The sequence below is a fragment of the Pleuronectes platessa genome, chromosome 4 (genome assembly GCF_947347685.1).
Source record: "Pleuronectes platessa chromosome 4, fPlePla1.1, whole genome shotgun sequence".
In the NCBI taxonomy this organism is placed as follows: Eukaryota; Metazoa; Chordata; class Actinopteri; order Pleuronectiformes; family Pleuronectidae; genus Pleuronectes; species Pleuronectes platessa.
In genome coordinates, this window is record NC_070629.1 from 1,660,279 (window position 1) to 1,804,457 (window position 144,179).

Consider the following 144,179-nt stretch of genomic DNA (forward strand, 5'->3'; position numbering starts at 1 on the left):
ACCCTCAGCAAGAGTAAGGAAAAACTACTAAAAACCCTTTTAACAGGGTAAAAATACGTAGAAACCTCAGAGAGACCCACATGTGAGGGATCCCTCTCCCAGGACAGACAGATGTGCAATAGATGCCACGTGTAGGAAAACATCATCAAGAGTAAAGTTTTTAGCAGCTGTTGTGCAATAGTAGGAGTAGAATTGACGTTGGCTAATTATTAATAATCATGAAATATGATTATTAAAATAACAATTATTTCTTAAAAATAATCAAAAATGATAAAGCTATTAATTAAGAAATGTAACACATTCAATTAGAAATGATACGGTTATCCATTAATAATAGTTAAAATAATTAATGAAAACAATAAAATTATCAATTAAGAATAATACAAATCTGTAATCATTGCTTATTGTCGCGGGGCACCACCCTGGTTACAGGGACCAACGAGTCAATCTATAAATATCAGTCTCATAATGATAAATGTCAAATCAATAATCTCAATATTTAATATTAATAATTATTTAATTAACAGTGAAGGCTTCTAAGTTCGAGCACAGGCAATCATAATCCAGCTGCAATCACATACATATGCACAAATAATCACAGACTACAGATACTTTAATTACAAAAGCATTTATTAAAAAGGGGAAATAAAGTTATAATGTTATTCAATGATTCATCATTTTAACAAGCTCCGATATTTCAAAGATAAACACAGCAGCAGCACTTATCACAATTCAGAAAATACATGTAAAACCGGCGGTCTACCTATGTATGTCTGTCTCGGTGTGTGTGTGTGTGTCTGTGTCAAAGTGTCTCTCTGTGTGTGTGTCTATGTGTATGCATGTGAAATAAAGTTAGTGTTATTTAATGATTCATCATTTTAACAAACTCCCATATTTCAAAGATAACAACAGCAGCCGCTTATCACAACTTAGAAAAACACATGTATTCATCTATGTGTATCTGTGTGTGTGTATCTGTCTGTGTCTATCAATGTGTCTCTGTGTCTGTGTGGGTGTGTCTGTGTGTGGGTGTGTGAGAGAGCGAGAGAGAGAGAGAAAAAGAAGGGGGCGTGGCGATGATGCAGTCACGTGGTGACGTCACATCTAAGATGGCGGCCGATCATGATTCGTGGAATCAAGGCCTAAAAACTCTCAAAATGGCGGATTGACTACAAAACAAGATGGCGGAGCCGTTATGAATTTAGAGCCAGAATGGGAGGAGAGGGAGAGAGGAGGCGTGGCAATAATAGATTCAAAATGGTGGGTTTAACTTGCGTTATTCAAAATGGAGTCTATGTTAATGACACCATGTGGCCGGAGCTCACACTGGTGATCGTCACATGAATTACACCAAGGGATTTTCAGACAAAGAGAATTCTTTGTCTCTGCTTTGGCGTTGGGCCGCATTGCTTCCAGATGTGTCCAGCCTCTCTGAATATAGATTTAACTATGTTACATGAACTGTATTCTAAATACAGATCGGATGTGTGTATAGGTCGGTTTAGAAGGAGAGAGAGAGAGAGAGAGAGCATACAAGGAGAGAGCAAAGCTCTTAAAAGCACCGTCAGAGACAAGTTACATTTACTTTACCACTCAGCACCCAAGTGGCATTGTGTGCTGAGGTTTGAACGGTAAAGTCTCTTTAAAGTTGTTCAAACGGTCACAATGAGCTGGAGACGCTGCTCACGGCGCTTAAAAACTGTGGCACAAGGCCGTAACCGGAAACCGGAAGTGGCGAATCGCCGCTAACACTAGAGACTCGGCGGTCTCATACAAAACAAATACATTCAAGTATTAAAACAATACGCTACGTATTAGATTAACATCTGCCCAGACAATAAAGCCTCTTACTGTACCACCCTCGCGGTGTGCGTGCGCGTCGGGCCAGTGAATCACGTGGTCTCTCAAGCGGTCTTCGGCCGCTGGACCGGACAAGCAGCGGATTTTCTCGTGCTGCCTCGACGGGATGAACGTCGTCCTTCTTCAGGGATGTGGAGCTCGTGCTCCTCAGCGGAATGAATCTCGCGCTTCTGCAGGGGACGGCTGCGGAAGCCGTTTGTAGATCGTTGGGAAAAGAAAAATAAAGTCCGTGGGGAAAGTTAAACAGTCTGAGATTGTTCCGCGTGCAATTTCCTGTTTGGTCTTTTCAAGTTAAAAGAGCAAAAGTCCTTTTGAAAATAAAAAACGTCGACTGAATAAAGAAATAAAAGAAATGAAATAAAACAAACGTCTGTAATTATTGCCTCCTTTAGCAACTAAAATCATCTAGCTAGACCGGGAACGGTCTATTGACGTCTTCAGAGAGCAGGAAACGGCTGATAAACTAAAAGTTAAAGTTGCCCCCTTTAGCAACTAAATCAGCTGGGAGGCCCCGAAGGGGGCCTGGTGTTGTCTTCAGAGCAGGGTAAAAATGGCTGCGATTATTGATGTCTCAGTGGTTTTGTTCTACCTGAGAGGTCCTCCTCCTTGAGGAGTTGGTCATAGGAGGATGCTGGCTTTAAGCCAATTGAGTGTCAGAAATGGATCTGAGTGGGCGGGGCTTGGAACTGAGCAGGGGTTTCTGGGAAAACCCCAGGACATTTTTCCACCACCAGGGGGAGATTCTTGAGCCTGCAGGAGGATGTTTCCCGCCCAAAGTTTAACAACCCTTTGTTCCTCTCGGCTCCAGTGTCTGGGGGCCCCCCGCTGGGCTCTGGCCCAACACAGCATTGATGAGGGTAAACATCTCGAAGGATAACCCCAACATGACATGCCAAGCAGTCCCGCTGCAATCACAGTCCATGGTCAGCCACCAGCAGGACAACGATCCACCATCCAGACCAGACGCCACTCGAGTCCTCAGTCACCGTCCGTCGCCGGCCACCAGGACCCACCACGAGCCGCAATCAGGAGTGTTGAACTCATTCCTGATGTAGAATTTGTCAAGGTTAAACATACACCGCAAGAAGGAAAACCTCTTGATATGAGTGATGAAGGATTCAGTTTTGTGTTAAACATAAATGAAACAGGTTCCGTCATGTGTGTGGCCTGAGCACAAATATGATGTGGGTCTAATCAAAGGAGCAGACCCAGTAGTAATAATCCCAAAATCATCATATAAACCATGTAAAAATCAATACCCATTGAAAAAGGAAGCAGTGGAAGGTATTAAACCAGTCTTTTAATATCTTTTAAGGGCTGGTGTGATAGTTCCATGTGAAAAATCTCCTGTTCAAACATACATTTTTCCTGTTAGGGAAATGAAGGAAGCTGGACAACCACAAACATGGAGATTTGTGCAGGACTTGCAAGCAGTGAATGCTGCAGTCCAGGCTCGTGCACCAAATGTTCCAAATCCTCATACTATTCTTTCACAGGGTTCCATCTGAGAGTAAATGGTTTTCTGAGGTTGATTTGTCAAATGCATTTTTCAATATTCCCATTCACCCCGACAGTCAGTTCTGGTTTGCATTTTCTTTTGAGGGAAAAATGTACACATTTACACACCTTTGCCAGGGGTTTTGTGAGTCACCCACAATTTTTAATGCAGCAATAAGGGACAATCTGGAATCACTGGAAATACCAGGAGGAAGTGCCCTTTTGCAGTATGTGGATGATTTAATGATCTGTTCCCCCAAAAAGGAGACATGGGTACAGGACACAGTGGCTTTACTCAAACATTTAGCAGCAAATGGTCATAAAGTTAGTTTATCTAAAATGCAGTTTGTTACCTTTCTGGGTCATATAATCACTTCAGAGGGTAAAACCCTCTCATCCAAACGATTGAAGCTGTTCAAACTATCCCAAAGCCGGAAGCCAAGAAACAAGTCATGAGTTTTTTAGGGATGACTTTTTATTGTCGGCAGTGGATTCCACATTATGCGGAAATAGAGGCACCATTAGCAGCAATTGTGTATGGAAAAGGCCTCACTGCAAATAACAGAGTCACTTGGACAACTGAAGCTGAGAAAGCGTTTGTTGATTTGAAGTTAGCTATGCATCTCCTCCGACATTAGGCCTACCAGACTGTACCAGGCATTTTACACAGACTGTGGATGAAAGAGGCGGGTATATGACATGTTTAAGACTAAACTTAACTCGTGCTCCACAGCATTTGTCCCACTTTACCCCACAGCCGCCGTTTTAGAAAAAAACATCTCTTAGCAATTCAGGCTAATCTTCAGCTAGCATCAATCACATGGTTTTATATGTTGGAAGTTCACCAACATGTATGATATAAGTTTTTCTACCTGATTCTTTTTGTTTTGACACAACAGTTGATTAAGTTCAAGGAAGAAAATTTACTTTTACATCCAAAAAACTAATTTTTGTGAAAAAACATACTTTCCACAGCCCCAGCACCGACTTCTCCTTCATGGCAAGGGGGGAATGGGAGGGGCTTGAAAACATAGTGGTCAAATGACCACAAATGTGTTCCGTTGCCTAGATACAGGGGGTATCTCACATTATCCGATGTCCCACATTAACCCGCTCACCCCTACAGAGGTTTAGCTTCTCTCACCTCCTTGCTAACCCTGTATTTCGACTCTATGAACCTGACTCTGACTCCACTCCTTAACGCCTCTTCCTTCTCCAACCTTAACTTTTTGAGTTTGGCTGTTAACCAGGGTTTGTCATTATTGTAAATCACCCTGGTACATGATGGAACACAGCTGTCCTCACAGAAGCTGATATAAGAAGTCACAGCCTCTGTGTACTCATTCAGACTATCAGTAGCAGTCCTGAATACATCCCAATCTGTACAGCCAAAGCACGCCTGAAGATCCTCCACAGCTTCACTGGTCCACTGCTTTGAAGTCCTCACAACAGTTTTGCAGAGTTTTAATTTCTGCCTGTATGCAGGAATCAAATGGACCATGACATGGTCCGAGAGTCCCAGTGCAGGGATTGGGGGGTTCACGGGTGAGATTTCCTTTGTTAAAGTCGCCGATGACAATCACTAAGGAGTCCGGGTTAGTGCGCTCCACACACAGTATCTGATCGGCGAACATACGCTGAGCCTGTTGCACGTTAGCCTGAGGTGGTATGTACACACCGACCAGAATGAAGCGAACTCACGGGGGGAGTAGAAGGGTTTGCTGTTCATGAAAACATATTCCAGATCAGGAGAACAGTGTTGTTTAATCACTGTCACATCGTTGCACCAGCCAGAGTTAGTGTAAAAGCAGATACCTCCACCTTTCGTCTTGCCGGAGAGCTCCGTGTTGCGGTCCGCTCGAAAAAAATGGAAGCCAACCAGCTGCAGCGCAGAGTCCGGTAGAGATCCACACAGCCACGTGTCCGTGAAGCACAGAACGGAAGGTGAGGAGAAGTCTCTGTTTTCACTAACTAGTAGCTGGAGTTCGTCCAGTTTGTTGCACAGTGAGCGCACGTTGGAGAGGAATATTCCTGGAAGTGCCCGCCGGCGGAGATGCAAAAGAGCGCCGGACCGATTACCTCTCCTCCGCCGCTTCAGCGTGTGAATAAAGTTGAGCGCACCTTTGACCAGAATGTCCAAAATTTCGATAGATGAGGCAATGAAAGTCGGAAATAAATTATCCTGAGTTATGTCCCTGATGTTCATGAGCATCTTTCTGGTGAAAGAGCACTCGGTTTTTAAGCAAAAAACTGAATTAACTAACAGAACAAGACAATCAGATCAGGGATTTGGGTCCGTCCTAGTTCTGTTAGATCTTAGTGCAGCGTTCATCACAATTCACCATCACATTTTATTACAGAGACTAGAACAATTAATTTGTATTAACCGTCCTAAAAAGGTTTAATAAAATGTTTGTGATCGCTTCCAATTCGTTCAAATTAATGATGAGTCATCTGTGCGCACCAAAGTTAACCATTGTGTTCCACAGGGCTCTGCGCTCGGCCCAATTTCATTCTCATTATATATGCTTCCATTTGGAAACATTATCAGGAATTTCCAGTGCTATGCGGATAACAAAGTTATCAATTAACTCAAATTCACGCATGTCTCAAGGACATAAAAACCTGGATGACCCGAAATTTTGTCTCATTAAACTCAGATAAAGCAGTGGTTATAATACTTGGCAATAAACACCTTAGAGATACATTATCTAATGATATAGCTGCGCTAGACGACATTGCCCTTGCTTCCAATGAAACAGTCAGGAACTTGGGAGATTTGTCCTTTAATTCACACTTAAACCAATTTTCTAGGACCTCCGTTTTCCACTTGCGTAATATCTAAAAAATCTGACATGTCCTTTCGCAAAAAGATGCAGAAAAACTAGTCCACGCCTTCGTTACAGCCACATTATGCGGAAATAGAGGCACCATTAGCAGCAATTGTGTATGGAAAAGGCCTCACTGCAAATAACAGAGTCACTTGGACAACTGAAGCTGAGAAAGCGTTTGTTGATTTGAAGTTAGCTATGCATCTCCTCCGACATTAGGCCTACCAGACTGTACCAGGCATTTTACACAGACTGTGGATGAAAGAGGCGGGTATATGACATGTTTAAGACTAAACTTAACTCGTGCTCCACAGCATTTGTCCCACTTTACCCCACAGCCGCCGTTTTAGAAAAAAACATCTCTTAGCAATTCAGGCTAATCTTCAGCTAGCATCAATCACATGGTTTTATATGTTGGAAGTTCACCAACATGTATGATATAAGTTTTTCTACCTGATTCTTTTTGTTTTGACACAACAGTTGATTAAGTTCAAGGAAGAAAATTTACTTTTACATCCAAAAAACTAATTTTTGTGAAAAAACATACTTTCCACAGCACCAGCACCGACTTCTCCTTCATGGCAAGGGGGGAATGGGAGGGGCTTGAAAACATAGTGGTCAAATGACCACAAATGTCTTCCGTTGCCTAGATACAGGGGGTATCTCACATTACCCGATGTCCCACATTAACCCGCTCACCCCTACAGAGGTTTAGCTTCTCTCACCTCCTTGCTAACAATCAAGCCCCTCTCCTGAGGAATAATCTCTCATTTTCAGTTCGGTAAGCAGACACCATCTGTACGTTTAACGGTAGGCTTAAAACTTTCCTTTTTGATAAAGCTTATAGTTAGAGCTGGTCCCGGATGATCTTAGACCTGCTCACAGGTATGCTGCTATAGGTCTAGAAGGTTGGGGGACACATGACACACAGAGCTTCTCTTTCCAGCTTCTCCTTCCTCTTCTCAAATCATTATCACATCAAAGTAATTTATATCTCATCAATACATGTTACTGACTCGACCCCTTCCCCGGAGTCCCTTTGCCTTATCGTCCGCAGATCCAGGGCCGCAGCTTTGGCCACATCATGGATTACGATCTGTGGATCGCGTATCAGAGATCGTAATGGTGGATCCAGTTTGGCTTATTCTGTATCGTGCTGGCTGATCGTAATAATAATGGCAGATCCTTTATCGTGTTAGCATCTGATAATGGTGGTGGACCACGACCGAGGTGGCAGCTGAAGATGGATCCTAATTGGCGGCTTTGGACAATGACTGTGAACTATAGTGCCATCCGATTTTGATGGTGGATCATGAGACTATGATTGCAGCAGGACTGCTTGATATATAGTACACTTGACATCTGTTGCACTTCTGTCCGTCCTCGGAGAGGGATCCCTCACATGTGGCTCTCTCTGAGGTTTATACATTCTTTCTACCCTGTTGAACAGGGTTTTTAGTAGTTTTTCCTTACTCTTGTTCAGGGTTAAGGACAGAGAATGTCACTCTATGTTAAAGCCTTATGTGACAAATTGTGATTTGTGAATATGGGCTATACAAATAAAATTTGACTCGTGATTTATTGATATTAACTTTTCACCCAGCGTACTTTGGGGATTTAATACAAATGTATATTTAGTATATTGTACAAAATGGTGTTTGTGGTATGTCACTTAAAAGTACCTCTTTAATGGTAGGAGAATTTCTCTCCCTCATCTTCCTAGATGTATGTGGATGGTAGTAGTGGCCTAAACTTGGCTTATGTTTCTCTCCAGTTCTCCTTCTTTTTGGGAGAGGCTGCCCTTCCTGTTCCTCATCAGGCCAATCAAACTGTTCGGTCCCAGTTTTTGACGTTGCTGAAACTCCTGTAACTTCACTTGGATCCTTCCTTCTTGAACAGAACATACCAATTTGTACTTAAAATGTATCGCAATCCTCTAACTTCTTGTTTTGTAAACATTATTGTTATATTGCATGCTTCAAATGAAACCAAATTGATCTAATATTGTGGAGTAATGGTAGACAACTACATCCCTGCTAATTTAAAGCATTCATAAATCAAAGTTCAATCATAAACCATCCTTAATTTGAGAAAACAAATCAAACTATCACACTCCAAAAATAGGGAAGCTCTCAAAACTTAGACGTAATGTATAGTGAAGGCCCTACATAGGGCCTTTCACCCTGCAGGCCCTACATTGTATCGATTATAACTATTTTATGGGCTGATTCAAGGTTTCTTTTAGTTTCTTTACACCATTACATTATCTGTTTATGTTCATATTTATATTGTACTGTCCCTCAATGATGAGCAAACGTCTTGAACTGGTCTTACCAACCGTACCGGGGCCCCTCAGGGATGCATACTCAGTCCCCTCCTGTACTCCCTGTACACGCAGGACTGTGTGGCAAGACACAGTTCTAACATCATCCTGAAATTTGCAGGCGATACTACCATCCTGGGTCTCATCTCTAACAACGATGCCTATAGAGATGAGGTTAGAGGCTTGGAGACATGGTGCCAAGAGAACAACCTGTCTCTCAACGTCTGCAAGACCAAGGAGATGATCGTGGACTTCAGGAAGCTGCAGAGGGGGGGTCACGGTCTGATACACATCGATGGAGCTGTAGTGGAGAGAGTCTCAGAGTTCAAGTTCCTCGGTGTGTTCATCACAGATGACCTGACCTGGTCCAAACAAGCAGACTCTTTGGTAAAAACTGCACAAAAACGCCTATACTTCCTGAGGAGACTCAAGAAGTTTGGCATGGCTGCAAAAACCTTAACAAACTTTTACAGGTGCACCATCGAGAGCATCCTCTCAGGCTGTACTACTGCCTGGTATGGTAGCTGCTCCGCTGCTGATCGCAAGGCCCTGCAGAGGGTGGTGAAGACAGCGGAGTGCATCATCGGCTGCCATCTCCCTTCCGTGCAAGGCATCTACAACACAAGATGCCTGAGAAAAGCACGGAAGATCATCAAGGACCACAGCCACCCAGGCTGTGGACTTCTCACACTGCTGCCGTCTGGCAGATGTTTCCGGAGCATCCGAGCACGGACTACCAGACTCAAAAACAGCTTCTTCCCCCAGGCCGTAAGGCTTCTGAACAATCAACACCGACCCTCTGAACAGTCACCATGTACAGTGCCTTGCATAAGTATTCACCCCCCTTGGACTTTTTCCCATTATGTACTGTTACTAACTGGAATTCAAATAGACTTAAATAAACTTTTTCCCGTTTGATCAACAAAACATGCATAGTACTTTGGAGGTGCAAAATAAATTTTATTGTGACACAAACAATAATGAGAACAAAAAAGTTGACATCTGTTGGCTGCATAAGTATTCACCCCCCTGTGTCAATACTTGGTAGAACCCCCTTTCACTGCAATTACAGCTGCAAGTCTTTTGGGGTATGTCTCTACCAGCTTTGCACATCTAGAGATGGAAAGGTTTGTCCATTCTTCTTGGCAAAAAAGATGAAGCTCAGTCAGATTGGATGGAGACCGTCTGTGAACCGCAATCTTCAAGTCTTGCCATAGATTCTGTATTGGATTGAGGTCTGGGCTTTGACTGGGCCATTTTAAGACATTAACATTCTTTAATCCAAACCATTCCTTTGTAGCTTTGGCTGTATGTTTAGGGTCATTGTCCTGCTGGAAGATGAACCTCCGCCCCAGTCTCAAGTCTTTTGCAGACTGCATCAGATTTTCTTCAAGGATTTCCCTGTATTTGGCTCCATCCATCTTTCCCTCTATTCTGACCAGTTTCCCTGTACCTGCTGAAGAGAAGCATCGCCACAGCATGATGCTACCACCACCATGTTTCACTGTTGGGATGGTGTGCTCAGGGTGATGGGCAGTGTTGGGTTTTCGCCACACATAGCGTTTTGCATTGAGGCCAAAAAGTTCAATTTTGGTCTCATCTGACCAGAGCACCTTCTTCCACATGTTTGCTGTGTCTCCCACATGGCTTCTGGCAAACTCCAAACGGGATTTTTTATGGATCCCTTTCAACAATGGCTTTCTTCTTGCCACTCTTCCATAAAGGCCAGATTTGTGGAGTAGACGACTAATAGTTGTCCTGTGGACAGATTCTCCCACCTCAGCTGTGGATCTCTGCAACTCCTCCAGAGTAACCATGGGCCTCCTGGTTGCTTCTCTGATTAATTTTCTCCTTGTCCGACTCTTCAGTTTGGGTGGACGGCCTCCTCTTGGTAGGTTTGCGGTTGTGCCATATTCTTTCCATTTTCTTATGATGGATTTTATGGTGCTCAGAGAGATGTTCAAAGCTCTGGATATTTTTTTATAACCTAACCCTGCTTCATATTTCTCCACAACTTTATCCCTGACCTGTTTGGTGAGCTCCTTGGTCTTCATGATGCTGTTTGTTCAGTAATGATCTCCAACAAACTCTGAGTCCGTCACAGAACAGGTGTATTTATACTGAGATTAAATTGCAGACAGGTGGACCCTATTTACTAATTATGTGACTTGCAAATGTGACTTGTGAATGCAATTGGTCGCACCAGATCTTTGTTAGGGGTTTCACAGTAAAGGGGGTGAATACATATGCACACAACACTTTTCAGATTTTTATTTGTAAATAATTGTGAAATCCATGTAATATTTCCCCCCACTTCCAAATGATGCACTATTTTGTGTTGGTCCATTACATAAACTCACGTTGAAATAAATTTTAATCTGTGGTTATACCATGACAAAATGTAGAAAAGTCCAAAGGGGGTGAATACTTATGCAAGGCACTGTACATTCTGCTCCACCACCCATACAAATACACTTACTACACATATATTCATATTATTTAATTTAATATTCCCCACTCCTTCACCCGGTAAACTGCTGCTTCATTTGATTTGACTACGTTATATGTTATACATATATTCATATTATTTAATTTAATATTCCTCACTCCTTCACCCTGTACACTGCTGCTTCATTTGACTGTTATATGTTACGATGTTATATGTTATATGTTGTATGTTATATAGTTTGTTATTTTTCTATTGTGTAAAGTTGTATACTGCGTAGAATGTTGCCTGCCATGTCACAAGAATTTCACAGCTCCGATGATGCTGTCATTGGTGCATGTGACAATAAACTTTGATTTGATTTGATTTGATCTTTATTCACAACCCAGGTAACAAACAGTACCGTGGGCCGTAGCCTGCGTAAAAACAATAAAATATTAGCAAATGAATAACACTCCATTGTCTGTATCGACAGACTCCACATTCACTGTCTCAGCACTCGGACTGTAATCCCAGATCATTACAATATTTAAAAACAAATCAAAATAAATGACTTACCTGACAGAAGTATCATTATTAAAATAACTCTATTTACGACAGTCAAACAACCGATCCGCTCACTCATGCGCAATCGGGCCCACCTTGGTATGAATGTAGTTGCGGGGACTTCTTAGATCAGTGGAATTAGAGGTGTAATCTTATCTATCATCATATATTAGTATACACTACGCATGGACGATGATTAAAAAAGCACGCTGCTACGTTTTTCCAAGTGGACCAAAGTAGCTATTACAATTTTTCTGATGAGACTGGGTTGTGGAGGACATGGCGCCAGCATCACTGATGAAACACTTAGTGTCTGATTAAAATAGCGAGATGTACAGTTTGACAGAGAATAAATTACTCCAGTGAGTGGCATTAGAAACGTCAGTTGTGAGAAGTTGTCAAAGACACTGAATTCACTCAGATGAGATTCTACATGTTTCATAGAGAACATGATTCAAATATATGTATCATCTTTTCCGGATCCAACCTCTCAAAATCCTTGCTCTAACGCCAATCGGCTCTTCCACATGTGCAAAAAATTTTGACTGGATAGTGTGCAATAGGGGCAGAGTTTACAAAACAGATATCAGCTCCTCTGTGTCTGTTGTTACTGAAAAAGAAGCCTTAAACTCACTTAAACTAATAAAAACAAACTAACTGTAAAGGTGTAAAAACCTTCTTCAGTGATTTATGACAGCAGGATAAGAGTCAATGTCAGACAACTGAGTGAAAACGATGTAGATAAAGCTCAGTTTTCTCTCTCTCTAATCTCAAATGTCTGCCAGTCAGTCAGTCTGTGTGTCAATCAAACAGACACGTCCCCAAAACCTACAGCTTTCAGATTGACTGCACTATCAGTGGACAAATAAAAAGAAGATTAAATATAAAAATGTAACTTCTGCAGCTGGATAAGCATTGTTTATTATTTTAAACTGTGCTTCTTTCATTTTGGGTGGAATAGGCAATTTAATATAATTAAAGGTATTCCATCCGTTGTTCCATTGTCGCATATTATTTTGAATACTGTATTAAAATAAAAAAAATAGCCTACTGTTCAAGCCTATAACTTTGTTGTTACATTTTCCTTCTTTCACCAATCTTTAATTCAGGGTTTAATTCAGTTTAATTCAGAGTTTAGTTGATGCATTTGCATAAATGATGGTATTTTGTATCATGTGTGCTCGAGAAAATGGAATGGCTTACCAAATGTGGTTGACTTCTCTGAGCGCATTCATTGTCATACTTTTAAATTAATTAATTGAACTGCATAAGTTTTTTTCAAACCACTCATGTAATAGTTGTAATGTTCCACACGGTGGCGTCATGCGCCAACGTGAGATTATGGGTAAATGTAATTTACCAGTGGTACAACAGCTGCCTATGAAAACAGACAGTTTAATAGGCAGCTTAGAGATCTCAAAGTCACCTAATGAAGTCGGACAAAAACTCCAACTGTAGGATATAGTGCCGCGCACTAATACTGTTTGGGTTTACAACAGTTGCGGAGGGTTACACTAGGTGTTCAGTGTGATACGTCGGGGAACGCACGTTAGGCTGCTTTAACTTGAGCTCGAGCATGCAATAAATATTGACTAATACCAGCCATCTCATTATCATCATACCGGTTTCCAGTGGTCATAACAAATCATTACACCAACCAGCATGCATTTAGTAAAATCAGCGCTGCACAGGGTCCCATTAAGTCGAATGCACTGTTTGCCATTTTGGCCTTGTGGGGCTTCCGTACTATGTTTTGTTTTACCCGGAAAAAAAACTTGGTCAGTTTGACGTCACAGAAAAATGGCGGAGTCGGAGGAGGAGGTGCACGTCTTGGTGCAGAGAGTTGTCAAAGACATCACCAATGCCTTCAAGAGAAATCCCAACATGTAAGTATAGTTGACTGTGAAGGAAGCAGACAAACTGGCTGTCACTACCTGTGGACCTTAAGGCAAACAACAGCGCGATCCAGCTATTCAACTGTGGGCTTGGACTATTACCTGGAATCAGAGCGGTCAAGAGAAAGTTCACAGTTTATTCAGCTATTTGAGCTGTTCGTTTATTATAATAGATGTCTAGAAGAGTTACGTAGAAAAACCCTATATTAAACTGTTTGATATGTAACAGCATTCATTTTGTAGTGAGCTTTGTAATCTCTTTACGTGATATGGTGGCTGTCAAAAACTGTGTCGCTTCCCACAAGGGTCTATCACTGCCATTAACTGTAAGATTCAGTAATTAAGTAATTATTTAACTTTTCATGTTTTTATTTGAAAACTTAGTATCTTCTATTGTAAGGCTTCTCTTTCTTACAAGTACATCGACGTCAGGATTAGCAAAAGACTTATCAGCGTTTCGTCTGATTAAATGCAAACATCAGATGAAGCTCAAATATAACTTGTGAGGCTACTGAGCTCATGGCTAGAAACATTCTAACAAGAGATGAAATGCCTTGAAAAGCAACTAATGACCTCCAACCAACCAATTGAGCATACAACGGCAGTTTGACAAATAATACATCTGAAGAAACCAGAGTAACCAGTTTGTAAAGAGGTGTACGTCTATGACAAGCACCTTGTTATTCTGTAGAGTAAGAAAGATCTCAGCGCTATGATCGAAGCTATTAATGCTCCACCTTTGCTGCAGACATAGGAAGAAAGGAACGAAGGATACATTATCCCATAGGGGCAATTTGTTTTTAATTGCATGTTTCAGCTTGCTTGTTTATTTTTGTATTCTTTTTTTGCTGAACATACATTTCATGATTAAGTCAAGTAAAGGAGCCATGAGCTTGTTTATTTTTAATATAATATGTTAACATTCACCATACATTCATCACAACTTCTTGATATGCCTTAAAAATGAATATCATTCGGTCCAACACAGATTACATTTTTGACCAAGAATTTATTAGACCCACCTTTCACAATATGACATCATGACATTAATCTTTTAATTGCACATTGTGAAAGGACCTTCAGAAAAATATGTCATAGTCTATAACAAAACAATTGAACAACGAAAAGCATTAAAAATGACCAACCTAGACTGACTGGTTGTGCCTCAGCTTCTGATCAAATGGCAAAAACTGTTTCCAGCCCTTTGTCTCTGTTCCTCTCCCTCAGTGATGAGATTGGTGTGATCCCATGTCCAGAGGCCCGCTACAACCGCAGTCCCATTGTGTTGGTGGAGAACAAGCTGGGTGTTGAGAGCTGGTGTATTAAGTTTTTGCTGCCCTATGTCCACAACAAGCTGCTGCTCTACCGCCAGCGCAAACACTGGCTGGACAGGGGAGGTAACTGAAGTCAATCTAAATCTTCCTCAGCAAATTTGATTAGTGTTTTTTCATTTAGAGATGGTGTATTTGTAATGCAATGTATGTCTTTGTCAAATACTGTACAAATTGTACTGAGACTGGTTTTATTTTCTACTTTAAGGTAGGTTACAGGGCTCCAGACTAACTTTTTTACATTGGTTGCACTGTCAAATTTTTTCACTTAGGTGCCCTAGCACATGATTTAGGTTCGCCCCAAAAATGTCATTGTGCCTTTTGGCACTGCAGTAATACCCCTATTATACGATTTCACCCTTTCAAATAGCAATTAATTAATTCAAAAGAGTATTCAGTCTGACATTTGAATAAGAATTGATCAAATGCATGCGTGCGTGCTAGCTCGTCACATTTTGTATCTGTAAAAAACGGTATCATAAACTCTGGAGCGAATTAAACATACAAAGTAAACGTTAGTACACTTCAGATCCAAATTACTTTCGATAAGTTTGGGTGTTTTTTGTTATTGTGTAAAGTGAGCGCAGGTCAGCAGGAGTGTGGAATGGGGACACCCAGACAGGAGACTCTGACACAGTACAAACCAATCATTGCTTCTGCTATGATCCTCAAGCAGTGGCGCTAATAGTTTAGCGGTCCGTCACAGAAACCCCACTATTTGACATTAACCGCCTCTTTCACAGCCTCTTCTCTCACATCTTTGCTTCACTGTCTGCGTGTGCGGGGCCTGTGTGTGTGAGTGTAAACTCTGCAGAGGGGAATGGATGAGGAAGCGTCACGACTCGCTAAAGTACAGAGACAGACCAGCTGAATGTTAGCGCAACAATTTCTTGTCGCACTTCTTTTTTGGTATAAAATGGTCACACTGGAGCCCTGGACTACATTTAGGCAGGGATAGGACATGGCAGCTACATACCTGCTTGCAAGTTCTAACCCTAACCCTTTTTTGTGGAAAGTTGTTCTTGTGTTTTATAAGTCAAATAGCTTTTACAATGACATTTATTTTAAGTCTTTTATCACAGTTCCCAGCTGTATAAGGTTTCTTTAAATCTTAATTTGTATTTTATTTACAGGCTCACACTCTCAGGAAGTCTTTCACCTGCCTAGATAAAACCCAGTTTTTTTTTTTATTCATTTAGTTTATTAAATAAAATGTATAATTAGTTTTTTGTTGAGAGATCCCAAGCCTAAATGTTGAAGATGAGAGAATCTAACTCTTCATGTTTGTGTGCCCCTTAGCTTTAGTGGATATCACCTGCACATTGTTGCTGCTTAACCCGGATTTCACCACTGCATGGAATGTCAGGTACAGATACACTTGCCAGCTACAACACAAGTACAGAGATGTCAGTTGTTCATTATCTACACAATGAAACCGCGCTTTTTTAGTCTTGATGACCAATCTACCACCAGCCCTTGAACGAATAATCACCTGGACATCCTCATCATTGTCTGTGGCAGAAGCAATGTGGGGAAGATCATTGTTGTGAAGCATTTCAAGGCAATGATTAAAAACCTTGCCAGTCCCTCCAGTTTCCAGAGATGCTGATCATTTAATTTTTCATTGCACACAGACTAGGTGCTACTGAGCTGGGACAGTTAAATAGACAGGAATATGTGTGAATAGTGTGATTAACGACATTTATTAGAGACTTTAGTGGATACAGTGGAGACTGTAAATAAAGATGGACGTAGCTTCTGTGACATTAGCCATCGCCATCTTAATCATCTTAATTCCCAGTTAAAAAAATGGGCAAAGATGTTGGCCGAATTTGCCCATTGACATTGACCCATTGAGCTTGACACTGGCTAGTTAGCGCAGGCTTAGGAGTCATTCTAAGAAGCTAAGCTGGATACTTCTCTGTGTTGCAAATCAGGTGAAGTTGTGTTTTTTATTCTTGCTGATTGTAGCAGTTGTCCCAGCAAACTTAGATTTAGGTAAGTTACCGGAAGCTATACAACAAAATATGAAATAATGATGTATCAGTTTAAACTACTGTGGCACATGTTGATCCCACCGGGGTCTCGCAAACACAGCAAGATCCAAACGGTTTGCTTTTCTGCATCTTTATTCGCAGTACGGCAAACCTTAAACTCAAAACTAAAGTTACACTGTCCATCACATAACCTTTTCAGTAGTAATGTGGACTTTGGAGTTTATTATGCGTTTGTTTGCAAAGAAAAGAAACCGCCAGCAACCCAGCACTGTGGAAAAGTAAAAATTAACTAAGGCTACATCGTAGCACTGGCAGGCCCGAGCACCCGCACGTTGAAGTCTGTTGCGGTCGGTGGAGAAAACGATCGATGACCAAGCGCACATCTCCATGTAGCATGCATTTTGCGCACGGCGGCAAGATAAAAGCTTCACTTCCTGGATCCTAGATCAATGGGAGACCAGAGCCCTGTGGCTGTCCATGGCCAGGACATTGTGCAGGTCAAAACATTCAGGTACCTTGGTGTCCATGTTGACAGCGATTTGAGATGGGGCACACAGGTGGCCAATGTTTGTGCCAAAATTCACCAACGTCTCCATTTCCTACGTAGGCTCAGAGTATTTGGAGTTTGCAAAAATATTATGCTAATTTTTTATAGAGCAGCAATTGAGTCAATACTCCGCTATGGTATCACCAGCTGGTTTGGTAACCTATCTGTTAAATCTAGAGCTGAAATCTCAAGCCTTGTCAAAACTGCTGGCAAGATTATGGGAATAACACCCCCCCTAAATCCACAGGACCTTTTTGAGCAGGCGACGATCAGACAGGCAAATGCCATTTTAACAGATAGTTCTCATGTGCTGAATAGTGAATATACTCTCCTGAACTCTGGAAGGAGATATAGGCTTCCCTTGTGCAGGCACAATCGATACAAACATTCCTTTGTGCCTGTATCAACCAAACTTCTCAACAGCAGGAAATGATTGCAATGTTTCTGTATATGTATACGAACATAGGCTATGTGTATATGGAAATGAATGTATTATGAGTCAAACTATGGACCTACTGTATGTGAGTGAACGGATTAATGTATGCTTGAGGTTATGTGATGCTGATATGAATGTATATTTATGATTACAGTTAGAGTAGCGGTGTGGAAGCATGTGAATGCGTTCACGTCGGCTTGCTGCATGTGCAGGATTGTCTAGTGGTCTGTTTACTCCACCAGACTTTTAACTTGATGTTCTTTTTGTACTGTATGTGTTTTTATGTATGCAACATGTTCCCTGTCTTCACGACAAATTTCTCCCTGGTGGAGACCAATAAACTAACCTAACCTAACCTAACCTTCACGCGATGTCTATCCTTGCCTGCTAATTGCTCATACGATCCACGCTAGCATATCACACTGTGAAAATTGTAAGTAAATCGAATGATAGTTGTAAAACAAAGCTTACTTCCTGTTGCCAGTAGGTGGCGCCATCACTATTATTACGCACAGACATATGGATCTGTTCAAGTAGGTGCTCTGATGTAGCGTGAGCAATTTTGTGTCAATTGGACAATGTTATCCCAAAGTAATTTTCACACTGATCAGTAGGTGGCGCTATGACCCTGAACTAATATGTATTTATGGAGCTGTTCAAATCACGATTGTGATCCTAGTTCAGTAGTTTGGAGCCGGTTAGATAATGCAGAGTGGATTAACAAAGTACTTCCTGTTTCATGGTGATCAGTAGGTGGCGCTATGACACTGAGGAAATATTGACACATAGAGCTGTTCAGGCTTGTACTCTTATCATGTGACAATAAGACATTTCATGCTGCCACCAGGGGGCGCTGTGATTTTAAGTCACGGTTTCTGTATAGATGTCTTAAAAACGCGACTCTTGTCTTAAATGTCTACTTTGGACTCAATTGGACCCAATATGTCCGAGATACAGAAGCTCGTGTTTTGATGGCGTTTCACCAAACTTTGACGCCACGCCACGGTCACACGGTATGACGAAAAGTAGATTTTTTGATAACTTTAGATCTCCATTTTGTTGTGATGACACGTCTAAATTTTAAGTTGATTTGATGAAAGCTCTGTGACAAGTACATCAAAGTAAAAATGTGGAATATGACCGAAATGGCCACTTAATCCAGAATGGTTCTTTCCTGTTGCGTTTTTCATAATGATCCCTGAGGCTTTTTTGTATGATTAGTCCCGATACACCTTTGTCCCGATTTCAGAGAAGTTGATGCCAATGCTGATGATCTTTTTCTGCACAACAATGTGAGATGCCTCAGTAAAGGCAGGGTAATAGAGCGCTTTTTGTCCATCAGGAGGGAAGTAGCAGCTTTCTTGGCAGAGCTAAGACTTAAGAAGGCAACAAAGTTTTCTCTCTTTTTAGAAAATGAGAAAAAGATGGATAATGTGGCCTTTTTGGTATATATCACTTCACATCTGAAGGAACTGAATTTGAGGCTACAGGTCAAGGACAATTCAATTTGTGAAGATTCAAGAGTTTTATCATCAAATGCACAGAGATAACAATTAAGCAGTTGCTAGCAATGAAATGCTTGAGTCACAGGCTCTCTTCTAACAATAAGAATTAAAAAAACAAAAACGAAATTTGAATAAAATAGTGTAAAATAGAATATCAAAAATTTTAAATATGTATATCTAAATATATATATACAGCTGAAGAAAGAAAAAAAAGGAGTGCAATTTTGTGCAATAGTGCAAATATGCCACGGTGCTTATTTAGTGGAGTTATTGCAGTTGGGAGGAGTTTAAAAGTCTTATGGAATGGGTAATGAAACTGTCTCTGAGCCTGGTGGTGCGGGCCCGAATGCTGCGGTACCGTCGGCCAGACGGCAGCAGGCAAAAATGTTTATTGCTGGGGTGAAAGGGGTCTTTAATAATCTGGTTGCCCTTTTTCCTGCACTGCAGGGTGTAGAGGTCCTCCATGGATGGTAGCGCCATCCTGGTGATGTGCTGGGCAGACTTCACCTCCCTCTGTAAAGCCTTACGGTTCAGGGCGGTGCAGTTGCCATACCAGGCGGTGATGCAGCCAGTCAGGATGCTCTCTATGGTGCACCTGTAGAAGTTGCAAAGAATCCTCTCATCCATGTGGAGCTTACGCAGCCTGCGGAGGACGAAGAGCCGCTGTCTGGCCGTCTTCCTGATGGAGTCTGTGTGATGGGTCTAGGACAGGTCATCACTGATGTTGACCCCGAGGAACCTGAAGCTGCTGACTCGCTCCACCGTGGTCCCGTTAATGGAGAGGGGGGCGTGTTCTTCTCCTAGTCTCTTCCTGTAGTCCACGATCAGCGCCTTCATTTTGCTGACGTAGAGATGGAGGTTGTTGTCCTGGCACCAAGATGTCAGGGCTCTGACCTCCTCTCTGTAGGCCTTCTCATCGTCGCCGGTGATCAGGCCTATGACAGTGATGTCATTAGCAAACTTGACGATGGTGCTAGAGCTGTGGGTGGCCAGGCAGTCATGCGTGAACAGGGAGTACAAGAGAGGACTGAGCACGCAGCCCTGGGGGGCACCGGTGGTGAGAGTCAGGGTGGAGGATGTGGTGCTGCCGATCCGCACCGCCTGTGGTCTGCCCGTCAGGAAGTTCAGGATCCACTCACGGAGGGCGATGTTGAGCCCAAGGTCTCTGAGCTTGGTGACGGGCTTCACTGAGCTTGGTGACGGGCTTCAGAGGCACGATGGTGTTGAAAGCTGAATTGTAGTCGATGAACAGCATTCTCACATGTGTCCCTCTGGTCCGGGTGGGAGAGGGAGGTGTGGAGGGTGAGGGAGATGGCATCTGCAATTGACCTATTTGGCCTGTAGGCGAACTGAAGAGGGTCCAGAGAGTCAGGGAGGGAGGAGGTGATGAATGATTGGACCAGTCGCTCAAAACACTTCATTATGATGGAAGTGAGTGCTACTGGGCGGTAGTCATTCAGGCAGAGGATTTTGGTTTCTTGGGAACAGGGCCAATGATGGTCTTCTTAAAACATGCAGGGATGACAGACTGGCGCAGTGACAGACTGAAGATGTCTGTGAAAACATCTGCCAGCTGATCTGCACACACCTTGAGAGCTCGGCCGGGGATCCCATCAGGTCCAGGTGGATGTTGCGTGCTCTCCTACTGGTCCTGGAGTGGAACAGGTCTAGGAGAGCCGGCAGGTCACAGCCGATGACCTTCTCAGCTGACCGAATGATCCGCTGCAGTCTGCCCTTGTCCTTGGCAGTGGAGGCAGCAAACCAGACGGTGATAGATGTGGTGAGGATGGACTCAATGATGGCTGTGTAAAACTCAACCATCACTTTCCGCGGCATGTTGAATTTCTTAAGTTGCCGCAGGAACATCCTCTGCTGGGCCTTCTTGAGGTGGAGGTGATATTCTCCGCCCACCTCAGGTCCTGTGCGATGATCGTACCCAGGAATCTGAAAGACTCCACTGTTTTAACTGGGGAGTCGCACATGATGAGGGGGGCGGTTTGGGCTGGGCTCCTCCTGAAGTCTGCTACCATCTCTACAGTTTTCAAAGCGTTCAGCTCCAGGTGGTTCTGGCTGCACCAGGAAGCGAGGGTATTAACTTCCTCTCTGTAGGCGACCTCGTCTCCATTGGAGATTAATCCAATTAGGGTGGTGTCGTCTGCAAACTTCAGGAGTTTGACAGAGGGATGGCTGGAGGTGCAGTTGTTTGTGTAGAGGGAGAAGAGTAGAGGAGAGAGCACACAACCTTGTGGGGCTCCAATGCTGATGGTCCGGGTCTCAGAGACAAGCTTGCCAAGCCTCACGCGCTGCAACCTTTTCGTCAGGAAGTTAGTGATCCACCTGCAGGTGGGCTCAGGCACGCTCAGCTGTGTCAGCTTGTCTAGGAGAAGAGCTGGGGCGATGGTGTTGAATGCGGAGCTGAAATCCACAAACAGGATCCTGGCGTAGGTGCCGGGGGAGTTGAGGTGCTGGAGGATGAACTGAGATAAGTTCCCCTTATTAAAGTCCCCAAGAACAATAACAGGGGAATACGTGTTCTCTCACCTTCTCTCCACTCCCAGTATCTGCTCCGCGAGTTGTCGTTGAGCCTCGCGCACGTCAGCTTGCGGTGGGATGTAAACTCCAGCCAGGATGAAAGAGGTGAATTCACAGGGAGAGTAGAACGGTCTGCAGGTGATGAAAAAAGTTTCCAGGTCCGGACAACAGGAATGTAAAATTACTTTCACGTCGCTGTACCAGCCATGGTTTACATAAAAACAAATCCCTCCGCCTTTTGCCTTGCGTGAGAGGATCGGGTCGCGGCCCGCGCGTAACAGCTGAAGGCCGGTCAGCTGTGCGGCGGAGTCCGGTGTAGTTTCGGTCAGCCACGATTCTGTGAAGCACAAGACAGAAGAAATGGAAAAGTCTCTTTTGTTGCACAGCGAACGAACATTGGAGAGGAGAATGCTCAATCCTTTGTCCCTGAAGCGCACCAGAGCTCCGGCGCGCTTACCTCTCCGTCTCCGCCTCAGTATCGCTGCATGACCGAGGACCGCAGCACCTTTTAACAGTAAATCCACTAAATCCACGGAAGAGGCGAGAAAGTTGGGACATAAATCGGATGGTGTTGTATCCCTGATGGTAAGAAGCTCGTCCATCATGAAAGTAATCCGAGTAGTGTCACAGTAAACAGAATTAAATACTAAAAACAAAAACAGAAGTGCGCACCAACACACCGTGGCAGCCGGTCGTAGCACCATCTTGGTTCAGATCCTCTGTGAGAGATGCAGACACAACATCAGCACTGCTGGTCATGGCTTTGTAGTCTTTGATGGTTCTCAGTCCAGCCCACATGTTCCTAGTATTGGAGCTCTTGTACTGGGACTCCACTTTGTCCGTATAGAGTCTCTTAGCACTGCTAATAGCACTCCGGAGCGCGTACCTGGATTTCTTGTATTCCTCCAGATCCCCTGAGATGTAGTCCGTGCTTTGAGTTTAGCATGGACCTCACCATTAATCCAGGGCTTCTGGTTTGGAAATGTTCGTAATGAAGTCCTGGGTACAACGTCATCGATGATTTTGCTGATTTAGCAGATGACCGCGTCCGTGTACTTGTTGATGTCATCATCCTGGAACACGCACCACTCCGTTGTCCTGAAGAGCCGATTCTGATTGATCGGTCCACCGCTGAATGGTCCGAGTCACTGGTCTGTCACACTTGAGATTCTGCCTATAGGAAGGCAGCAGCAGAACTGAGACGTGATCTGATTTGCCGAATGGGGGGCGGGGGAGGGCCTTATATGCACCCCGGAAGGGAGTGTAAACATTGTCAAGCGTGTTCGCGCCGGACCACTGATGTGCTGGTAGTATCTCGGCAGGACTTTCCTCATCTTGACGTTGTTAAAATCCCCGGTCTTCCACAGCATCCCCATATAGCTCCCTCTACTTGCGTGACCCATTCCAGCAGCACATCCATGAATGGCTAGAGTTGCTGTCACTCTCAGTCACATGTAGGTGTTTGCATGCTATTTGATAGTTAAGGTTAAAGTAAGCATTTCTAAATAACATTGTCCTTACATCTTGCCATTGGTGAAATACGCAAAATAATTGAAGTCGGTGAGAGTTGAAGTTGGTGCTTCTCGGTCGGGCACTTCGGAGTTAGATACGAAAGTCCCTCAACGTAGACACTTCAATGCACTGTTGGTTGGGCCTATATCTGACATGGCCTTGGGCACGGCTTGGAGAGAATGTAGAATTAGACGGGCATTATTCTCCTGTACAGATATAATGTAATATACACTCTACTAGGGGTGTCACGATACCAAAAATTCAGTTGTCGGTGCCAATACCAGTAAAATATCACGATTATCGATGCCAGTTTTGATACCACGGTGAATTTCTTTATTAAAATATTTCAAAAATAGAAAAATGTCATAAGACATACAAAACATGTGCAATAGAGAATAACACAACATAATAAAGTGCAATTAATGGTCATAGTGCAACAACTAGTGTCCCCAGACACATTCCAGACTTCCAGGCATCTTTTCAAAAGGTACTGTGCAAAAACAACAACAGTGCAAAAGAAAACGTTGGATATAATAGTGCAGCCTTTCAGCTAACAAGATGACCATGAGTTTTGGCAAAATTGCATAATTTATGTCAACATGGTCTTGGGTAAGTCTGGAACATCTTGGACTGACAATGATTCCTGAGACACTGAAGACCCTTTCGGAAGCAAAGCTTGAAGACCACGGTAGCATCGTTTTCATAATGGCTTCTGCGGATTAATGATAACGCCACGATCCTCTGCCTCAAACGCAAAGTACTTCCATACACAACTCTTTGTGCCTTTTTTATCAACAAGTCGAGGTGTGGCGATCACTGCAGCCGCAGTTGCCATCTTGGTTTTCTGAATGTAAACGTCGTCTGGAACACTCTAAAGCGTATACTGCCCCCATCAGTTCCGGAAGAGGCACAGCACCGATGCTAAGTTAGCATTGCTAAAAGCTGGCATTGGCGCTCACGGTGCTTACGGTGCTTAAAGAAAATGGGCATCATCTGTGTTTTGTTATTTTAGCATCGAAAGGTATCGTACATCATACATAATATATAGTGGTATACATAATAATGTATGAATTCATCCTATTTCATGCACTGTCCTCTCTTCCAAACTCAATGTATTAATCGCATATGTAAAGGAGTGGTTATATAATTTTGTTCTTTTAAGTATTGTGCAAATGTACACTTAGTCTGAATCCTACGCACTGTTTTTTTAATTAGGCCCCAGTTCAGCAATCCCTTTAAAACCAGTATATGAAACTTGCGCCCACAAACACACCCGTCTGCACTGTGAAATGCTTGTTATGTGTTGGTAAGCAAGCAGCCTAATGTATAGCTGATTGTGATTCCAGAAAGGAGCTGCTGCAGTGCGGAGTTCTTTACCCAGAAAAGGACCTCTATCTGGGCAAGCTTGCCCTCACCAAATTCCCCAAGAGCCCAGAGACGTGGATACACCGGTAAGACGTAGTTGCTGAGCACGCTCTTCCGTTAGTAGCTTTAAATGCATTTATTAGTAAAAAAAAATAGTTTGGGGTGGCTGTGTGGTTCTGCAAGTACTTAATGATCATTGCTGTTTTGGTGTCACTCAGGGTTATATTATTATTATTATTATTATTATTATTATTATTATTATTACTATATTTAATTATACTTAATTGTAATGATACAACCACAATGAACTTATTAAAGCATCATCCATTCAAATTGTGCTTTTTGTAAATAATAAGAAAGCCAAAAAAAAAAATAGAAAAAGCAAACAACTATAAAATGAAATATAAAAAAAAGAGAAAGAAGTATAAAATGAAGATCTTTGATAAAATAGAAGTAATACTACAAGTAATACAAGTAAAGTGATTGATATAGACTACTCAAGAAAATGGGTCTTTCAGCATGACAATGATCCCAAACACACCGCCCGGGCAACGAAGGAGTGGCTTCGTAAGAAGCATTTCAAGGTCCTGGAGTGGCCTAGCCAGTCTCCAGATCTTAACCCCATAGAAAATCTGTGGAGGGAGTTGAAAGTCTGTGTTGCCCAGCGACAGCCCCAAAACATCACTGCTCTAGAGGAGATCTGCATGGAAGAATGGGCCAAAATACCAGCAACAGTGTGTGAAAAGCTTGTGAAGACTTAAAGAAAACGTTTGACCTCTGTCATTGCCAACAAAGGGTATATAACATTGAGATGAACTTTTGTTATTGACCAAATAATTATTTTCCACCATAATTGGCAAATAAATTCTTTAAAAATCATGTGATTTTCTGGATTATTTTTTCTCATTTTGTCTCATAGTTGAGGTATACCTATGATGAAAATTACAGGCCTCTCTCATCTTTTTAAGTGGGAGAACTTTCACAATTGGTGGCTGACTAAATACTTTTTTGCCCCACTGTACATGCAAAACCATTCCGTTTTTGGGGGGTTGTCCTGCTTTTCGCACTCCATTGCACATGTTGTAAAAAAAATTTCCCACCAAAGCAGGTGAAATTGATTCACAATTACAATTTTTTTTTTTTACCAGTGAAGATAAGTATGAATATAAACATCACTCATTACTTAGCACTGGTCAACAGTGATGCCGGTAACACATTACTTAGTAATGCGTTACTCTAATCTGACTAGTTTTCATAACATAGTTTTCTGACGAGTAATCTAACTCGTTACTATTTCCAAACCAGTAATCAGATTGAAGTTACTTGTCCAAGTCACTGTGCGTTACTATTTTGGTATTTGTGGTTAAACCGCTGGGAAACGTGCCGCGGCTGGGGAAGCAGTCACCCCGTCGCCCTCCTCTCCACGCCGCCGGCACGCAACGTTTTTTTTGGGGGGGGTCCTCGTCCGGTGGCGCCTCTCGGTGTCGCTGGTGTGGGGGGCCTTTCTCTTTTCTATTGGGCCGCTGGGCGGTGTCCGTCGGCGATGTGGAAGGCGGGGACGGGTGGAGGGGACCGGGTACGGCGGTCGGCGGCGGCGACTCTGGACGCGTGTCGGGCCCTTCTCGCAGATCACCTCAGCTACGGCACCCGCTGGGGGAACCCTCCTTTCGCGCGGGGGGGTCCCCTTCGGCGGTTTCTAATAAAGTGAGTGTTGGCAAAACCGGTTGTCATTTTTATGTTGAGGCTGCGGACATGTTGTCGGCAGCTGCTGAATGTTACTAATAAAGTAACTTGTAATCTAACTTAGTTACTTTTAAAATCTAGTCTTCTGTAAAGTAACTAAGTTACTTTTTCAAAGTAACTGCGGCAACACTGCTGGTCAAAAGGCGATTATTAGAGATGAGCCGGATACTCGGCTGAAACGAGTATCCGGTACGGATAAAGCACTTTTGCCGAGCACGAGTATTATACGAGTAATACGAGTCAATATCTGTGCTCGGACTGAATGAAAATCCTCACACAGCGTCACAGCGCTCCTCCCCTTCACACACCGCTCTGCTCACTCACTCAAAGAACAGCTCTCTGTCTCTCAGTCACTCAGGTTCGCGGGTCTTTTCCGTTAACGTTTAGGGTTTCTTCAGCTTGAAGTTTGTTTTTATTTCAGTTTGTACTTACTTATTAACCAGTAGAGTTCTGTTAAACGTGGGTTCGTTCAGACGTGGTGCTGGTAGAAAGCGACTCGCGTTGCGTCTCTGCCTGTCGGAGATTTTTTTTTTTTTTTTTTTGAAACAGTTTTTTTTTTTTTACTTTAACGGTTTAAACTTTTTTTAAACCGTCAGTTGGCTCTAACCAGTTTTATTTTACTTCACGCACTGAGTGTCTGACAAGTTCTAGGTAGTAGTGGTATAAAAAATATTACAAATTAAGCTACACACACACACACACACTCCCCCTCTCTCTCTCTGTCTCTCTCTTAAGGCCTCAGTATGCTTCTCCGAGTCCGTTTCGGAATGACGGACGGACGGATCGGACGGACCCTTTTTGAATTATAGTTCTACGAGCCTTTTTATTGTGAAAACAATTCACCGCCAGAACAGTAGATGGCGAGCTTAGACAAGCCTACCTCATGAGGTATATAGAAGAAGTCCACGCTGTTTTATTTACGTCCTCCCGGCTCCTCAAACACAGTGAACGATGGTAACAGAAAAATGATGTTGATGACGCGACAGTTTTTGCTGAATAAAGTGACACCCAGCGGGTCAAAATGCTTTTGTTATCGTGTCTTAGCGCAGCGGTTCCCCGGTCTTGTTTCCAAACTGCGTTGCTAATTCAACAGCTGCAACAGCTTGAAGCTACACGGAGGCAGCTAGCTCCCCCCCCCCCCCCCCAGCTTCCACACACAGTCAGCACGGACACCCGATACTAACTACTACCAAGTGTTTGCTTCTAACCTGACGGTGTTTGAGAAACAGTGTCATGAGCCGTGGGATTAAAGTCAGCGGGTTTTTGCGCTGTTCCCACCGCAGTTAGCATGGTGGCTAGCCCGCTAGCCCCGTTATCAAAGTTCGTTATAACCGTATGTGACCGTACACACATGCTGTAAGTGCTCTAACCAGCCACCGTCAGCCGGACACACTTGTCACAATAATCATAGAGTCGTAGTTGTGATTTTGGTTTATTGTGATGTAGGGAATGGAACAGGAAGTTTCCATTCCGAAATGCTGGCGTTAGCGGACCAATCACAGCCAAGTACTATCCGTGGGCTGTCCGTCATTTCGACGTATAGTTAGAAAAATGAGCGCGGCACGAAAAGCTCTCCGAGGAGCCTCGGAGAGGCACGGAGAGGGCGTTCCACGTTGGAGAGGGCGGTCCTATCTGTCCGTGTCCGTCAAAACGCAGAAGCATACTGAGGCCTTTACTCACTTACACACACACACACACACACACACACACACACACACACACACACACACACACACACACACACACATACACACACACACACACACCTGGTGTGGAAATAAATTTAAAAAAATTCAAAGTTAAAAAAGAAAGTTATGTTGAGTATGAAAACACTTGTTATTACATTTCACTTCATAATTGCAACAGCATGTGTTGTATTCATTGTTACAAAACTTGTTCTGTAAATAGTTCGTTTGCTATTGTGATCAAAATCATTGATCTGAAGCTCAATGCTGATGCTGTCCTGTAATAGTTTTCTAATCAGCAATAAATATAACAATTTCTGATCAACCCATATCAATTGCATGCTTAAAATATCATACTGGTTAAAGCCCCGCCCATTTCAAGACAACCCGGCCCACTTCTGGGTTAAATCACACCCACTTCCGAGTTAGGCCCCGCCCACTCCGAGTACGGATACGGATACAGATAATTGATATGGTTAACAGATACAGATACAGATACAGATAATGCTGTACTCGCTCATCCCTAGCGATTATGCTCCTGTGCTCTAGTCTAATTACTCACACATAATGGTAAATTATCTTTATTTATATAGCGCTTTTCTAGGCTTGCTCTGTATGCAGGACTGTGTTTATGTGTGTCTCCTCTTCCCCGTTGCACTTCACACAAACTGACTATCACATTTATTCAGTCATTAATCGATGATGTCGCATAATGGAGCCGGATCGCTCAGGTCACTTTAACCCTGACGTCCTGGCTGTGTGCGTCACGTTAAGTCTTGTGTTAAGTCAAAATTAGTTTGGTTGGAGGTTAAGAAATTTTGGTATTGATACTTTTTCTGTGAATTGCCCAGCCCAAATTCAAGGTCATTCTTTTCATTCAACTTACCACTCTCTTTAACCTGGCACCAGCAACTCACACATGTATAACCATCCTATATGGCCTTTTTCTTCAGAGTGGCCATAGCAGCCATTTTTTACCACACACAAACAACCCCACACACTCTCCCATGCATAGTATTAATGCTATATAAAAGCAAAAAAAAAATTAAAAATGCAACCTCATAAACTCTCGAGCGAATCAAACAAACACTAAGTTCATGTACTGATCAAGTCTTATTAACTTGTGATATTATTAACTTAGGCTACTTAGGTGAATTTTTTCAATAATACCACGTTGTTTATATGGAAACAATGCTTTACCTTTTTGTTCAGTGTCTGCATAAACCAATTACTGTATATGTTAACAGTGAAACCAAAGCCGATTTTTTTAAATATTATTGTAGGAGCATTATTGAGCCATTTTGCCACCCCCAAATTAAAGTAACCATATAATGTCATCAGGGTCGGATTCTGTTCATGTGCCAGAAATTGAATTGAATCTGATTGTACAAGTTATTGTGTAGTTAATCCAGTGGTTCTCAAACTTTTTCTGTCATGCCCCACTTTGGAGCTACAATATTTTTCAAGCCCCACCCGCTCCCCTGCCCCAACAAAATTATGACTAAATGGTTCAAGTCTAACATGTATATTTACATAAAATACACATGAACATTAAATTCACATTACTTTCAGGAATTTCTGATGTGCAAATAAGAAACCTTTTTCAAGCAACTTTTTGTGACATTTTCCCCTTTTTTCAAAAGTAGAGAAAAAATAATACACTCTGGTCTAACTGATCTCTCCTCATGTCCTCCTTCATTCAATGTGAACCCAAGAGCAAGACAGGCTTCATCATACTTTCTTTTCAACGATAATGAGCTCTGATCTCACTGTGTGTCTCTGAGCGAATGAGAAAGGGCCGCTGCAGAACCGCGGCTTGCTGACCCTTGGCTACGGCGAAAGAACGATTTGTTTGCAGTTCCACCGTTAAAGAGATGCGGACGCCAAAACATTAGTTCTGCCTCTCATTTCCCCCTCCCTGTTGCGCGCCCCACCTGTTATGCCTCTGCGACCCACCAGTGGGGCGCGCGACACAGTTTGAGAATCACTGAGTTAATCAATCAGTAAGTCGGTGGTTTGAAATCTATCACCCCTTTCCGTGTGCTCGGTGTCCTTAGGCAATCGGTGAACCCCAAATTCCCGCAGATGGCTGTGTGTGAGTTACATGTGATGGAGATGTATGAATGTGAATAAGAGACGGCCCCAAATATGAATCTTACAACAGAAGTAATTGAAGGTGGAAGACACAAATAACACACTTTTCTGTAGCGTGTTCTCCGGACTGACGATGTTTAACATTTTCTTTACCTGGGCTGCAATAACTGAATGCTGTGTCCTGCACATTGTTTAGCACTAGAGCTGTGGAAATTTCTCTTAGATGCATCGCGACGTGGATGTGTACTCTGCTGAAGAATTATAACACCGCTGCGCTAGGATGAGACGCATGTAAAAGGTCCGGTCTGTGTCTGAGTCTCTGTCGGAGTCGGTTTCCTACTCATTCCCTCTGATGTGCGCTCCCTTTAGACTTTAACAATTGACACCATTTTTGATCACAAGTTATTAGTACACGTACAGTACTGACATTTCATTTGTGTTTGTTTGATTAACTTTAGAGTTTGAGACATATGTTTAAGTGGACCAGTGAAGCTGTGGAGGATCTTCAGGCGTGCTTTGACTGTACAGATTAGGATGTGTTCAGGACTGCTACTAATAGTCTGGATGAGTACACAGAAGCTGTGACTTCTTATATCAGCTTCTGTGAGGACAGCTGTGTTCCATCACGCACCAGGATGATTTACAATAATAACAAACCCTGGTTCACAGCCAAACTCAAAAAGTTAAGGTTGGAGAAGGAAGAGGCGTTCAGGAGTGGAGTCAGAGACAGGTTTATAGAGTCGAAATACAGGTTTAGCAAGGAGGTGAGAGAAGCTAAACGTCTATACTCTGAGAAACTCCAACAACAGTTCTCAGCCAATGACTCTGTCTTAATAACCCTCTGTCTGGAGAGGGCTAAAGGCCGGTGCATGCTTCTGCAACTGCGTCGGCGGCTTTTCACGTAAGAGTAATGTTTTTTGTCGAAGACGACCTTAGAGACGCCTTCTTTCTTCTTCGTCGATTGCTTATTTACATAGCAACTGCGGCTCCTCGTAGCCTTTTTCTGGCGGACAAATCCGCCAATCAGTGACGGGTTATACAAGTGATCATACTTTCGGATGTCTGCCAAGCACTCTTCTATTTGGTCCATATTCGTTCTTCTAAATCTTCCGTTGTCTCTGCTGGTATTATGTGGCATGAAACCGGAAATGCGACTCCGGAAAGGATGTAGTTAGCAGACCAATCACATCCCTTGGGGGCTGCGTAGGCTCGCGGAGCTTTGCCGTATAGTTAGAAAAATTGGGTGACGCACGTAAGAGATACATAAGCACGTAAGGGGCCCGGAAGGGCTCTTGCGCTTGCGGGCCTGTGAAAACGCAGAAGCATGCGCCGGCCTTAAGGCTGATTACAAATTGCAAGCCCAGAGCCCCCACTCAATTAACGACTCACGCCTGGCCAACGACTTGAACGACTTTTACTGTCTCTTTGAAAGACAATGGGACAGGCCTGAAACCATCCCCCATGACACCACCCTCCAGCCCATCAGCTGCACCTACCCTACCACAGCAAGGGCCTGCACCTTTCCACAACTTCCCACCTCAGAGTCGTCGTCCCCCCCCCCCCCCCCCCCCCCACCACAGGGACGACTCTCTCCATCCTGAAGAGGGACGTCAACAGACTCTTCAGGAGACAGAACCCCCGCTAAGCAGCCGGGCCAGACTCTGTTTCTTCATCAATCCTGAAGCACTGTGCTGATCTTTTTGAGTCTCCGGTGTTTACTGACATCTTTAACACCTCACTGGAGACCTGCCAAGTAACAGGCAACGCGTGAGGCTGGGTAAGCATGTCTTTGAATTCAGGTCCATTAGCACCGGTTCAACTCAAGGCTGTGTTCTTTCCCCTCTTCTCTTCTCCCTGTATACCAACAGCTGCACCTCCAGTCACCAGTCCGTCAAACTCCTTTAGTTCGCGGATGACACCATCCTCACTGGGCTCATCTCTGGTGGGGATGAGTTCGCCTACAGGTGGGAGATTGACCATCTGGTGACCTGGTGTGATCAGAACAACCTGGAGCTCAATGCTCTGAAAACAGTGGGGATGGTTGTGGACTTCAGAAGGAACCCAGCCCCACCCACCCCATCACCCTGAGAGACATCCCAGTCGTCACTGCGGAGTCTTTCCGCTTCCTGGGCACCATCATCTCCCAGGACCTCAAATGGGAGCTGAACATCAGCTCCCTCACCAAAAGAGGTCAACAGAGGATGTACTTCCTGCGGCAGCTGAAGAAATTCAACCTGCCAAAGACAATGATGGTGCACTTCTACACCTGCATCATCGAGTCCATCCTCACCTCCTCCATAACCATCTGGTTCGCTGCTGCCACCGCAAACGACAAAAGGAGGTTGCAGCGTATCATCCGTTCTGCTGAGAAGGTGATCGGCTGCAATCTGCCATCTCTACAGGACCTGTTTGCCTCTAGGACCCTGATGCGTGCAGGCAAGATTGTGGCCGATCCTTCCCACCCGGGTCACAAACTCTTTGAGGTTCTTTCCTCGGGCAGGAGGCTGCGGTCCATCAGGACCAAAACCGCCGCCACAAGACCAGCTTCTTCCCGGCTGCAGTTGGCCTTATCAACAGGGCCCGGGACCCCCACCTGACTCAGACTTTTATTCCGCCCCCACACCTCAAGGATGTGTTAATTAACACATTATATTATATTATACTGCATTACATTGCATATTGCAATTTGACACTGTTCACTGTTTTGCATTTTGCATTTTGCATTTTAACTTTTTACTTCACTTTTTATATCTTTTATCTTGTTTATATTTTATTTAGATAAGTTTATGTCTAAATAAATGTTACTTTGTATAAATATTAGAAAAAGTGAGTAAATAAGAAGTAAATAGTGAGTAAATATATATTGGTTTTTTTTATTGCTTTTCTTATGTGTGTTGTATTTATTGTGTTTTTATGTTTCTATGTTCATTGTATGCATCAATAACCCGAGCAAATTCCTGGTGTAAACCTGCTTGGCAATAAATACATTCTGATTCTGATTAAACCGAGATATAGAGATGATAAGAATTAAATGGCATCAATTTCATAGTTTAATACATTTTGTCAAATCCATTATTTAATTAAATTAATGATGTCTATCTATAAAAAATAAGTAAATGGAGTTTTAATATAGAATGCATTTTGTTAAAAGGGGTTTTCTTAACATTTTTCAGGACAGTCAGGCCTTTCATCATTTATGTGTATGCATGGTCTGAGGAAGTTCTGTTAGTAAACTGTCGTTACTGAGAGTTCAGTCAGAAACCTGATCACCAATAGCCTGTGTTCACCTCAGCAACAAACTGGACTGGTCCACCAACACAGACATCTTGTACAGGAGGGGCCAGAGTTGTCTCCATTTGGAGAGGTGACAGGTCCTTAATAGTGTGCAAAACAGTATTAAGGACTGTTTCTTTACCAGATGGGGCTTACCAGGTTTCTTCTCTCCGAAAGTGGGTCAGTGCAAAACCTGGATAATGGACTTGAGTCTAGGGCAGAAAAAATAATTAACCCTAACCCATTTTTATTTATAATAATAATTTGTGGTAGTAAATATCTTCATCAATTAGTAGGTCAAGCTATCTGTTATAATATATAGCAAGCACTGTGACATCGTCTCCTGAGGTGGGGGTATTAAGTCAGCCAATGCCTTGCCTTCTGTAGCTAATGTGAGAAACGCTGTCTCCTTCTGGACTAAATGTTTGAGAAATGGTGTAGACCAGGGGTGTCCAAACTTTTTATCCCGAGGGCCACATATAGAAAAAAATACGAAGGTCTGGGCCAATCACGCTGTTGACAGTGGGGGGAGGGGGGGGGGGGGGGGGGCGTGGGGGCGTTCTGAGGGACAGCTGCAATGCAGTGGGCCATAGTCCATCACATTACATTTCATTTAGCTGACGCTTTTATCCAAAGCGACTTACAATAAGTGCATTCAAGGGTACAAACCCAGAACAACAAGAATCAAGAAAGTACAATTTCTACAAAAATAGAGCAAAACTACAATGTGCTATAATTAAGTGTCATTTAAGTGCTTTTTTTTTTTAGGCGGGCCAATTTAAAATGGATGACGGGCCGCAGATGGCCCGCCGACCGTAGTTTGGAAACCCCTGGTGTAGACTAACACTACAAATAATAGAAACAAGTGTATGTAGCAAGGTGTGATCTAATTAGCAATTGAATAGCAGTGAAACCCCTGGCTAGAACTTATCTCAATCCTCCATTGGATGAAACTATTGGTCACCCTGGGTCATTATAATACAGACCCCTCCCTTACAAAAAGAATACTGATAATAATAATAATAAATTATAATTTATGTGTAATTATTAGTAAGCCTATGCCAAAAACGCTGCAGTTACTGAAGACTTAATATACAGATGTGATGCTTCATATTATATGTTTACTATAAATTAATTCTTTCTTAATGACTTTCTATTTGAGCGTTTTAAAGAAATACTAGGAAAGTTTAATAACAACAATAGGACAATAAAAAATTCAAATTATGAGGCAATATTGGCAGGGTCAACACCTTAGTATGTCATGGACATGTGAATATGGTGCTGACTTTGCCAGTATTTTGGGAGACAAATATTTGGGACTTTGTCACGCAATGCCACAACTGATAGGCTTTATGGGAAGCACAGGGTTTTGGTGTCAACAGAAAGTTGCAGCGACACTAACTTGACACAAATTCCTCTTTTCATGCAATGTGCTACCTGCCAACAGCTCTCTTGAATTTCACTTTAGCCTGTTTTTATTAAATTTTAGACACATTTTGAACCTACACATCTGAATTATTAGGTGCTTTTTAATAATAACCTTGACTGGATTCGGGACTTTAGTCAATTGCACTTTGATTTAAGCTTTTTTAAGAACTATTTGGAGCTAAACCCAAGGCCTCAGCCAGTGTGCTGAGCCAACTGAAGTTTAGTACGTGGTAGGCAGGGGTAAGCAGAGTAGCAGGTGGGTTTGTAGCACCAAACATATGGAAATCCTCCTTGAAAATAAATACGACCTCCTGGATCAACAGGAATTCCCTCTTCCAACTCTACCTCCAGCAGGGACGTCTGACTGTAGGTCAAGTTCCTCCTCCGACAGGTTTTCTCCCGCCTCCAGAGCCAACGTAGATGCTCTCTAGCCCTCACGGTTTAGCTGCTGGCTGCAGGTCTAGCTCCTGCTCCAGCGGTGCCACTCCCGGCCTAACCCCTGGTGATGCAGCTTCCTCACAAAATCAGGGTCACCGGGGACCAAGTTAGTCACTACAAACCAACAGGCACATACCAATAACACTGACCATAACCTCGCTCTCGACATCATTCCCCCTCTTCCTTGCTTGGCTGTAAACAGTTCTCCACTCTTCCCGTTAACCCGTATCCGGTTCAGACCTCTTTGCTCCCTCCTCCTGCATATCTCATCATCGATGATTCCATAGTCAGACACATTAAACAAAAACAGCTGCAACTTACTGCTTCCCCGGTGCTACAGTTTTGGACGAAGTTCAACAGATCACCTCTCTTCTCTGTAAGAACATCCTCACGCCTGAATCGTCATCATCCACGTTGGCACAAACGACACCGCCCATCAAGAGTCTAAAATAATGAAGTATGATTTTAACTGTCTTTTTAATTGACTTAAGGACTGCAACAAATCCATTTTTATCTCAGGACCACTCCCCTCTCTCCACTGAGGTGTAAGGCGTTGAGCAGGCTGCTTTGACTCAATACATGGCTAAAGTCGGCATATCCCTCCAACAACTTGATTTCAATTGATAATTTTTATCTTTTCTGGGAGCGTGCCTTGTTTTTTAACAGAGATGACATTTTCCCTCACGTGCCCGTACAGCAAACATTTTCCATGCTGTCTCCACCGCCAATCTCACCAGATTTGCGGCACACATGGATACTACACCGGTTCCTGAACAGCACTCTCTGCCACTGACTCTCTCCGCTGCCGCTAGCTCCACTCTGCGACGTAAAAAGCCATCACCACCCAGCGCTGTGTCGGATACTATTAATATTCCTGTAGTTGTAACTTGATAGATGAAAACATCCGAAATTGTAAAAGGGAGTGTAGGAAGTTGGGAAAAATCCAATCTTAATGTCTTTTACAATAACATGAAAGATTTACTGGGACAATATAAAACGATGATTAAGAATGCGAGAACAATTTACTTTTCACAACTTATTTCCAACATAATCCAATTTTTTTATTTAAAACTGTGGATCAGGTGTTCAACCCAACGCCTCCATGTTCCCCAGCTGAAAGCGATACTGATTGTTTTTATCATATTTTACTGATAAAGTCGAGTCCATAAGAGCCTCTTTTACCCCCAGTGCCACCAACAATGATGTCCTCTACTACCACCAACAAGCCGTTTTTAACAAGTTCTACCCTATCACTCTCTCGGAACTATTTAAAACCAAATCACACAGTGTCTTCAAGCCCATTGATATTTGTTGTGCCTTGCATTGTGCATTAACGTGATAACATAAAATGGTGTGCCTTTCGGCATTCAATAAATTTGGTTTTCATAATAAATATTGAATATTAATATTAAAAATATTACTATTAAATAATAACTTTAATTGATTAAGGTTATCTCGGGGCACCCCCTTTCAAAGGAAGGGTAATGATAGCCAATTTATTGATTAAGTCTCAAGTCTCACAAAAGTACTAACTCAGTACTAAAATTTGGAACTCTGATTAACAATTAAATTAATAACTATAACCAAAATTATCATATAGATAGTTAGCTAAGTTGAAGGAAAGATGGTTCTTTACAGTGTAGAGGTTGGCAAAATTCACTTATGCAACGTAAATGAAAAAACACATGTGAAAATAACATATTTATTATGAATATAATAAAGTATAAAAACACAAAACTAACTTGTACTTAATATATAAAGATGTGTATGTGTGTGTCTGTGTGCTTCCAAATTGACAGCTGGCACTATACACAAATGTATTTTACCTGTTTCTTCTAAACCTGATGTTTTATGACCTTCTGTTTTTATGCTGCCTTTGTAAACATGTGTTTTGAAAAGTACTGTATAGATAAAGATTATTATTGTATTATTATTATTATTATTACTAATGTAATGAGAAAAGGTTCTGCATCCAACATGTTATTGCCCAAGTTTCCTGGTCTAATCCCCATATGGACAGACATTTCTATGGAAAGCCAGTAGTAGTTTGGAGCCTGCAGGGAACAGACAGTGTTTACATACAAGGTTGAAGAGGTGGGTTTTCATACCAAGGAAACAGCTCTATCTAGCTCTTCAACCCTTGTATGTACGTATGTATGTATGTAGGTACATATGTATGTATGTACGTATGTAAAGCAACCCTCATTGGAGAGCATTCAAATAAGTGTTGTTTGCACTGTATCTTTTTTTTTTAATAACTGACCATTGCTTATGATATACAATGTAATTCATTATAGCATAATTAATTGCACACGGCATCTATTCAAGCTACATTTATGATTCTATTATTATACTAAGCCTGATGTATTTATACCAGAGATGCCTTAAAATGGAGTTAGTACCTTTTAGAAAAAGTTTACCCCCCCCACGTACATCGGTGAGTCAAACTAACCTGATTTGCAATTGAAAGCTCACTCGTCATGTACATGTCATTTACATGTGAAAGCCTCCACTATAGGGTCACAATCAAGCCCCATCATATATCAAGGAGCTCATTACATCAATATCATATCATCCAAATAAATCCCTTTTCTCCCAAAACACATTTGGTTGGACGTTCACTGTCTATGGAAGAATATAGTTAGCATTTGGGCGCTTGAATAGAGCACCTAACCACACAATGTTTGATTATCCGTGATGCAATTAACTGATAATACTGATGTACACCTAAAAAAAAATGCTTACCTGCATACTTTCAACTGCATTCCTTGCAACAACAAAAAAATGTCGGTGTTGTAAGTCAAGAAATGTATTTTTTCAATTCATGAAAATGTAATAATTATTTATAATTGTTTTTTAATTCTGGTAAAAAACTAAATAAACAACAAATGAGAGGGACGGAGAAGCGAGGAACTTGCTCTGCTTCATCTTACCTTCTCATAATATGGAATATATAAATTATACCATAATGAACAGTCTTTTTATTTGTCCATTAATTAACTGTACAACATGTTACTCAGCAGTTGATGTCTCCCTACAGACGCTGGGTGCTGCAGCAGATCCTCCATCAGTTCTCTGCTGTGGGCCACAGCAGGAAGCAGCTACAGGGTGAAGCAACACAGGCTGAAAGTGAGAGGAGCCAGCAAGTTAGTGACAATCTGTCCAGGACTCTCCAGCAAGAGATAAAAGTGTGCTCTGATGCTGCCTGCCACTATTCCAGCAACTACAATGCCTGGTCCCACCGCATATGGGTCCTACAGCACATGGCCAAGGGGAATGTCAAGGTAGGACAGAGATAGGTGTTTTATCATCAAACTCTCACCTAACAAGCTTCAAACTTAGAATTGAACCCATTACTACCTTTAAGATATTTTTTGTAACAATGCCATGCACCAACAGGCACATTTGGATGCGTACAAATACACTCCTGATCAAAATCTTAAGACCAGTTAAAAAATTGCATGAATTTGCATTTTGCACTGTTGGATCTTAGGAAGGTTCTAAGTAGAGCTTCAAAATGCAAAAAGAAGAAATGGGAATAAGAGACCAAAAGTTGTGAGCAGGCAAATTATTGAAAACAACAACTTAAATCAAATAGGCTGTTCATCAGCTGATCAAACGTTTAAGACCACAGCCTTTAAAAGCCAAAATCTGTGCAAACATTTTGATTCCATGTCATTTCCTGTCAAGTAATCACACTGTGAAGATCTCTTGATGGCAAAGGCAAAAAAGCTCACCGTCTTTGAACGTGGTAGGATTGTTGAACTGCATAAACAAGGCCTCTCATAACGTGCCATCGCTGCTGAGGTTGGATGCAGTAAGACAGTCATTTTGCATTTCTTAAAAGGTCCTCAGGGTTATGGAACAAAAAAATCAAGTGGTAGACCCAAAAAAATCTCACCGGTGGTGAGCCGGAAGATCCGAATGGCTGTCAGTCAAGACACGGGACGATCCTCGTCCCAAATTAAGGCCATTACTGGTGCTGACTGCAGCCCAATAACCATCAGACAGCATCTGCGAAGGAAGGGCTTCAAAAACAAGAAACGTCTTCAAAGGCCACGTCTCCTTCAACGCCACAAAATTGCCCGTTTAGACTTTGCAAGGGAGCACCAAACATGGGACATTCAAAGGTGGAAGAAAGTTTTATTCTCTGACGAGAAAAAATCTAACCTTGATGGTCCTGATTGCTTCCAACGTTACTGGCATGACAATGGGATGCCACCTGAGATGTTTTCTACGCGGCACAGTGGAGGGGGCGCCATCATGATCTGGGGTACTTTTTCCTTCAATGGAACAATGGAGCTCCAGGTTGTGCAGGGGCGTCAAACAGCAGCTGGCTATGTGGAGATGTTGCAGCGGGCATCCCTCATGACTGAGGGCCCTCGTCTGTGTGGTAACGACTGGGTTTTTCAGCAGGACAACGCTCCAATTCACAATGCCCGTCTGACCAAGACTTTTTTCCAGGAGAATAACATCACTCTTTTGGACCATCCTGCGTGTTCCCCTGATCTTAATCCAATTGAGAACATTTGGGGATGGATGGCAAGGGAAGTTTACAAAAATGGACTTCAGTTCCAGACAGTGGATGCCCTTCGTGAAGCCATCTTCACCACTTGGTGCAACATTCGCACTAGCCTTTTGGAAACACATGCATCAAGCATGCCAAAACGAGTTTTTGAAGTGATCAACAATAATGGTCGAGCTACTCATTACTGAGTCAGTTTTTGACACTTTAATTTCTGTTTTAGGAGTTTTTTTTTTTTTTTTTTGAGCTGTGGTCTTAAACTTTTGATCAGCTGATGAACAGCCTACTTCAGTTAAATTGTTGTTTTCAATAAATTGCCTGTTCACAACTTTTGGGCTCTTGTTCCCATTTCTTCTTTTTGCATTTTGAAACTCTACTTAGAACCTTCCTAAGATTCAACAGTGCAAAATGCAAATTCATGCAATTTTTTAACTGGTCTTAAGATTTTGATCAGGAGTGTATAATAGCTCATTTTAAGTTTGAGTATATTCATTTATAAATCAATGTCAAACAAGTCCACCTCTGACGTGGCATTTTGTTAATCATTAAAATATAGCGCTTTCCTAGTCTTGATGATCACTCAAAGCGCTTTACAGTACAGTTTGCCACTCTGTACACACACACATTCATACAGTACAACTATTACCACCATTTTATATTTTTATAATGGGACATTCAGAGTACAGCATCTTGCCGACTGGGAATTGAACTGCTGACCTTCTGGTTGGAGGACGACCACTCAGCCACCATACAAGCACAAACGTTTTTTGTGATTGGCTACGAAAGTTATTTTGCCCCTTGGATGTCCATGTTGTTAGTAATATTTTTAATCAAAAAAACACTCTGTTAATGACTCCGAAAATATACGTACTGTAACCCCACACTCTATGAATACAGCCTTAGCCCTCTTTACAGCTGTCACTATTGAGTTTATCCCTCGGTATTAGGTTTAACCCATGATATGTTACCATGGCTATGTACTCTCCAACACAAAACTTTGTATAAGCACCTATCTCTTCATACAGTCTTAAAACCCAGTCAATGTTGGATGATTGTGAGAGGCTCACTCAACTAGCGAAATAGTTGAGTGATGATCAGAATCTGCTGGTCTTCCCCGGTCATGTTCTCCATTAAAGATATAGATTCACTTGAGGGAATTCAGTGTCTTTTGCATGTCCTCACTGTCAAACTACAAGTCTCATTATTTTAAGTAGCATTCAAGGCACTTAACATTGTCAGGTTACAACCTTACAAAATCATAGATAAACCCAACTGTTCACAAGCAAGTGCAACTCCCTCCTAACTGGAGGAAACCTTTAGCTGAGTAGAGAGGTGTGAGGGAAAAAACAGAGAGAAGTGGTCAGTGCATGATGGCAGATTCCTCAGCAGTCTAGGCCTATAGCAGCATAACATGACTTTATCATAACGGAACGTTGTAAGTCAAATCTTAAATGTTTTGTATTTATATAGCGCTTTTCTAGTCTTGATGACCACTCAGAACGCTTTCCTGTACAGTTTATCACCCATTCACACACAGGTCAGTAGTTCAGAGCCAGTTGGATAATGCAGAGGGGATTTACGAAGTAATTCCTGTTTCATGGCGAATCAATAGGTGGCGATATGACACTGAGGAAATATTGACACATAGAGCTGTTCAGGTTTGGACTCTAATCATGGTAGCGATAGGACAATGCACAGTGGAGTTATGACAACATTATCTCCTTTGGCAAAGGATGAACCTTCGCCGCACCTCAATGTTTCCACGGTTTGAGGACATTTCTCGATTTTGAGCATGGTCCATTGACTTGTCTCAGCTCATTTGAGCTGTGTATTGTAAATCAGCCAGAAGCAGTTCATCAAAGTATAAAACATTTCACTTCCGGTAGCCAGCAGGTGGCGCTGTGATTTTAAGTCATGATTTCTGAGTAAATATCATCAGGCCGTAAATCTTGTTTTACATTTCTAGTTTGGACTCGATTGGACCAAATATGTCCGAGATACAGAACCTCATGTGTTGATGGTGTGTAATCAAAATTCAACGCCATGCCACGGTCACACCGTTTGATGAATAATCAATCTTTGAGTCCGTTTTTATCTCCATCTTGTGATGACACGCATCTCCATATCTGATGAAAGCCCTGGGACAAGTACATCACATTAAAAATGTGGAAAATAGCCGGTATGGCCAATAAAGTCAAAATGGCAGGCTACCTGTTGCTTTTTTCCAATTGCATCTCTGACCTTTTTATGATTGTCTGGTCATGATACATTATTGTGATTTACGATTTTTGTGATGATCGGTAAAAGCTAACTGAGGGACTTTTCCTTAGATGGCGATGTTGAGCCATTTTTCCAAGCCCATTTCAAAATACTCCAGAATCCAATTACTTTTTTGGGTTTTGAATTCCCTGCAAACTTTGGTAACAGTTTGAGCATGCCCTGAAAAAGCCCCTGAAGGGAAATACAAATCTTGAAATACAATAGGGCCTCCCACCGGAGGTGCTCGGGCCCTAATTATCAAAGGAAACATTAAAGAATGGCAGCATGGCTGGAATGTAGCTCATAAGGGAGACACCTTCATGCAGTACAGCAGGAAGTGAGCACAGTGAGGACAGCAAAATGAAGTACCAAACAGGTGAAAATTGTGACTAGGTTGAGGATAGGACATAATCGAATAAATAATACACTGCACTTAATGTTAATAAATATTTGATTATTGCCAAATAGAGGAGTTAGTGGAGCATGTCATGCTATGGTAGAGAACGAGAAAAGCTAAAGAGGGAAATTCCGAGGCAAAGAGTGTAAGAACAGAGCTTCGAAATAGTTTTTACCATTGGAATAGGGTGAATGGTTCATTATCTGGGGGAGATTGGACAAATCAATTTAATACGGCCTAGATTACTGATATACACTCAAACAGAGTGGGTTGCTATCCGCCACTAGACTGAACATAGAAGAAGGAGAAGCTGTCATATATCAAGGGTAATAAGAGACACAGTACTGAATCGGGAAGAAAAGGAAGTAGGATTATTAAAACACACAGTAGATGGCGGTAATGCACCTTGATGTTGGTTGCCACCATTCAATAAACCGAATAAAGAAGAAATTTATGCAGTATATGGCGGTAATGCACCTAGATGCAATTTGTCACCCGCCACTAAACCAAACAAAGAAGTATGAGGTCTCAAAGATTACAAGCCAAGTCCAGCAAGAGACAGCTTGGGCCTAAGCCAGAGCTGACCTTTTTGGAACAAGAGAACCCCATCAGAACAGCGAAAGGTGGACTGGCATTCGGAGGAGGCAGCACAATGTCCTAGGGCTGTTACTCAGGAAAAACGGGTAGTGGACAATGAAATGGGAGGGCAAGAGAAAATGAAGATTGGAAGCTAGAAGAACATGTGAGAAATGGGAGTGAGCAACATCCTGCCTGGAGCAACCTATAATGTCCTTTCTTCACCCAAAAACTTCCAGCAATGGCTAAATGAAGATCTATACTCAATTTCAGCTACCCTCAGACACATCCTCACTGGTTGTTAACTAAGTCTCTCCCAAGGTTGGTATGTGTGGAGACACAACCAAGTACCCAAATGTCTGGCGGCAGAGAGAACTGCTACCAATTCCTTGCCCTCCAAAACATCAAGCCCAGTTCCAAGGAAAACTTTTGTCTGGGAAAGCGGAACAGGGCCAGAGTTGGCAAGTAATGATATTCAAGCAACAAAAAAACAAATACCAAACTTTTTTGAGGTCTTGATGACATTGGAACATCTGCTCCCAGGGGTCGCCATGGCTTCCAACTGATCCATGTGTTCACTGTCTGTGTAGTGTCTTGTGTGCTGTGCTCACACAGATGGGTCAAAAGCAGAGGCAAAATTTCCCCCATTGCATGTAGTGTATGTGCATGTGTGTGGGACCAAAAGTAATCTGAATCTTAATGTCTTGGCCAATGGAAGTACATCCCTTCAGACCTGAATCTAGTGGACGCTGGATCAAGGTCTTTGCCACCAGCTGTGGCCTTTCTTAAGAATGTGTCCTCAAGACTAGGGAGACTTACGACCTCATCGACCCTGCCTTCGACTCTGAGGTACGACCTGAGGTGACGAGTCTGACACACATTACCAAACACCTGGTGCACCCGCAACTCTTTATACACTTTTCAAAGTATAACATTTTTCTCACAGCAATGGCACACATGATCAACAAAGCTTGCTCGTTCTCTCACTCTGTCATCCACAAGTGTCATGGTAGGCACACCTGTCAACCAACAGAGGAAGAACTTACGAAAGCCAAGATGTGCATTGTTAGGAGCATCCAGAACAAGTGTTATGCAGAGGATCTCAAATGTGTAACCTCAGGATCCAACCTCCCGTCCTCAAGCAGCCTGTGGAAGTTGCACCCTGTTGTGGGTAACGACAGACTTCTGAGAGTAATAGGTCGCATAGGTCACTCAAAAATCAAAAAACGCATGAAGTCCTGTCGCACTCATGGCTGAGGTGGCCGCAATAATGAACGCAATACCTCTCATCCCAGTATCATCGGATCGGGAATCACTTCTCATCCTTACCCCAGCAATGCTCCTGACACTCATAACAGTCTACACCACCTCCTCCAAGTAACTTTAAGGAGCGGACCTCTTTAAAGAGCAATGGAAGCAAGTTCAAAACCTTGCTAATACCATTTGGAGCAGGTGGAGACGTGAATACCTCAACACTTTGCAGTTTCGTCACAAGCAGCAGTCGAAGAGGTGTAACCTTCAAAACAGGGATGTTGTTCTATTGAAAGACAATCAGGCCTTGGAGAGACGAATGGCCCATAGCCATCATCACAATGATTTTTCCAGGCAGGGATGGATTAGTTCGGAGAGTTGAGGCAGAGGTCCCCAAGGACAGAACTAAAATGACCTTTTCTCATCTAATTACAGAAGTTGCTCTGCTTTTGTGTTCAAAAACTGACTCTTGTTAAATTATGTTTGATCTTTAAAGACCCCAGAAAAGGATTTTTCTGTCCCTCAAATGTGTGTTCTGTTTTATTGTGTGACGACACCACCTTGTGGTAATTCAGGTAACGTGTTTTGCTATCAGTGTCAGGTTTCGAGTTGTAAATCCGCCCAGAAGTAGTTCATGGTTATTAGAGATGAGCCGGATACTCGGCTGAAACGAGTATCCGGTACGGATAAAGCACTTTTGCCGAGCACGAGTATTATACGAGTAATACGAGTCAATATCTGTGCTCGGACTGAATGAAAATCCTCACACAGCGTCACAGCGCTCCTCCCCTTCACACACCGCTCTGCTCACTCACTCAAAGAACAGCTCTCTGTCTCTCAGTCACTCAGGTTCGCGGGTCTTTTCCGTTAACGTTTAGGGTTTCTTCAGCTTGAAGTTTGTTTTTATTTCAGTTTGTACTTACTTATTAACCAGTAGAGTTCTGTTAAACGTGGGTTCGTTCAGACGTGGTGCTGGTAGAAAGCGACTCGCGTTGCGTCTCTGCCTGTCGGAGATTTTTTTTTTTTTATTTTTAAAGTTTTTTTTTTTTTACTTTAACGGTTTAAACTTTTTTTAAACCGTCAGTTGGCTCTAACCAGTTTTATTTTACTTCACGCACTGAGTGTCTGACAAGTTCTAGGTAGTAGTGGTATAAAAAATATTACAAATTAAGCTACACACACACACACACACACTCCCCCTCTCTCTCTCTGTCTCTCTCTTACTCACTTACACACACACACACATACACACACACACACACACCTGGTGTGGAAATAAATTAAAAAAAATTCAAAGTTAAAAAAGAAAGTTATGTTGAGTATGAAAACACTTGTTATTACATTTCACTTCATAATTGCAACAGCATGTGTTGTATTCATTGTTACAAAACTTGTTCTGTAAATAGTTCGTTTGCTATTGTGATCAAAATCATTGATCTGAAGCTCAATGCTGATGCTGTCCTGTAATAGTTTTCTAATCAGCAATAAATATAACAATTTCTGATCAACCCATATCAATTGCATGCTTAAAATAACATACTGGTTAAAGCCCCGCCCATTTCAAGACAACCCGGCCCACTTCCGGGTTAAATCACACCCACTTCCGGGTTAGGCCCCGCCCACTCCGAGTACGGATACGGATACAGATAATTGATATGGTTAACAGATACAGATAATGCTGTACTCACTCATCCCTAATGGTTATTATTATTTGTGTTATTCACAGATCTCAGCTCTATGTTTAAGTTATGTTTATTCTTCTTGCGGACTAACAAATCATCTGTAAATGTTGTTGTCAGACAGATTGTTTCCTTATAACCAAGGGGTTATCTTGCCATATGTTTGTGAGATTCAGTTTTACATCGGCTGTATTGCTAAGCTAAACTAACGTGTATCGCTTTGTCTTTTGAGATACGAGCTGAGGCGTGTTGTTTAGTATTTATTAGCTCTGTAAGCCAGATTGTAATTTGCCATCTGTGTATTGTTTATATAGTTTCACCAATTTATTAAACTTCGTGAAAATTGACAATCCTCGTCACATAGTTTTTACGAAAGTGTTAAACTGGTTGGATACCTAGCATCATCGGCTTGCAAGACCTTCACAGTGATTCTATTAGATAATCATTCCTTTAGCTATGGGGGTTTTTTAATTAAAAAATTAGTGCTTTTATTATATATATCACATCATCTGTACTCAATTTAAAAACAATTCCTCAAGCCTAAAATGGGCATTAGACGTTTTTTTATATGCAATCCTGTTAATTAATCAATCCAATTCTCTCATCCCAATTCCTTTGGTGTGCTGTTGAGTTACACTATTGCAGATATCAAAGTCATATTGCTGTCCTAGAACCTAACCAATCTATTATATTTAGCATATTTTGATCAACGAAAACTCATGGTAAAAATAACAACAAACCAATCTTCTAAATATGTTGTATTTCGTTCATTAATTAGTAGTCAATTTTTAAGGACACCTGTGCTTACTGGCATGTTTCTGGACAGGTTTTCCTTGATGAGATGTCCTCTATGCGTCTTTGGGTGTCCATGCATGTGTCTGACCACAGTGGGTTCCACTACCGCCAGTTCCTGCTCAAGGAGCTGATAACGGAGCTCTACCAGACACCACCTTCCACCACCACTACCTGTTCATTGCAGCACCAGTCCACCACAGTCCCCAGCATCAGTCTCCACCATCAAAACCATAACCAAGCTAACAGGGAGCTGTCGGAAGCTGCGGCAGCAGGTGAGGGCGAGAGGCAGCTCAGCTTCACTACAATCTTTCAGCTCTTCCACCAGGAAATGGAGCTGTGCTCAGACCTGATACAGGCCTTCCCTGGACACGAGACACTCTGGAGTCACAGGTGAGGCTACAGAGGTGAACATAACACAATTATAGTTTACATTTTGTAGTGACCTATTATGAGACTAAATTGTACAAGTCATAAATATGTGAAACTGAAGCATAGTTTTGCTGAGCAATTTAGGTTATGTGCAGATCATGAAAAAGAGACATACAAAACATACAAAAAAAATTTTTTGTATGTTTTTTTTCTTTGTTGTGGTATGTAACTAATGTTATACAGTGGTACAGGCTTTTAGTAAAGATTTAAGATGTTTGTCTGAAATCAATACAAACATCACATTTTATTTGTGTAGCCCGTATTCACAAATCACAATTTCATGTCTTATAGGGCTTTAACAAGGTGTGACAACCTCTGCCTTTAAGCCTCAACAAGAGTAAGGAAAACAACAGAAAAAAGCTTTAACAGGGTAAAAAGAAGGTAGAAACCTCAGATAGAGCCACATGTGAGGGATTCCTCTCACATGACGAACAGAAGTGCAATAAGTGCCACGTGTAATGGAGAACATCAAAAAAATAAGGGTATTTGCAGCATTGTTTAGAATAAATACTTTTTAGCATAACTGAAGGTCAATGAATTTATGGATTATTTTCAATAATGGTAAACTATCTGAGTAGAAATATTGTATATCAAGCAGTCTTGTTGTAATCATATTCCGGCGTCAACAGCCACCACGATCTTGATCCACCATCACGATTGGATGCCACCATAATCCACAAACATTATCTTTTGCGGCCACCGCAATACCTACCATCAGCTGCCACCTCGGCCCTGCTCCACCACCACTGTTAGATGCCAACACGTTACAGGATCAGCCATTATTATCACGATCAGCCAACTAGATACAGGATCCGCCATTACGATCACAATCTCTGTTACTCGATCCACCATCATAATCCACGATGTGGCCGCATCCACTGCCCTGGACCTGCGGACGATAAGGTATAAGGACCCCGGGGAAGAAGTCAAGTCAGTAACATGTATTGATGAGATATTAATTTATTTGATGTGATGAGGAGGGAGGAAATGAAGGAGAAGCTGGGAAGAGAAGCTCCATGTGTCATGTCCCTGGACATTCTAGACCCATAGTGGCATAACTAAGAGCAGGTCCAAGACAAGCCTGGACCGGCTCTAACTATAAGCTTTATCATAAAAGGAAGATTTTAATTCTACTCTTGAACGTGCAGATGGTGTCTGCCTCCCGAACTGAAAGTGGGAGATGATTCCACAGGAGAGGAGCTTGATAGCTGAAAGCTCCGGGTCATACTCTACTTTTAGAGACTTTAGGGATGGCCAGTAAGCCTGAATTCTTGGAGCGCAGTGCTCTAGTGGGTTGATATGGTACTATCAGCTCTTTAAGGTATAATGGTGCCATATAACATGAATTAGCCAATGAATGATGACTTCCGTGTTTTAAAAAGCCACCTGTTATTCCATGTTCCTTTGTCACAATGGTGAAGACAAAGGAGCTGTCTGAGGACATCAGAAGGGCTATTATAAGCAAACACAAGACCTCCAAGGGTTTCAAAAAGTACCATACGCCGCACAATAAACCAAACAAGGCAATACGCCGGGTTCACACCGGACGCGGAAGCGACGCCAAAGCTTGGCGTAAGCGCAGCGCCAAGCCTTAAAAAACAACTGGCTCCCATCCACTCCCATGTTAAACCGTTTTGCTGGTCACACCGGACGCTGAAGCGTCGCGCCACGCCAAGGCTGCCTAGCGGCCTGCAGCGATCGTTTCGGCGTCGAGTCTATTTATTTCGCTTGACGCGAGCGTATTGCGACAGGAAACACACTGGAAAATGATTTTAAACGATATTTGATCACAATTCGCCTGTTCATGAATATATACTCGATACATCTCAATACATCTTCTCAATCATTTTCTATGCTATTGCACATTGCTGCTTTTACATCAATTAATACAACAATTCAGATTAATCTGATCTCCATTTTTATTTAGAAAGTTCCCCCCACTTGTCAATAGTGATTTAGTTATGCCGTCAGCGCTGTTTAACAAGTGATTCTGCTCCGCTGCACTTTTCTAATTGCACAATGCACAATGTGTGTGTGTGTCTGCTCGTCTCTGTTCCTTTTCAAACAAACTGACGATCACGTTGATTACGTTTAATTATTCATCTGTGATGTCAGATAATGAATCTGGATCATTCCACTTACTTTAAGCCGGATTTCCTGGCTGTGCATGTCTTGTGTTGTGTGTGGCAGGTTAAACTGCATGCGCACACAATGTTGTACTGTTTTTTTAGCAGTAAAGTACTAGTCTCAAACTCAAGAGTGAATTAAACAAGCACAAAGTAAACTTCAAATACAGCAAGTGTCATAATAACTCCTGATTAGTGATGGTATGTATTGATAAAGTGTAATGTGAGCGCAGGTCAGCGAGTGAGGAGGAAAGACACAGGAGAATCAGACCTTATAATGTGCGACTGTCTTGCTGCTGTAGAAGTGTCAGTAATAATGCAGAGGTGGGACGCAGACTTACAGAGAACCACACTCTGTTGGTCTGAGCTCGGCTTGCTTCAAACGGGTCTGAGTGTGTGTGCTGATTCATCGCTTTAAGTTTGTTTGGAGGGCTGAAAGGCACCAAGTGTGAAATCACCCTTCCTTCCAATATTGATTTTGCATATGGTCGCGGCAAAATGGCTCGATAGTGCCCCATACAAAACAAAGCATCCTAGCAGCATATTTCACCAACATGTATTGAAATCAGTACATAGACACCACACAACGGTGCTGGCTTTACCGGCACTTTCACAACACTTACACCGCAGCAGTTGTAGTAACGTCAGCCACTACTTCTCCACTCTTCCGCTGGCTTCCCCCTGGTTTCCTACATAATGTCCTTATCTATAAAAGTAGAACAGCCAATATCAACCTGCATTTCAATGAGCTTTGTTATGAACAAGCAGTAGTTGTCTACTAGCTAATGTGAAAAGAGTCCAAACACACTAGACATATTGAAATAAGATATCAAAAGTGCATATAGGGATGGCCAGCTCTTTAAGGTATAAAGAGCTGGCCTGTTGCATATATCCATGCAACAGCAAAGATGGCGCCACGAACGGCTGCTTCGGCATGTTGGTGTGCACTGCTGTGTTTGTTTTTAGTATTTAATTATTTTTACTGCGACCCTACTCTGATTACTTTGACGATGGACGAGCTTCTTACCATCAGGGACACAACACCATCCGATTTATGTCCCAACTTCCTCGCCTCTTCCGGGGATTTAGTGGATTTACTGATCAAAGGTGCTCGGCCACGCAGCGAGACTTAGGCGGAGATGGAGAGGTAAGCGCGCTGGGGCTCTTGTGCGCTTCAGGGAGAGGGGATTACGCTCACCTCTCCCAAGCATTCTCCTCTCCAATGTTCATTCTCTGTGCAATAAGATGGACGAACTGCGCCTTCTCATCTGGACAAATAGAGACTTTTACCTTTCTTCTGTCTTATGTTTCACGGAATCGTAGCTGACCGAAGCTACTCCGGATTCTGCCGCACAGCTGACCGGCTTTCAGCTGTTACGCGCGGACCGCGACCCGATCCTCTCACGCAAGGCAAAAGGCGGAGGGATTTGCTTTTATATAAACCATGGCTGGTGCAGCGACGTGAAAGTAATTTTACAGACCTGTTCTCCGGACCTGGAAACTTTATTCATCACCTGCAGACCGTTCTACTCTCCCCGTGAATTCACCTCTTTTTCCTGGCTGGAGTGTACATCCCCCAGCAAGCTGACGTGCGCGAGGCTCAACGACAACTCGCGGAGCAGGTACTGGGAGTGGAGAGAAGGAGAGAGAACACGTATTCCCCTGTTATTGTTCCTAGGGACTTTAATAAGGGGAACTTATCTAACGAACTCCCAAAATACAAACAGTTAATCAAATGCCCGACCAGGGGGACAATACTCTGGACCACTGTTACAGCACCATCAGCAAGGCGTATCATGCAGTTTTCCGTGCTGCTCTGGATCTATCCAACCACGCTCTTATTCACCTGATACAGACAGAAACTAAAACTTCGAAACCTGCTGTGCTGAGATCCAAGAACTGGAGCAGCAGAGAAGCTGTGGAGGAGCTGCGTAACTACCTGGAAAACACAGACTGGGACATTTTCAGAACAGCTTCTAACAGCCTGGACGAATACACAGATGCTGTGACGTCCTACATCATCTTCTGTGAAGACAGATGTATTCCAACACACACCAGAGTGAGTTACAACAATGACAAGCCCTGGTTCACATTAAAGCTCAAACAGCTTCGTTTGGAGAAGGAGGTGGCCTTCAAAATTGGGGACATGGATAGGTTCAGACTGATTAAATACTCGTTTGGCAAGGAGATTAAGGAGGCCAAACGACAGTATTCGAAGAAGCTGGAACAACAGTTTGCAGCCAACGACTCCTCGTCAGTATGGAAAGGCCTTCGGGTGATCACCGGCTGCAAAAACAAATCCCCCCCCACTCTTTGGAAGACTTGAAGCTTGCAGACGAACTGAATGACTTTTACTGTAGAGTCGACGAACAAAGGACCAGGTCTAACCCTTCCCCACCCTGCATCGACGGACTCGTTTTGGTTCCCCAAGGGTTGCGCGTGTTAATTCCCCGCCAGAACACTAGGCACAGTAGCGTGTTTTGTCGAAGACACAAAAAAGAGACATCTTCTTCGTCAACTGTATATTTACATCGCCACTGCGGCTCCTCATAGCCTTTTTCTGGCGGACAAATCCGCCAGTCAGTGATGGGTTATACAAGTGGTCGTACTGACGGATCTCTTCTGCCAAGTGCTCTTCTATTTGGTCCATATTCGTTTTTCTAAATCTTCCGTGATTTCTGCCGGTATTATGGGGTAGCAAACCGGAACCTAGACTCCGGACGGGATGTAGTAAGCAGACCAATCACAAGCCTTGCGGGCTGCTTGAGGCTCGCGTCGCTTTGTCGTATAGTTAGAAAAAACACAAGCCGCAAGAGGGGGCATGCAAGCACTCAAGGGGCGTGTTGCGTGTCTTGCGTGCTTGCGCGCCTGCCTAAAATCCGACTATAAATCGGCCTTAAAGCACTGTGCGGATCAGCTGTCTCCAGTGTTCACGGACATCTTCAACACCTCACTGGCTGAATGTGTTGTACCCGCCTGCCTCAAAACATCTACCATCATCCCCGTTCCCAAGAAGCAGAGGATCACAGGCCTTAATGACTACAGACCAGTCGCCCTGACCTCTGTAGTAATGAAGACCTTCGAGCGCCTCGTGCTGACCCACCTCAAGGACCATAACAAACCATCTCCTCAACCCACTGCAGTTTGCCTACAGAGCCAACAGGTCCGTAGAAGATGCTGTCAACATGGGACTCCGCTTCATTCTCGAGCACCTCGAATCCCCCGGCACTTACGCCAGGATCCTGTTTGTGGACTTCAGCTCCGCATTCAACACCATCTCCCCAGCTCTTCTCCAGGACAAGCTGACACAGCTGAGCGTGCCTGAGCCCACGTGTAGGTGGATCACTAACTTCCTGACCGACAGGAAGCAGCCTGTGAGGCTTGGCAAGCTTGTCTCTGGGCCCCGGACCATCAGCACTGGAGCCCCACAAGGTTGTGTGCTCTCTCCTCTACTCTTCTCCCTCTACACCAACAACTGCACCTCCAGCCACCCCTCTGTCAAACTCCTGAAGTTTGCCGACAACACCACCCTTATTGGACTCATCTCCAATGGGGACGAGCACCCTACAGAGAGGAAGTTAACAGCCTGGCTTCCCGGTGCAGCCAGAACTACCTGGAGCTGAACGTTTTAAAAACTGTAGAGATGGTAGCAGACTTCAGGAGGAGCCCAGCCCACCCTGTGTGACTCCCCAGTTAAAACAGTGGAGTCTTTCAGATTCCTGGGGACGATCATCACACAGGACCTGAGATGGACGGAGAACATCACCTCCACCATCAAGAAGGCCCAGCAGAGGATGTTCTTCCTGCGGCAACTGAGGAAATTCAACATGCCGTGGAAAGTGATGGTTGAGTTCTACACAGCCATCATTGAGTCCATCCTCACCTCATCATTCCCCGTCTGGTTTGCTGCCTCTACTGCCAAGGACAAGGGCAGACTGCAGTGGATAATTTGGTCAACCGAGAAGGTCATCGGCTGCGACCTGCCGGCTCTCATAGATCTGTTCCCCTCCAGGACCAGTAAGAGAGCAGGCAAGATCATTGCTGATCCTTCCCATCCCGGTCACCACCTATTCCAGAGACTCCCATCCGGAAAAAGGTTCCGGGCCATCGGGACTAAAACCTCACGTCACCTGAACAGTTTTTTCCCTATGGCAGTGGGGCTCACAAACAAGCCCCCCCCCCCCCCCCCCCCGCACATAATTTATAACTATATATTATTGGCACTATCACCAATCTCTACACCTTAGAACCGCACGTGCCCATAACTCTCTTACTGTTGTTTTGCAATAGTGCTTAAAAAGTGTTCTATGGTGTGCCTTTATGCAATCAATACATTTGGTTATCAAAATAAAATATAAAACATTAATATTTAAAATATTAATATTAAATCATAACTTTAATTGGTTAAAGTTCTCGCGGGGCACCACCCTTCATAGAAGGGAAAGATAGCCAATTTATTGATTAAGATCAGTCTCATTTAGATCTAGTTCAATTAGAAATCTCAATATTTTACCATTAAAGATTATATAATGAACAGGGAAGGCTATGGAGTTCTTAACAGTGTTACTGTTGGCAAAATTCACTTATGCAATATTAATGAAATAACAATTGTGAAAGAAGAACATTTATTATGAACATAATAAAGTATAAAAACACAAATTACTAAACAATCAAACTAACTAATGACTAACTGACTAAATATGAGTGTGTGTGTGAATGTAAATTAGGGGCCTCCCAAAATGGCTGACCAAATTTCACACCTTTGTAGAATGCTTTCAAAATGGTAGTTTATCCCCTAAGATAAGAGCCCCCCCCCTTCTTCTGAGGTTGCTTTACGGGGGTAGGTTTAACTAGGTGGAGACTATGCGTGTGTCTGTGTAGATGCTATTCAGATAATGCAAGAGTCAGAGAGACCTACAAAGGAGGCCTGTGAAGGGCCTAACTAACAATTACTTTCAAATAACTTGTTGCCACAATATCACAACACATATCAAACTTATGAACACACACCGATTTAATAAACAGTCTTGCTTAGCGTAGTATAATTATTAAGCCCAGATTTTGTTACCAGTCTGAGGGAAAGGGGAAAAGAAGTTGCAGTCCAGTTGCAGTTCTGTGACGTCTCCTGGCTTTGTGGTCGTAGAGTTCTGCATTCGCGATTCTGTCGAGCCGTGTGCTCAGATGCTGGTTGAAGTTCTCCCACAGGACATCGCGTCGCTACGAGGAGTTTTGTAGAGCTTGAAGGGCGAGGATATTTCCTTGAGAAGATGAGCTGGGAGCTGCACCTTTGACCTCTGGTAGTTGGTGGGAAGAGAAGATTAGGCTGGGGCAGCCAGGCCCTCTCCTCAGCAATGCAGGAGAAACGGCTGGAAAGCCCTGCTGTCCTCGGTGGGTGGATGGAAAAGAGAGCTTGAGCAGCCTTCCGCCCTCGGCGGGATGGAAGAAGAGAGAGCATTTTGGGGAGACCTCTCCTTATATTGGCCCCGGTGACCTCACAGGTCTTGGACCAGAGTGACCAATAGGAGTGACCCTCGTGGTTCTTGACACCTTTGTGTGACATTGCCCAGATCACAGGAAATGCAGCATCCTGTTACATCCTGGGAGACGGAGTTCCTTGACTGTCTTAAGATAAAGGGAACATGTGGCACTCTGGGAGACTGACTTCACTCCAGAACATGCGGCTTGCTTGTTTCAAGTTTGACTGAAAGGAGGCCTGTGGTTTGCACAAAAAACATTTCCCAACACTGTATATATTGTTGTTCTATATTGTTGTTTTTATATTGTTGTTTGTACAGTGCACCAACCACACCAAGGCAATTTCCTGTATGTGCAAATATACTTGGCAATAAAAAGAATTCTGATTCTGATATATATATATATACACTACCGTTTAAAAGTTTGGGGTCACCCAGACAATTTCGTGTTTTCCATGAAAACTCACGCTTTTATTTATCAAATGAGTTGCAAAATGAATAGAAAATATAGTAAAGACATTGACAAGGTTAGAAATAATGAATTTTTATTTGAAATATTAATTTTGTTCTTCAAATTTTGCTTTCGTCAAAGAACGCTCCATTTGCAGCAATCACAGCATATGGACCTTTTTTTGCCACTCTGCCTAGAAGGCAAGCATCCTGGAGTCGCTTCTTCACTGTAGCTATGACACTGGCGTTTTGTTGGTACCATTTAAAGAAGCTGCCAGTTGAGGACCTGTGAGGCGTCTGTTTCTCAAACTAGAGACTCTAATATACTTGTCTTCTTGCTGAGTTGTGCACCGGGGCCACCCACTTCTCTTTTTACTCTGGTTAGAGCCTGTTTGTGCTGTTCTCTGAAGGGAGTAGTTCACATTGTTGTAGGAAATGTTCAGTTTCTTCGCAATTTCTCGCATTGAACAGCCTTCATTTTCAAGAACAAGACTAGACTGATCAGTTTCCCATGAAAGTTCTATTTTTCTGGCCATTTTGAGAGAATAATCCAACCCACACATGTGATGCTCCAGATACTCAACTAGCTCAAAGGAAGGACAGTTTTATAGCTTCTCTCACTAGATAAACAGTTTTCAGCTGGGCTAACATAACTGCAGAAAGGTTTTCAAGGGTTTCTAATCATCCATTAGTCTTCTAAGCTGTTTAACAAACACAATGTACCATTAGAACACTGGAGTGATAGTTGCTGGAAATTGGCCTCTATACATCTATGTAGATATTTCATTAAAACCCAGACGTTTCCACCAAGAATAATCATTTACTACATAACCAACAATGTATAGAGTGTAATTCGGATTAATTTAATGTTATCTTCATGACAAAAACAGTGCTTTTCTTTGAAAAATAAGGAAATTTCTAAGTGACCCCAAACTTTTGAACGGTAGTATATATATATATATGTATACTACAACCCTGTTGTTCCGGATGCCAACTCAACACTCTCACACACAATTGTTCTTACCATTATTCCTGTACGCTGCTGTAAAAAGCTATTTTCATCATGTTTACAATAAATAAACCATTTAACTTTTTTTAACGTAACACAACCGCAGCACACCTTTGTAATTTAACATTTTCGCTCAATTTCTGTCATTTCCATGACCTTGTACTTTAACAAACGCCTTCTACAGAATTAATCACATCAACTTGCAAATGTGGTCAGTGCAAAAAAACAAGCTTGATAATAAAATGTTTTCCTTTAACAGAATGCCTGAGGCTATATCACCCTGAAACCGATGTTCCATTAATTTGACCACACTCAGCGCCTCAAAGGATGTGACATTTGCTTGTCTGACCAAGCTTAATTATGATGATGACATTAATATAACTATTCCAGGTCTCTCTCTCCTCTCTCTCCCCCTTTATATTTTTGCAAGGTTTTGACCTACTATGCCTTCAGATCATGTTACATTACATTACATTGATTTTGTTCAGTGGCTATTAGCGATGAGGAAGCAGCAAGCTGATTGGCAGATACAGAGTGGGTGGGCTGGGGTTAGGGTTAGAAATCCCAGTGTGAAAACATTGGTGAAGGTCAGGATCTTCGTAAAACTGGGTAACTGGGATTTAAGAAGAAAGTTCTTCTTAAGAATGGTTGGTGAATGAGGCCCAGTGTTCCCTGTATAAATAAAACACGCCCCCTGGAAAACTTGCGTACGTGGATCTGCCTCAAAGTTGCCCTTATTAAACCATAAATGGTCAATGCAAAGAACCTCTTTAATATTTCATTTTCCTGCTGACCAATGAGTTTTCTATGGTGAATCATGGCATCAAGTGATGAAAAGAAGAAGCCCAACTCTCTTACACCAACATCGAGGAGCTTGTTTTATTTTTATTTATTTCTTTTTTTTCTCACTGTCAGAATGTGAGGGGCCTTGGTTTATTGCCTCTTAGTATTTTAATAATCCTAAAACTGCAGATGTATTAAATTATGAGACAGCTGTTAAATTACCAATGTATTAAATTAAATAGAATATATATTTAAAAATTATGAAAATAGGCTTTTAATAGAAAGGTTAATATTCTACATGTATAATCATATCATACACATAACTGTCGGTTAATGAACCCAGAGTAGTGAGTACTGGGTGGGTTTGCTTCTGTCGGGTCGGTCTGTGTAATACTGGACTCAGTTCAGCACATAAATCCAAGATCATCATAGCCGTTAAATACTTGTTTCTTCCTTATTCTTCTATCTGCATACCAGTGCAAACATCAAGATTCAAGATTCACCCAGCATTACGCACAAATGTCCCAGCAGTATTTCTATTTACAGCAATCGGACCGATTACTTACCGATTAAACACAAGTGGTCTCCTAACCTCCACAATGGGACATTATTTAGAAAAATGGAAGTTTGAAGGCGAACAGTTTATCTATTTTTTGTAAGTGTTCTCTGTTGCGCTCTTGCGCACTACAGCACAGACGATTTTACACACACACAATATAAAAGTACATTCGTACTTGATACAGGCGCAGTGTTATAGAAGATATTATTAAAAACTATTAATCACTCTGTAACAGCTTTATTCCATTTTACCATAGTTTGCTTTAAATTGTTTCATATCTTTTTCAATTGAAGGATATTATGGATCAGTTATGTCATGTGAGCACAAATAACGTTGGTTTTAATGAAGTGGATCAATAATCTGGCTTCAATTAACCTCCTCACATTTGCATCGCCACTGTCCTGTCTCCAAAGATTTTGTACACATGGGTTAAAGTTTGTGTAAAAGTGAACAGATTCTCCTGTCAAGTTTTTATCGATCCCAACGTTTGCGTGAGAAGTGGCGTACGCACAAAATGGGGTCTGAAAGATGCGTACACAACGGTTATAAATGAGACCCCATGTCACCCATATTCAATCTATCCTGTAGTATCCTGGGTATTACAATTTTTCAGAAGAACTAGAGATTTGAACAGACTTGGTGGCAAAACCACCAGACAAGACATAAGCCCTATGAGACAATTTTTTGTGTGAATATGGGCTATACAAATTAAATTTGATTAATTGATTTATTGATTGATCGATAAGTCTCTCAAGCCTAAATGTACACACTTCTTTTTATAAATTGGGTACATTAAATCATCTCCCATGTAAGTTACCATTTGCAGTTTAACATGAAATGTTTCAGTTGTGAAAGAAGCTTTCAAGAGCTTCACATCAAGCAAGAACTGTTTTGGGATGAATATAATTATATTTTGAACTTTGATAAATGTGTTCATTAACTGTGCTTTACCCTTCATGACCAGAAAGAAGGTTAGAGAAGAGACATGTGCTTCTTTAATTAGGTTAAACAGAATATAGTGATAACATGAAAAAAAAAAAATCTTGGAAAAAATGGTTATGTGCTAGGAAAAGGCCTTGGCTTTATTATAATTAAATGAAATGGTGTGAAAATGTTTGTATCACAATCTTTTCAAAGAAAAACATAAGCATACTTTGTGAAACCGCCATGACTTTGACTTTGGGCTACAGAAATTAAATTTCAATTATTTTTTCTGCCAAATGTTGAAGGATTCCTCTTAAGGATGTTGTGGAGGTATCAAATTCCTATGCCAAAATATTTGATCACCAAATTATATTCAGGTCATCCTTGAGTCCAGGTGAATGTTTGTGCCACATGTAATGAAACTCCCTTGGGCGTTCCTGATATACTGTGCAACGTAAGGTCACTGAACTTGTGACCGTCGAACTCCAAAGTCGAATCAGTTCATCTTTGAGTCCAAGTGAATGTCAGTTTGAGAGTCTGTTTGTTGTCATTAACAGTCAATCTTCTCTAATTACGGTGTGCAAAGAAATGGGTGTTGCACACACTGAGGAGGAGATACAGGTCAGCAACTGAAATAAATCTGCAGGTCTACTACCTGCTGTTCCTGTGTCTTTGATACTTGCTAACTTTGGTTGATGCTGGACAGTATTAACTAAAATGACCTTGGTAATTACAATAAATAATGATTAAAATTGTGAAACTGATAACCATTTCATCCCTAGGTTAAACCTGTCATTCCAAAACTGTGGAAGTAGAGTTTAACCAATCCAAGATAAAATGATGTATTTTGTGCAGTACATTTCGATAATAAGATGCTTAAAATATGTTTCCACCACATCCAGGCGGCATATCTTTTACTTGTGGCATCAGTGGAGGAGGGAGCACCAGAATCACTGCAGCAGCAATGGAGGCAACGACTTGGTTCATCTTATGTACCAGGACCCAGACCTGCTAAAGGACATCACTCAAAGCTGTACAGTCCGGGGTGAGATTGTGAATGGACAGAAACATGCCAGTGAGCTAATGGAGGTTGACAGAGTGTCCTTCCCTGACCAGCGTGAAAATAAGCGACTGAAGAAGGGTGTCCCGCTGCCTGACCCCCCCACCCTATCCTCTGAGCACAGTTTTGTAGGTGATATCATTGACAGGTGCTCTAGCCCTGAGCAGAGACACTTTGCCCTGGCATACAAGAAATGGTTAGACACTGTAATTGGTCAGCAGCCTTGAGAGAGAAAGAGAGAACAGTTAGCCCAATCGTTTCATAACAATGAAGTTGCCTTTAGACAAAGAGTTAGGATCAGCTTACCCAGTGTAGCTTTAACAGTAACTAATGATATTTCAATTGCAGTGATGACTAAAGAAAGCAGTCACTAGGCATCGTAGTTACTGTCAACCCTACTCACAGTGAGTAGAGAAGATTGGGGTGGGATGTCTTCCCTCAGCAACATATGTATTCTCTTGAGCTTCTTCTGAGCCATTAGTTTTTCAGAATGAAAATGTGCACACATAATCCTATTGTTTCACAATGTCTGTTAGATTCTGATGTTATTTTAGGTTTCTTAATCCCTTAGACAAATTTCCATTGTTCATTTATTGTGGTCTTGGCATTCATCCACATGGTATTTCATTTCTGTTAAACAATTTCTGCCAAGACCCTCTATTAAGCTACCACAGGAGGAGGAACAATGTCTTTGCGGAGGTGAGAGCTTTTCAGAATTTACACTTAATCTTAATCCTTACAAATCATCTTTGTTAGACCCAATTGTAAGGAATGCCAAATTAGCCAATAATATTGATAAGAATACAGAAATAATAGATATTATATATTTGACCCAATAAATTGTGCCATAATTTAATTCATTTAAACTCAATTTATTATTTTGAATGGCATCTGTTTTAAGGAATTCCTTCTGATCCCTTAAAAGACTTTTCAAAAGTGATAAGCTGAAAGCTGAGTGGGTAGCGAGCAGTGGTAACTGTCACAAAAAGTGTGAAAAATGGCATCCTTGAAAGATCCTTAAATTATATTTAACGTAGGTAATGTTTTGAATTATACTCATTATTTGAATTGACATATTGCCAGTTTTTTAGTTAAACATGGAATACATTGGATTGAGCCTGGTTCTTAAAGTTCAGTTCACCGGGAAAAAATTCACTCATTATCTACTCACCACTATGTTGATGGGGGGTGGGTGAAAGGATTTAGTCCATGAAACAAACTTCTGGAATTTCAGAGATAAACTTAGTTGCAGCAGAATCCAATACAATTGAAGTCAATGGTGACTTACATTTCACTCGTATTAGAATAATTAGACTCAGAACAATGTAATTTGCACCGTGTTATAAGCCTAAATGTCTGCTAATATCTTCCTACGAGGTGCATTAACGTACCCTCGGACACACCATCTAGTGGCTATGGATGCTAGCTTAGCCACTTCCTGTGGACTTTAAGGCTTAAAACATGGTGTAAATGACACAGTTTCTAGTTGAATATGAATGCCTGGGCTTGCAGACACTTGGATGACACCACACGAGCAGTATGGAGGCACGTTATGTTTTTTCTATTTTATTACGTCTGAATAAGGACTCAGAATTGACTTCATTTATTGGATGTGGCTGCAGCAACGATTACACCTGAAACTACAGTGTTTGTTGACTCATACACTTCACCCACCCCTCCATCGCCAGAGTGGTCAGTAGATGATGAGAGAATTCACATTTTTCTGGGAACTATCCCTTTCTTAAATGTTTTCCTAATCAAACTGGAAGAATCCTCGTTCACTTCTCACTTCTTGAAGGGGACATATTATGCCCATTTTACCACAGTTGATATGGTTCCTTGGGGTCTTAATGAAACAGCACCCTTTTTACCCTGTCTAAAACAGCCCTCCTCAGATTGACCTCTTTTGAATGCCCCGCCCCCCTCAGCCCCGGTGAGCCTGGCTGCTAGAGCCCCAGTTCCCCAGCGCAGCCCCGCAGTGGGAGCTTGAGCTGGCGCAGCATCCTTCCACACTGTTGAGTCAACGTTTAGAGGTGTCCCGGGGGTCCCTTGTTTATGCGGCCACTTTAATGTCTGACGGGTAGCAGCAGCGAAATAACGCTAGCAGTAGTCAGCTGCAAATATGACTTGACCTCAAAAAAATTCTGACAAAAGGTTTCTCAGTGGTTTACAGTAGTATCAGATGTACTTAAAAACATACTAAAAGTTTACCAAAGTTTGACTCCAAGAAAGGCCCCATTTTCAAAATGGCCGCCGTCAGGTCCTTTAAAATGACCATTACTCCTTTGTTAACCTCCTAGACCAGGAATACTGGTGCCTGATACATGTTTTGGCCATTTAATATTCTAATTAGCATATTTGCATGATAGATGAGTGAAAACAAGTACATTTATATATTAAAGTAATTGGTTACAAGCATATATATGCGAAAAATAAGTCAAATTCGACTTAAGTAATTGCATACTTCTCTTTTTTCATATTGTTTTGCCTTGTGTTGGTGGTTTCTGTGGTACATAACCATTTTTTTTATTCCAATAAACACTAAACTAATAAGAACTGTGTGGTACTGTAAAATTAGTCAAAACAGGGCTGCCACGTGAAGGCTCAGTACCGCTAACCCCTTTTCATTTTGTGTGTTTTATTTTTATTTTACCTTTTTTATAATGCATTTTTTTTTGTCTTTTGTTTTTTATATATTTTTTAAATACTTTTCTTATTTATACACCTTGCAGTGTGACCTTAATTCACCATTAGTCGTCACACTCTTCCTCCCATTGAGGTTGATTATAGTGATTCTCACAATTCCCAATTTGACATGGTCCACAAGCAGGCATGCATGGTAGTCCATATGCCCTGCAACTGCACCGTTGTGTTTTGCAGGCAGTTGTGCAATTACAGTGTATCATCTGCAGGAGGCTTTCTGGGGCAGCAGTCTTACTAGTCATAACTGGCAGGAATCGGTTGTCCACCAGTTTCCATCCCCAATCCACTGGGTTCAGGTCACCTTCCTTTCCAATCCACACCATGATCTGGAAGTAAACCCTTTGGCAGTGGTATTTGGTTGCGGACTCAGTTGGAGGCAGACGTTCTGGGCCAACAAATGATTTGGCAGTGGCGATTTTCTTGCTAAAAAGATTGTAACGCAAAGAGGCAAGTGAATCGCTACTCTTTCCGCCAAACAACACTGCCATTGCCTTGGTCCCATGGTCCTCTATGACATTCCTTGCTTGATGTTTGAGCAGAAACACATTTGCACAGGACTGGATGGTTGACTCGCCATTCACGAGTTTCTGGAATGCTGTCTGTTTGCCAACACTAAAAATGCGTGAAGTTGTATCACATCCTGTGAAGGCGTGAACAAACAGCAACTGGGAACACAAGTCACTATCCAGGACTTGTTTCATCTCACTGATGTTGTACACCTTAGTAGCTTTGGACTTGTCTGAACGAAAATAGAGGCCTCTATTTTTCGTCCCAGCATAGAAGAGGAGAAGAATTAGTAAATCTGTATCCTCCCCTATCAAGGTTGTGGGCTGATGTTCTGAGGCCTTGACTGCAGCTTTGACAATGTCCACGTCTACGTCACCTGGAGCATTGATAACAGAGCAGCCCTTCTTCTCCAGCTCCTCGGTCATAAGATGGATAAGTCCTTGTTTGTTGCAAGATCTGGAAAGGAAATCATCCTTTCTTCCCACAAACTCAGTCTCTGCATTGAAGTTAACAATGGGGTGAGTGTTTTCACAAAAAAAAACATTAAGGTAGGCCTATGTATCGAACTGTGGGTCAAACATTGTGATACAAACCAAATTGTGAGATTGGTGTACCGTTACAGCCCTAGTAATCTCATAAAATCATGTATTCCATAGGTATATAATTATGCCAGGGCAATTTAAACAAGTCCAATGAATTCCTAGACCCAAAAAACATGGGATTAGACACCAAGATTACTTTGCTAGGTAAAAAAATGAAGCAGTTAGGATATTTCAAGGACTTCCTGCCCATCTTGGACGCCATCTTGAAATTTACAACTTTCTAGTGGTCAAACTTTGGTAAACTTTTAGTATGTTACTAAGGACACCTAATACTACAAGAAATAGCTGAGAAACCTTTTGTTAGAATTTTTTTGAGGTTAGGTGTTTTTTTTTCATATATGCAGCCGCCTACAGGGGAGCCGGGCTCCACTAGCCGGGGGGAGCCCCTAGGGAGCTAGGGGCTCCCCCCGGCTAGCATTAGCTCGCGAGCTAACTGGGCGGGTGGAGCCCGGCTAGCGTTAGCTCGCCTGTCCAAGGCATAGTGTGACTATGACGTTTATTTCGATCGTAATCCGATTTGACACACTCTAGTGTATCGTTTCTGACATAGAGGAACCACAATAAATCGCGGGAGTTGTTTTTTTCCAGAGTTTTTGGGACGGTAGACATGCCAGATACCCAAATTAACGTATAGAAGCACTAAAAAGTGGAATTTTCATAATATGTCCCCTTTAAGATAAATTTGTGGAAATTCATTAAGCCCTCACTTCTTGCAATGGTAGGTTTTTACTGTAAGATTCTGCAGATTCTCATTCTGAGGGCAGGGACATTCATTACCCATATTATCTAACCTTCTTGATTTTTTTTTTCTTGAGTTGATCCTTGGTTGCTGCTCCTTGTTTCATTTCAGTCCTCTAATTCTGTCCCCAATTCCTGTAGCTACAGTCCCTGACAAAAGTCTTGTCACTTGGGTACACGTTGACCTTAAGTGCCCCTCAAATATATTTGTAATCAGTTCTTTTTTACAAGAAATGGCTAATTTCAATCCCAACAGCTTTTGAAATAATGTTTTGGTGCCAAACGAAACTGCTGAAAAGCATTCTAAAGTTCACAGCTTGGTAAAGCCCACTGAGTCAGTTTTTGCAAAGACAAAAGTCTTGTAACCTTGTCATATGATGCACCCAATCCTAGATTACAGCCTCACCTGTGATCAATAATTGATCAATTAGTGGGTGTGTATAAAAAGAACCCCAGCACACCAGACCTTCACATCAACTGCAACTTGACCTCTGACAACATGCCTAAGATTCACCCTGAGACCAAAGCATTGATTATCAAGAGGCTGAAGACCAGATCCACTGCTGAGGTTGCTGACACCTTCAATGTGTCTCAGCGTCAAGTACAAAGAATAAGAAAAAGATTTGAAGAGACTGGAGATGTTTTTGACAAGCCCAGGTCCGGCAGACCTCACAAGACAACTGCTCGGGAGGACCGTTTGTTGGCTCGAAAAGCCAAGGCCAGTCCCTTTTCCACTGCAGCAGAGCTCCACCAGGACTGGTCACCTCAGGTCCCTGTTTCAACCAGGACAGTTTGTAGAATTCTGAATGGCCTCCATAGACGAATCAGTGCCCAGAAACCAGCACTAAACAAAAGGCAATTAAAAAAACGTGGCATTTGCCAAGGCCAACAGCCTGCTAAAAGGATGGACGCTGGAAAACTGGCAGACGGTGGATTTCTCAGATGAATCTTCGGTTGAAATACATCACAGCCGCCGCAAATATTGCGGGAGACCTACTGGAGCCCGCATGAATCCGAGATTCACCCAGAAAACAGTTAAGTTTGGTGGCGGAAAAATCATGGTCAGGGTTACATCCAGTATGGGGGTGTGCGAGAGATTTGCAGGGTGGAAGGCAATATCAATAGCCTAAAATATCAAGAAATATTAGCTACCTCTTACATTCCCAACCATAAAAGGGGTAAAATTTTGCAGCAGGATGGTGCTCCATTGCATACTTCCATCTCTACATCAAAGTTCCTAAAGGCAAAGAAGATCAAGGTGCTCCTGGACTGGCCAGCCCAGTCACCAGACATGAACATCATTGAGCATGTCTGGGGTAGAATGAAAGAGGAAGCATGGAAGACGAAACCAAAGAATCTTGATGAACTCTGGGAGGCATGTAAGACTGCTTTCTTTGCTATTCCTGATGACTTAATCAATAAATTGATTGAATCATTGTCGAACCGCATGGAAGTCATACAAGATATAAAATATGGATCTCACAGCACTACTTAATTCACTGATGTTATCCAACATATTTTTGTATTTGAAGTAAATTATTTGTTCAATTTTCACATTAATCCCATTAAATCTGACCTTTCTGTGTTCATTAAATGATCAATCTTTCTTCAGTTAAGCAAATTTATTTTTGTATATTAAACATAATTTGGGAGGCATTAAGCTTTCATATGAACCATTTCTAAAACCAATGGATTATATAAAGTCAGGTTATAAGATGTTGTTTCTACAAAATGGATAAGTGACAAGACTTTTGTCAGGGACTGTATAGGCTAAGTTACAATAGTTTGCAGTGGAAAGCCAAACAGCCACTCAAGAGCATTAAGGTTGCTTTCAATGTGAAAACTAGTCTGCCAACTTGAAGTACTAAAATTACAGGTAGAGAAATTTTAAAGTCACCTGTTTAGATGGACTGATGTTTCCCTTTTAAGGATAGAGTGCAATGGCTGGTGCAGCATGATACTGTTACTTCAACTTCTTTATCCGTTGCAGGTGTGTATGGTGCAACAGATGACTATTTATTTATAATAATTGGTCATTGTTTTGTGGGCTATTATTGGTCAGCAATATCGCATCTATTTTTATTATCTTATCTGGTTACTTTACACCAGGTTAGTTAAGAGTAAGCCAAGCTGCTTTAGAACAATCAGCCACAACATTATAACCAACATTATTATCACACACCAATATATAATTATGTCATTATCCTCTCTAGTTTCTCAGCAGGGGCTGCATCAACACAAGTTTTTGCAGACTTTCTCTCACTGGCCCCCAAGTATTAACACTACAGTAAGTCCGGAGAAGCGGGGCAGCTTAAAGCTCACCTGGTAGAGCTGCTACCCAGTTGAGGCTAGGCCTCACCCGTAGCCGGTTGGGTTCAAGTCAGACCCACGGCCCTGTGCTGCATGTCTTCCCCCACTCTCTGTCTGCCCCCCTTCACAGCTTACTCTCTCTGTCCTCTCCAAAGAAAAAATTAAAGAAGAAAAAGTCCGGAGAAGGCCATGTGAAAACGCAGCAGGAGATCCTCTGCTGGAATTAAATAAAATTCTGCCAATAAAAAGTAACACCAGACACGTAGAAGACACCGACGAATATGTCGAGAGGTTTTGGTGAATAGAGCCGAAGCCGCCGTGCTGTCAACAAAACACGTGATGTCCAAAGCGTAATTATTACGTTACATCCTGCCTCTGCTTGCTGCACCACCCCTTCGGAGGATTTGTTGCTGTTGTGAACACGTCCGACCGGAGAACCTCCCGCTGTGTTTTTCATGTGGGATAGGAAACTGAAAATCTGGACCCAATTCTCCAGAGTTCCTGCAAAATGGCTGTAGTGTAACCTATACGGGGAATGGAAGAATGGTATTTTTAAATCTGAATTAACAAGTCTGAATCAACCTGTATTCCAGATATTTGCCTTGAAAGTACAATTGGCAGCAGTTTTAATCCATCCATCTTTTCGTTTTGTTATGGGTTGCTGTTATTACTTAGGTTTAGCCAATTATATCACCACCTGTGAAGAAGGAACTGTAACCATGGTCACATTAGCATATATCGCGGAAATAGGATAGTTCATCAAGAAATGGTGCACATCATCAACATGTTGCGGTATTTTAACGTCATTGCAAACCGAGAACACAAACTTTCAATACTAGTCTATCTATGCAGAAATATTTTTAATGGTTATACAAGCTTTTAAAATGAACATAAATGTAGCTACTCTTATTTTCTGTTAAACTTCAGCGGATGGTGTTATGGTATAAGGTTATTAATAAATAAACTATGGAAACAGAACAGCCATACAGTCATTATCTAGAGGCATTTTCAATCATCATAAGTAAATGAGCGTTATTATCTTGAGATAAAATAATAAACCCTGGGTTTAAATTGACCAAGACTAAGGCTGGCACCTCTTTTATTGGATCAGGGTTCTCCGTCACTATCGGAATCTATAAATATATTTGTGTCACATTTATGTTATCTGTTTCCCTACTTTTACATTTCCTGATAGAGTTTCTTGTAAATCGCTTGTCTGCCTGTTTTGGATGCATTTTAGGTCTGATGTTAGTCACTTGTTTCCTTTCTGTTTGTTGATTGCTAGAACATGAGTTATATTTACATCATTTAAATGCAACAAAAAAAACCTAGGAAACAAACCCTTTGAAGCTGTCTGTCTGTGCTTAGATCTATAACAGTGCAACAGGTGTCACTGTGTGACATGAGTTATTGACATTTATTTTTTAAATTAACAAGATTTAAAATGCACCCAAAGTTTACTAAATGTCCTAAATTCTACTCAACAAAAAACACATTAATATAACTCCTCATCATGGAAGAAAGAGCCCTGTTATCCCAAGATAATGAAATATTCATCTGTGATGTCAAGATAATACTTTTTTTTTTTAAAACATTGCAAGTACAGAGATTTTTGGCTTCCATAATAATTCCCAGCAGCTCATTGATTACATATTTATGCATAGGGTTGAAAAATATCCGGTCTCAATTTAAGTGTTTTGTTATCTGCTTACCAGAAATATAAAACTCATCTGTAATAAAGAGTATTTTTCATCTATTGTTTTTTCATCATCTTGTGTGCGTGTGTATGGCTGAATCACTTAATGTTCTACGCACTGTCACCTCCTTTGAAAAGGGGGATATACATCTATGCAACAACAGAGGAGACTGGCAAGTCGTCTTCAGTTACCACCGCAGTTTCGGCTCAATCAGAATCACTGAAAACGGTATGTGTCAAACTAAAGCCCATAGAGGCTAAAACATGTGATTAAGTGAACAGTTCATCTCTCATCCAAAAGGCTTTTTTTCTTTTAAGCCTGACTGTGTTGTTGGTAGAGCTTAAGTGGTAGGATGTGCCGGTTTCCCTTATCCTTCCCTTTAAAGAAAGTGCGAACTGCGCAAAAGTACAGTGTCATTTTGGTAAAGAGTGACTGTGCTAGTGTCAGGCAGCCAGCCTCCACTCCGAAACACACTGTCAAACAAGCCCCCAATCATTCCGCTGTGCGCATTTTCTCCAAACATTACATTACAGGAAAGCATGCTATATTAATTTCAATATAAAAGGTGACCTTCCTGTAAATGGGATATTCACATTTTTACATGTGAATGCAAGAAGGAAATATTGAGGTAACAACATATCAGCTAATTGATAATTGAAAAAGAAAAATCTGAATTTAAAGAAACAAAACAAGAGACTGTCATTAAAAAAACTACCTATTTCTACAAACTATTTCACTTCATAATGTATTTTCATCACCTCAGAGTCTCACTCTGAATATCAGAACTGTCTGATGTAGAATTTCAAAGTACAAGCCCTTGGAAATATCTAATTTTCACAGTTTTTCCTCTAAATTCAGACTGATATTGAAAATATACTACCTGTTTCACTTCATAATGGCAGTTCATCAACTCAAGTCTAATTCTGACAATATCAAATTAGTCTGATATAGAGTTTCAAAGTAAAAGCCCTTGAAAGTATCAAATGTTTCCTCTAAATTCAGACTGATATTAAAAATAAAGTACCTCTTTCCACACACTTATTTTCCTTCATAATGACAGTTCATCACCTCAGAGTCCCACTCTGACAATATCAGAACAATTTAATGTAGTTTTTCAGTGTAAACGCCTTTGGGAGCACATTTTCAAAGTTTTTCCCTTAATTCAGACTAATATTAAAAGTAAACTACCTGTTTCCACAGACATATTTCACTTCGAAATGACAGTTCATCACCTCAGAGTTTTAATCTGACAATATCAGAACAGTCTGCTGTAGAATTTCAGAGTAAAAGCTTTTGGAAATATCAAATCTTTCATCTAAATTCAGAATGATATAAAAAAATTAAATATCTGTTTCCACAGACTTATTTCATTTCATAATGACAGTTAATCACCTGCGAGTCTCATTCTGACAATATCAGAATAGTCTGATGTAGAAATTAAAAGAAAAAGCCCTTGGAAATATCACATTTTCACAGTTTTTCCTCTAAATTCAGACTGATTCCACAGACTTATTTCCCTTCACAATGAGTTCACCACACCAGAGTCTCACTCTGACATTATCAGTACAATCTATGGTGAAATTTCAAAGTAAATCCTTTTATTTTCTAAAGGTGTTTTCCTATGTGAAAACACATCAGCTTTACAAACTTTGGAAGCGCCAATGATACCACGTTGATCCTAGACAGACAGGTCGACCTGTGGATCCACCCCCTCATTTTATCACAGTGGGCCAGCCCCTCTGGAATCATTCTTGCTTTCTTCCCATAAAGATACAACAGCGTAGATCCCTTAAGTTCTTATGCTTACCTGCTCAACAGTTCACAGACATACCATTAAGGATTACGGCAACCCATTGGGGTGCTGTTAGCATTGAACTGTGAACACGATTACCATTATTAGGCTAACGTATTATGGCCAGTGACTCCTCAGCGTTGTGGCGCTCCCTTACCAGTTACCATGTCTTCAGTCACCAACCCGCCAGTGTGAAACCAAAGGCTAAAAAGGCAGCATCCCGCCTGTGCCTCATGTAATGCGGTGCATCCATATCAGGCAGGGACCCTCATCGGATGTACATAGCTTGCATGGGCACTTAACACACTCAGAAATCGTTTGGCTAACCCTCAAACATGTTACCACTATGCTGCTATGCCAGAGAAAATATTGGAAAGGAGACTGAGAGTGGCTGTGGCTAACAATAAGGCTCCGTGTCTGTCAGGAGAGACCCCTGCGGCTACAGCAAGCACCCATTGACCTACTGCGAGTTGGGCACACATGATGGAAGAAGAGTCCCCGGACATGCTTCCAGTTTTTGAGGGTCTCCACGAGCTGGAGCCGGGCTGTTATAATGCAGTGGATGATGTTTACTCAGGTCTGGACCAGCAACCTCAGTAAACGGGAGCGTGAAGTCTTTTTAATATCTGCCTGTGCAGAAAACAGACCCATCTCAAATGGTGGGTATTTGAGGAGTGGTGTGACACACGGCACACAATCTCATTAGTGGTCAGTGGTGGATCTGTTGTGCTTCCTTCAGCAACTGGTAGAAACAAGTTAGGCCTTTTCTACACTCAAAGTGTACCTACCTGCCATCTCAGCTTGTGCTAAGAGTTTTGAAGATAAGCCGGTGGGGGAACATCCATTTGTTGGCCTCTTCATGAAGGCGACATGCCGCAAGCTCTCAGTAACTAGGTCGCTGGTTCCTTTATGGGATCTGTCAGTGGTGCTGGTTGTCTTCTCTACATTGAAGGCCAAGACCTTAACAATTATAGAGAAACCCAACAGTTCCCACAATGAGCAAGCACTCTGGCGACTGTGGAGAGAAAAAACTACCTCATTATCTGGAAGAACTCTCTCGCAGAACCAGACTCAATGTGGGTGGCCATCTACCTCGATTGGTTGAGGTGAGCAGGGAAAAATAGGGAGGAGAGGAGAGATGGGTGGAAAAGAGGGGAGAGAAGACATGGACCAGGATCACTTGTGCACCATTAGATTTCAGCTCTGACTAGTAATAATGAAAAGCAATAAGAGTATAAAGATGTTATTAATGATAGCAGTAATAATTAATAAAAATAATAGTAATAATTGTTGTTCTCCTGCAGCTCTCGATTCAGAGATACCTGCGAAAAAAGAGAGAAAGAGAGAGAGAGACTATAGGAGGGAAAAAACACATAGTGACATAGTGACACTAACAGAGTTAGAAATGTACTTTATTTATTTTTATTTTCCCCCCTCAGTGTTATTTTGCATTGCTGAGTGTAGGTCACCTGTGGAAATCCTCCGCGCTATTTTATAATTTTCTTTAAAAAATTAACGGTTTAAATTACATGTTGTAAATACAAGTGCACTGCACTTCTGTTTTGAGTGTTAATATGTTTTGTAAATGTTGTCATTTAAGTTTCACAGCGATACATTTAACATGATGGTGGTGCCATTTTGTAAACCAAATTTTTTATTTTGCTGTTTAATAGCCCAACCCAAGGCCCCTTTCTATGTCACCCAACAATGTGGCACTGTTGTCCTGTTGTATATAATTAATTTGTAATTGCTCCCTGCAAAAGTCTGTGTGGTAGACTGTGTCCATTACATAGTGTTGTTTTGCATTGCTGAGGAACAGAGCTGCAGCAAGAGGAGAAAATAACCACAACAAAACTGTGTTGTTTTCTACAGCAAATAAAAAGCTGGGAAACAACTCCCTGGGTTGTTCGTCCCTTTGCCCAATCCACATCCGTTACATTGTAGAATAAATAAATAAATAAATATGGTTCAGAGAGACCAAGAGTAGAGGTGAAGTGCTCCGTGGATGGTGGGAGTTCCCCATGCAGTATAGACCCATAGCAGCATAACAAATTGATAGTTCAGGACTCACCTGATCCAGCCCTACCTATAGGCTTTATCAAAAAATAATATATTAAGTTTAACCTTAAATGTATAGATGGTGTTTGCCTCCTGAAACCAGAGTGGGAGCTGGTTCAACAGGAGAGGAGCCTGGTAGCTGAAGGCTCTACCTCCCATTCTGCTCTTACAGATTATTGGAACCACAAGGGAGCCTGTGTTTTAGGAGGGAAGAGATCTATTGGGACAATATGGTGTTATGAGCTCTTTAATATACGAAGGGGCTTGATTTTTAAGCTTTGTATGTGGAGCAGGATCTTGAATTATATTCTGAATTTTACAAGGAGTCAATGCAGAGAATCTAAGGCAGAAGTATGATCTCTCCTTTTAGTTCCCTTCTGCACTTTTGCTGCAGCCTTTCGGACCAACTGGAGGCTTTTCACAGACTTACTGGGACATCCTGATAATAAAGAATTACAGTAATCCAGTCTAGTGGTAACAAATTTATGGCCGAGTTTCTCAGCATCCTTATGAGACAGGATTTTCCTAATTTTCGTAATATCTCGCAAGTGGAAGAACGCTGTCCTAGAGACTTGTTGTATATTACATTACATGTCATTTGGCAGACGCTTTTATCCAAAGCAACCTACAATTAGAGCATTCAAAATCTACAGATGTTGGTTCCTTTCCGTTAAAGAAAGAAAAACCCATAATGGTCACTGAAATAACTTGAAACTTACAAAGTTATAATAAATAAATATTTAATGAAAATTAACTAATGAAAATTAGACATTGCTTATGAATTGTGGTTCAACAGAATCATTTGAAAAAACTATCTAATGAAAATGGCATGGACAAAAATGATGGTACCCCTAGAAAAGATTGAAAATAATTTGACCATAGGGACATGTTAAACTAAGGTGTGTCCTCTAATTAGCATCGCAGGTGTCTTCAAACTTGTTATCAGTCAGTCGGCCTATTTAAAGGGTGAAAAGTAGTCACCGTGCTGTTTGGTATCATGGTGTGTACCACACTGAACATGGACCACAGGAAGCTAAGGAGAGAGTTGTCTCAGGAGATAAGAAAGACAATCATAGACAAGCATGTTAAAGGTAAAGGCTATAAGACCATCTCCAAGCAGCTTGATTTTCATGTTTTTCCTTACTCTTGCTGAGGGTTAAGGACAGAGGATGTCACACCCTGTTAAAGCCCTATGAGACGAATTGTAATTTGTGAATATGGGCTATACAAATAAAATTTGATTGATTGATGTTACTACAGTTGCACATATTATTCAGAAGTTTAAGGTCCATGGCACTGTAGCCAACCTCCCTGGACGTGGCCACATGAGGAAAATTTATGACAAAATGAACAGACGGATAATACGAATGGTATCCAAAAAGCCTAGCACAACTTCCAAAGAGATTAGAGGTGAACTCCAATCTCAGTGTCTGATCGCATCATCCGTCACTGTTTGAGCCAAAGTGGACATCATGGAAGACGACTGAGGAGGACACCACTTTTGAAAGCAAATAATAAAAAACGATACTGGAATTTGCCAAAAATCACATTGACAAGCCAAAAAGCTTCTGGGAGAATGTCCTTTGGAGACAAAACTAGAGCTTTTTGGAAAGTCACATCAGGTCTATGTTCACAGATGCAAAAATGAAGCATACAGAGAAAAGAACACTGTACCTACTCTGAAACATGGAGGAGGCTCGGTTATGTTCTGGGGCTGCTTTGCTGCATCTGGTACAGGGTGTCATAAATCTGTGCAGGGTACAATTAAATTAAATCTCAAGACTATCAAGGCACTCTGGAGCGAAATATGCTGCCCAGTGTCAAAAAGCTTGGTCTCAGTCGCAGGGTCCTCCAAAAGGATAATGACCCCAAAACACAGCTAACAACACCCAAGAATGAGAAACCTTGGACTATTCTGAAGTGGCCTTCTAGCCCTGATCTAAATCGTATTGAACATCTGTGGAAGGAGCTGACACATGCAGTCTGGAGAAGACATCCGTCAAACCTGAGACAGCTGGAGCAGTTTCCTCACGAGGAGAGGGCCAAAATACCTGTTGACATGTGCAGAAGGCTCATTGAGAGTTACAGAGATCGCTTGATTGCAGTGATTGACTCAGAAGGTTGTGCAACAAAATATTAAGGGTACCATAATTTTTGTCCAGGCCATTTTCATAAGTTAGTTTTTTTAAATGATTCTGTTGAACTACAATTCAAAAGCAATGTCTGATTTTCATTAGTTAATTGTCAGTAATTTTTTATTTATTATTACTTTTGTCAGTTTCAAGTTATTTCAGTGACCATTGTGGGTTTTTCTTTCTTTAACGGAAGGGTACCAACAATTTAGTCCACGTCTGTATGAGGGGCCATTTAGGGGTTCAGTATCTTGCCAGAGGACACTTCGCATGCAGATTGGGAAGATTGAGGATTGAACCGCCAACCTTCTGATTGGAGAGAATGATCACTCTACCCCTCAGCCACAGCAACCATGTGGTCCTGGTCCAACATAACTCTAAGAGTCCTCCCAGTGGAGCTAGGGGCCAAACTAACACCATCCAAGGTGACTATCTGGTCAGACAGTGTTTCTCTCAGATGTTTAGAGCCAATAACAACAACCTCAGTTTTGTCTGAATTTAGAAGTAAGTTATCCAGGCCTTAATGTTCTTGAGATATTCCTGAAGTTGAACTCAATGATTAGATTCATCAGGCTTCATAGATATGTACAGGTGAGTGTCATCTGCGTAACAATGTAAGTGTATGTGGTACTTTCTGATGATGTTGCCTAAAGGGAGCATATATAAAGGTGAATGGTATCGGTAACATTTCAATAACAAATTGAAAACTGCAAAGCAGGTGAGTGATCTACAGATGTTTTATCTAGAGGCTTTGTCCAAACATCCCTATTGCTTGCGGTTCAGCCTGGATACAGCCCGACCCAGCTTTTATGCCTAAGGTGGTGGAGTCAGCCTACATATGTCCCACAGTAGAGCTGTTGGCATTTGACTCTACATGTATACGTGTTAAAGCAGCAGGGTTCTCACTGGATTGTGGCATCTATATCTCTGGCCTACTGTTGTAAAGGTAAGCAGCCCCCCCAAGGCTTGAGGGGTGGCTTCACCGCTCTTGGGCTCCTATCAGGGGAGTCTCCATACAGGATATCTATTATTTTATACATTTCAGTTAGTTTTTAAATATGTACATGCCTGTGTGTATTCATTTTTTCACGTATTTATTTGCCTTTCTGTGGCTTTTTTTGTAACCCTCTTTTTCTCAGATACGATTGAAATAGTTTGATTGAATTGAAATTATTTGGGCTTCCCAGTATTAATAGTTAATATATTATTTTAATGATTAATGACTATTGCATATTACTTGTATTTAATACATTTTGTCTTATTTATTTGTTGAATTTATTTACCCTTGTACCTTTTGAGAATTTTATATCATCATCATCTGTCAAATAGGTGCTATAGATAAAATTGTATTTCTAGTGTTATTACTCTGGTCACACATATATTACATATTTCCCCCTCCTATCTTTGTTTGTACAGTAATGGAAATATTGTGAGAATATAATACAAATGAGCCTTTTGTAAAGGTATATTGCAAATGACAATGCCTTTAGGGATTTTAGAGGGCTTATACTTTGAAATGTTTCATTACACTGTTCTGATATTGTCTCTGAGTGAGACTCTGAGGTGATGAACTGTCATTATGGAGTTAAATTATTTAGTGGAAATGGAGTTTCTCATTGACAGTCTCTGGGTTTACTCAGATTTTTCTTCATAATAAAGTTGTACTTATTATTCACAAAGTGGTAATGACAAATCTTTTTTTTAAGTCTCAATTTTCTCATAAATGGGTTCATTGGCAGTCTTAGTTTTTTTTATCATTTATTGTATGTATTATTTATCGTTACTTTACATAGTTCAATTAGTTTTCTGTATTTTTCTTTATCAATTAGTTGATTGTTTTGTTACCTCAATATTTCCACCCTGCATCCACAGACTGTTCAAGTGTCACGTCCCATTAACAGGAAGGTCACCTTTCATTTTGATAGCTAGCAGACGCCCGGATATTGAGGCTAGAGTAATCCTGCTGCAGTGGCCGAAGATTCGGTTCTAACGCGTCCCTTTGCTGTGTGTATTCCCTGATTGTGGCAGAAACTTGGACTATGGGCAGAGAAGGTCTCTGGTTCGTCTATGGTTCGACTCCATGGAGAGACAACAAAAAGACGAACCTGGATTGATCTGTCCAAAAATCCAAGAGTCTCCCTACCCTGTCTAGTGCCCCTGAGCAAGGCACCTTACTCCCCCAACATCTGCTCCCCGAGCGCCGTACATGGCTGCTCACTGCTCTGTGTGTACTGCACTAGATGGGTCAAAAGCAGAGATTCAATTTCCCTTCCTGCATGAGTGTGCCTTTGCATGACTGTGCATGTGTTTGGGACGAATAAATGCATCTTATTCCCACATCCACTGTAACATCAATTATTAATTATAAATATCAGTAAAATCCCCTGATGGTAAGCAAAATATGCTTAGGGTTGTGCATGAATCAAGAAGCAAAAAAAAATGTAAGGAATAGGGCATTTTTAAAGATAATCTATGAAATAAGGTATCAACGTTATTTTCAGATGAATTACAATTATTCAATATTTGTTTACTGTTTTTATTTGAATACATGTAAAACAGGTTTAAATATTTTTTTATATTTCGATATTTGAGATGTTTCTTCGCCCTTAAAGGGGACATATTATGAAAATTCCACTTTTGTCGTGCTTCTACACGTTAATTTGGGTATCTGGCATGTCTACCGTCCCAAAAACTCCTCTATGTCAGAAACGATACGCTAGAGAGTGTTGAATGGGATTACGACCGAAAAATACGTCATGTACCAGCCATGCCCATGTGGGGAGTCTCGCTACATGGGTTAGGGTTAGGGACCACCCCCCACCATCATCTCACCGGCTCCGGGGAGAGATGGCCCGGCTCCATCTGGCTAGCGTTAGCCGGATTGACCTGTTTTGAGTGCCCCGCCCCCCATCTCACCACTAGCTAGCTTGCAGCGTTAGCTCGCAAGCTAACGCACTCCACCCTCTCCCCGGGGAGACGGCGCTGGTGGCGCTGAGGGGGTCGGGCTAACGCTGCAAGCTAGCTAGCGGTGATATGGGGGCGGGGCACTCAAAACAGGTCAATCTGAGGAGGGCTGTTTTAGACAGGGTAAAAAGGGTGCTGTTTTAAATGATCCTTGTGGTATTTTGACCAAAAAATGTTACAGACATTTCATTAAGACCCCAAGGAACCATATCAACTGTGGTAAAATGGGCATACGATGCGTCCTTTAAACTAATTAGAAATGCTGCATACCCAGGAAATGTGTTGAGTAGTCAGTGCAGAGAGAGGCTGTTTTCTGTGTCCTGTAATGATGTGGAGCAAAGAGGGGCTGGCAGTCTGTCGAACACACAGGAAGATGGGGGATCGTGTGGTAGTGATGGAGAGGACCTAACCTTGCAGCAACATCGCTTCTAATAGCAGGTGAGTTCGCTCTCCTTCGGCTCAGATACAGATCAGTGTCAGCCGAAAACCTGCAGCTCAGAGGCGGCAGTGGTGACAGTGTTGATGGCTATTTTTGGCATATATGTGAATACATTGCCCTGTAATGGCCAATTAGGGGTTAGAGTGTTGAAGCCATTTTGCATATTTACTTTATATTGTTAGGTTGTGTTATATGTTATGAAACATGATATATTTTAATTGTCTATCATCCTAATCATGCTGTAATGTCTTGCATTAAAGCAGTGTCAAACTCAATCACAGGAGGGCCAAAAGTTAAAACTGGGACTAAATTTATCAAACAATATAGACAGAATATTGGATAAAGTCCAAAAAGAAAATATATTTAAGTAGGTTACATCCTTCTTATATGTACATGTGCCAGAGCCAGATGCTTGGCATCTTTTCTTGGCGCCAGTTCATTAATGTTTGGGGTTAGGTTCTGTACTGTGGAAACCCTCAAGATGGAGTGAATGTGTGCATCAGTGAGATGACTCCTTTGTGGGATTTTGTTCATATTCATCACAGAGAAGGGCTGCTCACACAGGTATGCAGTGTTTTATCAGTTCACACTTAAAATAAACTAGTTTACATTCATTTGTTCAATTTTTTAGTGGGAGGATTTAGGTGACAAACTTATGATCATGTGTTTAGTTATTAATCAATGGTGTCGGATCATGTTTGTGTGGCGCTCCGGCCTTTTTAAAAGAGTCCTGACTGTGCGTCACGTCTCGTGTTCTACTGAACACGAAATGTTGACGAGTCATTTTCTTGATGTTTAAACGGAGTCCAATAAACTCTGGAGCGAATCACACAAACACCAAATTACTTCATGTACTGATCAGGTCCTGATTACTAGTGATGAGTGTTTATTAGTTAAAGTGAGAGCAGGTCAAAATCAATCAATCCAGTTTTATTTGTATAGCCCATATTCACAAATCACAATTCGTCTCATAGGGCTTTAACATGGTGTGACATCCTCTGTCCTTAACCCTCAGCAAGAGTAAGGAAAAACTACTAAAAACCCTTTTACAGGGTAAAAACACGTAGAAACCTCAGAGAGAGCCACATGTGAGGGATCCCTCTCCCAGGACGGACAGAAGTGCAATAGATGCCACGTGCAGGAAAACATCATCAAGATTAAAGTCTTCAAGATTAAAGATTAAAGTCTCTAGCAGCATTTGATGAGGGTAAACATCCCGAAGGACAACCCCAACATGACATGCCAAGCAGTCCCGATGCCATCTCCCTCACCCTCCACACTGCCCTCTCCCACCTGGACCAGAGGGACACATATGTGAGAATGCTTTTCATCGACTACAGTTCAGCATTCAACTCCATCGTGCCCCTGAAGCTCGTCACCAAGCTTAGATATAAATATTTATTTCATAATTTAATTTTTTGATATTCTATTTTATACTAATTTATTCAAATTTTGTTTTTGTTTTTTAATTCTAGAGCATTGTTAGAAGAGAGCCTGTGAATCAAGCATTTCGCTGCCAGCGACTGCTTGATTTAATCTCTGTGCATTTGATAATAAAACTCTTGAATCTTGAATCTTGAATGTCTTTGTTCATCTCTGCAAGGTCAGGCAAGATGTCATTGATGGTGGCGCATCGAAATGTTTGCATTTCTGGACTAAAGGAAGAATGAATATTTTGTCAAGATTACGAATGGTAACAAAGTATGATGGTAATGGATCAAAGTCGACCAAGACACAGAAAATTCCCTTTTGTATAGGATGTCCTTTTATACTGAATGCCTATGGAAACAGTGGTATGGTTTTCTGAAAAGCCAAACTCTCTCACTACAGATTTAACTGCCTCACTATAAAGGCTGGGGTAATAAGGAAAACTGCCTTTGACTTGCAGAAGCTGACTGCATCCTAACGTTAGTCAAATGTTTTAAAACATTTTGAAATACGTGGCACATCTCTTGAAGTAGCTTTCTTTCAAAAGGCATCGTCCATACTCAGATTAAGTGGCCAAAATCAGTCATGGATGGAGCCGCAAGAAATGGTGTTTTGGTTTAAGCGATCTCTCTGGAAATTAAAATGTTCTTGATTCCAAATACTCTTTGATTAAAATGTCAAGTTAGGCTACCTGTGACAAATCAGTTGTGCACTTATCATATCAACAAAATCCTTAAGCTGCAGCATTAACTGCCACACATCATCTTACATATTCTTAACCTTGTCACTGATGCAAACAGGCAACAACCTCAAGAAATTCAAATTTTGGATGGCATGACCTGAAAGCATGGAAAGGTTTGGATTAACATCATCTCCTTTGTACTCAAACTGCTTGATGCGGCAGTTCAAAAGTGAATATTTAAATAATTTCTATTTCTTAATTAAAAACTTCAAGTACAGAGAAATATCATTATATAATCCCGTCAAATATTCAGGCTGGCAAACATGAAAAGATTTCAGGGGACTGAAAGTAAAATTTACCTGTATGCCTTTGCTGTATTCTTCAGCTAGAACACATCATAAATCTAGCAATGCGATGTGACCTCAAATTGTCACCAGCAAAACAATAGAGCCTGCCCTTAACTGTTTCATCACCTACACCTCCATTTTCTTCCAAAGCATTTAAATCATCTTACATCTAAGAACACCATAGCACTCCTCAATTGTTTTAGGCCATTCTCTCATCACAACAAAACAAGGTAAATATCAAATGGTTTGTATTTATATAGCGTTTTTCTAGTCTTGATGACAACTCCAAGCTCTTTACAAGGGACATCAGATCAGTGTTGGAACATGCACGAACATGTAAGTTTGCACAGAAAGATAGACTTCAACAACTTTGTGCGTTTTGTTAGCAAAGCCAAGGGGATTCACTTTCTCAAAATCAATCAATCAATCAATCCAATTTTATTTGTATAGCCCATATTCACAAATTACAATTCGTCTCATAGGGCTTTAACAGGGTGTCACATCCTCTGTCACTAACCCTCAGCAAGAGTAAGGAAAAACGACTTAAAAAACCTTTTACATGGAAATAAACGTAGAAACCTCAGAGAGAGCCACATGTGAGGGATTCCTCTCCCGGGACGGACAGAAGTGCAATAGATGCCACGTGTAGGAAAACATCATCAAGATTAAAGTTTTTAGCAGCATTTGATGATGGTAAACATCCTGAAGGACAACCCCAACATGACATGCCAAGCAGTCCTGCTGCAATCACAGTCCATGGTCAGCAACCAGCAGGACCACGATCCACCATCCAGACCAGACGCCACTCCAGTCCTCAGTCCCAGTCCACCGCCGCCCACCAGGACCCACCACGAGCCTACGCCGGTCCTGGTCCACCACCCGTACCCAATGCCAACACGACACAGGGTCCGCCACCAGCACCACGATCAGCCGACACAACACAGAATCCGCCACACTTGATCCACCACCGCCACCCCCGATGCGCAATCCACAAACCGCAATCCATGGTGCGGCCACAGAGGCCCTGGATCTGCGGGTGATAAAGCAAAGGGATTCCGGGGAAGGGGGATAGGGATGGAGAAGAGGAAGGAGAAGCTGGAAAGGGAATCTCCGTGTGTCATGTGTCATAAATTCCCTTTGCGTCTTAGCGTCATCAGGGGTTTTTGCCTTGTAATCAATGATACAGGCCGAACTTGGGGTTACACTGAGGCTCAAGGTAAATCTGACTGGCTACTGGTTTGTATGATAGTACGATGAAAACCATGTGGCCCAGTCAATAGATCAGCCATCAATACCTCTATACCTTTTTAGACTAAACGCTTCCTATTTTCTAAAATAGAACAAGTTACGTTCTGCCGCACTAATTAGCTCTAACTATAAGCTTTATCAAAAAGGAAGGTTTTGAGCCTACTCTTAAACGAACACATAGTGTCTGCCTCCCGAGCTGAAAGTGGAAGATTATTCCACAGCAGAGGGGCTTGATGGCTAAAAGCTCTGGCTCCTACCATACTTTTAGAGACTTTAGGGACGACAAGTAGGCCTGAATTCAGGGAGCGGAGTGGAGTTGATAAGGTACTAACTGCTCTTTAAGATAAAAAGTCTCTATATTATTAAGGGCCTTGAAGGTGAGGAGGAGAATTTTAAATTCTATTCTAGATTTAACTGGAAGCCAGTGTAGCGATTAGCCTGACGTTGTCATACTCACAATTCTAGTCAGAATGTGAGTCTGATACCGCTCCATTGGGCTGTGATTATGGGGCGTGTTTCAACCGAACCAGAAAAAAAAATGCCTCTTGTCTCAATTGGATAGACCTACAACCCATCAGAGCAACGTAGTATGTGACGTATGTTAAGCGACGCATTGTGAGTTATTTACTAACGCCGGGTTCACACCGGAAGCTGAAGCGACGCAAAAGCGATGTTTAAGCGCAGCGCCAAGCCTTAATTAACAGCTGGCTCTCATCCACTCCCATGTTAAACCTTTGTGCGGGGCACACCGGAGGCTGAAGCGCCGCGCTGCACCAAGGCTGCCTAGCCCCGAGCAGCGATCGCTTCGGCGTCGAGTCTATTTTTGCGCTTGACGCGAGCATATCGCCCCAGGAAACACACTGAAAAATGATTTTAAACGATATTGATGACATATTTTATGATATCAATTATCAAATATGCATCCCATACTTGAATTCCCCTTTTGTTGTACTGGAGTTTTAATTTTACCATTGACATTATTAAATGTCCCCCTCTGCCCATCCACTAAAGCCACACAAGCAGTGATAAAGATACGTATTCTCCACATAGGCTTGAGTGGAGAATACGTAATTTACCCTCGACACCCGACATTTAACGAAGCAAACAGCGGAGAAGTTCTTCAACATGGATGACATTAAATTAATAATTGAAGTGGAGAAGTACAGTGAGTTGTATGATCCTCGGAACATGTTGTATAAAGACAACACCAAAAAAGACAAATGTTGGGACGCTTTTGCTTAATGTTGGAGCAACAAGTAAGTATATGCTTGAATACTACTGGATCAGCGGCTGATATTATTAGCGTTCAGCGGCGCTTCAGTGTCCGGTGTGAACAGCCAAGCGCCGGCGCGATAGGGATTAGCGCCGGCGCGATAGGGATTAGCGCGGCGCTTTGTCGTCGCCTCCGCGTTCTCTGTTCCTCTTTCCAAATGAATTCGCTGTCGATGTCTTCTAAAACAGACTCAATGGCAGCATCTACACATCTCAGCTCTCTGAACAGCTTCTGTTCGGAGCATAATTTCTCCCCAATGGAGCGATTCCAGACCGAACTTCCGGACCGAAAATGTTGTGGGCGGGGCTAAGTTCGTCTGGCACCCAGGCTATGTAGCGATGCTAATACTGGAGAAATGTGCTCTCTTTTCTTGGTTTTCGTCAGGACACGTGCTGCGGCATTTTGGACAAGCTGTAGAGTCTTTAACGACTTACTGCTGGAGCCTGATAATAATTAATTACAAAAGTCCAGTCTCGATGTAACAAAGGCGTGGACTTGTTTTTCTGCATCTTTTTGCGAAAGGACATTTCCCTCTGTAAAGCCTTACGGTGCAGTTGCCATACCAGGCGGTGATGCAGCCAGTCAGGATGCTCTCTATGGTGCACCTGTAGAAGTTGCAGATATTACGCAAGTGGAAAAAGGCGGTCCTAAAAATTTGTTTTAAGTGCCTATTAAAGGATAAATCAGGATCGAAGATCACTCCCAAGTTTAATAAGAGAAAATTGCGGGTCATCCAGGTTTTTATGTCCTTGAGACATGCTCGAAGTTTAGTTAATTGATTACTTTGTTCAGGTTTTATTGACAAGTATAACTGGGTGTCATCCGCATAGCAGTGGAAATTTACAGATTATGTTCTGATAATGATTCCTAGTGGAAGAATATATAATGAGAATAAAATTGGGCCGAGCACAGAGCCCTGAGGCTATTAAAAGGTCATTAGTGACTTTGGCCAAGGCTGTCTCTGTACTGTGATTGCCTCTAAACCCAGACTGAAAGTCTTCATATATATTATTTTTATTGGCTAAAACCTCTGGGTCTAGGGTGGGTTTTTTGAGAAGGGGTTTGATTACTGCTATTTTAAAAGACTGTGGTACATAACCTGATGATAATGACAGATTGATTGTGTTAAGTAACAAACTATCAATTAGGGGCAGAATTTCTTTAAGTAATTTTGTAGGAATGGGATCTAAGATACAGGTTGTTGGTTTAGAACCTGAGATTATTTTGGTAAACTGATCACAGGTGATCAGAGAGAAGCTGTCTAAGTAATGGGAAGGATTCTCAGCCGTTTCTGAGATCTCTGTTGTTGGGAGGGTATTAGTGCCAATTGAGGGCAGGAGATTGTATTTTTAGGGTTTTTAGTAGTTTTTCCTTACTCTTGCTGAGGGTTAAGGACAGAGGATGTCACACCCTGTTAAAGCCCTATGAGACGAATTATAATTTGTGAATATGGGCTATACAAATAAAATTTGATTGATTGATTGATTGATTGATTGATTGATTGATTGCGCGGCAGTACTGTTAAATGTTCAATTCCGACACCGTACGATAATACCAGGTCAAGTGTGTGGTTACAACAATGAGTAGGTTGGTGTAGACACTGACTGAAACCGATTGAGTCTAGTATCGAAATAAATGCTACGCTAAAGCATCCTGGTATAGCATTAAATTTAGGCATGGTGGATTTTCAGTAAAGAACTGGTTTGACTTTGACTTCTGTCTATCACTTATCAGTGTTAATTTCGTTGACGAAGACTATGACGAAATATATTCGTTAACGACCTTTTTTCCATGACGAAGACGAGACGAAGACGTAACGAAAACGAATCTTTGAAAATAAAAACTATGACGAAATCTATTTTAATTTTCGTTGACGAGACGAGACGAGACGAAAATGTTGGTGGTTGACTAAGTCACAATAATTTTTAAAACATCATCGTATCAGGCCGTCATGAAGTATCAGGAGCGGGCGAGTGTGTGTGTCTGTGTATGTGTGTGTGTATGTGTGTGTGTGCGCCCCAGATACTCTCCGGTCCGTAGCTCCGCCCCCCCGCCTCGCGCACTCGCTCAGAGAGACACAGTGAAAGCAGAGCGCGTTCTCGTGGAGCAGCCTGCCGACTGCTTCTTAACTATGGAAACAGTGAAAACCAGACTTTCTATGGTCTCAGCTGCTCAGAGATCAGCGCTTCAGCTTCTTCATCAGAGCAGAAGCTGCAGTTGGTTTGTACCGAGGTTCAGTTTCTGTGTCCGGCTCCAGTCTGACCTGCTCTCCCTTTTTGTTTTCACATTTAAAATTAAATATATATTTTTAAGCTATTAGGCTGCAGCTATATGTTTTTATAGAAAAGGAGTTTAATGTGGCTATAAAATGTGACTAAAACTAGACTAAAATGGAATTAGTTTTCGTCGACTAAAACTAGACTAAAATGGAATTTGTTTTCGTCGACTAAAACTAGACTAAAACTAAGAAGGATTAAAATGACTAAAAGGTGACTAAAACTAATATGCATTTTCGTCAAAAGACTAAGACTAAGACTAAATCAAAAATAGCTGCCAAAATTAACACTGTCACTTATGTCACCAAAATCCTCCGAGTCTGTTTCACAAGAATGTTGTAGGTTTTTCCCAAAACGCTGACTCTCATAGGTTTCGTACTGTTTGTTTCACAGGTATTTAGAGAGCAATCCTTTATGTTATATTTTCATAATTTACCTAATGGTAAATTTTCAAGCTCAATGTATTTGAACATGAATATCTGAGCTCTTGAAAATGTTGTTCTCAATTGACCTTTAAGACAGGCAGAGAACAGATCTCTGCCAACTGGTGCTATTTTTTATATATTATATATATATATATATAGTCCTTCCCCTCCTACTCACAAAGCCGGTAACCACCTGGACTATATTTTCACCAGAAACTGCTCAACATCTAACCTCACTGTAACCCCACTTCTTTATCTCTTATTCTCTCCCATTATCTCAAACTGACAACCTTAACACATCAACAGAGTCTGTACCTGTCCGTCGCAACATTCGTTCCCTCTCTCCTTCCTCTCTAGCCTCCTCTGTTTTATCAGCCCTCCCTTCCACTGACTCTTTCTCACTCATGCATCCTAACTCTGCCACTGACATTCTCCTTTCTACTCTGTCCTCCTCTCTTGACTCTCTCTGTCCTCTTACGTCACGACAGGTCCGCAAGTCCTTCCCAGCTCCGTGGTTGTCTGACTCGGTGCGTGCCGTCAGAGCCACTATGTGAGCATCAGAAAGGAAATGGCGGAAATCTAAACACCTGGACGACCTGCTAGCTTATCAGTCTCTTCTCTCCTCTTTTTCTGCCTCTATTTCCACAGCCAAAAGCACTTTTTACCAAACTACAATTCAAGCCTCATTTTCTAACCCCAAAAAACTCTTCTCTATCTTTTCCAACCTCCTCAACCCTCCCAGTCCCCCTCCTCCTTCCTCTCTTCTACCAAGCCACTTTGTCAACTACTTTACAAAAAAGATAGATGACATACGCTCTTCATTTTCTGATCCTCCTTCTATAACCACACTTCCAACAACTTCATCTTCATCCCCTTCGCTCTCCTCTTTCAACCCCCTGTCTCCCAATCAAGTTCTGACCTTGGTAACCTCCGCCTGCCCGACCACCTGCCCCCTTGACCCCATCCCTTCTCACATTCTCCAGACTATTGCCCCTGACCTTCTTCCTTTTCTTACCCATCCAATCAACACTTCCCTGTCAACTGGCTGTTTCCCTAATTCTCTGAAGGAGGCAAGAGTAAATCCTCTCCTGAAGAAACCAACCCTCGACCCATCTGAAGTAAATAACTACAGACCTGTCTCTCTCCTTCCCTTTGTTTCCAAAATTCTTGAGCGTGCTATCCTTAATCAACTTTCCTCCTATCTTAACCACAATAATCTTCTTGACCCTCACCAGTCTGGTTTCAAGGTAGGTCACTCAACTGAGACTGCCCTCCTTGCTGTCTCTCAGCAGCTTCACACTGCTAGAGCACCCTCTCTCTCCTCTGTCCTCATCCTTCTAGACCTTTCTGCTGAATTTGACACAGTGAACCACCAGATCCTCATTTCCTCCCTTCAGGACCTCGGTGTCTCAGGCTCTGCTCTCTCCCTGCTCTCTTCCTACCTCAATGAGCGCACTTATAGGGTAACTTGGCGAGGATCTCTGTCTGAACCTTGTCCTCTCACTACTGGGGTCCCTCAGGGTTCTGGCCTTGGCCCTCTCCTCTTCTCTTTTTACACCAACTCCCTCGGCTCTGTCATTCACTCACACGGCTTTTCCTACCATAGCTATGCCGATGACACCCAACTAATCCTGTCTTTTCCCCGATCAGAAACACAGGTAGCAGCACGAATCACTGCCTGTCTGACCGACATCTCTCAGTGGATGTCTCAACACCACCTGAAGATTAACCTTGACAAGACTGAACTACTTTTCCTTCCAGGGAAAGACTCTCCCATCCACGACCTGACTATTAACTTTGACAACTCTGTGTTAACCCCCACTCAGACGGCTAGGAACCTGGGCGTAACACTCGACAGCCAACTCTCCCTTACTGCCAACATTACTGCAACAACACGGTCCTGTAGATTCATGCTGTACAACATCAGGAGAATACGCCCCCTTCTCACTCAGAAGGCGGTGCAGGTTCTGGTCCAGGCTCTGGTCATCTCACGTCTAGATTACTGTAACTCCCTCCTGGCAGGTCTACCTGCTACTGCCATCCGACCTTTGCAGCTCATCCAGAATGCAGCAGCTCGACTGGTTTTTAACCAACCTAAATTCACTCACACTACTCCTCTCCTCCGCTCCCTTCACTGGTTACCAGTGGCTGCTCGCATCCGGTTCAAAACACTAGCACTTACGTACCATGCTGTGAACGGATCCGGTCCAGTCTACATCCAGGACCTGGTCAAACGTTACACCCCAGCTCGTTCACTCCGCTCTGCTTCGGCTAACCGGCTCGTTGCTCCCTCACTGCGAGCTAAACACTCATCAAAAACACGACTGTTTGCGGTCCTGGCTCCTAAATGGTGGAATGAGCTCCCCATTGACATCCGGACATCAGAAAGTTTACACATCTTCCGCCGAAAACTAAAAACATACCTCTTCCGACTTTACCTTGAATAAAAAAAAAAAAAAACTAACAACTTTTGAAACTAACACTTTAGTAGCACTTAAATGGTACTTACTTATAGCACTTTGTAGTTTTGCTTTATTTTGAAGAACTTGTACTTTCTTGATTCTTGTCGTCCTTGGTATGTACCCTCGGGTTTGAATGCACTTATTGTAAGTCGCTTTGGATAAAAGCGTCAGCTAAATGAAATGTAATGTAATTTATTAAAGTGATCCTAGTTTAATGTAATCCTTCCCTAACTCATGCACATTTAGCATTTCTTCAGAAAAAACTACTACACATTTAAAGTTTGAATTGTTTACCTGTTGGAAGGTGACTATCCGTGTACTCTCGCAGATACAGCATATAATTCAATGCGCAACCTGCCTGCTACGTATTCAGTTACCAGACGTGAACTCGGCCGAGCTCGCTGCTCATGCGATAATACTAGTCCAATGACAGAACAGAATCACACTGTAGCACTCAGTTATTTACTGGATCAGTTTGAAATTTAATCAAACCCAAGAATATTTTTCTTTTAATCTCATACTGTGCCAAGCAGGCACATTTTTTATCATTGTCCTAATAATCATAGGCCGAAGTGTGAATGTTGTCATCTGTCCACACTATAAAAAAATAGTTGGCCATTATGGACAGTTTCCAACAAAATGGATTTTGTAAGGCTGTAAATAATAGTTCTATAAACAAAATTGAATTCCTAAAATGTTATAAAGTTTGTTTCTGTATTAGATATTTGTATTACAAGTTGTATGTGTTAAAACCATTTAGACAATGGTTTAGTGTTTTTCTATTTCCAAATTTTTAATGCTCCGATTTTACAGAATTTCACTGTCATTTTTAACAGTGAGGTTTATAAAGTTTATCTTCATTCAACAACCATCAAAATTTTAGGATTTTAAAGGGTCTGGTGATATTGTGGTAGACAATCATATGCTGCTTAAACGAGAGCACAAACACGTTATTTGAATCACAGTGAAGGAAATGGTGATCAGACGTGTGTTTCACGTGTATTTACAGGATAGCAGGTGTGTATACAATCCTTCAATGTGGCCCCAACAAATTGCTGAATGTGATCTGAGCGATCAGATTTCAATTTGAAAGCCTTCTATGTATTATGTTGCACTATTTATTTATTTACCTATATTAACAAAACCTTATATGTATTACTATTTTTTTATTTAACTATATAAATAACAATTATATAAAGTATAAAATCAAGGAATCATAAATATCATAAATTAAATTGAAAACTTTCAAATCCGAATTTTACCAATAAGCAAGATACCCTATAGAATACTCTAAGTGAGATAGTGACAAATAACCAGTTTATTCAACTTTTGTGGTTGCCGGGGGGATATTTCATCTTGACAAATCATAACTCTCTCTTTCATGGTGGTTAATCAAATTATTGTTCTTGTTTAGAAATCCCTATAATATGTTACCTGTCTCCACTTCCCCTCCCCTCCTGTTGTCAATCCCCTCCCTCCCCCTAATGATTTATTCAATAATGGCGAGCTAGAGAAACATGAAGGTAAAAACTGGTTGAATAATTCAGTGAGGATCCAGTAACAGAGTGACTCCTGCTGACGTCATAGTGCACAGAAAATAACTAAAGACCGTTTTTTTTATATAATTCTGCTGCTGTTAACTTATTATTTAGAATCACGTGACCAAAATGTACCTAAATGTATTTTGATTTGTAAAGATGACATTAATGTCAGTGTCATCTGTGCAATTTCAGGCCAACAAACAGTCCCAGGCTGTTGATCTTATGATGTATCCTGATATCCCAGTGTCACCTGAGCAGTGGACTCTGCAGACACCACTGTTGCATTTATTATGTGCAGCCACTCTCTGTGCTAGTTCACTTTGGACACTTGTTGAGCTTCATCTAGCTTTGTCCAGTTAATGAAAGCCATGGAAAACTTTTGGATGTATCAAGTGGAAAAGCTTGAGGAGGAACGAAATAAACAGAAGATGCCGACTGACCAACATGATAGAGATGAGGTGTGGACAGTTTGAATAGTTTAAATAATTTTTATATTGCTCTGTTAGTGACTTATGTTTGTAGAAGTGGTTGTATTGTTTGTCTCAAGACTGAGTGATCCTGGAAGCTAATGTTATATTGCCATCTTTTGGAAATCAAGAATTAAATGTTTATTATAATGATTTGTTTATCAAAATATCTCAAATACAAATTACTACAATTCATTTAAAGCATTTATGATGAAGTTAGACTTTTCAATTTATATTATATATATATCATATCCTATATGCATCTGCATTACTTTTACTTGTGCATTAAGATTTTAATATTGTAACTGGTGCAGCTATTTTCCCTTTTTTTAAGTCATTTGGAGCTGATTACACCTTTTGGAATATATGCTACTTCCAAATATGGTTTAATAACTGCCAAACATTGGGCACCTTTTTGCATGTGACTAATTAATTATGTTCATGAGAAAGTGAGAAAACCGTACGTTGCTATCAGTTCTATTAATCATATCTCTACTAGTACTGTTAGTCAATAAGAGTTAGTATTATTTGCATCGACATGTTTTGAGAATGATCCGCCCCCTTCTAGCCATTATTGATCAATTATAAGATGCATTCAAACATGTTCTAACTGCTTTACGACAAACTATAACATGATTGTAAGTGGATGCTTATAAGGTCTCTTTAATAACTGATTTAATATCTGAACATCCATCAGTGGAGCCTGCTATATAAATGACAAAACACTGACAGTAGAGTTAAACACAACTGTAAGAATATATGTCTTCATCTGTGAGGTTAAAACAAATACTTCACATTAGCTGCTTACAATGCTAGTGATCGAGGCAACTTCTCCGAGATGTTTAGCAAAACCTACTTGCCAAGGACCTAAAAAAGTGTATTGAAAATAATTTATATTGTGAGAAACGCAATGTGGGAATCCTTTTTTGAAAACATCTTTACTTACTACTTACTTATCTATAACTGTTGCACAGTGAAAATAAATTAAGCTTTTATCATACAATGAATTATCATTTAACTAGATGAGTTCTTTCAAGGAAATCAAATCAATGTGGTGGTATCTAGAGACAGTTGTGATGTAAGAATAACCTTGGTTTTCATCATCCGCCCCTCTGTGTGAGTTACCATCTGGACATTTAATATTTTAGAAATAATTCCCTGAAGGCGTAACCTATTGTGCACCAATAGGTCAGTGGTCTCTGAAGCAGAGGGTAACTTTAGGAGAGTGACAAAATGTACAGCCTTGGAAAATCTGTCTTTGATGGTCATGATTACTTACTTACTGTAATCTGCAACCAGTAACAAAGTCGGCCCTTTTAGGGGTTTGAAGACCAAACTAATTAGTGCTAGTAGGCATTTGTTTTGACAAATAAAGCTGAATCCTCGCAAGTCAATACATTGGCGTGACTGCTGCTCAACCACGGGGGCCGAAGGCCATTGCAGCTTGAGGAGCAAAGACGGGGAACCAGAAGTGGGTGTCAGGCAGAAGGCAGTGGGACGACAAGGAGCAGGCGTCTGCCAGAATGCCGACGAGGGCCCAGGTACAGGAACAGGCGCCCACAGTGTTTCTTAAATGATAAAAACTGATTGCGCAGACTTCTTAATGCGGGGTTCAAAGTGCCAGTTTTGGTCTAAGACCAACCTCAGATTTTTCACTATGGACTGATTAAATTATGCTAGTTCCCCAAGGTTTTCTGTGATTTCATTTATGCTAGAGGTGGGACCAAAGACCTTTACTTCGGATATGGAGAGGATTAGTTGGAGAAAATTGTTTACCATTCTATGTTTCATTTCAGCGAGGCACTTTTTGAGGAGAGTTCCAATGTTTGATTGGTCATTAGGGCTTATAGGAATATAGAGCTATGTGTAATCACATCACAATATATTTGCGGATGGTGGCCAAGCCGGAGGAAAGAGATGGAAAATAGAATGGGACCTGGGATTGAACGCTTTGGGACACAATACTTACTGCATGTTTGAGGGGAATGAGACTGAGCCGGTCATAGGGAGTAAGAAGTTACAGGAGTGAGTGACAGTGCAAAACAACATATTGCAAATCAAATAACAGTTAAAACCACACAACTGTCACGGTTTGTGGAAGGAGATGGACCCAGGATGCAGAGGTTTTAACAAAAAAGGTTTTTAATATAAACTCTTTAAACAAGACAAAAACAAAACATGAACACTACAAGTAACCACTGGCGACAAGGTGCACGGAGAACAAGGAAGGATAAGCAGGGGAAGCTGGACGAGACAGCAGGACAGAACAAACTATATCTGACGATGTGTAGAAACGAGTAACGAACCGACAAAGGCAAAAGTGAACACAGAGGCTTGAATAGAAACACAGGGACGGCTGGGGTAACTAGCCACAGGTGCAACTAGGGTTGCAAAATTATATTATAATATAATTTTATTCAAAGCTGGAAACTTTCCATGGGAATTAACGGGAATATACAGGAATATACGGAAATTAACGCAAATTAACGGGAATAAACTGGAAATTGTGTGGGTAATTTATACTAACTGTATTTACCTTGTAATATACAGACATAAATATAAACATTTTGTTTTGTCATAGGCTGATTTGAGCCCTGAGGAAACTTTAGGCACTTGACTATATGCTTCTGCATCTTTGTGTCATTCTTAACATAGGTCTTTGCACAGTATTTGCAAATGTACACTGCCTTTCCTTCTACATTAACTGGGGTGAAATGTCTCCACACATGAGATAGTGCACGTGGCATTGTTCTACCGGCGCTCGTAACAGCTACTACCGGTGCCGGTAGTAGCTGCGACGGGTGCCGGTAGTAGCGGCTACGAGCGCTGTAGCTAACTTCCAGCCCAGTGCTGCTGTGGAAAAAAATCAGCCGCACAGTACTCACGGGAGGACACGCGAGCGGAGGGAGGGGGGGGGAAGCGTGGAGAGCACAACACTCACAAACCAGCCGTCCTCGATTAATTGTTCAACAACGTTATTAATAGTCGAACATGAAAACTCCTGTAAAGTCTCTACCTATCCCTAACCACTACATACTAGCCCCCCACCCCCTCACACACGCCACAACATGCTAACGTCACTAGCCTCCAAACAAAATGTCTAAAAGAAGCAAATACCAGAATTATAAAAAAAAAATATTTACATTTCCCTCGTCTGAAGTATTGCGATGGAAAGATGGCACCGACCCCTCTTTCAATAACAACCTTTTCGAGAATCCTGCGTTATATTGGCCCAGGTTGATAAAACAGTCCGATACAGATATTTGCCAACTCTTGCAGGAACGTTGCCATCATATATGAACTCAATCCATCTCAATCTTGTGTCTTCTGAATACATGAAGACATTTGTGTTGATTTGTGCAGCCGACCACTGAGCATCTCGGTTGTCGAATTCGATTCATGCTGCTAGTTAGCTTATCCAAGTGTTCCCAAGGCTTGCAAGAATGAAATGGCGGCCGGACACCGATAGACTGTCTAAAAAGTGGGTGGGTCCATCTATGGGTGGGTCGAGTGGTGGTGAGGGAGTGCATAGATCTATGGGGGAGTGTACTACGTGCGACTATGACGTCATATAGCATATAGTTTCTGAAATAGAGGAACCACAACAAATCGCGGGAGGTTTTTTTCCCCAGAGCTTTTGGGACGGTAGACATGCCTGATACCCAATGAATGTGTAGAAGCACTACAAAAGTGGAATTTTCATAATATGTCCCCTTTAAACAAAATTTGAAAAGTAAAAAAATCTCCCTCAAGACGAAGCTTAAAATCTTCAACTCCAACGCTAAAACTGTGCTGCTCTATGGCTCCGAAACCTGGAGAACCACCACTAACATCACAAACAAACTGCAAACCTTCATAAACCACTGCCTAAGACGCGTCTTCTGGACAAACACAATTAGCAACATCAACCTGTGGGAATGCACAAAACGAGAAACAGTAGATATACAGCTATTAAGGAGAAAATGGAGCTGGATTGGACACACACTACGAAGAAACACAACAGCAATAACAAAACAGGCACTGACATGGAACCCACAAGGCAAACAGGGTAGAGGACGACCCAAAAACACCTGGAGAAGGAGCACAGAACAGGAATTCAAGAAGAAGAAGCTGAAGTGGAAAACAGCTGGAGAGGATGGCTCAAGACAGACGAGGATGGAAACAAGTCATTAATGGCCTATGTTCTGAAAGGACTATAAAGGCCAAAGAGAAAAGTAGAACTCAAAGCTAAGAGGTGAAAGACGATGTGGTTGCAGTTGCATCACCTGCCCGTATTACAATGAGCTTTATCAAGTTTTATGTGATGAACCCTTGCTGTCAACGCTTAGAGCTTCTTAAAAGTTCTAGGGATACAGGCGAAGAGGCGACTGGAGCATATCCAGTTCATCTGGCAGCCACAATATTGATGGGACGACAGACTGGCAGAAGGAGTGGCTCAAGACTAACGTTTGCTTCAGCAGAATGTAAGTGGATCCATGTTAGTTAACTGGGTCTGTTTTATGTTAGCTTCTGTTTATAGCTGGTATTGTGTAAGGGGCTGTTACAATTTGTTATAGGCTACTGCTAATAAGCTATAGTCTTATCTATGATTTACTTGTTTGCATTAGGAAGTACATCTACAATCTGTACTGAGTCACTCCCATCTGCATGTTCTACATCTAGAGATAGCTCATCTGCAAATTTTATATCTGGAGAAAGCACAGAGACCCGTGTGAAAGAGCTCGACAATCATCAAGTCCTCTGAAAGTATGGGACCCATAATTGTTTTGGCTTTTGATAAACTATTAGTAAGTTGGAAGCTTTGCTGATCCATCCATTACTGTTTTCTACACTATTATGTTGTGTACTAAGAACACACATAGGCTGTCTTATCTTCTTACTGTACTATATTACTGCAGATGTTCAGCTCCCATTTGAGGTCCTGGGAGATGATGGTGCCCAGGGACGACTGGGGCGTCTCTCAGGGGGATGGGGGTGGGTGGGGCTGGGTTCCTTTTGAAGTCCACAACCATCTCCACTGTTTTCAGAGCATTGAGCTCCAGGTGGTTCTGATCACACCAGGTCACCAGATGGTCAATCTCCCACCTGTAGGCGGACTCATCCCCACCAGAGATGAGCCCAATGAGGGTGGTGTCATCCGCTAAATTAAGGAGTTTGACGGACTGGTGACTGGAGGTGCAGCTGTTGGTATACAGGGAGAAGAGAAGAGGGAAAAAACACAGCCTTGAGGGGAACCGGTGCTAATGGACCTGAATTCAGACAAATGCTTACCCAGCCTCACGCGTTGCCTCCTTTCAGACAGGAAGTCTGTGATCCACATGCAGGTGGAGTCAGGCACACTCAGCTGGGATAGCTTCTCCTCTAGCAGATTCGGGATGATTGTGTTGAAGGCAGAGCTGAAGTCGACAAACAGAATCCTGGCGTAGGTTCCTGAGGAGTCCAGGTGCTGGACGATGAAGTGAAGGGCCATGTTGACTGCATCATCTACAGACCTCTTGGCTCTGTAGGCAAACTGCAGGGGGTCCAGGAGAGAGTAAGTGATGGCTTTGAGGTGGAACAGCATGAGGCGCTCAAATGCCTTCATCACCATAGAGGTCAGGGCAACGGGTCTGTAATCATTGAGTCCAGCGATATTAGTTTTTTTGGGGACAGGGATGATGGTGGAGGTCTTGAAGCAGGCTTGTACGTGGCAGTTCTCCAGTGAGGTGTTAAAAATGTCAGTAAACACCGGAGACAGCTGATCAGCACAGTGCTTCAGGATTGATGGAGAGACAGAGTCTAGCCCGGCTGCTTTGCAGGGGTTCTGTCTACTGAAGAGTCTATTGACGTCCCTCTCCAGGATGGAGAGAGTCGTCCCTGTGGTAGAGGAGGAGGAGGGGGGGGGACTCTGAGCTGGGAAGTTGTGGAGAGGTGCAGGCCCTTGCTGTGGTGGGGGAGATGCAGCTGATGGGCTGGAGGGTGGTGTCATGGGGGATGGTTTCAGGACTGTCCCATTGTCTATCAAAGCGACAGTAAAACTCGTTCAAGTCGTTGGCCAGGCGTGAGTCATTAGTGGAGTGAGGGGCTCTGGGCTAGCAATTTGTAATCAGCCTTAGCCCTCTCCAGATAGAGGCAGAGTCATTGGCTGAGAACTGTTGTTGGAGTTTCTCAGAGTACAGACGTTTAGCTTCTCTCACCTCCTTGCTAAACCTGTATTTCGACTCTATAAACCTGTCTCTGACTCCACTCCTGAACGCCTCTTCCTTCTCCGACCTTAACTTTTTGAGTTTGGCTATGAACCAGGGTTTGTCATTAGTGTAAATCTCCCTGGTGCGTGATGGAACACAGCTGTCCTCACAGAAGCTGATATAAGAAGTCACAGCCTCTGTGTACTTATCCAGACTATTAGTAGCAGTCCTGAACACATCCCAATCTGTACAGTCAAAGCACGCCTGAAGATCCTCCACAGCTTCACTGGTCCACTGCTTTGAAGTCTTCACAACAGGTTTACAGAGTTTTAATTTCTGCCTGTATGCAGGAATCAAATGGACCATTACATGGTCAGAGAGTCCCAGTGCAGCCCGGGGGACGGCGTGATAAGCACTGCTTACTGTGGTGTAACAGTGATACAGTATGTTCTCCTCTCTGGTTGGGCATTTAATAAATTGTTTGTATTTGGGGAGTTTACGGTGGGATTTCCTTTGTTAAAGTCGCCGAGGACAATCACTAAGGAGTCCGGGAGTAGAGGGGTTTGCAGTTAATGAAAAAATATTCCAGATCAAGAGAACAGTGTTGTTGAATCACTGTCACATCGTTGCACCAGCCAGAGTTAGTGTAAAAGCAGATACCTCCACCTTTCGTCTTGCCGAAGAGCTCCGTGTTGCGGTTCGCTCGGAAAAGTTGGAAGCCAGCCAGCTGCAGCGCAGAGTCCGGTACAGATCCACACAGTTTCAGGCGTGTTGGTTTATCCTAAATATGAGAAGAGTCGGACTGGTCCAATTTAAGTATTTATTGAGATGCAATGAAAGTTGAACAACATAGCTATGGACAATTATCACAGCCTAGGCTAAATCAGTTAGCAATAGGTAGTTAATAATGGGCCCTGTACAAAAGGGGTTTGATATAATTATAACAGTAGATTTAATATGATTGGTTATGAAAGATTGAAGGGGAGTCACCACAAATCAATTTGGTTCTCCCTTATTGGTCAACAGCTGTAGTCCCCCTCCTCTTGTCAAGGAATCCAGGAAGTGACAAGAAGCCACTCTCCGTGACGCTACTACTACTCTGATAGTTGCTAAGCAAAATGTTCTCTTCATGAAAGGCCTTGAAACAGCTGATGCCATGTGGGCCATTTGAGAAAGGAATATGATGTTCCTGCTATATCCAAACAATGTCCTGTTGATGTAAACATTAGGATCCTCGAAACCAAAACAACGAAACAAAACAATGTCAACAAAGTCACTCTGTTCAACCTCCAGAACTCATCAGACAGCTGCATGAAAATATATGTGATGAATGAATGAATCTAAGGGAATAATGGTTTAATACCAAAAGTTAGAATTCAGAACAATTATAAGATTCATTATTAACACTATGCAGCAAGGTTTATTTATAAATCATTTGTATAAAGGCCTTATCTGGCTTAAACTGCTCAAGACTTCCCCTCCTGTCTTTATTGCAAAGAATACAGTTAGACCCCAGAACAGCTAAAATATTACAGCCACATCTCCGTGAAGCACAGAACAGAAGATGAGGAGAAGTCTCTGTTTTCACTAACTAGTAGCTGGAGTTCGTCCAGTTTGTTGCACGGTGAGCGAACGTTGGAGAGGAATATTCCTGGAAGCGGTGTGCGACGTCCCCGCCGGCGGAGACGCACAAGCGCGCCGGCTCGATTACCTCTCCTCCGTTGCTTCACCGTTTGAACAAAGGTGAGCGCACCTTTGACCAGAATGTCCAAAATTTGATTTCCCCTGGGTTGATCTGGTGGCAGATCTGCTGGCATCAGTCCACAAAGTCTTGAAGCAGCCCTCTGAATTCCCTGTCAATATACAGTATATATATACTGTATATATATATACTTTATATATATATATATATATATATATATATATATATATATATAAAGTTCTCTGACTCTACCCCTGGTATAGTCCATATTCACAAATCACAATCAGTCTCATATGGCTTTAAAAAAAGGTGTGACATCCTCTGCCCTTAACCTTCAACAAGAGTAAGGAAAAACTGCTAAGAAAAAACTAGCGAGAGAGCCACATGAGGGATCCCTCTCCCAGGACGAACAGAAGTGCAATAGATGCCACATGTAATGGTGAACAGAGATCAGTCAAATAATTTACATTATTTACATCATTGGTTAGAATAAACAGTTTGTAGCTGATGGAAGGTAAATTAATTTATGAATTTTTATCAGTAATGGTAGGGCTGGAGCAAGATTTGGACTTGTGGAAGTTTGATTTCTTCTACTCTGAAGATTCCTGAGTTATGCCCATTATGAGGAATAAAATGTACGACAGACTGGATTTTGTTTCACATATTAAATAGAAATAAGTAGCCTGACCCAAAAAGCCTGAAAAGGTCTGTGACAGATGATGACAGTTTTGCATGATTATTCAGAATGGCTTCGAAACATTTTAGTTCTTCTGCTGTGAAGGGATCTAGAATTAAGTGAAAAAACGGGGCAAACTGACTGAGGGTCTGCATATTTACAATTGCTGCAGATGTGGAGAATTTGGCAATAGGAGTATGAAGGAACACGTTCACTGCAATATTGCAAATTGGCGTATTGTTACGTCATGTATGTTTACCAACAAAATAGCGGAAAAAACGCATAAACAGATTCAATGTCACTTTTGGCCCACTGGAACACATATTTCTATGTAATGCTCATACAGTTTACATCCCTCACAAAAGTTTGTTCCAAGCATGTTAGGACTGATTGATCATTTAGCATTTAGATTACAAGCTTGAATCCAGCCAATTTTACTTCCAGTCTTTTAATTCACAAAATATTCAGCTTTTTGTTCATTCTCCATATTCTCTCCCTTCAGTCTCCTGGTTCAAGCACACCCTCTCCTCCTGCAGGAGCAGAGTCATCCGCCAGACATTTGCTGAAGGATGACAGTGTTGAAATTTCTCCTTTTAGTAAAGAGGTGTGTTCAACATTTTCTCACTAGAAGTCGAAATAAGATCACTCATTCTCACCTCATTTTACTTGTTAAAATAGTATTGCTTGTATTGAAATGTACCAAGCCCTTGTGTAGGGCTTCCAAGGCATATCTGTCTATGCATATATAGATGCAGACTTTGCAGTTTCAGGTTATCGCTAAAGACAGGTGAGCTTACCAGTGGTGTATTCTTTCCGGAGCTGACCTTAACTGTCGGCTGGGCAGCTCGCTCTTTGTATTCACTCAGCATTGTTACACCAATGACAGTTCTTCATAACATCAAAACACAGACACAAACTTAAGACAAACATTTTGTGATATGAGGGGTTCATCCATCTACAATACCCCTCTCACAATTTTCTCACATCTGTCCCCCAGGTGGTCTCAATCTCGATGAGGCTGACACACCTCTTTTTTTTTTTCTAAGGAAACTGTGTTCAGTGACGTAATCACTAAATGGCCTTGCACCACTTATCATACCTCTTCACCCCTTTTAACCCTGCTCATAATCTTCGTTCTGCTAACCAGCTATTACTTTAAGACTAGAGACAAAGGGAGGTAAGGCATTTACTGTTAGGGCTCCACAGATGTTTAACAACCTCCCTCTGGCAATCGGCCAAGCCACCTCAGTGTCTTTTGAAAACAATTTTTTATAAAATGGCCTTTAACGTTAGATATTTTTTGATTGTTTTTTAGTATTACATTTATTTTAACCAGGGATCTGTCTGTTATATTGCTTAATTTTATCCATTTTTAGCATTAACATTTAAAATTAAGGTTAAATCTCTTCTTCCGGTATTCTCAGCCATTTCTCTCATTGTCAAGTTGAAATAATGTATGAAAAAACCCTAACATGCTACTCTCTTTTTATTCATAGTCCAGAAGAAGCCTTGCTTCCTTCCCAACATATGTAGAGGGTGAGTGTTTCAACTTCTGATGGAAAGGTTTTCAAACTATGAGGGGATAGTTGAATAAGTTATATGGAGGAAAACATCAGCAGTGGCTTTGACAAAGAGTATTAATGAGAAAAAACATACATAAGCTTTTCCTTCTTATAACAAGAAGAAAAAGTAAATAACGAAAGATTTTAACACAAACAAATTTAAAGTATGTGATTGAGTGGTGGAAAAAAGTATGAATGATAATAATTTCTGCTCAATAGGAGGAACTTTGGTTATACACCCTGGGTTAATCACGGTTGGAAATATTGCTGAAATATTGAAAGAAATCAGCGGGTTCATTTTAGAAACTTCAGTAAACTTTGGAATGCTCAGGAAGGAGAATAAAACAACTAGATAAGATGTACAGTATGTAATAATGTATCAGTAAACTGTTACACACTCAGCAATAATAGAGACAATTCTGTGTTGGTAGAGGATATGAATGTTGCACAAGATTTATATATATATATATTTATGTCACTCCAGTTCCAGGCCCATGTGACCCAGAGGACCTGATTGATGGAATCATCTTTGCAGCCAACTACCTTGGCTCTACTCAGCTGTTCTCGGATAAAACATCATCCAAGAACATCCGCATGATGCAGGCACATGAGGCCGTCAGCCGCATTAAGGTGAAAACAAAGATAGTACACACTCAGACAACCTCATGTAGTGTATGCCCATGCGGGTCTGAATTTTAAGCTTGCACACTCAAGTTTCCACATGCATTTTTACTTTTTCATCAAGATGAGTCACACTGCTGTATTTTGATTTTGAAGTGGTACCAAAGTACAGGATACATTATGCAGACACAATTTGACATCATATCTTACCCATCATACCTTATCTAAAACTTTCCTTATTTTTTCCCCGGGTGGTATATCTTCAAACATCCCAAAGCACATCTTAGCTATAGCTGAATGTTTAATAATGATCCATGTTCTACAGCTCTCTATTTATCACCTGATTATCCATTATTTGCCTTACTATAAAATTAGCATATCAACTGAAAGATGGTCAAGACTTTTGACTGATGTTTTCAGGTTTATTTGAAGCTTCTTTAAACAACACCGTAAGAGCTTGTGCCTCTTCAGAGGGTCCCTAAAACATAAAACTTTCTTTTTGTGAAGTTACAGATTTATAACAGGAAGCCCGCCTCTCTACCGGACTTTCAATTTCTAAATAAAAACATGTAATACAAAAACGGAAAAGAGATTGTCTGACCTAAAAGCGAGGGAATATTTCACAATAAAATTACAGAAAGACACCTCAACAAAAATAAAAATAACTTATTTACAATAAGTATTTAAAGAAAAAGAGAAAGTGACATAGAACATGAAGCAGGACATGTTGCGTGTGTGTAACCATGACTCTATAGTAAAGAAGATCCTCAAACTGCCTCTTTCCACCACCCAATGCTGTTACCACCTCTCTATTAATTAAGAATAGTAAAATAATTAATTAGAAATTATACGGTTATCCATTAATAATAGTTAAATAATTAATGAAAACAATAAAATTATCAATTAAGAATAATACAATCTGTAATCATTGCTTATCGTTGTTTACAGGGACCAACGAGTCAATCTTTAAATATCAGTCTCAAGTGATATACGTTTTATTAATAATCTCAATATTAATGATTATATAATAAACAATGAAGGGTTTTAAGTTCGAGCACAGGCTATAGTAATCCAGCTGCATTCACATACATATGCACAAATAATCACAGAAATACAAATACTTTAATTACAAAAGTATTTATTAAAAGGGAAATAAAGTTAATGTCATTCAATGATTCTTCATTTAACAAACTCCAATATTTCAAAGATGACAACAGCAGCAGCAGTACTTATCACAATTGTCACACATGTAATACTGAGTATCTATGTGTGTGTGTGGTCGTGTGTGTCTGCCTGTGTGTCTCTATGTGTGTGTGTGTGTGTGTGTGTGTAAGAAAGAGAAAGGGGAGTGGCTATGGCGTAATGACGAGATCACGTGGTGACGTCGTCTGGCCGAAATCAAGATGTTAGGTTCAACTGATCTCAAGATGGAGGTTTATGACCTCTGTGACGACATGAGGTCGAAGACAAGATGGCGGTCGGTCGCCAGTTACACAAAGGAAGAGATTTCTTATCTCCTGGTTCTGGCGCCGAATGGCGTCGAGATGAATTTAGGCTCTTTTAGTCAAGATTTTGCTATGTAACATGAAATATGTAAGTGCAGGTCGGGACGTGTGTAAAAACAGGTTTAGGAGGAGAGAGAGAGGGAGAGATAGAGAGAGATCAGGAAAGCTCTCAAAACATCGTCAGAGACAAGGTTACAGAAACTTTACCACTCGGTACTCAAATTGGAGTTGTGTACCGAACTTTTTATCGGCAAAGTCTCTGCAAACCCAGTCGGACGATAACAGTGCTGCCGTAGACTCTCCATAACGGCGCGAAGCACTTTAAAACATTTCAACACGGTACAAAGGAACCGGAAGTGACGTATCGTTTCGCCGCGTTCAAACACGGACTGAAAAATAGATCTGCAATCTTCAAACAAACATACAATCAAATAAATGACACGCTAAGTATTTAAACTAGTTCTCTGCCCAGACAATTAATAAGCCTCTTACTGTGACCTTCACGGTGTTGCATGCACGTGTCGCGCGGATATTCCGGAAGTCCAGTGAATAATCGTGGCCGCTCAAGCTCGGTGGCGCTGGTTCCTCTGTTGCAGCGGCGTTGGCTGGGCCGAATAGGAGCGGATTCTTCTTGCTCCTAAACGGGATGACGTCGTTCTTCTGCAGTGATGAACAGCGGTCGCACAGTTGTTTTGGAGATCGTGGAAAAGAAAAGTCTTTGTCTCGGCCGGCGAATGAGCTTCCTGTTGCGTGGCTTTTGTTAAAGTTGCCTCCTTTAGAGCTGGAACATCTGGGAGGCCCGGAAGGGCCCAGGTCGAAGTCCTTAGCAGGGAGAATGGCTGCGATTTTTGGGGGGTCGGGGCTTTTATTAACCTGAGGAGGGCCAGCCTCCTTGAGGTGTGGTCATGGGATGATGCTGGCTTTAAGCCAATTGAGTGTCAGAGGTCAGATCAGAGTGGGAACGGCCAGGGGCAGAGCAGGGGTTTCTGGGGAGACCCCAGGGATTAAGTTACCACCAGAAGATACAATCTCCATGCTTGATCTTAGAGGGAAAACTTTAGCTGGCTTCAGTCTTGCCCCCACGCCTCACTTTTACAACCCATTGTGTGGACTCCACCACATGGTTAGTTCAGTAGGGACTCTTGCCCAACATTTATAAATTACAATCATAGGACCCTATTACCCCAACATATCTCTTTGCTCCCTAAATACATGCTCACTTCCTACAGTCTGTGAGAGCAAAATGGTAGGTTGAGCCTCTAGCTACCAAGCTCCTATTCTGTGGAACCAGCTCAAAGTTTGGATGCAGGAGTCATCAGAGAAAACCCAGTGTGGCGATCAAGTTTGACGCGAAAGTAACAGTCTGGCCTCGGCGGGAAGTGAAAGCTGAAGTATGTCACGCTTCATTGTGCAAGTAAAGAATAGAGCTTATAGTTAAAGATGGTATAGGTGAGCCCTTAGCCATCTCTTAAGTATACTCCTATAGACTTATGGAGGAACTCTCATCATTCAATTAGCAATCTCGCTCTCTCTCAAACCAAATAAAAAAAAATGAGCCATTAATTTGAGATGACTAATGTAATAGTAATTGTAATTTTTTAGCTGAATACAAATTCACTGGTATTAGCTGTAATAGGAGTTGTAATATTTACCTATGCAGCTTTGTCTGCTATGTCTAGGTGTGGCGCTGCTCCTCTTTCACTACAGTTTATTGGTTAACCTGTTGAAAATGTCACAATTATAAATATTTGAAACACTTCCTGTAGCTGTTTAAAAAGCATCTGTTTAAAAAGCATTTCAGCCATTCTGTTGACTGTTTCCATTAATACTTTTTTTAAAGGGTTTTATTGTGAAAGATTTGCAGGAGCGGAAGATGCCAGGCTTCATATTGTATAGAACTGTTATTTTTTTGAGTACACAAGACTACTTATTTACAAGGAAATAGAGTAGTCTTACCAGAAACCTCAGAAAGGCTGTAGTTATATTAAAAGTTAAAGTTTAAAATGCCGGTGCTAGGTAGTAGTCTAGCTCACCCGCTCTCTTGCACTTTTTATCTACCCTTCTCTCTATCACACACTCTCAAGCCACTTTCAAGGTAAACCCTATGTAAAAACATTGCGCTGGCAGTAACAGCTCCACTGCAGAATACAACTGTACCGCAGCCAATGCGTCACAAAGCAGTACATTGGTGCAGCCATTCCACAGCACAACCACAGCTAGTGTGACCCAGGCATCAAATAATAACTTTGGGTTATCAGATGTTAAAGGTTATTTTAATTCCCAGCTGCTTGATCTTTGAAGATGTTTTCTTGCCATGGTTTTGCTAGTTGTAATGAAAAAGTTACTTACTTCTATTTTTTAACATTTGTTTATTCAGGAATATAAGCTCACTAAAATTATGGCCTTAGTATGTCTTCCTTTTGTTTTGAGTATCTGTGTGTAATATTGTTTTGTGAATTTATCTTGGTATATGTGTTGAGGTCCCTCAGGATGTGCCTCAGCCCATGACAGAAGTGGACCTCTTCATTTCTACCCAGAGAATCAAAGTGCTCAATGCTGACTCCCAGGTACTCACTCTGACTGACGCACAACACACATCCTTTCTGTAATGTCTTTTCTCACTACCTCATCCATATAATTAAAAGGGTATAAGATTGCTTAAAGAGCACATTATAATGGAGCCCAGTACACTGCATGTGGCTGCACAGTTATGCTGTCTAGCAATATTTCTGATGCCACACACAGTTAGGTCCATAAATATTTGGACATTGACACAATTTTCATAATTTTGGCTCTGTACACCACCACATTGGATTTGAAATTAAACAATCAAGATGTGCATTAAGTGCATACTTTCAGCTTTAATTTGAGGATATTTACATCCGAATCAGGTGAACGGTGTAGGAATTACAACACATTTTGTATGTGGCCCTCCCTTTTTAAAGGGACCAAAAGTAATTGGACAAACTAACATAATCATAAATGTAATTGTCACTTTTAATATTTGGTTGCAAATCCTTTGCAGTCAATGACAGCCTGAAGTCTGGAACCCATAGACATCACCAGACAATGGGTTTCGTCCCTGGTGATGCTCTGCCAGACCTCTAATGCAACTGTCTTCAGTTCCTGCTTGTTCTTGGGGCATTTTCCCTTCAGTTTTGTCTTCAGCAAGTGAAATGCATGCTCAATTGGATTCAGGTCAGGAGATTGACTTGGGCATGGCAGAGCATTCCACTTCTTTGCCTTAAAAACTCTTTGGTTGCTTTCGCAGTATGCTTCGGGTCATTGTCCATCTGCACTGTGAAGCGCAGTCCAATGAGTTCTGAAGCATTTGGCTTAATATGAGCAGATAATATTTCCCGAAACACGTCAGAATTCATCCTACTGCTTTTGTCAGCAGTCACATCATCAATAAATACAAGGGAACCAGTTCCATTGGCAGCCATACATGCCCACGCCATAACACTACCTCTACCATGCTTCACTGATGAGATGGTATGCTTTGGGTCATGAGCAGTTACTTCCCTTCTCCATACTCTTCTCTTCCCATCATTCTGGTACAAGTTGATTTTGTCTCATCTGTCCATAGGATGTTGTTCCAGGACTGTACAGGCTCTTTTAAATGTCGTTTGGCAAACTCTAATCTGGTCTTCCTGTTTTTGAGGCTCACCAATGGTGTACATCTTGTGGTGAACCCTCTGTATTTGCTCTTGTGAAGTCTTCTCTTGATTGTTGACTTTGACACAGAAACGCATACCTCCTGGAGAGTGTTTTTGATCTGGCCAACTGTTGTGAAGGGTTTTTTCTTCACCAGGGAAATAATTATTCTGTCATCCACCACAGATGTTTTCCGTGGTCTTCCGGGTCTTTTGGTGTTGCTGAGCTCACCAGTGCGTTCTTTCTTTTTAAGAATGTACCAAACAGTTGATTCTGGCCACACCTAAAGTTTTTGCTATCTCTCCGATAGGTTTGTTTTGATTTTTCAGCCTAATGATGGCTTGCTTCATTGATAGTGACAGCTCTTTGGACTTCATAATTAGAGTTGACAGCAACAGATTCCAAACACAAATACTTCACTTGAAATGAACTCTAGACCTTTTATCTGCTCCTTGTCAATGAAATAACAAGGGAATAACACACACCTGGCCATGGAACAGCTGAGCCGCCAATTGTCCAATTACTTTTGGTCCCTTAAAAAGGGGGGTGCCACATATGAAATGTGTTTCCATTATGGTGGTGTACAGAGCCAAAAGGATGAAAATTTTGTCAATGTCCAAATATTTATGGACCTAATTGTAGTTAGCCTGTGCTCCTAACCAGGTAAAAAATTAATACCACAGTTTGAAATGAAGGTAAGACGAGTTTCTTGGCAAGGTTCTGCTTCTAATTAGTTTAGGAAGTACAAGCTTTCTGGTCAGTAAATCTAGCAGTACATACCACAAAAAATCCGAAATATCTAAACCGAAAAACAAATTTGAGTCTGAAGTGCATGCTCTCCCGTTGAAATAAATTTCACATGAGAGATTAAGAAGGTGTGTTGATAGATACATATCATTAATTCAATAAATTGTATTTGTATAGTGCCTAATCTGAACGCACTTTACATAGTATGACCTTACACACTTATAGAGAAACCCTACAGTTCCCAAAACAAGCAACACTGACAAATGTGGAGAGAGAAAAAAACTCCCTCTGGAAGAAACCTCAAGCAGAACCAGACTCAATGTGGGCAGCCAAGAGAAGAGAGGGGTGGGGGTTGAAGGGGCAAAACCAAGAACAGTGGTGTTACCATTAGGGCGTCAAGATATATCGAAAATGTATCGTCATTGCAATACCAAAATGCTAAATATACTGTATATGTACTGCAAAAGACAGGTTAAACTGCTTTAAATGGTGTTCCATGCGCCATGCATTCATGCTCTGCATGTTAATATATTTGGCTCAGATTAAAGCTCAGTTTGGCCTGATGCAGGTCACCAGCACACAGCATGATTAAAGGATACACAGCAAGGAGCAGTAAATTACTATACACAGTCCTCAAGTACGGCTTTTGTATGACTTGCACTACTTCCAGCTTCGAAATGACTGTCACTCACACAGCTTTATGGTGTTTGTATGTCATCCTAACTTCAACTACAGCTTGCAGCAATCACACGCATTGTCTTCCAGGAAATGCATGTTCGAGATTGATATGTTCTCTCATTTACTTTGGTTTCATCCTCAAATGTTGCTTATATACGGCCTGTTATGGCTGTTTGACTTCCAGGAGACAATGATGGACCACCCTTTGCGGACCATCTCCTACATTGCTGACATTGGCAACATTGTGGTTCTGATGGCCCGGCGCAGGATGCCTCAACTTGAATCTCAGGAGAATATGGAAGCTTCAGACCCAGGTCAAGAGAGCAAGTGCCAATACAAGATGATATGCCATGTGTTTGAGTCTGAAGATGTAAGTCCATCAACAAAGCTATACAATGTCTTTGCTTCTCAGCAGAGACCACATACAGTTTTTGTAATGTTGAAACTTTAAAGCTGTGAAATGATCTACAATTTAGCTAATGATAAGATAACCCTGTCCTCTAGGCCCAACTGATTGCACAATCCATTGGACAGGCCTTTAGTGTAGCTTACCAGGAATTCTTACGGGCTAATGATATTAACCCTGAGGACCTTAGCCAGAAGGAGTACAGTGACCTGCTCAACACTCAGGACATGTACAATGATGACCTTATCCACTTCTCCAAGTCTGAGAACTGCAAAGATGTAAGTTGGATATCTATTATTTAAACAAGTACACACAGGTTCTTTAACCATAATTTGTTCTGACAATAGAAAATAATTAAATGGTCATCTTCATTTACCACTGCTTCTGGTTCATAAAGTTTAACTGCTATCAGATTCCAAAGGCTCTGCTATTTTTGCACCGTATATCACATTTTTATGAATGCAACCTTGTACATAAAACAATAACCTCTACATATATCACTAGACTCCTTTATAATATATAATGTTTTTCTGATGATAATCTAATGATAATGTGAAATTGTAGTATCCAAAGTATGCAGCAATGTTACATTTGTTGTTTCTGCTTGCTGCCTGCCTGCTGTGAGCTCAGGTGTTCATAGAGAAAGCTAAAGGGGATATTCTGGGTGTGGTCATTGTGGAGAGTGGGTGGGGCTCCATCCTACCTACTGTCATCATTGCCAACATAATGCATGCTGGGCCGGCTGAGAGGTCTGGCAGACTGAACATAGGAGACCAGATCATGTCAATCAATGGAACCAGTCTGGTGGGACTGCCATTGTCCACCTGTCAGAGCATCATAAAGGTATTTGTATGAGGATTTTATTAATAATGGTGAAACGAAGACATTGATAATGAAGTAGTATAAGAAAATAACAACATATGTTGCCTTTATTGTATTAACATAGAGATACTGACAGTTACCTGTATATGGTATATAGGTAACTAATATGCAGTTACCTGTATATGGTAAACACCTTATCCTATTGGTCACTTAACACTACTGGCATTTAAATGAAGATCAAGAAGAAACTCAATGATGAACCTTCAGTAAAGATAAAATCAGGTGTGATCTCATCAGTTGGTTATAATTAAAATACATGTTGAAAAACTTTCTTTTGAAAAGACTCCTAAGAGTTATCGGATTTCCTTGTAGCAGTTAAGTGTAATGCAAGAAATTCTGATCCTGTATTTCATATTTTTGTAGGGTCTAAAGAACCAGTCTCAGATCAAGCTCAACATAGTCAGATGTCCCCCAGTGACCACTGTTCTCATCAGACGTCCAGACCACCGCTACCAGCTGGGCTTTAGTGTCCAGAATGGCATTGTGTGTAGCATGTTTTTTATGTTAAATGATACTGTAGGTCTGTTACAGTACTTGAATGATATGACCCAATTTCTAATGTAAAATAATTGATTTGTCCCTTTGACAGATTTGTAGCCTTATGCGTGGAGGCATTGCTGAACGAGGCGGGGTAAGAGTGGGTCACCGCATCATAGAAATCAACAGCCAGAGCGTGGTGGCCACACCCCATGAAAAAATTGTCCACATCTTGTCCAATGCTGTAGGAGAGGTGAGGAATCACACAGAACATAGACAAAGGAATCACTGTGATCTGGATCTTTTTACAGACATGTTGAAGTTTGCAAGTAAATGTTTTACCAAAGCCCTTTGACACTTACTAGGTACTAGCAAAGTGGCACTTTAATGAATTTCTTCACTCTATCGTCATATGGTTGTTGGAGCTATTAGCAGTGAATAACACAGCTATGTAGCTGACCAGAAGGAAAGACATCAGATGTTTACTAAGTGGCTTTTACACTAGGTGCTAATGCCATTGACTCTAGTGTAAGCAGGGGCCTATACTACAGCCGTGGCCAAAAGTTTTGAGAATGACACAAATATTCATTTTAACAAAGTCTGCTGCATCAGTTTTTATAATGGCAATTTGCATATACTCCAGAATGTTATGAAGAGTGATCGGATGAATTGCAATTAATTGGAAAGTCCCTCTTTGCCATGAAAATTAACTGAGGATCACTTTGTCATGCTGATTGAGAAAGAATTGCAGACTGGAAGCTTTAAAAGGAGGGTGGCGCTTGAAGTCATTGTTCTTCCTCTGTTAACCATGGTTACCTGCAAGGAAACACGTGCAGTCATCATTGCTTTGAACAAAAAGGGTTTCACAGGCAAGGATATTGCTGATAGTAAGATTGCACCTAAATCAACCATTTATCGGATCATCAAGAACTTCAAGGAGAGCGGTTCAATTGCTCTGAAGAAGGCTTCAGGGCGCCCAAGAAAGTCCAGCAAGCGCCAGGACCGTCTCCTAAAGTTGATCCAGCTGCGGGATCGGGGCACCACCAGTGCAGAGCTTGCTCAGGAATGACAGCAGGCATGTGTGAGTGCATCTGCACGCACAGTGGGGCGAAGACTTTTGGAGGATGGCCTGGTGTCAAGAAGGGCAGCAAAGAAGCCACATCTCTCAAGGAAAAACATCAGGGACCGACTGATATTCTGCAAAAGGTACAGGGATTGGACTGCTGAGGACTGGGGTAAAGTCATTTTCTCTGATGAATCCCCTTTCAGATTGTTTGGGGCATCTGGAAGAAAGCTTGTCCGGAGAAGAAAAGGTGAGCGTTACCATCAGTCCTGTGTCGTGCCAACAGTAAAGCATCCTGAGACCAATCATGTGTGGGGTTGCTTCTCAGCCAAGGGAGTGGGCTCACTCACAATTTTGCCTCAGAACACCGCCATGAATAAAGAATGGTACCAAAACATCCTCCGAGAACAACTTCTCCCAACCATCCAAAAACAGTTTGGTGACGAAAAATGGCTTTTCCAATATGATGGAGCACCTTGCCATAAGGCAAAAGTGATAACCAAGTGGCTCGGGGAACAAAACATCCACATTTTGGGTCCATGGCCAGGAAACTCCCCAGACCTTAATCCCATTGAAAACTTGTGGTCAATCCTGAAGAGGCAGGTGGACAAACAAAAACCTACAAATTCTGACAAACTCTGAGCATTGATTATGCAAGAATGGGCTGCCATCAGTCAGGATGTGGTCCAGACGTTAATTGACAGCATGCCAGGGCGAATTGCAGAGGTCTTGAAAAAGAAGGGTCAACACTGCAAATATTGACTCTTTGCATGAACTCAATGTAATTGTCAATAAAATCTTTTGACACTCATGAAATGCTTGAAATTATACTTCAGTATACTATAGTAACATCTTACAAAAAGATCTAAAAACACTTAAGCAACACACTTTCTGAAAACCAATACTTGTGTCATTCTCAAAACTTTTGGCCACGGCAGTACAAAGCAGGATTTGCGGTTATCAGGGTAACTTCATTTATAGTTCAATTTTTTCAGTCCTAAAAAACACGTTCCCTTCTTACTGGTAACTTATGCTGAACAGCTAACCTGCTTCGTAGAACGTTACGTTTCAGATAAGAGATGGAAGTGATATCCAAGGTATTTAATAGAAATAATATTGTGCTTTGTTCTGGTTGTAATTGTTTGTGACTGCCACAGATCCACATGAAGACAATGCCTGCAGCCATGTACCGCCTGTTGACCGCACAGGAGCAGCCTTTTTACATGTGACAAGACAAAGCCCTGCCTTCACAAACCCTTCAAACTTCCTGCAATCAAGTCACTTCCCAAGTAAACCTCATCTGTTCAGCCAGGCCTCATTCTAACCCTTCCATCCACAGCCAATGCAGTGGATATGAGTTGTTGTATGGATGGATTTGATTCTCAGCTTCATCTTCAAGAGGCAATTTAAAATTTATTATATATATATATATATATATATTAAAGCGCCCATTTGTAATCGTAATCTCAATCTCTTTGAGTAAACATAAAACTGTACCTGAAATGGTCATTTTTAAGCAATTGTTGTAGATTGATGAGTGTTTTGGTTCTTGTTTTAGTAAGTAATGAGAACACAGTAGCATGAGGACATGCACATCCAACCCTGACCATCACACCCTATCTGTACTTCTACAATACTGCTATTTCACTGGCAGAACACTGCCTGCTTACCTCCACAAAATTTCTCAGCACAACACAGAACCCTCCACAGTGAGAAGATGATTTTGCTGACAATTCTGTGTGAACTCACCCCCTCTCCATCTCATTCCACATTTGCTGCATTTTTTAATAGTCAACTCTGCTCTCCATTTTACACTTCACATTTATAACAGTAAAGGTTTGTGACTCTATTGTAGTTGATTATTACAATGATTGTTGTGTTTTTGTCATTCCACTCGTTTTATTTATGTATTCTCTGCATATAGCTCCAGTACTAGTTATATTCATCATGTAATAACCGCAATTAACCCAAAACCATTCATAAACCAGTGTGAGCTTATATATACATATATAAGATAGAGAAAGGCTGTCTGAATGACCTCAGGCTGATAAATACTTTATAGTGTATATAAATATCCATTTTAATGCTACTCAGACATTTAATTGCCCACAAACAGTACCAGCTTTTGTTAACTGTTCTATTTGTGTGATAAACTGCAATAAATTCATATGTTTTACTTGGTAAGGGAGGGATTATGCCTTTTGTTAGGCTTTTAAATTGGTGTAGGAGATAAGTTAAGTGTCACTATCAATAACTTACCTGTAAACGTCACATCAATGCAGACATTGGAAGTGTGACCGAAAAACATTGAAACCTGTAAAGTTGTGACAAATCGTTTTTGCATCAAAATGATACCTCCCTTAAAGGTTATTTGTGTAAGGAGAAAACATCAAATTCAAGGATAAGATCAGAGATCAGGGGTCCTTTTATCCAAATCTGATGAAATATATTGGGGAAAGATGATAAGGTCAAGGCTCTACTATGAATATCTTTGAAGGTCTGACTATCCCTGTGGTTGAGGTCAATAAAGCCCTTTGACACAATTTTAGAATTCACCCTAACAAACAACATTTACGCTCAGGTGCAGCACTTAACAAACAATAAAAGTACAGTAATACAAAACAGTGTAACCATTCTGTTAAATAAACCTGCCGCTAATGAAATCTATTTAAATTCTGCAGTGTGCAATGTGTTTTTTTGTTAGCTGTTTTTAAAAACTTGATACATAGTGGTAATATATCTTGCAAACTATAAAATATACAATTCATTGCATTACTGCTGGCTAATTTGAAATCTTACACAAAATGAGCTTGCAAAGACTCGGGTTAGATAATCCATCAGAATGCACACATCAACATTACTTTTGTCAGTACTGACGTCACATGAGGCAAAGTTGAAAAGAAAATTAATGGGTTTTCCTGCCGGTCTATAAACCAAAAAAATGCTGTTGAAAGTGAATATATTTAATATGCACTTAGTTGTGTATTATAACTACAGCTATTATTTTCACCTTTAAGCTTATTCCTTACATTCATTAAATGTGGGGGTCAGGGGGATACGTAAACTACTTCAGACATGTAGTAAGTATTTATATACAGCCATCCATGACTGATAGGTGTTTAGTCTCTCAAGAACCTTCCATCTATTAAAACGCTGATTGTCATCGGCTAACAAGGCAGTGTTCATGCCTCAAGCACTGCATATTTGATCAATTATGACCATAGACACACAGGGTCTAAGGATTAACGGATGAGCTGCAGATGTGGCTGATGTTTCATACGATTTAAACTTATATAATCAATTAAGTTAAAATTTATATTTGAAGTTCTTTGCATGCAGCCACACACAAATACTACTCTCTTGATTTCAAAACATTGATCATCTGATTGGTAGAATTTCTTAGCTTATCAGAAAATGTAAATTTCATTAGTTTTTAAATGCAAAAATGGATTAGTTTTTTATTTGTAAGATGAATACTCAATCATGTCTTATTTAAGGCTCAAATTATAAACAAAATAACACCCATTTACCATGAATCTACCCTAAATTTAAACATCGGTTTAAACTTGAGTTTTTTACCACTATGACTGACTATGAGTAGATTCTTTGAGCTTTTATTTTATGTAGCTATTACAGATGGCGGATTGATAGTCAAACCTTTAAAAATGTAAATGACAAACTTTTTTTTAAAGGCCACTAAATCTGTCCACATCATTGAAGCTTATCTACTAGTGCTGGGCTTTTTATGATATTAAAACCAATACTGACAAGAAACAGAGGCAACACTGTGTGTGTGTGTGTGTGTGTGGTTTCCATATTCAATCACAGTATAATCCTCCATTGTTGTTTTTGTGTGTTTAAGTTGGCTAATAGGGAAGATTCAGTCAATTGAAAGAAAAGATAAATCCTGTTCATTCATTCATATGCACACATACAGTATAGATATGCAGTACATAACAGTTTACAGCTACAGCACAAAATCATTTAAAGGAATAGTTCAACAAACAGTTTTTTAATTCACCCATTATCTACTCACCACTGTGCTGATGGAGGGGTAGGTGTTTCAGTCTCACTTTAGATCCTCAGGGGTAAACAGTGTTGCAGCCAAATGCAATCAAATTGGAGTAGGTGAGGACCACCATTTCTTCAAATGTAAAATAACAAGAAACAAAAACATAAAATGCCACCATACTGCTCCCGTAGCATCATCCAAGTGTCCATAAGCCCAGTCATTTAAGACTCCTCCATCAGCATGGGGTGAGTAGATAATGAGTGAATTTAAAATTGACCTTGACTATCCATGTAAGGCCTGTGGGATATTTTCCCTTCCTGGCATGCGTTGACACAGTGAAGGTAGCCAAGATGGTGGCGGGCAGCATGGCTGGCATACATTCACATTTTCACTCAATTTGAATATAACTGAAATGTTCACTCTCAGTGTGTTTAGACATAAAATAAATATGTACTTTTGCAGAGCAGCAGCAATTTTTTAGTTATTTGCTAGCTTTTTATTCTCCTGTGGTGTTATAGCTGTTGGAGCTTCATACCTGTACCAGAGCTAGAATGTATTTACAAAAATAAAAGACTTGTTGAAGAACTGAACCCGAAAAACTTATTTCACAAAACTCTCCAGATTTCCAGATATTTGGGTGTCTAATAGTGGCTTAAGCTCCAAGAGGTGGCTGGGGTACTGAAATAGCATTTATTGCTATGGACTAGACAGCCCCAAAGGCTAGGGGTGTTGTTGGGACTTTAGTGGGTTCAAGACAATTGATATTCTTTAGCTATTCCTGTAGCTGTGGTCAAAGCTGTGCTATTCCGAACAGCCATACACAACCTAAGACAACTGTGATATAGTCTTCAACCAAGCACAAACTGGGACCAGTGCTTGGTTCAGATAGATAGAATGGATATAAGTGCTTGTTAAATACTTTGTTAAAGGTATTTAAAGGTTGAACAATATTCATGATATTTCTAATATTCAATCAAGTATCTCCGACCAATTAAAAAAAACAATCTTCAAAAATAGTGCAGAATAGTAAATTATTCTGTTTTCTTTTACATGCCACCTAATTAAAAACTTTGTATATGTTTCAAGCATCTGTAAAATGTAACCTATAATTAAGGAAATACCAGAGCTCCAATGAAATGCAACAATTGGCGTGGAGGTGTCTCAGAGAGCACCTCCAGCTGTACAGGGGGGTAATCGTCACAGCTGATGGCTGTTAGCTGATTCCCCCCAGCTTAAAAGGCAGCTGAAAGAGTTGCCAACAGAGACTGCCAGTGGAGAAGAGACTGGAGTGGAGACAGATCTGAACTTGGCTAGGATGCTACTACTTCACCTGAATGGTTATATGCCATGTGATTTATCTTTGTTTAATTTTGTTTATGTTAATAAAGGATGCTTGGCAGTAAATCTCATTGTGTTAGGATACCCTGGGTGGCAAGAGACATAATGTCATGTTATTGACATATGACATTATTGTTGGGGAGAGTCCACACAAAGGGCTGTATAAAATGAGGCCTTGTGGAAGATTCCAATCCAATCTGAGAGTACTTTTGGGGGGAAAACATTCTCCAGCAGGCCCAGGAGGAACCCTGCTGGGTTTCCTAGCCGCTCCCTGGGATTCAAACTCTGACTTTCCATTGGCTGAGAGCCCCATTATCCCATGACCACACCTAGAGGGGGTGACCCCCCCCTCCTCAGGTTAATAAAACAGCTGGGCTCACTGACGATCTCTGCTTTTTCCCATCCAACGAAGATAGAGCTGACCTCTCCAGTTAGTTGATCCGGTGGCCTTAAGGGAGCGAACAACAGACGTTTGTTTTAATTTAATTTTCTTTTATCCTTATTTTAAGTCTACGTTTTAGTTGGAAGACTATTTTTGTTATTTTAACTTGAAAAGGCCGCGCAACAGGAAGCTCACTCGGAGGCCAAAATCAAAGACTTTCCTTTCCACGATCCCCAAACGGCTCAAAACTGCTGTTCATGCCTGCAGAAGGACGAATCATCATTCCGTCGAATAAGAACGACGAAGTTCCATTCCGTCAACGAGCAAGAGAAAATCCGCTTTTTGTCATTTATTTGAGTGTATGTTTATTTAAAGATCTCCGTGTCCATTTTCAGCCCGTGTAAGACGCGGTGAAACGAGCCGCCACTTCCGGTTCTTTGTTTATAGTGTTTGAATGTATTAACGTGCATAGCGCCACGACGAAACGTCCCCGGCCTCTTTGTTACCGTCCGACCAAGTTTACGGAGACTTTACCGATCTTTTGATCGGTACACAGCGCACAACATAGTAAATGAAGTGGATCAATAACCCTTTCCCGTCTCCAAAACGTTCGCACGCATGGGTCAGAGTTTGCGTGGAAATACGCAAATTTCAGCGTAAAGATTGTTTTTATAAATCCCCACGTTTGCGTGAGAAGTACTATAGATCGGCCTTAAAGGCCGATTTATAGTACTGCAGCTGCGGTTGCAGTTGCATCGACAGACTCGTTTTGGTTTATGGTTCCCCAAGGGTTGCGCGTGTTGCAAAGCAATTCCCCGCCAGAACACTAGGCGGAGTAACGTGTTTAGTCGAAAACGACCTTAGAGACACCTTCTTTCTTCTTCGTCGACTGTTTATTTACATAGCTACTGCGGGTCCTCATAGCCTTTTTCTGGTGGACAATTCCGCCAGTCAGTTAGGGTTTATACAAGTGGTCACACTTTCGGATCTCTTCTGCCAAACGCTGTTCTATTTGGTCCATATTCGTTCTTCTAAATCAGGGGTGTACAAACTTTTCATCCCGAGGGCCACATACAGAAACAAATTTGAAGGTCTGGGCCACTCACGCCGCCACGCCCCCCTGCCCTGGAGCGGACTGTTGACAATGCACCTCAATCGTGTCGCTTAGGGCGGGGGGCGTGGCGGCGTTCTGAGGGTACAGCTGGCAGGTCAGGGGTGAGTTGGCAACAACCACGTGTCTAAAGTGAGAAGCACAATACAGTGGGCCATAGTCCATTACATTACAATTCATTTAGCTGACGCTTTTATCCAAAGCGATTTACAATCAATGCATTCAAGGGTAGGGGAGAGCGGGGTAATGTGTGACATCGGGTAATGTGTGACATCGGGTAATGTGAGACACCCCCTGTATCTAGGCAGCAGAACACATTTGTGGTCATGTGATCATTATGTTTTCATGCCACTCCCATTCCACCCTTGCCATAAAGGAGAAGTTGGTGCTGGTGCTGTGGTTAGAATGTTTTTTCACAAAGTACATTTTCTTGCTTTGAACTTAATCAACTGTTGTGTACAAAAAAATGTATCCAGGTAGAAAAACTTTTATCATACATGTTGATGAACTTCGAACATATAAAACCATGTGATTGATGCTATCTGAAGATTAGCCTGAATTGCTAAGAGATGTTTTTTCTTGGCATAAAGGCTGTGGGGTAAAGTGAGACAAATGCTCTGGGGTAAAGTGAGACATGTAGCACAAGTTAAGTTTAGTCTTAAACATATTCTAGTGTTATATTACATTACATATGTTTTATTTTTAATGCCATAAACATTGTAGAAAAGCCATCATGCCGAGAAACTACACCAGGAAGACAACCTGGGGCCAAACACCCCTCCCAGAGATGGAGAGTGTAGCCGCTGAGGTCATGCAAGGAAAGAAGTCCTTAAGAAAAGCTGGAAGGGATAGAAATATTGACAAGACAACCCTCAAAAGATTCATAAAGAAAAAAGAGAAAGGGGAAGTAAAATCAGTAGCCTGGGGTGCAGTAGCTGAGGTAAAGAGAATATTCACAGATGATATGGAGGAGGAGCTTGCCAAACACTTAAAACAACTAGCTGACCAGTTCCATGGCCTTGTTCCAGTGAACTGGCATTTGAATACGCAGAGAAAAACAATATCCCTGTCCCTGCCAATTGGACAGAGAAACAATGTGCAGGTAAGCTAGGGTGTGCAAGAGATCACATGAATCAAAATAATTATAAATGTGCTTAATTTACCTATTACAACATGTGTTGTTATGGTAGTTTTAAAGTGGAAAAAGTAAGTGGATCACTTTACCCCTTTGATTTCTCTGGTCTGTCTCCCTTTACCCCTAAGCTGGGGTAAAGTGAGAAACAAGACCACTTTTTAAAAAACAATAATATTTTAACTGCCCTTTGTCCTGAAGACATTCTGATCATTTCCATTGCTAAGAAACATCCTGAATTAATGGGAAATGTGTACATTTTACTGATATATAATTTTAGCTCGCCTAGAGGGGAGCAAATGTAAAAAATGTCTCACATTACCCCGCTCTCCCCTACCTGAGGGTACAAACCAAGAACAACAAGAATCAAGAAAGTAAAATTTCTTCAAAAATAGAGCAAAACTACAAAGTGCTATAAGTAAGTGCTATTTAAGTGCTACCAAATTGTTAGCTTAAGAGGAAAAAAAATAAATAGGCGGGGCAATTTAAAATGGATGGCGGGCCGCAGATGGCCCGCGGGCCGCAGTTTGGACACCCCTGTTCTAAATCTTCCATGGTTTCTGCTGGTATTATGGGGCATGAAACCAGAAATGCGACTCTGGAAAGAATGTAGTCAGCAGACCAATCTCAGCCTTGCGGGGTGCGTGAGGCTCGCGTAGCTTTGTCGTATAATTAGAAAAATTGGCGGACGCATACAAGCCGCAAGCGGGACGTTGCGTGCTTATGTAAAAAACGACTACAAATCAGCCTTAAATCGGCCCCATTTTGTGAGTACGCAACGGTTATAAATGAGACCCCAGGACCTTTTCTAAAAGTGTGGGTGAAAGTCTTGAAGGAAGTGACTGTTGCTGCTAGGGTGGTAAAGGTTTACTGGGACCGATTTCTGAGTCTACAAACACCAAAAAAAAAAAAAATGAAAACTATTCACAGCTATGAACTATTATAGATGTTGAAGAGAAAAAACATAATTCAAGTATGGTTATTGATGTATTCTATTGAAGGCTCTGTATTCACAATTTATTTACAGATACAATATCTCATGCAAGTCCTATGATAAACATTTTGAGAGACAGTTCCCCCAGCAGTCTATGCCTAAGGCAACATAACTAAGGGATGGTTAAGGGCTCATCTGATCTAGCCCTTACTATAGGCTTTATCAAAAAGGAATGTTTTAATTCTTACCTGATCTGACTGCAGGACATTTTGTATGCTGTCCACCAGCTCCTGAACCTCGGGGGCCAGACCCTGAGTGGCTGGCTGCTCCAGGATTTTCCTGACGGGCTGCTCTGTGTGTCTGTAGCTATAGTAGTCCAACATGGAGGAGGGTCGGGGCAGGCGGGAAATCCTGCTGTCATTATTGTACTGTCATATGTTTTTTTTACCCCTGGGTGAGGCCAGACTGTGTGGCCTCACCCAGTTTAGATTCTACAATTCTCTAACTATTTCCAAACTATCTTGATTTGCAAGATGTGCTTCAATTATGAAACTAGTGGTACGCAATTCGAAACTCTGCAACCATCTGAAGGCGACATAACAAACATTATATCAAAGCTCAGTACAAATGATACCAGGCTGCTTCAAAACACACACCTATAGACACTTGATGTAAATAACACCAGATTCAGCACGCTAGCAATAAAAAAAGGGACAGTATATTGACAAACTTTTTCAGGAGGTCTCACTTAAGACAAGGAATGATTATAAAGTGCTGCTGACATGCTGTAATGAGTGTATTGTATAATTTCCAGTTTCGCTGGTGTTTGTTGACTACTGCTCTCATCTCTCCCGATTCTGCTGCTTTGTTGTCAACTGAGGTCCAGCCATATAAACACTCGTAAAATCAGTGTTGGCACACAATAAGAAGCGTAGCCCTAAACTGAAACTCCTGCTTCACTACAAACCCCCTCACATCTCTGTGTTATAAAGACATCTTCTGAATGTTGTTCATTTTTGTTGAACATTGTAGCTGTGGCAACACAAAGAATGTTGATGTGTATTTTTTACAGTTAGTCACATTTTTTGGGAGACTTAACTTGTATGAGAACTCATGGAACATGGCAAACACATCGAAAATGCCAAGGCAACATGAAAATCTGTAGGTACAGTGCCTTGCATAAGTATTCACCCCCTTTGGACTTTTCTACATTTTGTCATGGTATAACCACAGATTAAAATTTATTTCATCGTGAGTTTATGTAATGGACCAACACAAAATAGTGCATCATTTGGAAGTGGGAGGAAATATTACATGGATTTCACAATTATTTACAAATAAAAATCTGAAAAGTGTTGAGTGCATATGTATTCACCCCCTTTACTGTGAAACTCCTAACAAAGATCTGGTGCGACCAATTGCATTCACAAGTCACATTTGCAAGTCACATAATTAGTAAATAGGGTCCACCTGTCTGCAATTTAATCTCAGTATAAATACACCTGTTCTGTGACGGACTCAGAGTTTGTTGGAGATCATTACTGAACAAACAGCATCATGAAGACCAAGGAGCTCACCAAACAGGTCAGGGATAAAGTTGTGGAGAAATATGAAGCAGGGTTAGGTTATAAAAAAATATCCAGAGCTTTGAACATCTCTCTGAGCACCATAAAATCCATCATAAGAAAATGGAAAGAATATGGCACAACCGCAAACCTACCAAGAGGAGGCCGTCCACCCAAACTGAAGAGTCGGACAAGGAGAAAATTAATCAGAGAAGCAACCAGGAGGCCCATGGTTACTCTGGAGGAGTTGCAGAGATCCACAGCTGAGGTGGGAGAATCTGTCCACAGGACAACTATTAGTCGTCTACTCCACAAATCTGGCCTTTATGGAAGAGTGGCAAGAAGAAAGCCATTGTTGAAAGGGATCCATAAAAAATCCCATTTGGAGTTTGCCAGAAGCCATGTGGGAGACACAGCAAACATGTGGAAGAAGGTGCTCTGGTCAGATGAGACCAAAATTGAACTTTTTGGCCTCAATGCAAAACGCTATGTGTGGCGAAAACCCAACACTGCCCATCACCCTGAGCACACCATCCCAACAGTGAAACATGGTGGTGGTAGCATCATGCTGTGGGGATGCTTCTCTTCAGCAGGTACAGGGAAACTGGTCAGAATAGAGGGAAAGATGGATGGAGCCAAATACAGGGAAATCTTTGAAGAAAATCTGATGCAGTCTGCAAAAGACTTGAGACTGGGGCGGAGGTTCATCTTCCAGCAGGACAATGACCCTAAACATACAGCCAGAGCTACAAAGGAATGGTTTGGATTAAAGAATGTTAATGTCTTAAAATGGCCCAGTCAAAGCCCAGACCTCAATCCAATAGAGAATCTATGGCAAAACTTGAAGATTGCGGTTCACAGACGGTCTCCATCCAATCAGACTGAGCTTCATCTTTTTTGCCAAGAAGAATGGACAAACCTTTCCATCTCTAGATGTGCAAAGCTGGTAGAGACATACCCCAAAAGACTTGCAGCTGTAATTGCAGTGAAAGGGGGTTCTACCAAGTATTGACACAGGGGGGTGAATACTTATGCACCCAACAGATGTCAACTTTTTTGTTCTCATTATTGTTTGTGTCACAATAAAATTTATTTTGCACCTCCAAAGTACTATGCATGTTTTGTTGATCAAACGGGAAAAAGTTTATTTAAGTCTATTTGAATTCCAGTTAGTAACAGTACATAATGGGAAAAAGTCCAAGGGGGTTGAATACTTATGCAAGGCACTGTATATGCATCTTGTCCCGACTCACAAAAAAAGCCTGCTGGATCCACACCCTAAACCCAACAGGAAGTCTGCCATTTTAAATGTAATGTACAATTTTAGAAATTGTACGATGCGTCACTACATAAACACATCTCAAGGACAATATTTGGCAGGTGTTGCAAAATGGTTCAACAGTGCAAACAACTGCAAACAGGAAGTAGTTATTCTTATTCAAACCTCATTGGATTGACTAGAAATTTCCGCAACTAACTCCAGACCTTTTAGCTGAATCGTGAGAAATAATCAACAAGCATTATCCAGAGTCATCTGATGGACACAGGGACCCATCGAGTCTGAAGGGGGTGCCTAGTAGTGCGCCTCTTGACTGGGATGTGGCGGACTCCGAGCGGTCCTGTCGTTCCCTGACTGCCGCCACAGTGCGAGGGCCCATTTATACCTGCGTGTAGGTCTAGCTATTGTTTTTGTCAAGACAATGCACCAAATGGTAACATTTATGTTTAGTGGTGAACATGATTCACTTGCAAAATATCAAAAATCTGCATATTGAAATCAGCAAAACATGATCTGGTTAAAAAGAAAAAATGCCAACTCTGTAAAACATGACAATGCATTGGGTTGGATAAGGTTGAGTCCAAAACAAGTGAGATGTTGACATTGTGGGATACGGACAAAGAGAAGTTTATAAGAAAACAAAATATGGGTGGGTTGTACATAATGAACATTTGTCATTAGTATGACATTTTTATAACATTATTAGAGAACATAAAACATATAGAAAACACCAGAGCAGCGGACAAAGACTGAAACGTAATTACATACAACTATATCCTAAGCACTTGTTTCTAATAACTGCATACTTTTTATGCCATATTGAGTTAGTCATTGGATATAGTGTATATTATATAAATTTGTATATACATTGAACAGCCAAGATACTGCACAGAATCCTAAAACCCTCAAACTACAATGCCTCTGGTAGAGGAGTGACACTATGGGTCTTTCATGGAACAGTTCTGTGAGTCACAGTTCTCATGCCTGAGATAATCATATATTCTCAGGAATAAAGCAGGTCAGAGAGGTCCATATTTTTTCTGAAGATGATGGAAAACTCTTTGGAAAGTAGTTGGTGGAGCCTAATACCATCGCGAATGTACACCCAGTGTTCACCTGTCCAGTCATAGCGCTTTGGTCCACTGCAAACACAAAAGAATGAAAGAAATTTACTGACATGTTGACATTAGCTGTAATCAAACCCCTTTTCAAAAAACCCACTCTAGACCCAGAGGTTTTAGCCAATTACAGATCAATATCTAACCTCCCCTTCCTGTCTAAAATCCTTGAAAAAGTTGTTGCCAATAAGCTGTGTGTTTCTCCAGGAAAATAATATATATGAAGACTTCAGTCTGGGTTTAGAGCTAATCATAGCACACGGACAGCCTTGGTAAAAGTCACTAATGACCTTCTAATAGCTTCAGATCAGGGATTTGTGTCTGTCCTCGTTCTGTTAGTGTCTGTCCTCGTTCTGTGATAGTCTACGATTGACTATCACATATTATTAAGAGACTAGAACAGTTAATTCGCATTAAAGGAACTGCCCTAAGCTGGTAGAGTGATCTGTGCGCACACCAAATTTAACCACGGTGTTCCACAAGGCTCTGTGCTTGGCCCAATTTTATTCTCATTATTAGGGTTGCAAAATTCCGGGAATATTCAAAGTTGGAAACTTTCCATGGGAATTAACAGGAATATACGGGAATATAGGGGAATTTACGGGAATAAACTGAAAATATTGTGGATAATTTATACTAACTGTATTTACCTCGTCATATACAGACATAAATATATACATTTTGTTTTGTCATAGGCGGATTTGAGCCCTGAGGTAACTTTGGGCACTTGACTATATGCTTCTGGATCTTTGTGTCATTCTTAACATAGGTCTTTGCACAGTATTTGCAAATGTACACAGCCTTTCCTTCAACATTGGCTGGGGTGAAATGTCTCCACACATGAGATATATAGCCCTGCTGTAGTGTGCAGGATGCTGGCAATTATCTGTGCATGTGATGGAGAAATGCACAGTGCAGGGTTGAAATTCAACGTGCAGCGTGTGCTGCATTCCATACATCTTTAAAATAGTTTTGAATGACGTTTTTATTGCTCAGCGTTTAGTTTGCGTATTTTTTATTTTTTTTTCAAAATTCCCAAAATTCCCAAGCTCAATATTCCCATGTTTACCGGAAAGTTTCCACCCCTTTGCAACCCTACTCATTATACATACTTCCACTAGGAAACATTACCAGGACACAATTCGTAAATTTCCACTGCTAAGCGGATGACACCCAGTTATATTTGTCAATAAAACCTGAACAAAGTAATCAATTAACTAAACTTCAAGCATGTCTCAAGGACATAAAAACCTGGATGACCCACACTTTTCTCTTATTAAACTCATATAAAACAGAGGTTCTAATACTTGGCACTAAACACCTTAGAGATACATTATCTGATGAAATAGCTCCGCTAAACGACATTGCCCTTTCTTCCAATGAAATAGTCAGGAACTTGGGAGTGATCTTCGATCCTGATTTTTCCTTTAATATACACTTAAAACAAATTTCTAGGACCGCCTTTTTACACTTGCGTAATATCTAAAAAATAAGCCATATCCTTTTGCAAAAAGATGCAGAAAAACTAGTCCACGCCTTCGTTACAGCCATCAAGCCCCTCTCCTGTGGAATAATCTCTCACTTTCAGTTCGGTAAGCAAACACCATCTGTACGTTTAACGGTAGGCTTAAAACCTTCCTTTTTGATAAAGCTTATAGTTAGAGCTGGTCCCGGATGATCTTAGACCTGCTCACAGTTATGCTGCTATAGGTCTAGAAGGTTGGGGGACACATGGCACACAGAGCTTCTCTTTCCAGCTTCTCCTTCCTCTTCTCAAATCATTATCACATCAAAGTAATTCATATCTCGTCAATACATGTTACTGACTCGACCCCTTCCCCGGAGTCCCTTGCCTTATCGTCCTCGGATCCAGGGCCACAGCTGTGGCCACATTATGGATTACAATCTGTGGATCGCGTATCAGAGATTGTAATGGTGGATCACGGATTCTGTATCGTGCTGGCTGATTGGGATAATAATGGCGGATCCTTTATCGTGTTGGCATCTGATAATGGTGGTGGACCACGATCGAGGTGGCAGCTGATGATGGATCCTAATTGGCTGCAGTGGACAATGACTGTAGACTAAAGTGGCATCCGATCTTGATAGCGGATCACGATCTTGCTGGCTGCTGACCATAGACTATGATTGCAGCAGGACTGCTTGATACTAGGGATGGGCATAATTAATCGACGATCGATTATTGATCATTAAGAATTTCATAAATTACATTATTTTTTCATCGACGAAAAAAATCGATTTCGTTATGTGTCAGGAGGTAGGAATATCCGAGTTGCCCTGAACGCAGCACAGCGAGGATGTTAGCAACTGGAGGAAGCAGCCCGGAGCTAGCTCCGCTGATCGGCTTCATGTCTGCACACGGACCCTCAGTCCACGGGGAAGGGAGGGGTTCCGGGAGTGAGAATGTGACAACAACCGTACTGAGAGGTCGAGAACCGTCAAGTCCAGCTAGCTCTCAGCCGCTAGCTGCTGCTCTCATCGGGCTTAAGGGCACAGCAGCGCATATTTTCAAGTGTAACCAGTGAACGGATCCCGTTTAACTGCCACAAGAGTTGTTCATCTTGCAATAAAGATCTCAATGAGGAAACACGCTGTGTTTTTTATATTTTCACTGCATTTTAATATAGCCATAAATAGTGAACTTTAATATAAAAATATGAATGATTAATCAAAAATCAATCGTTTATTCTCCCAACGATCGATTAAGACAATTTAATCGAATGCCCATCCCTACTTGATACGTAGTATTTCTCCTTAGATACTTGCTATAACCTTAATCATGATGATGTTCTTCTTTACACTTGACATCTATTGCACTTCTGTCCGTCCTGGGAGAGGGATCCCTCGCATGTGGCTCTCTCTGAGGTTTCTACGTTCATTTTACCCTGTTTTTTTGTAGTTAACTCTTGTTAAGGGTTAAGGGCAGAGGATGTCACACCATGTTAAAGCCCTATGAGACAAATTGTGATTTGTGAATATGGGCTATACAAATAACATTTGATTGATTCGATTTTTCAAGGTAATTTTTTTGTCTCTAACCATCTCAAAAATATATTTCTATGAGGCTTGGTATTTCTCAATTATATATATTTTTGGCTTTGTTGGTGATTTGTGACTTACAAGATGATTTGTGACGTAAATAGGCAGCTTTTGAGTAAAGTGCTCCTTTATACAAGCTTTGTTAGTCCCATAGACAGACATGCACTGACCAGCTACAACATACAGCAGCAGTGGATACAAGGGAAATGTAGGGCTTGGACATACTGCTCAGTCCACCTGAGGACTAGCAGATGGAAAGTGTGCACAGACGGTTACAATCCTCTGATAAGGATGAAATGTTTCATAATATCAACAGGGGAAATAAAGCATTTGTGTCTTAAATCATCAATAGCTGATCTGATCTCTACCACTATCTAATCTCTACATTATCCAGTGAACTAATTGTGGTTATTTCATTGAAATTAACAAATTTAGTTTTGTTAGATTTAGTGAGTGTGTACCTGGGTTGATTTTATTCTAAAAATCAAACTACAAATACTGCACTGCAGTTGTATCTCTCTGCCAACCGTGACATGTCTACATACATTTGTTTTCCAGATTAAAATAAGGTCACCATTATTTTTACATTTGACCTTGACCTTTTGACTTTCGACCACCATGATCAGTTCATCTTTAGTCCAAGTGAATGTTTGTTCCAAATCTGGAGACATTCCCTCAAGCTGATCTTAAGATATCACGTACAAGAAAAACAACATACTTTGTGAGGCCACTGGGACATTTGGTTACCAAAACCAAACTAGTTATTTCTCCAAGACCATCGCGACAGTTCAAGGGAACATACTTAAACAAATGCCCAGGGATTCCCTCAAAGCATTCATCGCATCCCCGACAATGTAATGCATCCATTACTGCTTTACAGGAGGGTATTTAGAGATCGGCAGGATTCGCTGATCTTCCCTATGAAACATATACATAATTATACTGTGTTTACAACTTCAACCGGACTTTTTTAACTGTGGGTCTCACTATTTTGCCAACAGAAACTTCAATATCGTTTGACATTTTCCTCATTGTAATATTTACAGCAATTTATGACAAATTAAGTGTTTGATTTAGTTAAAAACTGAGACGTACGCAGGGCAAGTAAGCAAACTGTACATAAGACAGGCATGTAAGTTATTTTAAACTACAAAATACATCATCAGTCAAACTTACTGTAATTTGGAGCTGTGATTTTGTATTGCTTGTAAAAAAAAGGCACAGACATGTCAAAGCATGAACTGTATTTTTTTATTCCTGAGATGATATTATTAAAGATGTAACCCTGCTGCACTCACACTTTTTACACTGTCATGGATGTTCTGTTGAAAGACAGTAAAAACTAGGGCTACGTTGTAGCACTAGAGGGCCAGAGCACCCTCACGTTGAAGCCTGTTGCGGTCGGTGGAGAGAGCGATCGATGACCAAGCGCACGTCTCCGCGTTGCATGCGAGACGTGCCTAGTTTGGACTCGATTAAACAATGTATGTCCGAGATACAAAGCCACGTCACGGTCACACGATGTGACGAAAAATATATCTCTAAATCTGTTTATATCTCCATCTTCTTGTGATGACACTCATCTCAATTTGAAGTTGATCTGATGATAGCCCTAGGACAAGTACTTCAAAGTAAAAATATGGAATATGGCCAAAATGGCCACTAAATCCCAAAATGGCGGGCTTCCTGTTGCTTTTTTCATAATGCTCCTTGAGACTTTTTTCTATGATTAGTCAAGATACACCTGTGTCCCGATTTTGGAAACCTAGGGGCTGCATTCCAGGTGGCGCTGTTGATCCATTTGGCTACGCCCAATTCCAATTACTCCAGAATACGTACAATTTTACCCGAGCACCTCCGGTGGGAGGTCCTATTGAAATTGAAATTATTATTATTAGGGCCTGAGCACCGAAATCGGTGGGAGGCCCTTTTGAAATTGAAATGATTATTAGGGCCCGAGCACCTCCGTTGGGAGGCCCTATTGAAATTGTAAGGATTATTCTGAGCGTTTTTTCAACGTGCTCAAAAAGTTTTAAAAGTTTGCAGTAAATTAGAAAGTGGTGAAAATGTACGTATTCTGGAGTATTTGGAAATGGGCCCCTCATTTAGCATTCACTGATCCTCACGAAAATGAGGATAGTTGTGTATCATGACCAGATGCACAAAAAAGCCTCAAGGAGCATTGTGAAAAATGCAACAGGAAGCTCGCCATTTTAGTTTTAGTGGCCATTATGGCCATATTCCACATTTTTACTTTGATGTACTTGTCGTAGAGCTTTCATCAGATCAACTTCAAATTTTGACGAGTCTCATCACATCAAGATGGAGATCTAAAGTTATTTAAAGATCGATTTTGATTACACGCCATCAAAACACGGGCTTCTGTATCTCGGACATATTTGGTCCAATCGAGTCCAAACTAGACATGTAAGACAAGAGTCGCGACCTGAAGACATCTATACAGAAATCGTGACTTAAAATGACAGCGCCCCTTGGTGGCAGCAGGAAATGTCTTGTTTTTGGTATGTCTTACACTTTGATGTATTTCTCCTCATCAACTTTGCGAAACCATGTCAATCCGTGTCAAATTGGTCTGAAGACATTGATAATGTAGGCATAAGATTACTGTGATTTTTCATCCTGCGGATTATTAATGGCGCGGCATCAAAGTTCATCAGCTCGCCATGACACACAAAATTGCTGTAACTTCCGTGTTTCTGGGACCATCTCCCTCAAACGACATGTGTGTATCAACAGCCCCCTCCTGAAGATATTCAGATGGTTTTAAGGAATTGGCGTGGCAAAATAACTGACTAGCACCCCCAAAAGGGCAGCCCCGGCACTGCGATTGGTCTACATCTACAAAAATCGATAGGGACATATGTCTTTTCATAGCAAATAAATAACTCTCTTGGACAGATATGCTAGATCACACAGGAAGCCCGCCATTTTGGCCATATTATACACTTCTACTTTGATGAACTTGTACCAGGGCTATCATCAGATCACATGGATTAAAGTTTTCCGTCGCTATGACGGATTTCCGTCAACTCCGCTCGCATAAGGCTAAAAGAGATCGATGCAGATCCGAAGAGAAAAAAAAATAGGGGGGGGGGGGGTGTAACACTGATATGATTTGCATAACTTCACCAATCAGCTGTGATTTGTTTTAACCTTTTGTTTGTGAACCATGCCTTGCGTCTTTCTCATGTTTGAATGGATAAGTTGACGCGGCATTTTAAAAAATAATCCATGCGTTGGCAGAGCATTGGAAATAAATCCCCATGCGTTGTGCTTGGTTTTCTTGTGTTTGGCAATTTAGCTAGTGTTTCGGATTAAGTTGAGTTGTGGCAAAAAATGACTGTTTGAACAGATAGACCATCTTGTGTTTCGCTTTGATCAGTCATGGCCACCGGTGTATCAATCATCGTCGGCAGATACAGAAATAATTAAATAAAAAGTTCTAAATCAACAGACGTCTTAAAATGCTCTCCTTTTCGTTTGGCCTGGACCTACACGATGTAGAGAATTATTGAAAAAGGAGCAGAAGCGTGAGAAAAGGCTTACAATTAAAGAATCAAAGAAAGAAAGACGAGCCGACGTTTATATGCCTATAGGCTATATTCAGTGTTGGGAAGGATACTTTCAAAACGTATTTCGTTACAGAATACAGAATACATGCCTAAAAATGTAATCTGTAACGTATTCCATTACATTAACTAATCTGAGTAACGTATTCTGAATACTTGGAATACTTCCGGTTTGTATTGCATTTTTTAAGTGTAGGATTGCGGCGTTGTTATTGTCAGTGGAGCAGCAGCAGTTTAAACTCTCTCTCCGCCGATGCGGCGGGCCAGCTGGATGTCCGGCTCCCATCCACTCCCAGCTCTGTGCGGGTCCCACCGGAGGCTGAGGGGTCGCGCTGCGCCAAGGCTGCCTCGCGCCGTGCAGCGATTGTTTCGGCGTCGAGTCTATTTTTGTTTGCGCTTGACGCGAGCGTATCGCGCCAGTAAACACACTGAAAAATGATTTTAAACGATATTAATGACATATTTTATATGATATAAATGATAAAGTATGCATCCCATAGTTTGTATTCCCCTTCTGTTGTCCTGGAGTTTTAATTTTACCAATTTTACCAATCACATTATTAAATGCCCCCCTCTGCCCATCCACTACAAGCAGTCATAAAGATAAAAAGAGAGGGGGGGGCTCCCCATTGGCTTGAGTGGAGAGTACGTAATTTACCCTCGACACCCGACATTGAACGGAGCAAACAGCGGAGAAGTTCTTGAATATGGATGACATTAAATTAGGACGCTGTTGCAGTTAATGTTGGAGCAACAAGTGACCATATGCTTTTATACTACTGGGTCAACGGGTGATATTAGCGCTGCCCGGCGCCTCAGCGTCCGGTGTGAACCCGGCATCAGCCTCGCTGGCCTCCTGCAGAGTCATGACAGCGGAGCTCTGGGAGCGCAGGTCGGTCTTCTCTCACCAGGCGCTGGAAGGGCAGCTTGCGGATCAGCAGCTCCGTAGATTTCTGGTAGCAACGGAACTCTCTCAGAGCCACGGTCCCGGGCCTGTAACGGTCCCGGGCCGGTAGCGGTGAGGCTTCTTCACGCCGACGGGGGCCGGGGCGCTCTTACGGCAGCCCTGGTCTCCAGCTGCTTCCTGGGGGCTTTGCCGCCGGTGGATTTACGAGAGAGTGAATAAACTCGTGAAACAGAGAAGTACCGTCATGTAATCCACTGATTTCAACAATGTAACTGTATTCTGAATACCATCTATTTAATTTGTAACTGTAACGGAATACAGTTACTCATAATTTGTATTCTAAATACGTAACGCCGGTACATGTATTCCGTTACTCCCCAACACTGGCTATATTTACAAAAACGCAATTGCGCGGACTGATCCGAAAGCCATTTATCCTTCTTCTCTCTCGTTTTGTATTCTGTGCAATGAAAATCAAGAAGCAAGTAAAAATCGAAGTTATCCATGTTGTTACTGTCAGTGCATTATGAGCCTATATCTAGGCATATTTGTTGGAATGTGTGAACCAACGCAAATCAGATAACTGCAACTTTCATGCAGTCTTTAACGAACATTTACGCAACATGTGTGTTGGCCAAAATAATATTGCAAATATTGCTTAATACAATTTGGTTTAGCCTACTTTTAAACATATGAACTATTTAAAATTATACTCGGCCTGGATTTTGGAGCACATCCAAACATTTTCATACTTACACCTGTCTTCACAATGGTAAGGAGAGCAAATTGATGAGTTCAGTAATCCGGCCCGTCTACTCATGCACGCCGCATGTTCCGACAACACCAATGAAGAACACACCCCTCCGTTTTCGATTTTTGGCTCATTTTACCTTACTGTTAGATTTATTTTTTAATGTCAAAATATTGGTTGGAGATATAGAACGGGCGCCAAAATACGCGCCCGGGAAAAAAATAAAAAATTATAATTGTGTTGTTTTTTTGGGGGGCGCATTATTTGGCGCTCCCCCTCTAGATGGCGCTCCAGGCGGCCGCCTATACCGCCTGTAGGAAAGGCCGCCACTGCTATCAAAGCAGCAGTCACTTTGCTTTCGGTTTTGGCAGCATGGACGCCCTTCTACTGAAGGAAGGCACTGATGTGTCGGAAATCGATAAAACGGTAAAAAATAAGTGGAGATGGGCTTGGCTATGCGAAGTAGGTGATAATGGCAAGCCATTTAGCTCTTGGTGCAAACAAATGAAAATGCCAGGAGTTTGCTTTTGTGTGGTGTGCCATAAAAAAATAGTGTATGGGAGCAATGGCAAGAAAGTCCTTTCACGCCATCAGTCTCAAGCTAGCCATAAGGCTAATGTTAGAGCTCTTCGGCACACATCATCATTGCCTGGTGCTGCAGTCACCACAACAGAAGTAGGTCCCTCCATGGCTGATCGTGTCTGCACGCAGAAAGTACGAATTTGCTCTTTCATAGCAGAGCATGACCTGTCCCTGACCATATCACAGCCCCTTGTCAACCTGATTCGATCAGTTGCAGAAGACCAGAGCGCACTCTCCAGGCTGTCATTGTGCAACGCACACGCCTCCTACTTGTGCACACATGGCATTGCAGCCTATTGCAAAACAGAGTTGTCCATGAAGCTACAAACAAAGATGTTCTCTTTGAATGCAGATGAGGCAACTAATGTTAATATGGACAAGATTTTAAATGTGCTTGTACGGTTCTTTGATGAGGATTTGGGTAAAGTTGTATCCCAGCATTTTGGATCAAGGAAAGTCAACATTGCAAATGCCTCAACCCTCAAAAATGCAATCGAAGAAATCCTCAACTCATACAATTTGAACTGGGATCAGGTCATGTCTGTTTTGCTTGACAACTGCAGCGTCATGAGAGGAAAGCGATCTGGAGTGGAGACCCAGATCAGGAAAGAAAACAATGCACTCCTTGACATCAGTGGAGACACGGTGCATATGGTGTCAAATTCTGCCAAGGCCCTTTTGAATCCATTCAAGAGTTGTGTTGAAGAATTCTGTACGGATGTGTATTATGACATTGAAAAGTTTCCAAAGCAGAAGGAGCTGTTTGGAGAGTTTCAATCTCTTCTACACATGAAGAACAAGAGCCTGATCCGCCCCATCAGCAGCAGGTTCCTTCAGATGCTGGAGGTGTGCAACAGGATAAGGGAGCTAGTGGATCCACTGATTGCACACTATTTCAGCTTCCTGTAGCCCCATGATCAGCGCAAATACAGGTGAGATGCCAGTAGTCTAGTCTTTCCTTTCAATATTTTCTTCATCAAATGTGTTAAATTAAATTTAAAGTCAGATCAAATGCAATAATTGTATTTACTCTGCTTACTCCTCTTAGTCTTATGTATGTCCTATGTTTGTATTTAAATGTTTTACAGATGGCTGCTCAACCAGGTTCTGCAGAAGCATGGGGTTACAGCTGAGGAAAAGGCTAGGATGGATGTACTACATCAACAACTTGCCAAATCAACAAAGGGTCAAACCGATGTAAATAGTGACAGGAAGACAAGAATCTGTGTACTTTTCACAGAGTTCAGTAAGCTCACACCTCACTCAGAGAGGGCTACATCAAGGCAGCTGCATTCCTGATAAAAAACCTCCCCTTCAGCAACGCTATCATTTCCTCTTTGTCTGCACTGTCACCTTCATTGATCCAGGACCAAAACGTGCTTACTGCATTTAGCACTTTGGCCAAGGCTCTGCCAAATGTCATCACCACTAATGAACTGGGCGAGCTGGATGAAGAGGTGAGGGCCTACCAGACTGACCTGGATCTGGAGGACAAGGCCAAAGGTTTTGATGAGAATTCTGCACGTATTGATGCTGACTGGTGGAGGGAAATCTTTGTAATGAAGACACCAGAAGGCTCAATCAGATTTCCTGTCTTGGGCAAATTGGTGAGGGCACTGCTCTCTTTGTTTACTGGCCCTCTCGTTGAAGGTTCATTCAATATAATGGATGATATCATTGAGAAGGATAGGACCAGGTTAAACATTGAGACCTATGCAGGCTTGGCTGTGATCAAAACACACCTGAAGGCAGCAGAACAAACAGCCTCTAAGATGACAATTAGTGCTGCAATGAGGAGTTCGTGTCTCTCATCATTTCACCGGTACAAATGCCATCTTGAGAAGAAGAAAGAGAAAATGAATAAAGAGAAGGATCGGAAAATCAGGGAAGCATTAAAAGTCCTCTCAGCAGTGAGGGCGAAGAAGGTGAAAAAAGCTTCCACCTCTTCATCATCTTCATCTACTTCTGCTGCCAGACACTCCTCCTCCTCCACTAGAGCCTCCCACTCATACAGCTCAAGAAGAGCCATGTGTGCAACCAAATCTTCCCACCCTTTATCCTCCAAAACCAGAGGAGCTACCCCTGCAGGCCACCCCCCCTCCTCCTCTTCCTCATCTCCCTCATCTGGAAAAGCTAACCCTGCAGGCCACCTCCCATCTTTCACATCCAGAAAAGCTACCCCTGCAGGCCACTTCCCATCTTCATCATCTGGAAAAGCTACCCCTGCAGGAAAATCCTTAAAAGGCACTACTGCAGGAACCTCCTCCTCCTCCTCCTCCTCCACCTCTACCCCTGCAGGAAAACCCCTCTCCTCAAAAAGCACGCCTGCTAGAACCCCCTCCACCTCCTCCTCCTCCTCTACCCCTGCAGGAAAACCCCTCTCCTCAAAAGGAACTGCTGCAGGAACCTCCTCCTCCTCTTCCTCCTTATCTACCCCTGCAGGAAAACCCAGCTCCTCAAAAAGCACTCCTGCTAGAACCTCCTCCTCCTCTAACCCTGCAGGAAAACCCCTCTCTTCAAAAGGAACTCCTGCAGGAACCTCCTCCTCAAAAGGCACTTCTGTTGGAACTCCCTCTTCCTCCTCCTCCTCTGGCTCATTTAAAGCCACACCTGCAGGAAAACCCTTTTCCTCTCCTCCTGGGCCAAAAAAACCTCCCCAGAAACGGGCATCAGGTGTCCTGAAGTTAGATGACTTTGGATTCACCACTAAAAGGCCAAAGAAGTAGACCTTTTCATTTTCTCTTCTTGGGTCTCAGTGTTTTAACTTATTTAGTACTGTTATCTTTTAAGTTTTAAGTTATCTTTTTGTGTTACACCGTTTTGTTCAAACATTGTTCTCTTTAATATAATTGTTCTTGAAAGCATTGTGGAAATAAATGCTTGCTCTGACAACTTGTGCAGACGTTTTGTCATTTATAGCCCATTAACACGAATGGTGAAGTCTTGCAAAAAAATATTGGTTTTATGCCCTAGCTTTAAACTAGTAAGTGATAATGGACCATGTAAAGTTTAAATATCGAGGCGGTAAGCAGCCACGACCCAAAGTGAGTGCCGATTTTTTTTTTCAGTCAGATGATGTTTTTTTGCTTTAATCCCTGAGATCAACTTCAAATTAAGATGAGTGTCATCACAACAAGATGGAGTTGAAAACTGATTTAGAGATCGATTTTTCGTCAAAGTTTGATTAAACGCCATCATCAGAATTGTGACATTTCCTCAAACCGTGTAAACATTGATGTGCAGCGAAGGATGGTCCTTCGCCAAAGGACACAATATTGTCATAACTCCACTGTACATTGTCCTATCACTACCAAACTTCTGTAACATGATAAGAATACAAGACTGAACAGCTCTATGTGTCAATATTTCCTCAGTGTCATAGCGCCACCTACTGATTCGCCATGAAACAGGAAGTACTTGCTAAATCCACTCTGCATTATCCATCCGGCTCCGAACTACGACCTATGATCACAATCCTGACCTGAACAGCTCTTTATAAAAATATTAGTTCAGGGTCATAGCGCCACCTACTGATCAGTGTGAAATTAAGTTGTGGTAACACTGTCCAATTGACACAAAATTGCTCACGCTACATCAAAGCGCCTACTTGAACAGAGCTATATGTCTGTGCATAATAATAGTGATGGCGCCACCTACAGGCAACAGGAGGTAACCTTTGTTTTACAACTAACATTCGATTTACATAACATTTTCCCAGTGTGATGTGCAATTGATAGCGTGGACCGTAATGAGGAATTAGCAGGCAAGGATAAACATCGCATGACGGACGCAGGAACTGAAGCGTTTATCCTCGCCGCAGAGCGCAAAACACATGCAACGCGGAGACATGCGCTCGCTCATTGATCGCTCTCTCCACCGACCGCAACAGGCTTAAACATGCAGGTGCTCGGGCCTGCCAGTGCTACAACGTAGCCCTAGTTCTGATCGAGTTTCATTCATTTGATTCCTGTCTAAAGGTGTTTATGTCCATGAACTGTCTTGTCTCAACATAGAGGTGACGCTTTGAGTGGGTAAAACAAGACTGATAACTGAAAAAGGAGATTCACACCGGTGCATTAGAGATTCATACTAAAGGAATCATGCGTTATACAATTTAAAAGTGTGACTCTGCTGTGACTTTGCAATTTAGTATTAGTTTTATAGATCAGCTTAATGTTTATTATTTCATTTTGGTTTGCTGCAGGTGACATTTACATTGTGGTAACAGCTAAAAATCATTGTTAGAATCAAGTTAATAGTAATGCAACATCTCTCCGCTACAAGGGCACAGATGCAGGTGACTGAGAACCGCTTTGAGATAGTGTGATATGTATATCTTACCTGGTGGGGGAAGAAAGCCAGATCTGTCTGTTTGGTGTTTGTTTGTTGATGACGTAGGTCCCATGGTCCCCACCTAACTTCACCGTCAAAACACCACTCTGTACATGGATCAAAGACAGAACACACACCTTTAATCAATCACAAATATAAATAAACTAGACTAAGGCCAAATCCCATTTCACCCCTTAGCCCTACCCCTTGATTTTTAGGGTTATCTTGCCCTTTGAAATGGAGTCACAAGGAGAAGTGGTTGAAATCTTCCCCTACAAATTGAGACCAGTGTTAATTTTGGCAGCTATTTTTGATTTAGTCTTAGTCTTAGTCTTTTGACGAAAATGCATATTAGTTTAAGTCACATTTAGTCATTTTTATCTTTCTTAGTTTTAGTCTAGTTTTAGTCGACGAAAACTAATTACATATTAGTCTAGTTTTAGTCACATTTAGTAGCCACATTAAACTCCTTTTCTTCCCTTCTCAGGCCCAGGGACCCTGTGTTGTGTCTAAAACTGCATAATAGTCTAGCTTGCAGTACTTAGGTTGTCCATTAGATAGCCCTACCAGCATAAGTCTATAGCAGGGGTCGGCAACCTTTACTATCAAAAGAGTAATTTTGCCCCCTCTTCCCCCAAATAAAATTTGTCTCGTCCGCAAAACATATTTGATAACAAAGCTAATAAATTTTAATATAAAGTTAAACAATACTAAACTATAGTTTGTTGCATTTACGAAATTATAGAACGACAATAAAGAAAACACTTGACATTTTATTGCTATTTGTACCTGTTACAACACAGGAAAACACCGAACGCTTATGAAGAGAAGAAAATACACAGGCAAGTGTAGGCCTACTTTGAAATAAATTAAACACAGAACTTTGTAGGGCTATTTGAGTCCTCCGCGTATTTGAAATGTATGAAATAAGAAGTACCCTATTTTGAATTAAATAAAAACATATAGCTTCAGCCTAATAGCTTAGAAATATATATTAAGTTTTAAATGTGAAAACAAAAAGTGAGAGGTCAGGCTGGAGGCGAACACAGAAACTGAAACTCGGTACAAACCAACTGCAGCTTCTGCTCTGATCAAGAAGCTGAGGCACTGATCTCTGAGCAGCTGAGACCAGATAAACTTTTCACTGTTTCCATAGCTAAGAAGCAGCCGGTTCACGTGAAAGAGCTCTGATCTTGTTTCTCTGAGCGAGTGAGCGGGGCGGGGGCGGAGCCTCGGGACAGGTGGGCTATCTTGGGCACACACACACACACACAGACACACAGACACACACACACACTCACTCGCCCGCTCCTGATACTTTATGACGGCCTGAAACGATGATGTTTAAAATTATTGTGACTTAGTCAACCACCAACATTTTCGTCTCGTCTCGTCAACGAAAGTTAAAATAGATTTAGTCATAGTTTTTATTTTCAAAGATCCGTTTTCGTTACGTCTTCGTCTCGTCTTCATCATGGGAAAAAGATCGTTAACGAATAGTTTTCGTCATAGTTTTCGTCAACAAAATTAACACTGATTGAGACAGCCCTCCAAGAAGCCGTTACATCAACAGTTGTCGTCATCAAAACCCAACACGTCATCAGGAGTCGATGCAGAAATACTGGACCATAATACAGTGAAATGATATTAAACCAAGATATAACAATCATTATCATAAAAAGGTTAAATAAATAAAAATATATGTATAAACTGCACACAACCAAACAAAAAAATATAGAATGACTCTCTAAACAAAAATTGCTTCTGAGTAAATATTTAACATTTGGCTCAGGATAGAGTTAGGCCTTTTCATTTAGCTGGTGAGGAAATATGTTTAAACAGGAAACAGGAAATATGTTTAAACAGCCTTTGCTTTAGTAAATGGTCAAACTGTTTACAGTGTAGTGTTTTGGTTTTAAGACAGCAAATGAAGGCAGCTCCAAAAAACAAAACTTATTATCCCCTGGGGACCTGAGTGTGAGTGAGCAGTCCGCCTCATTCCGGGAGAGAAGATTGCAAAGTCTTAGGTTAACAATGTGGTCACGCACGGGTAAAGGTTATATAAAATATTGATCTGTCCTTTTTATGAATCGATGTCGGATCATTCAAATAATGATCAATTTAATCAGAGAATAGACGGCCCTATGTCCATCCAAATTCTGACAGGGCGAATGAAATATTTGTGATGGGCAGATTCAAATGGCACCGAATAAAGTTGACCAATGGGTGGGTGTTATTGATTTAAAGGCAATTTAATTCACACGAGTTGACAAAGTCAATGACTCCCCCTGTACTACCGTTTGTTTCCCTCCGTTACACGACTGACGATGGCTGTGTCATCAGAGAACTTCTGGAGATGACAGCTGTCCCTGTTGTGTCTGAAGTATTACTTTTTACTTTTCTCTACAGTTTTGTCCTCAAACATATGAACAGTGTCCTTGGGTCCTGTGAAAGGCGCTATACAAATATAATATTATTGAAGTTCGATGTGCATAAAATGAGCAGCAAAGGAGAGAGCCATGTTCCCTGTGGGGCTCCTGTGCAACAACCACCTCAGACACACAGTCATGAAGCCTCACATACTGTGGTTTGTTGTTGAGGTAGTTGATGGTCCATGCAGCCAGATGGCAGTCCACTCCAGCTCCTTCAAGATTTTTCCTGAGCAGTGATGGCTGAAGTGTTGAAAACACTGGAGAAGTAAAATAAAACACGACTCTCACGGTGCTCCCAGTGTTCTCCCGATGCTCAAGGGATCTTTGCTAGAGGTAGATGAATGTTGCGTCCACACAAATGCCTGGTCACCACGCATACTGTCCAGTTTTGCAACCTTTAAAAAAAAAAACAGATTGCGAGCACACTTGCGTTAGCATGCTTAGGATCGTTTTTTTGCATGATCCCGTATTTTCCCAATTTCATGTTGTATCCTCCCCCTCTTTGAATTCATGTGATGCACGTAATTGATCCAGCACAGGTAGCAATGTTACTGAACTTAACTGCTGCTCTAATGACAAAGCTTCCTGGCAGGGTTGTCTACAGCTGTGTGCTTTTGATTCATATGTGAAATAATGCAGAGCATTTAAGCTTTTCAATTTAAAATGTGATCGATTCACCTGCATTAGCATAGATGTAATTTGGATATTAAAGGTTTGTCACTCACAACTTCAAGTAGTAACTGAAAAACAAATCCAGCTCATTTGCCCAGTCCTTGTCTCCAGATTCTGGGCACCCCCCATTGTTCGTGCTGTGGCCGGATTTGGTTGTCAGGCCTCTTCACACTAGGGCTGCAAATAACGAATATTCTGATCATTGATTAATCTATTGATTATTGAAACGATTAATCGACTAATCGGATTATGAATCACAAAAAAGCTTGAGGTTGTTCGCGGCATGTGATGACTGAAAATAAAGACAATAAAGATCAACACTTCATTCAAAAAATTATTTTAATGAACTTTGCTGCATATTAGGGAACTATTAATAAAAAAAAATTAGAAAAAATCAATTTTTTGTCCATTTAGAACCAAGGACAGACAAAGTGGTAATATAAAAAAATAATTTAATTCAAGTTTCCCTTTTTCCTATGAACCAAGAACAGGCCAAGCGCAAGTGCTGATACTAAAAATAAATAAAAAATCAAGCATCCATTTTTTTCTGTTAACAAAAGGACAGGGAAAGTAGCAGCAATAAAAACATCAACAAAAGCTATAGTCTCTTCGGACTGCATAATTGTGATTAAAATAAGACGTTTGTCAGGCAATAAGATAACATTACATTTTTAAACTCGTTAAATTTTGTTTATATTCAAACCATATTTTTGTGGTGGATTGTAGAATCCTGCACACAGGTATCGAGGGAGTTGCCAAGATAACTCAGTTTATAGAGCAAGCTAAATAACAGGCTCTTACCGAGGCAAGTCTGCATCGTCTACGTTATGATGTCAAACGTGCCTCCTCTTCAAATGCTCGTGTCCTGCTTCCATGGAAAGCAAGGTCCGCCTTACAAATATTGCAGGTAGTTTTTTTTTGGCTATGTTAAGGGTGACATTTTCCAATACTTTCGACTTTCTGGTGCCATCCGGGTGAGCAGTGTTCTCCACGCAGAAGTTGATGTAGTCCGTAAAGCACGGGGTTAGACTATAAATGTCCTCCCCGTATGGCTCACTAAGCACCTCCCAGTCAATGGTCTCCAAACAGACCCCCAGTGTCATGCTGGTCTCTTCAGACCGTTTCCTCACATGCCTCTTTGTTGGGGTGAGAGAGCTGAGACTTAATGTAAAATAAAATGTTTGTATTGATGGGATGACATGGCTAAATTGACATACAAACATGTACATATGAAAACAGTTTAAGCCAAAATATGATTGCCCATAATTGATTTGAAATGTGTTTAGCTGTGAGGGAAATTCACCAGCAAACTGGGTTTTCCGACCTCACTTTTGATTGGCTGTTCAGCTTTCAACTCACATTTATTATATATCAATAATAACTGGTCACCTGATGCTTTGGTGATAATTCATCGAAAAAATTTTATTCCCTCATTATATACTCACCACTATGCTGTGTGTTTGAGTCAACAAAACACTTTACGAGTCTCAGGGGTAAACAGTGTTTCAACAAAAGTGATCTCTTCTTCAGACGTAATAAAACAGTAAAAAACGATACAACATGGCAATGCCCGACAATCATTTGACTTGAAACGCTGTCATTTTCACCAGTTTTAGGTCTAAAAGCCCACAACCAGAAGTGGTGGTGCTAGCGGACATACAGTGCATCCGGAAAGTATTCACAGTGCTTCACTTTTCAAACATTTTGTTAAGTTACAGCCTTGTTCCAAAATGGATTCAATTCACAAAATTCTACACACAATTCACCATAATGACAAAGTGAAAAAAGTTTGTTTACATTTTTTTATTAAAAATAAAGAACCAAAATATAACATGTGCATAAGTATTCACAGCCTTTGCTCAATACTTTGTTGAAGCACCTTTGGATGCAATTACAGCCTCAAGTCTTTTTGAGTATTAAACTATTTCTGGGCAGTTTCTCCCATTCTTCTTTGCAGGACCACTCAAGCTCCATCAGATTGGGTGGGGAGCATCGGTGAACAGCCATTTTCAGATCTCTCCAGAGATGTTCAGTGTTTCCCCTACCATTATATTAGGGGGGCGCCCCGCACCCCCAACGGCACCCCCTGCCCCCCCTGGAAGGTCAAGTTCATTTTTTGATATAGCGCCAGATCTCAACATAAGTCATTTAAGATTACATTTCCTATAAAACAGGTCTATAGCTTGCTATTTTATTAAACAAACTAAATGGCCTTATGTTATTTATGTTATTTATGTGATTTACACGATGGCATTTCATTTCTGTCTCTACATGGTTGCGCGTTTAGATTTGGTGTGGTGAATATGGCAACACTCACTCTCCTGCGTGTAGCAGCTGGAGTAGCTCTCCGGCTCCGGGTCCAAGTACAGACAAGAGCCCAAGTGTTGCACGCCCTGCTCCAGACGAGCATCAGTCCAGTCATCACCGGATGACAGGGTTTGACCCAGCTTGGCTGTCAGAGGGGAAACTCCCCCTGGCTGTACAAGACCGATCTTGGTAAGTAAGTAAGGGCCCGTCAACGCGTAACCTGGATTGCCTGAATTTGGAAAGAAATAATGTCCGACATTTCTTTCTAGATTCAGGCAATCCAGGCTACGTGTGGACCGCCCTTACTTACTGTGTTCGCACATTTTCTAACCCGATGACGTGAGCGCACCACGCCTCGCAACCTCAGCCTGATGCCCTGCTGCGTCCCTTCATAACAGCAACAACATAAACCAAATCAATGTTGTTAAGAAGCTGGTTAGGATTACCAAACAACACTTTCATCAATCGTTGTTTAATCTATTTTCATCTGACCATTGTTCAAAACCGGCAAATCTGACGTGAAATTATTTTTATTATAGACGGAGGTTTCAAAACAGTAACTTAACACAAACAAGGGTTATGGCGAAGTGCATAATTGTAACGCGTCCCGTTAGATTGCTATGGTAACAGTAAATTCAGGTGGTAGAGAAGTAGGATCTCGACTTTTGCCTTCTTTCACTTTATGCGCATGCTCCACGACGTCTTTACAGCAATTTCAACCACTCCGCTCCAGCGTTTCCTTGACAGGGCTTCGTGTAGACGCAATAAACATAAGTACCGGATCCAAAAATGTTTCCGGATTCAGGTTACGTAAAACACAAACACACACACACACCCACACCCACACACACACACAGTCTGAGCATCACAGAATAGCCTGTCAACAGGTAAAAAACAGGGTTTATTCTATTTTTATTTGATCAATAAAATGTTTGGCTTTTCGGTGCTGATGCTGCATGTCATTTCAGGCAACCATGTCCTTGCATCAATTGAGCCCACAGTTGTCCTGGAGCACGAGGCTTTGGTGGGGGCATTCAAGTGCTTGTACTGGCTAATAAAGCATGAAATAGCCCACCACACCAACTATTCAGCCTTGCTGCAACTAGTTCATCTTTTGGACTGCAACTATTTTGACAAGCTCAATGTAAGCTTCTTTTGTAAATGTTTACCATATTTTTGATTGGTTTTGTCTTATGCGATGGCTATATTGACAATGAATTTGATTTTTCTTGCATAAAATTAAAGAATTAATATACTGCATTAAATTGTCAAGCTTCTTTGAATGTTAACCTTTCCAAAAAATGTTTAGATTGGCAAAAGCACCAACTATAGGTCACATCGAATAGTTGATGAAATGCTGGAAATTCTGGCCGCTGTCATCGAAAAGCCAATATTGAAGGCTACTTCTCAGTCACAAGCCATAGGCTTGGAGATTGATGAGACCACAGATGTATCTTTATGCAAACAGCTAGACATTCATGTGAGTTAGGTCTACCCAAAGTGTAACATTTCATTGACCTATACAATTTCAATATACAGATAATTGAAATGTATAAACTGTATCATATGGACATTATTAGATACTTGGACAACGAGGGGAAGGTCTTCTGCCAATTTCTGGATCTGATTTTCCTGACTGACAGGAAAGCAGATTCAATTGTGGCAGCACTAAAGAATAGTATTCACACGAAGGGCATCCCCACACACTTAGTATTTGAGTAAGTTGACCCAAAATTTGGATGACCCTTGAGGACTGGGGGCAATCTGCATCTCTGCTGAACAGGAGAGAGGGAGAAGAGGGGATGAAGCAGGAGACAGACAGCAGTACTGGCAAAGAATTAAATCACGGGTATGATTATGTGGCTTTTGGCTGACTCTACAGATGGAAATTCAATTTAGTTGTTGCAAAATTGTATTAATACTAATAGTTTACTGACATTTCGGCGAGGTTGGAGTCTTGGCTTCATTTGGGATACTCGGTAGCCAAGAAGCTACACTCCCTGACGACACTGCACACACAAAACTGAGGATACTGGCAGAGAAGTTTTGTTCCCGTGTCGATTTTGGCACAGACCTTGAAGAATGGGCCTCTTTCAAGGAGCAAGTGGTCGCTGGTACACTCAAGGTTACTTAAGAATTACATTTTCACATGACATTATCATGAACACTATACTGTGTTACTGATATCATTTTGAACCTTTTCAGAACAAGACACAGCTGGCCATACTGCCTGATCTGTCCTCAAAATATGAGTTTGGTGTCCTGTACCCAACTATGAGCCTGCTGGCTTCCATTGCCCTGACGGTCCTGGTCAGCAGTGTAAACTGTGAAAGGGACTTCTCAACCATGAAAAGGGTAATGAATACTTTTCACAATTTGGATGCTGCTTTAAGCTATCACTATTTTAAGCTATCAGCTATTACGTTTAAAGCCTAACAGTTAATGTATTTGCAGGTCAAGACAAACATCCGCATGCAGGCTGCAAGATGGTATCCTTGCAGCCTATTGCGGATCTCAATAAATGGGCAAGACCTTTCTGACTTCCCAGGCTCTGGTCATCTCACGCCTACACTATTGTAACTCCCTCCTGGCTGGTCTACCTGCTAGCGCCATCCGACCTCTGCAGCTCATCCAGAATCGACTGGTCTTTAACCTACCTAAAATACCTCACACTACTCTGCTCCTCCACTAGCTTCACTGGTTACCAGTGGCTGCCCGTATCCGTTTCAAAACATTAGTACTTGCGTACCGTGCTGCGAACGGATTGGGTCCAGTCTACATCCAGGACATTGTCAAACGTTACTGAATTTACCACAGGTGGGCTCTAATCAATTTGTAGAAATATCTCGAGAATGATCAGT

At 41.5% G+C, this 144,179-nt stretch overlaps 3 protein-coding genes across 4 annotated transcripts in view; 2 read left to right on the forward strand and 1 right to left on the reverse strand.

Annotated features, from left to right (window-relative positions):
- The first annotated feature begins 13,252 nt into the window (after positions 1-13,252).
- Positions 13,253-63,368, forward strand: ptar1 (protein prenyltransferase alpha subunit repeat containing 1). 2 transcript variants are annotated; one of them, XM_053420097.1, is made up of 7 exons: positions 13,253-13,389; positions 14,626-14,795; positions 16,029-16,095; positions 24,605-24,709; positions 38,325-38,568; positions 46,798-47,156; positions 59,423-63,368. In XM_053420097.1, exons 1-7 carry the CDS (start codon positions 13,304-13,306, stop codon positions 59,805-59,807), a joined length of 1,416 nt encoding a protein of 471 aa, XP_053276072.1. In that variant the 5' UTR covers positions 13,253-13,303; the 3' UTR covers positions 59,808-63,368. The 2 variants fall into 2 exon arrangements, with proteins under 2 accessions (XP_053276072.1, XP_053276073.1); XM_053420098.1 differs by having other exon boundaries at positions 46,798-47,038; positions 59,423-59,679.
- A 32,839-nt stretch (positions 63,369-96,207) lies between these two features.
- apba1a (amyloid beta (A4) precursor protein-binding, family A, member 1a) lies at positions 96,208-111,166 on the forward strand. Its single transcript, XM_053420099.1, has 11 exons — positions 96,208-96,267; positions 99,713-99,752; positions 100,263-100,450; positions 104,385-104,471; positions 105,073-105,075; positions 107,171-107,356; positions 107,491-107,670; positions 108,023-108,235; positions 108,638-108,757; positions 108,864-109,004; positions 110,972-111,166. Exons 1-11 carry the CDS (start codon positions 96,208-96,210, stop codon positions 111,041-111,043), a joined length of 1,290 nt encoding a protein of 429 aa, XP_053276074.1. The 3' UTR covers positions 111,044-111,166.
- Positions 111,167-121,998: 10,832 nt separating this feature from the next.
- Positions 121,999-144,179, reverse strand: part of fxn (frataxin) — a 27,429-nt gene continuing 5,248 nt past the window's right edge. The window contains exons 5-6 of the mRNA XM_053420501.1: positions 135,917-136,014; positions 121,999-122,709 (exon numbers count right to left, since the gene is read on the reverse strand). Of these exons, the coding sequence (XP_053276476.1) occupies positions 122,571-122,709; positions 135,917-136,014 (237 nt within the window). The 3' untranslated portion in view covers positions 121,999-122,570. The remainder of the gene's footprint in view (positions 122,710-135,916; positions 136,015-144,179) is intronic.

What these genes read in the sequence shown, in the direction of transcription:
- apba1a (XM_053420099.1), top strand. Translation starts at nt 96,208, where the DNA reads ATGGTCAGAGAGTCCCAGTGCAGCCCGGGGGACGGCGTGATAAGCACT. An exon ending in CTTCCCAACATATGTAGAGG is followed by an intron (nt 99,753 to 100,262) that starts GTGAGTGTTTCA and finishes ATGTCACTCCAG; the next exon opens with TTCCAGGCCCATGTGACCCA. An exon ending in CCTGTCAGAGCATCATAAAG is followed by an intron (nt 108,236 to 108,637) that starts GTATTTGTATGA and finishes ATATTTTTGTAG; the next exon opens with GGTCTAAAGAACCAGTCTCA.
- ptar1 (XM_053420097.1), top strand. Translation starts at nt 13,304, where the DNA reads ATGGCGGAGTCGGAGGAGGAGGTGCACGTCTTGGTGCAGAGAGTTGTC. An exon ending in CCAGAGACGTGGATACACCG is followed by an intron (nt 24,710 to 38,324) that starts GTAAGACGTAGT and finishes GTCTCCCTACAG; the next exon opens with ACGCTGGGTGCTGCAGCAGA. An exon ending in TGGCCAAGGGGAATGTCAAG is followed by an intron (nt 38,569 to 46,797) that starts GTAGGACAGAGA and finishes GTTTCTGGACAG; the next exon opens with GTTTTCCTTGATGAGATGTC.